Source organism: Globicephala melas, chromosome 13 (genome assembly GCF_963455315.2).
Source record: "Globicephala melas chromosome 13, mGloMel1.2, whole genome shotgun sequence".
NCBI lineage: Eukaryota > Metazoa > Chordata > Mammalia > Artiodactyla > Delphinidae > Globicephala > Globicephala melas.
In genome coordinates, this window is record NC_083326.1 from 88,564,772 (window position 1) to 88,705,978 (window position 141,207).

The following is a 141,207-nucleotide window of genomic DNA, read 5'->3' on the forward strand; positions in this document are numbered from 1 at the left end:
TAACATCTGGTCATTCGGGATCTTTGAAACATCTGGAAGTCTGTCATGGCTAGAGAAGCTAATCTCAAAACACTGCAGTTGATAAAGCTTCAGGAGACGAACACCATAAGCTGCCTCTTCACCTCCTTTACTCGTGGGACCAGCTCATTACAGTCTGCACGGTTGTCATGGTAACAGGTGCCAGACAGGAGGCAAAAATTCCAAAAGGCTTGGAGAAGATAGTTTTCTAAGTCACTCCTGGCTGCCAGTGACTTAAACCTGATTCTTTCTCGCTTAAGCAGCAAACAGCATTTTTGTTTTTGTTTTTGTTTTTGTTTTGCTTGCATTTTTGAAAAGACTAGTTAGTACCAATTCCAGGCAGAGCTGCAGTCAGGGCTCCGTAGCGTCATCAGGACCACAGTCTCTAGCACATAGTTCTGCCTCCTTGATTAAAGTCATTGTCAAGCTTCCCATGGCATCACCTGAAAGGTTCAAACTCAGATCATCATTCCTATCAGTAGGCTCAGATTTTAAACAAAAAAATTACCAGTCATTTTATGAAAAATACCACACAACGTACCGAAACAAGAAACTCAATAACATACTGTTTTCCACAGTGACTGCACCAATTTACATTCCCACCAACAGTGTAGGAGGTTCCCTTTTCCCCCACATCCTCACCGTAGCTGGTTAATTTTAATGAACAGGGAGTTAACCCCACAGAGCAGTAAAGCCACGACCTCCCCCCAGACAGAGGCTCCCCTCAGCAGGATCCAGGATTCCCAGCATCTGCTTCCCCGGCCCCAGCCTTGTTGCTGCAAATGAGCTTCGTAAGAGCGCTCAGGCCAAAGAAATGTCATTTTACAATTGTGTAATGGAAAGCCGTGATCCTAGTACAAATGTTATATTATTGGAGGACACTGCAGCAGCGTTGGGAGTGACAAAGCAGCCACTTGTATGGGCCTTGCTTCTATAACAGGCAATCCACTGTACGACAGCCTAGGTTCTTTGGGTGTGGGCACCTTATTAGGTGTGGTCTCAGCGTTCCTCATCTACACTAACACAGAAGCACTCTTAGGGCGATCCAAGTAAGTACAACTTGTTCTTACTTGAACTCCTGGAGAACGACCCATGAGTAAGCGCAATTCGTGATGTTAAAGCCACAGATCTAGGATTAGGGAACGTAAGATTTAAGGCAGGAGTAGATTTCGATGGACGAGTTGTTACAAGATCATATTTGGAAAAACAAGATTTTGACTAAATGCTACAAGAAGTTCAAGAAGGGAAGACTCCTGAAGAACTAGAGACCTTTACGCTTAAACATGGAGAAAATATTATTGATACTTTAGGAGGTGAAGTAGATAGACTTGAGAAGGAACTGAAAAAATGAAATCCTGAAGTTCGACATGTAGATTTGGAGATACTATAGACTTGATGGAATGAATCACCTTGGAGGCAGCCTTGGAAGCAAGTTTGTCAAGACTACCTTCCCACGCTGAAGGGGTCAGTGCCATTCAGAAGCCCTTCCGGTTTGTTTTAAGATAGAGGAAATACTTATGTAAAGAGCAATTCAACAGTCCACAGAAACTAAAACAACTTCTTACTTCTCAGAGACATATAACAAGTTGAATCAATTTGGAAATCATGTTTTCACGTTTCAACAGGAAATATTTTGGTTACTTATATCGTTCATAATTTCTCATTTTAGTAATGTAATTAAATTCTCATTTTAATTACATTGAGATTCAATGTAATTTCTAACAAGATTCCAACGGCATTTTTTACAGAAGTAGAAAAAAATCCTAAAATTTATAGGGAACCACAAAAGACCCCAAATAGCCAAAGCAATCCTGAAAAAAAGGACAAAGCTGGAGCCAAGAATACTCAATGGAGAAAAGCCAGTCTATTCAATAAATGGTGCTGGGAAATTTGGATATTCACGTGCAAAAGAATGAAACTAGACCCATCTCTTATAGTGCTCACAAAAATTAACTCAAAATAAATAGCGACTTAATATAAGAATTGAAACCATAAAACTAGAAGAAAACAGGCAAAAACTCCTTGACATGGGTCTTGGCAATGAGCTATTGACTATGACGCCTAAAGCACAAGCAACGTAATCAAAAATAAGTGAGTGGACTTACATCAAACTAAAAAGCTCTGAACAGCGAAACAAGGAGCAAAATGCAAAGGCAGCCTATGGAACGGGAGAAAATACGTGCAAAACCATGTCCCCGGTTAATCTGACAGGTGGGGGTCATAGGGCAAATGTGAGATGAGATACAAGTCTCCTAAGAGCTTAGATGCAACGAAACAGGTAGGTGCCTGCGTTCACATGCTTGTGCGCGCGCGCGCGCGAGGATAAGGAAGTGAATGATGCCATGTCAAAATGGATGACCTGGAAAAGGTGTGGTCCTGCAGTGATGGAAGCAATCTGCCAGTCTAGAGCCATGGCTTGTGGGGGAAGGGGGACAGGTGGAGCAGGTGAGGTCACCTGGAACTTGAAGGATGATGGGTATTTGTCAGTGTTGCTGGGTCTGCAGGCACCGTTACAGATCTGCTCCATTGGTCCACTTTCTTCAAGCAACTGAGCCTGCATTTTCCTTGATGAGCCATCATCATTCTTTTTTTTTTTAAGAAGACTGTATCCTTTTTTTTTTTTTTTTTTTTGCGGTACGCGGGCCTCTCACTGTTGTGGCCTCTCCCATTGCGGAGCACAGGCTCCGGACGCGCAGGCTCAGCGGCCATGGCTCACGGGCCCAGCCGCTCCGCGGCATGTGGGATCTTCCCAGACCGCAGCACGAACCCGTGTCCCCTGCACCGGCAGGCGGACTCTCAACCACTGCGCCACCAGGGAAGCCCTGTATCCTTTTTCGTTTTGTTTTTCGAAGATTTATTTTTTATTTATTTTTGGCTGCGTCGGATTTCAGTTGCGGCGCACGGGTGCACCGCTCTTCGATGCAGTGCTCGGGCTTCTCTCTAGCTGCAGCGTGCAGGTTTTCTCTTCTCTAGTTGTGGCACGTGGGTTCCAGGGGGCGTGGGCTCCGTAGTTTGTGGCACGCGGGCTCTCTCGTTGAGGCGTGAGAGCTCCGTAGTTGTGGCACATGGGCTTAGCTGCCCTGCGGCATGTGGGATCTTAGTTCCCTGACCAGGGATGGAACCCGCGTCCGCATTGTAAGGCGGATTCTTTACCACTGGACCACCAGGGAAGTCCTCAGAGCCATCATCGTTCTATGTGGTCAGGTTATCTGACTCCTGTCATGGGTCTAAGATGGCTATGTTACCCAAACCCAGCTTACTAAATCATTAAATCTCTTGCCAGAGATTGACCCAAAAATGGACGTGTAGCACTGGATGGACCAATGAGACTCAGTCCTGGATTCTTCATTTAAATGATTGAGAAGAAGCAGCTGAGCTTTCTAAGAAGATGCAAATATTAGTGAGACTCAGATCCAAGCAGCTATCTTGATACTACATGAGGAGAGCCAAGGCACAAACGGAGGAGTCAGATCTGCAGGATGGAAAAAAGGGAAAAAATCTTGATAATGTCACTCGAGTCCCTAGAGCGAGCGTGCCTGAAGCCATCGCCCTGGTGTTTTTGTTCCATGAGCTACTTTCAGTTGAGTTTCTGCCACTTGACATTGAATTAAGACAGAGTAAATCTGCCTGGTATTTACAATGCCATGTCACAGTCTGTTTGGGGATTGGGAGTTGGAAGAAAGCTCTCATACTGAGAATAAAGTTTTTCAAACCTACTCTGGATCAGCTACCAGTCATTCCGCAAAGAAAGGGCCCTATGTTCAAGAAGAGCTTTGGGAAATCTGGACTGACCGTAGGGAACCTTCCTCTTTCTCTTCCAGATGACACTGTGTAGCTTAGAGGCATTTATAAGCTAATATGTCTATGGACCTCAAACAGGGAGGCAGATACGCAGCATTCCCCACCCCAGTTATCTGGGGAGTTTGTCCTGGAGAGCACACATCGAAAACAGGACTTTCTCCACTTCCACACACACAGGTGAATTCTGAGGGTCTTGACTTGAGAATCGGACTTTGCTTCTGAAAACAACCCACTCTAGTTACTCAGAAAGTCGTGCCTCCTCCAAGGTCTATAAATGACGCAGCCGCCCTGAGCACAGCAGCCTCTCCCTCTGCTCCCTCTGCCGGTGAGGAACTCAGGACCCCCAGCCCTCTGCTCCCTCTGCCAGTGAAGGGCTCAGGAACCCAGCCCAGGGTCTAGAGCTGGTGTGCATCTGCGTTCACAGTCTAGTGTGAAGAGACTGGATCCAGGGGCAGGGCTGGTGCCTGACCAGGTGCAAAGAGCTGAGACCACAGTTTCCTCTGCATGAGGAAGCGGATGTCCCTGAGGCCCTGTTCCTGGGGAACATAACCTAAGGACTCCATCACGTGGATGCTGCTGGATTCCATGGGTGCAGCACAGACCCAGCTACAGGTTCTGGAAATACTGTGACTAACTCCTGAGTGTGCTGAGACCTCCACCTCTGGAGCAAAGCACAGGAGCCAGGAAGAGCCAGCGCCTGTTCTTGCTGAGCATTGACGCTGGGCATTCACTGATCCACCTAGTTTGGCTCCTGCAGGGTAGAAACCCTGCGTAGATGAAGCCCAGGGGGCTCCAGAGCATCAGGGCATCAGGACCCGCAGGGGAGGGTCAGGACCCCACTCGCACCAACAGCAGCTGCTCTTCGGGCTTCCGCTGGAGCTGCTGGAAGCTGAGAATGATTATAGGGTCAGCCTGAGCATCTCACATGTAGCTTTCTTTTACCTCCACCTGGAATTCAGTCCCTCCTGTTCTCTCTGTCTAGAACACCACCCATCCTTTGTAGTGAGGACAATTTTAGACTCTCACAAGTCTACCTTGATTAAAAATTTGAAATGGCAATGAAAGGGAAACGGAAAACAGAGCTTCCTGGCAAGGTGCCGAATGCCTGGAGCTGATGCCTCACAGACTCTTCTGAGTAACAGCCAGCTTTGTGCCAAGTCAGAGAGTGTCTGCAGCCCAGACACATTTTCCCTAGTTCTGACCACATACAAATGCAAGATTCTTCCATAGTAGGATTTGATGACCATGAATTTGTCCCACTACCCTCCTACTTCCTGTGTCTCCAGATACGTGGAAGATAATCTGTGTAAGGATGAGAGGCCAGGTCAGCATGTCGGTGGCCTGTGTGTCTGGGAGGCCGTGGGATGGTCCTATCTGATCCCAAATGTGGGACCAGACTCCCTGGTTGAAACCCAGGTTCTGCTGATCCAGAGCTGGGTGACGTTGGGCAGGTCAGTTTACCTCTCTGAGGCTCAGCTGCCTCGTTTGTAAAATGGGGGTGACAACAGTCCTTACCACGAAATGTCACTGTAAGAACTAATAAGTAGTTTATCATTCTTGGTAAATAAGCACTCAGTGAATGCTAGCGGGAGGATGACGGAGGGGGAAGAATCATCAGATGTATCGTATTTAAGATAAGTAAGCCATGTCTTAAGATCCCTACTGATCATTGGTGAGTCAATGAACTCACTCATTCAACAAGTGATCATGGGGGAAGACTCAGTAAGAAAATACACGCAAAGTTCTTAACTCAGCCCAGTACGCACACAGCTGAACAGCAGTGCCCAACAGATGTTAGCTGTAAACATGATGACGGTGATAGTGAAGGTAATGATGATGGTGGTGATGATGGTGATGTGATGAAGTGACGGATGTGGAGGGTGATGGATGAGCATAAGGAAAAACTAACAGAGCGTCTAAAATATGTAACTGCATGTGCAACCCTGCTAATGACACCCGGACCTAGATAAGCATATCAATGTAATGAATGTTTATCGAGGACCAAGTACCAGGCATTGTGCTTGAAATTTGTCCTACTTAAGTACGAAGATATTCTCTGCAGCTCTGAGGGTAGCAGCAAAATACTGGCACAAACACTCAATAGAAAGTAGAGACTGGGATGATCGTTCCTCGAACTCACAGCTGCAGAGCAAGCTACAGAGACTAGAGGAGTGTGTGTGTTAAGAAAAAGTTCACAGATGGCAGAATGAGGAACGTGGGAGCAGGATGGAGAAAACAGTGAGTGGGTTTGGAGCCAACACCTGGCTCCTTTCCCAGCCCCAGACCAGCTGTGCAGCCTTAGGGAACTCATTAAACCCCTCTGAGCCTTCATGTTCTCACTGTGAAAAGTGGTAATGAATACCTTCCTCCTTAGGCTATTGTGAAGACCAAATGAGGTGTCTCCAGGTGTATGTAAAATAAGTCACTCAAGGCATGAAGCTAATCCCTACAATAATCTACTATTATTAACTACCTGGCGTTCCCATTTCCTTTTTCTCTATTACCAGCTTCTGAACTGTGAGATGCCAACAAGACAGTGATAACATTTCAGAATCCTGGTCCCATCTTAATGAAATATATTTTGGGGGGGTTCAAGCTTTCACCCTTGAAAATAGAAACTTTTCAAAGCGATCAGGCTGTGCTTTCTTCATTGAGATTTTTGCTGTCATAAGTGGAACCTCCTGATTCTCATGAAAGACATGAAGTGTGAGCAAGAAAAAAACTGGCTGTTTCAAGCTACCGGGATTTTGTGGGTTATTCGCTATTGCAGCACAATACGGCCTGGGACGCGCCTTCAGCTATCTTGGCGCTGTGTAATGAGTTTTCCTGGTAGGATCCAGAATTGGCTGATGAAATTCCACCTTCCAGCTGAACGGGAGCTTCTGAAAGAAATAAGGTAGCATCACGAGAAAATAAAGCACACACGTCTCTTCCGCTCCTGAGTGTGGGAGCTGAGGCTGGTGTACACTGTGCTGGTATTGAAACTCTTGTGTGCTCACCACTGCCGTCCTCTCCTGGATTCCTCGTGAACTTTCTAGAAGACAGGGTGTATTTGTCATCCACCTCCACCCACTGTATACTCGCCTGCTCGGGGCCTGGCATCTGAAGGTGCCACTCCCGCCAGCTTCAGGTGGTTTGAGGGTCGGGGTAAGAGCAGGGAGGGAATCCGCGGAGAAGCGGCCTCTCCGAGGGGCCCTCCCTGCAGGGTGACCTCCTGGGGCCCTGGGTCAGCCTCCACCTCCTTCCTAATTAATAACTGCAGGTAGAGAGAGGCCAGCCACCTGCAGATTGTCTGTTCTTAGGCCCAGAGCCAAGTCTAGCCCACTCAGAGCGAAGAACACAGCTCCTGAGCCGCTGATGAAATTCATTAAGGGGAAGCTGGCAGGAAGATGGATGGAGGCTGCTAGAAACCAGCCTAGCGCTCTGTCTGCAGGGAGCTCACATCCAGGCCCGCAGGCTTGGGGTCCTCCAGGGCTGGGGTGGTGACATGCGCTGTCCAGCTCCAGCCAAGTACCATCAGGAAGGGACAGAGTCCAGGGTGCCAGGTCTTACAGGGTGCCGATTCCCTGTCTGGTCTCAGTGGACATGGGGGCTTGCAACCCCTGACTGAGAGTGAGTCCTCAGCTGAAGCGACCAGCGGGAGGGTCGTCGAAGGCCCTCGTCTTCATAACTCTGCTCCGTCCTGGCTATCACACAACTGCTAAAAAACATAGTAACCCCTTCCTTGTCAGGAGCACATCTATTGCAAAAGGAAGATTCAAATTTTCAATAAAAGATATAAAAATTCTAAGCAATAAGATAATGCAGAATGAGGCAGAGACAGTTCGTCTACCTGCATCCATTCTCCCCTTCTTTCTTCCCAGGAGTTTCCCTCTCTCTCTAGTGGCCCCTCCTCCAGGAACGCCCCCCCCCCAACAGCTGCCCTTCAAAGTCCAAATTCTCCCTCTTCTATCCTCCCAGGGGAATAATGAAGCTATTCACTCCAGGAAAACCAGTGGGGTGTGTAAGGTCGGATCTTAACAAACGGCACCGCGGAACAGAGGAAAGCTTCAAGTGAGCTTCATTAGGGAGCGCTCGCGGGCGAGGTTCACTGGTCTGAGAGATTAGGGAGCGCTCCCGGGCGGGGTGCACTGGTCCGAGAGAAAGGGGCCAGAGAAGTCGCGCCCGGGGGGGGGGCGGGGGGGGTTGGGCAAGACTTTATAGGGGAAGAAGGGAAAGGGGTGTGGTGAATCTGGGAGGGCGCAGGGTATTCCTTATTTGGTGGTCTTTTCGGGTATCCTGGGGGACCGTTAGTCCCGCCCCTCGAAAGGCGGGAAGGCTGGGCTGGGTTCAAAGTCCGCATGTCAGTTTCTGGAACTGGGTGGTCCGGAGAATTCGGTCTGATGCAACCTGTGAATCTGCTTGTGTTCCCCCGCCTCGGCCCGTTGGCCTTACAGGGTGTGTGTGTATTTTACCTCCAATTCCTCACCAAAGAAGTATTTGCCAGCTCGAAGCATAAAACAAACGTGTCATCTTCGCATAACGAGGACTGTGAAAATTAAAACTACTGAGAGACAATCAGAAAGAAATCGCAGGTCTCCAGCGGCTGGTAGATTCCTTACGGCAAATGCCGGAAGGCCAGGTGTCAATTACATAGCCCGACCCTCCCGCAGGAAACGAGGCCTCAGGTACTCACCAGGACTCCTCAGGATGGACAAGAACAAAGAGAGACAAACAAACCGACAGGTCTTTGCCATCAATTGTCCAACTCTCCTTCCTCTCCTGCCCTTCTGGGGGCAGAGGGGTCGGAAGAAGGACCTGACAATGAAGGTACACCTGCCCTACCCCATCCTATCCCCACCTAACTTGTTCCAGCCCTCCCTACCCCATCCCATCCCACCCTACCCTATCCCATCCCATCCCCACCTACCCCATCCTATCCCGTAGTAGTAGCGGTGTTTGCTGTCCTCTGATCCAAAGACCTTGATCACCATGCTGTAGAGATGCAGCCCTTCCACCAGCATCCACGCAAAGACGCTCAGGAAGAGGTAGTGCAGGAGCATGGCCAGCACCTGGCACGGGGCCTAGGATCAAAGCAACGGCAGGGAGGGTAAGCTCTCTCGGGTGTGAGCAGTGGGTGGGTGCTGTTGTCTCAATGTCCCTGCACCCATTTTCTGGGGGGCGCCTTCTGGTCAGGTGGCCTCATTTTCTTTCTGGGGAGTCACATCTTGCCTTTCTAGATGGAGTGATGTGGATGGGGCACGTGACTCAGGAAGTTGCCAATCACTGCATGCCCCCCTCCCCCACCAAGGACGGTGATTGGTTCAGGAGAGAGCAGGGAATCAGGCCTGGCCAATCAGCATAAATATCCCCATCCCTGAAGCAGGATTGGCTGGGGAGGGTGCACGTGACCCTCCTGGTCCACTGGGGTGGGTTCTGAGGTGGGCAGAGCTGCCAGGGAGCCAGCGAGCGAGGCTGAGGCTTTGGAGACACCCGGGCTGGGCACCCACCGGCAGAGCCAGAAGCCATCAGTGGAGAAGGCACGGCAGGCCCACCAGGACGCCAGCTCACAGCAGGTGTGGAGTGCCCCTGTTTGGTTTAGACCTGAGCGAGGGCACTGATGTGAGGAGAGGGGGAGAATGCCCAGGCACCACGCATGTGTCCCCATGGGACCCGGAGAGGGCACGGCCTGGGAGGCGAACTGGAGATGGAAGGGGATGGGAAGGTGACGGGAGGGAGGAAGGAGGAGATCTTTTCAAAGGAGAAAAAAATAAAGAAAAGCATTAAAGACAGAAACCTATTACTGTACCAAACCTGGGTCTGCTAGCAAAGCACCAGGCTGTGGTGACGGCGGAAAGTACAGCAGTTACTGCAGGGCCAAGCGAGGAGACCAGTGGGTCTGCTAATGCTCGAAGGACCAGGACTCCCTGATGGCTTTCAGGAAGCGTTTTTACAGGCAAAGTGAGGGAGAGGGTCGCAGGTGTGTGATCAGCTTGTGGACATCCTTCTGATTGGTCGGTGGTGCGGTAACAGGTGGTGTTCTGGGAGTCAACATCATGAACCTTCTGGTTCCAGCTGGTCTGGGGTCTACGTGGTGGTGGTCGGCATGCATTTAGTTTCTCCACCTGGTGAGGGTCTCGGTATCTGCAAAACACCTCAAGGATACGGCTCAGCCCAGTATCTACAGCCCTTGAGGAGGAACAAAAGGTCCTTGGCTTTATGGCTAAACTATTATTAACTTGTCTTACTTGACTCTTTTCCTTTGTTTCTGCATTTTCTCACTTCTCGGATTAAATTTGCTCTTTGGAACTTGGGGAAGGCCTAGGAGGCTAAAGTTCTTCTACAAACAAGAGAGAGGGGACACAGGGCAAGGGATCTGTCCCCAGGAAGGCCCCACAGTGTCCTGCTCAGTTTCAAATCCAGGGACAGCATGATCTGTGGTGGATACACCAAGTCCTATGCTTACAATATTCAGCAGTCTGCTAATTCTCAGGATAAAAATGTGTACTTGATACCTCGGTTTCCTGTTTGGAGTCACAAAACTTCCGTTTGGTCATTAAGCACAGATATCAAATACACACAGTCCTTGTCTCTGAGGTCCCAGCACCGAGTGGCCTCCTAGGACCAGCTGCCCCATGCCTGGGGCTCAACCCTGCCTCCCTGTTCTCTTTGTTTTTTCCCCCCTCCTCTGGATTTCCTTTGGGAGACCTGACCACCCTCTCCCGGACACAGCCAGGTGGGGTGGGGATAGATGCTGTCCTCATGGTGTCCCCACCCCTAGCTGAGAGGTGGGCATGTGCTCGGGCTGCCACTCGCTCACATGACTCTTCATGAAATGTTCATTTTTAGCACGGATAACTTCAATCCGTTTTCAGATCAACCTTTCCTGGCAACGAACAGATGTGATTTGCTTCCATGCAGACGCCCACAGACTGTCTAAATCTGGTGTCACCTACATTGAGTGGTGACAGATTTGGAGAAAGAGTTACATTTAATCATAAATAACTCTGTGACTTCATTTCTTTAAACTTGTGGATTGAACCACTTTACGTCCTCCCTCTTCCCTACCCTCTCACAAACACGCTTCCTGCTGAACTTCTGCCCCCTTCTGCCCACTCCCACCACCCAACAGACCCACCCACATCACAGAGGAAGACAGCTTGGTCTTTAGTTCTCCGTGTGTAATGGATCCAGAGGCGGAAGCTCTGGTCATCCAGGCTCACGGTCACTGTCACACAAGGACATGATGCCACCTGAGCATAGGAGGTAAATGACATCAGACATGAGGGACCCAGAACACCCTGCAGCCACCAGCACTCCGGGAGCCGGGGGGCAAGAATGTTCTAGAATAATGGCTGCAGAGCCTGAGCTGAGACTCAGTCTCCAGACACTTTGTCAGTGCTTAGCCCTCACCTGCACTCAGTGCACCCACCCTGGGCTGGCATTTTCAGATGCTGATGCCCTCGTGGGGACATCCACGGAGAGCTCATCCACGGAGAGCTCATCCACGGAGCGCTCATCCACGGAGCGCTCATCCACGGAGCGCTCATCCACGGAGAGCTTCGGGCATTCTGCTTTAGGGCACGGCTCCCCGGGGGTGGGCTTGGTCAGGGCCCGGGTGGGCAGCCCCCCTACGAGGCCCTGCCTGAGCCTTCGGGGCCTGTCTGCCCATCTGCCCATCAGCCTGGGGAGGCTGTACCAGTCACGGCAACTCATAAACATCTGTCTGGTGGGAGGTTCCACATGGGGCCTGAGCAGCTGCTCCTCTCAGGCTCCCTGGGGAGCTGTGAGCCCGGGAAGGATGTAACCCAGAGGGACAGGTGACCCATGGCTCATCACAGGGACACGGACACAGGGCGTGCACGTGTGGGGAGAGTGAAGCCCAGGGGAAGCCGAGTACCAGACCTGCCCACCCACACCCAGGGCCCCATTTCCCTCCTGTGCACTGACCTGACAGCCAGTGCGGGGGGGAGCCGTGCACAGCCCCAGGGACACCCAGCACATGTGCGAGACGACACAGTTCTGTGTGACCCCTGACGTGGCCCAGAGCTGTGTCACTGGGTCACCCTCTCCAAGGCCAGTCGTGGGCAGAGCTTCTTCACAGCACAAGACAGGGTGTCTTCTGAGTATGACTTGGGGGCTCATAAATTCCTCCAGTGCCCCTCTGGGGGTCTCCCCCGTTCCCACCTCTGTGCACAGACAGCAAGACAACTGAAAACAGCAGCTATTAATTTCAGAAACCATGAGTGTGTGTGTGTGCGTGTGTGTGTGTGTGTGTGTGTGTATAACAGGAAGAGTCAGACGTGCACTTCAGAGACAGTTTCCTGCCCCCTCCCATCTCCACCAAGGACCCCCGCCGGCTGGGGGGGGAGGGAGGCGGGGGCACGGAGAGACGATCAGGAAGGGGGCGGGACGCCGTTTAGACTCTGTGCTCTCACTGCAGGGGCACAGGTTCCATCCCTGCTCAGGGAACTAAGAGCCCACTTGGGAGGTGCAGCCAAAAAAAAAGGGGGGGGGGGCGGGAGGCTTCTTCCACCAAAGTCTACATGGGGACTGTGAACGGTGAGGGCTCAGCAGCGTTGCGCCCTGGCACCCTGACAGCGCTCCAGTGGAGAGCGGCCTCCAGCACGACTCCTCTGTGCCCCAGCTCACATGTGCCCTTGCACTGAGCACACCCTGGGTGCTCGTCTCAGCCCTCGAGTCCGACGTACCCTGGGTGGACAGTCCCCATTCCAGGACCCAGAACACTCACACCTCACCCAGTGCTGCATGGGCTCTGGGCATCGGGACAGCAGCCGTGGGATGAGAAAGCCCCACACCTCCCCAGCTACATGGAGCAGCGCTTCTCAAGAAGAGGAAGCCAAGATGGAACACACTCACATGTGTAACGATGCTGGGTGGTGGGGAGGTGGACCGTACCCGGGGCACTGGGGACCCTCAGGCGCTGTGCTCGGACCCTCCCGACATCCCTCAGTGTGTGACCAGGTCATCCGAGGACACCCCAAGGCCATGACCCCTGGCCCGGCACGCGCCCTCCCCTGTCCAAATGCCGCCTGAATCCCCAGCTCCCCCGGCCCTTCCAGGCCCACCAGCGATAGAGGCCCCTTTGGGCTTGAGTCGGTCCGGCCTGTCTGTGGACAGACACGTCGTGACCACACAAGGCACCGACGGCCCGGCAGGTGCTGATGCACTCGTCATCACCCTCAGCTGGCGGCGGGAACTCAGGTCCTGACCTGCCAATCCCTCCACGTGCAGCTGCGCACGGCCGGGGACGCCGGGAGGGGCTCGTGCGGGACACAGCGGACGGCCACCGGGTCCGGGGCAGAGACGCCCACCGAGGACCCGTCCAGAGCCGGGGAACGCGGGGTCCACACGTGCGGGGAACTCGAGTTTCCCCGCCTTCCCTGTCCCTGCAGGGTGCTGGGCGCAGGGGTGGGTCCGGTGCCAGAAGGGAATTCAATTCTAACTGTGATCGCCCGTGGTTCCCCAGGCCCTCTCTCCTCTGTTAAACCTCGCGGCTCCAGTTTGAGAGGAACGGGGCCTGCAGACTCCTGACTTTTATGCTCACGGTTTATATTCGGTGTGTAAACCTGCCCGGCGGGTGAGGGAAACACGCAGAGAGGAAATTGCTCCGATGCTTCCAGCAAAAAGCAAAGAAAAAACACCTGTGAACTTACATGGGGATCTGGAATTAGAACAGCCGGCCGCAGAACTGAACAGAAAGTGTTTTCAAATCGTCCCCGTGGCCCAGGTAACACGAGTCAGGAAGGTCTCAGTGGAAAATGCGCTGACACCGGCTAGACTGGTCCCCAGGCCCGTTCGTGCATCTGGCGTTTACAGCTGCGGCGTCTCAGAGCAGAGAGGTGGGTCCCAGGGAAGTCGGAGCAGGGAGCAGAAAACAGAAGCAGAAAGAGGCAGGAATGCGTGAGGACGAGGGCAGCCGTGAGCGCCTGTCAGCCCGCAGGCTGGGGCAGGACCGCCCCAGGGAGAGCCGCATCCCTGGATGTGCCACAGAACCTTTCAGTGTGGCCTCTGCCTGCTCCCCCTGCCCAGAATAAACTCCCCGACCGTCCGGAGAGGCGAGAGCTGTCATTTCACACACAGGTGGCTGCTGCTGCACTGCCCGTTACACGTCTTGGTGATGCTGACGTCACTGTGATGTGTCCTGAGGACATGAGGAGGTGTCACTGTGATGCAGTGGGGGATATGGGGAGGGGCCACTGTGATGGGGCCAGAGGACACCATGAGGGGACCCGCCAGGAGAGTCCTCAGGAAACTGAGGCCCAGAGAGGTTAAGTGTCCCTCCCGAGGGCACCCGGCGCATGGACAGAGCTGGGATTTGCACACAGGCCAGCTGCTCCAGGGCCCTCACCCTCCCACTCACCATGTGGGGAGCTCACAGACTAAGCTGGGCACTCAGAATGAAAGGGGGGGACACAGAGCCCAGGGGAGTGTGAGGGATGCTGGGATTCGCAGCAGGGAGGGGGTGGGAAGGAGGCTGGACTGAGCTGCCACTTTGCAGACTATCCGTCCTGTCACCCTGGCGGCTGCACAGCTTCCCTACTTGTGTGTAAGGACGTGTCACTCTCCCAGCGTTCCCAGCGTTCCCTGTGAGGATGTGGAAGTAGAACTGCTCCCCCGCTGGTCACGTGGAGACACTGAGGCCCAGAGAGGCACAGTGATGTGTTTGGTGGATAGATGGGTGGGTGGCCAGGAGCAGAGGAAGAGGGAGGTGGAGAGGTGGGCAGGGCCTAGATCTTCACTCTACAACATTGGGAGCACGGGTCACTATGTAAATTTAAATCAGTTACATTATGTAATATGCAAATTGAGTTCCTCAGTCGCGCAGCCACATTTTAATTTCTCAGCAGCACATGTGCCTGTGACTACCATTTTGGACAGCACAGCATGGGTGGAGACCCTGGAGGGTTTGAGCAGAGGGGGACATGGTCTGACATATGGGGGCAAGGGACCCCCAGGCTGCTGCGTGGGGAGCCGACTGCAGGGGTCTCGGTGGAGGCAGAGGCTGGTGGACCTCATGCAGGATCCAGACAAGAGGTGATGGTCCTGTATGAGAATTGCCATGTGGGGCAGTGAGGTGGCTGGATGGTAAAGATATTCTAAAGGTAGAACCGTGAGGATTTTCTGAAAGATTGCATACACAGTTCAAGGCTTGGGCGTAACCAGCTGGAAGAGTGGAGATGTCCTTCTCTTGGATGGCAAAGAACGTGGGTGAGCGGACTTCAGATGAAATCACATCGCAACCCATGAGCATCAGGCAGAGCCTTGGCGGTGGATGTCCACAGCTCAGGAGAAGCAGAGCCTATCAGAAGGAAGGGTCGTAGGAGGGGGCTGAGCAGCCAGCGCTCATGGTTTCAGGGTGGACACCCCTGTCCCGGGAAGGGCACAGGAACATTCTGAGCCTCAGGTTATCCATCTGCAAAATGGGCAGAATAATTCCTGACCCTTTTCCTCTAGTTGGAACTTTTTAGGGATATAAGAAGAAATAACACAGAAAGACTTGGAGGCTTAGCCAGGATAAGGCATGAGATAACTCCAAGGAAAGATGATTATTATCTTAATTGGATGTAGTCAAATTTAGTTTTTTATTTTAATGATTTAGATTTGAGGATGAAGTGTTAATTTATGAATCATCTGTGACAGTAAATAGACCTCCCTGGTGAAGACTTCCCTAATTACCTGTAACCACCTGTGACTGATGAGCCAGCAGCAGGGATGGTAGGGATGTGATGGCAGGAATTATCTAATCACATGTCCCTGTAAATAATTCAGGGACGGGGGCCACTTCTGAGGCTGGAGCAGAGTTCCCTTTGCCTCTCGTGGTGCATATTTTCTGTCTCTGCAGGAGCCAGGAGGAGGGGTGCAGGCACCAAGGCTCTGTCTCTGCAGGCTAAGCCATGCCCCTCTGACTGTGGCTGTGGCTGTCCACGGCTCAGCAGAAGCAGAGCCTATCAGAAGGAAGGGTCGTAGGAGGGGGCTGAGCAGTCAGCTCTCGTGGTTTCAGGGTGGACACCCCTGTCCCGGGAAGGGCACAGGAACGTTCTGAGCCTCGGGTTATCCATCTTTCTCCACACCTGGGCCAACATAGAGCTGGAAGGCATTCCCTCCACCTTCTTGCCAGGCTGGGTGGATGCATTTGAAACATTTCACTGTCTTTGTTATCAAACAAATCTTGTCAAGCTAATTAGCTATGGGGGATCTTAGGTGGGTTTTTGTTTTCAAAAGTAGTCAAACAAAACAAATGTATATTATGCTTGGCCCGAGGCTAACTTTCTAATTAAAGTAAACTGCAGTTGGATCACCAAACAAAAGTAAATAAATAATAAATGTGTGTGCACATATGTTCAGAGAGGAAAAGCCGGACGTAAAATGAGACCCAGCAGAGCAATTGGCAGCCGTGAACTGAGCACAGGGTCCAGGTCCCAGAAGCAGTGAGGTTGCAGGGAGGGAAGCTAGGTTCGTATCACTGCCCGGAGGGGGGAATGAAGAGGGGAAATAGGCTCGTTCGTTTGTTTGTTTAACAAATTCTTTCTGCCCGGTGTTGGGAGCTAACATTTCTCCTCTGTCCTCTTTCTTTTCCTTCCTGTGCGTCAGAACGCAGACCACGTGTCACAATGGCTCAGTCAGTGTACGTTTTAGGTCTAGTGTACGGGACCCTGTAGGGCCTGAGTGTGAGATGGCCACCAAGGAGCGTGGGTAGTGACAGTGGAGAAAATCTGCCCAAATGTGGATGGATCCCTGACCTCAGGCAAGTTTTCTCCTGGTACCCGAGAACAAGCCATCCAGGGATGCTCCGCCCTGCGCGCTCCTGGTCTCGGCAGAGCTGGCAGAGCCGGAGTGTTAGGTTAAGTGTGGGCAGCCGCATGCGCGCCGCCGAACCGATCTGCTGAGCCTGTCGCTGCCGCCGCCCCGCCCCGTGCGCCGGGACCCGCGACCCCAGACCCGGACCTGTTTTCGATCCGCCCGCGCGGCGCGGCGGAAGGAGGCGACCTCTCAGCCGCAGCTGGCCAACGGGGCCCTCAAAGTCTCTGTCTGGAGCAAGGTGCTGCGGGGCAACGCGGCCCGGGAGGACAGGGATGAAATTTTAGATGTGATCTACTGGTCCCGACAGATCATTGCTGTGGGTCTAGGTGTCATCCGGGGCAAGTTACCATGGCGAGGTTTCTTGGGACGAGCAGGACTCTGCCTGCTCAGCGCCGGTGTCCTGTACCCTCTACTTCAGCAACTACCTACAGATCGATGAGGAAGAGTGTGGTAGGGCTTCCCTGGTGGCGCAGCGGTTGAGAGTCCGGTTGCCGATGCAGGGGACGCGGGTTCGTGCCCCGGTCCGGGAAGATCCCACATGCCGCAGAGCGGCTGGGCCCGTGAGCCATGGCCGCTGAGCCTGCGCGTCCGGAGCCTGTGCTCCGCAACGGGAGACGCCACAGCAGTGAGAGGCCCGCGTACCGCAAAAAATATGGCAGCACGTTGGAGCTCACAAAGGAAGGGTTTATGACATCGTTTGCCTTGTTCACTGCCATCCACTATGACTGTTGGTGCACAGTCCCCACCTGCGCCCTGTCCGGTCCAAAGGACCCTCTTAGTTACACCACAGAAACATGATTATGAGGGGCACCCAGCCACGTAGAACCTGGAAGGTTTCCTGGACCGAGAATCAGTGTGTTGGGCGTCAGTGTTTTCTGCAAGGGTTGTGACCTGAAACTTTTTAAGGAACCATACACCTTTTGGGGAAGCATTTCTGAATTGTCCATCACCAGTCGATTCTTCTCGGATACGATCATGAAACACCCGTTTGCCGATTGGAGCTGTCCTTTCATCTGTGCACCTCTGGATCCGGGTGAAGCATTAAACTGTCTTCCTTCTCCATCAGGTGTACAGTTTTTAAACTATCAATCACTGGCATTTCAAGTCTTCTGAAAACAGTATGGCAGTATGTGCGTGGTCCCTAGCACAGTATAAGCAGCAGCTAATAGCAGGTTTCATTGTAGAATGTTTTCAGATGCTTGAATAAATCAGATCTTTAATCGAAAAAAAAAAAAAAAGAACAAGCCATCCAAAGCATGTGTGACACGTTTCCCCAGGTGGTGGCCTTTAGACACTCCTCCCCCACAACCCCTTCTGTCCTCCCATCTCTCTCCCATATTCCTGTCCCTCAGCTGCCGACTTCATTCCTCTGTTTCCCCCTCACCTCACCAGGTGGAATCGTCCTTAGCAACTCCCTCCAAGACTGAAGAGCTTCCCAAACCAAGTTGGGCATTGGCCCTATCCAAGGTTCTGAAACCTGCTGGGACGCCAGGATGGAGCTGGTGTTTCTGTTCCACGGTGAACACATGTGAGGATTCAGTGGCAGTACTAAATGTTATTTTAATATTTCCTTCATGCCTTAACTCCAACAGGTAACAGCTTAAAAATACATAATTGAAAGATTTTCTGTCTGAAAAGATGCTTCTGGGCTGAAGCCTGGGGAGATGGTGGCTTTATCTTGAATATCCTCAGAAATACAGATTCTGAGACACATACGTCTCTAAATCCATTCAGATGTCTGCAGACTGTAAGACAGATGTCAGTAGAAATAATGCTAAGGGGTTATCAATCGACTCAGCAAATGTTTACCAAACCCCTTCTGATCACCCACTGTGCTGGGCATCTGGGTGCTTATAAAGAGATAGAAGGAGTGGTTTTAAATCTGAAGAGTTCTACATCTATAAGGAGTCAACATTCACTGTGCCCACTGTGCTGGGCATCTGGGTGCTTATAAAGAGATAGAAGGAGAGGTTTTAAATCTGAAGAGTTCTAGATCTATAAGGAGTCAACATTCAATATAATAATATTAAAGATGAGGGACTTCCCTGGTGGTCCAGTGGTTAAGACTCTGTGCTTCCACTGCAGGGGGCATGGGTTCGATCCCCGGTAGGGAAACTAAGATCCCACATGCTGTGTGGCACCGCCAAAAAAAAAAAGAATGTTAAAGATGAAATAACATGTATTGTAGAACTGCCACCAACTAGCTGGTACATTTAGGAAATAAAAGGTTTGGTCAGAAACCAGCTTTCTGAGAGCTCACTATCATCCCCCTATTGGAGCAGAGTTTGTGATTGAAGAGTGTTAGCAGGAGACCTTCACGTGGGGCATGGTTTCCTATCATGATCCAATATCTCTGTTAAGTTTAATCTAAGATTTACTTTTGTTCCCAGAGTGTACTGGAGCTTTGGAATAGGATCATCCATGAGCAGTATAAATCTCAAGGAAATTATAAACCTTTAGCCAGACTCATCAAGAAAAAGAGAGGGGGGAAAATAGGGGAAATGAGAGAGGAGAAGGTACAACTGACACCACAGAAATACAAAGGATCATAACAGAGTACTATGAACAACTACATGCCAATAAAGTGCACAACCTAGAAGAAATGGATAAATTCCTAGAAATGTATGATCTCCCAAGACTGAATCAGGAAAACATAGAAAATACGAACAGACCAATTCTCAGGAATGAAATTGAATCAGTTTGGAAAAAAAAAAAAAAACTCCCAACAAACAAAAACCTAGGACCACATGGCTTCATGGGTGAATTCTACCAAACACTTAAAGAGGAGTTCACATGCATCCTTCTCAAACTATTCCAAAAAAATATAAGAGGAAGGAATGCTTCTGAACTCATTCTACCAGGGCAGCATCACCCTGATACCAAAATCAGACAAAGATATCACAAAAAAGGAAAATTAGAGACCAATATCACTGATGAATATAGATGCAAAAATCTTCAACAAAATATTAGCAAACCAAATTCAACAATATAGTAAAAGGCTCATACACCACGATCAAGCTGGATTTATCCTAGGGATGCAAGGGTTGTTCAATATCCACAAATCAATCGATGTGATACAGCACATTAATAGACTGAAAAGTAAACTCATATGATTATCTCAATAGATGCAGGAAGAAAACTTCTGACAAAAGTCAACATCCATTTATGACAAAACTCCTAACAAGGTGGGCGTGGGGGAACATACCTCAACATAATAAAGGTCACATATGACAAACCTACAACCAACATCATACTTAAGGGTGAAAAGCTGAAAACCTTTCCTCTAAGATCAGGAACAAGACAGGGATGCCCACCTTTGCCACTTTTATTCAGCATAGTATTGGAAGCCCTAGCCACGGAAATAAGAAAAGAAAAAGAAATAAAAGGAATCCAAATTTGAAAGAAAGAAGTGAAACTGTCACTGTTTTCAGATGATGATACTATTTAGAGAAAATCCTAAAGATGCCACAAAAATAAATCTATTAGAACTAATAAATGAACTCAATGAAGTTGTAGGATACAAAATCAATATACAGAAATCTGTTGTGTTTCTATACAGTAATAACGAACTATCAGAAAGAGAAATTAAGAAAACAACTTTATTTACAATTGCATCAAAAAGAATAAAATACCTAGGAATAAATCTAACCAAAGAGGTAAAAGACCGATACTCAGAAAACTATAAGACATTGATGAAAAAGAATGAAGACAACACAAACAAATGGAAAAATATACCCTGATCGTGGATTGGAAGAATTAATACTGTTAAAATGACTATACTACTGAAGGCAACCTGCAGATTCAACACAATCATTATCAAAACACCAATAGCATTTTTCACAGAACCACAACAAATAATTCAAAAATTTGAATGGAAACACAAAAGACCCTGAATAGCCAAAACAATCTCGAGAAAGAAGAACAAAGCTGGAGGTATCACGTTCCCTGATTTCAAAGTATACTACAAAGGTACAGTAATCAGAACAGTATAGTACTGGCACAAAAGCAGACACATAGATGAATGGAACAGAATAGAAATCCCCCCAGGCACATATGGTCAATTAATCTATGACAAAGGAGGCAAGAATATACAGTAGGGAAAAGACATCCTCTTCAATAAATGGTACTGGGAAAACTGGACAGCTGCATTCGAAAGAATGAAACTGAACTACTTTCTTATACCATATGCAAAAGAGAAAGAAAGCTCTAAATGGATTGAAGATTTAAATATATGACCTGAAACCATAAAACTCCTAGAAGTAAACACGCAGTATGCCCTTTGACATTGGCCTCAGCAGTAATTTTTTTTTTTTGGGATATGTCTCCTCAGGCAAGAGAAATAAAAGCAAAATAAATGAGACTACATCAAACTAAAAAGCTTTTGCACAGTGAAGGAAACTATCAACAAGACGAAAAGACAGACAACTGAATAGCAGAAGATATTTGCAAATAATAAATCAAATAAGGGGTTAATATTCAAAATATACAAAGAACTTGTACAACTCAGCATCAAAAAAAACCAATTTAAAAATGGGCAAAGGGGCTTCCCTGGTGGCACAGTGGTTGAGAGTCCGCCTGCCGATGCAGGGGACGCGGGTTCAGGCCCCGGTCTGGGAAGATCCCACATGCCGTGGAGCGGCTGGGCCCGTGAGCCATGGCCGCTGAGCCTGCGCGTCCGGAGCCAGTAGCGGGAGAGGCCACAACAGTGAGAGGCCCAAGTACCGCAAAAAAAAAAAAAAAAAATTGGGCAAAGGACCTGAATAAATATTTTTCCAAATAAGACATATATATGGCCAACAGACCTATGAACAGATGCTCCACACCAGGCAAATACAAATCAAAGCCACAATGAGCTACTATCACCTTCAGGTTTGTCAGAATGGCCATCATCAAAATGACAACAAGTAACAATGTTGGCAAGGACTTGGAGAAAAGGGAACCCTCATGCCCTGTTGGTGGGGATGTAAATTGGTGCTGCCACTATGGAAAACAGGATGGAGGTTCCTCAAAAAATTAAAAGTAGAACTGCTATATGATCCACCAATTCCACTTCTGGGTATTTTTTTCCAAAGAAACAAAAACTCTAGGTCAAAAGATACATACACCCCAATGTTAATAGCAACACTATTTACAATAGCCGATATATGGAAGCAACAAAAGTGTCCATCAACTGATGAATGGATAAAGAAGATGTGGTACATATGTACAGTAGAATATTACTTGGCCATAAAAAAGGAATGAAATCTTGCCATCTGCAACAATATGGATGGACCTGTAGGGTGTTATGCTAAGTGGCTTAAGTCGGACAGAGAAAGAATCATATGATTTTGACTATATGGGGAATCTAAAAAACAAACTAAAAAAAGAGCAAATGCAACAAAACAGAAACAGACACACAGACACAGAGAACAAACTTGAGGTTGCCAGAGGGGAGGGTGACGGGGGGATGAGTGAAATAGGTGAGGGAGATTAAGAGGTATAAACTTCCAGTCATAAAATATCAATAAATGAGTCACAGGGATGTGATGTAGTGCATAGGAGTAAAGTCGATAATAATGTAATAACTTGTATGGTGACAGATTATAAATAGAATTTAAAAGGTGAACATTTTGTAGTGTATAAAAGTATCAGATCACTATGTTGTACACCTGAAACTAGTATAATATTATAAGTCAATTATACTTCAATAAAAATAAATGAGAAATAATAAGAAATCTCAAGAAAATAAGGCAATTGTGTTAGTCAACGCTCAGTTTTACTTTCAAATAGCCACGTCTCTCTCTCTCCATCTTCTGTTTCTGTCTGTGTGCAAACTTTGATCTCCTTTACCTCACACTGACTTTCCCCACAGACCCCCACACACTGACTACTACAGAGACTCGATATATAATAGACGAGATCCTTCCCTCCCTGATTATTTGGTCCAGTGGGTGTCAACAGTCCAGCCTTAGACCAGTTACCATGGCTAGGAAAGGTAGTCAATTGAGAAGGTGGAAATTACATGTTTAGTAGAATATAAGTATATTCTACTTATAATTGTCTAAGTAGAAACCCCAAAACCAACATCACAAATCAAAAGGACAAATTCAAATCAAAAGAAAAACTTTTAATAAAAAATCAAAATTGTCCTAATTATCAGCAGTAACTGCTTAGAAGATTCAATAGAAAAGTAATTTTCCATTTACAACGGCAGCAGGACTTTAACATACGTGAGTGAGCCTAATTAACGTGTGAGATCCGTACAAAGATGACAGTAGGACATCCTTGCAAGACATTGCGACGCCCTGGCAGAGGGAGCAGAAGTTTGCTACCTTCCTAAACAGGAAGCCTCAGGAGTGCGTGGCTGACTTTCTTCCATTTTACTCTACACGTTCAGTGAGACAACAATCAAAAGCTCAACATAGATTTTTAGAGATATTGACAAACGGAATCTAAAATTCATCTTGAAGAGAAAGGGCAAGACCAGAAAAGATAAGAAAGGAAGAAAAGGAGGAAGAGGGGGTGGTGATTCTCTCCGCATGTTGGGCACAAAACAAATGGGTATAAAACGGGGAGGGCAGCTGACGTGAGCAAATAGATCAATCGAACGTAATGAAAAGTCCAGAAACAGAGACTTTAGCGTATGTGAAATTAATACACAGGAAAGGACGCGTTTCGCATCCACAGGGACTGATGGCACTAAATGGTGCGGAGACACTTCTCTGCTGCTGCGGAAGAAAAACAGAATTAATCTTCAACCTCACATCATTTCCCGAAGTAATTTCAGGTGGATTTCAGACATCAGTGTAAAACAGAACTGTAAAAACATTGGACAAAAATATAAGACAATGGAACCTGGAGAGACAAAAGACCTCAAACAAGACACAGAAAATGCAAAAGGCTAAACTAAAGAACACATAAGCTTGACTACCTCAAGATTTAAAATCCCTATACGACTCACGATACAGTTAAGAATTACCCACAGACTTGGAGAAAACATTCACACCATACATAGCAAGGGATTCACAGATACAATATGCCATCATCTCCGTATAATAATATGAAAAAGATAAACAACGGTGGAAATTCAGGCAAAGGATATAAACACGATTCATGGGGGAGAAATTACAAATGCCAGTAAGCGTGGAAATGCTCGATTCGGTAGGAATGAGGGGAAAACTCGTTAAAACAAGACATCGTCTCTCACCTGTTTGATTGGCAAGCACGAGCACGACGGACAAGAGCGGGTATCAGCAGAGACGTGCGGAAACAGGATTCCTACGTGCTGTTGGTGAGAACGTACTTTGAAGGGCCTTCTGCGGAGAGGGATCTGGGCACATCTATTGGCGCAAAGACCGCACAGGCCGTGGCTTCTCCGCTTCCCAGATCTACCTGGAGAAACACCCACTCGTGTGCAAAGGAGGCGAGAAAGAGAACACCCACCACGATGTTCCCTGAAGGAGTGAGAGCTCGGAGGAAAAAATGAAACGTCCTGCAATGGAGACTTGGTTCAATGCAGAGGAATCTGGTGCTTCAGTTCTTGGACTTTGGAAGCCTGGGGGAGGGGGTTCCGGGCTGACCCCTTTGCCGTAAAACGGTGCGTAGAAGACTGTGGTTGGGAGGAGGGGTGTGCGGCTGCCCCCCCCCAACTGTGATGCAGTGAGGCTGGGTCAAGGGGTCTGTAAGTCCTACAAGGCGGTCACCGCAGGGCGGACGGTGAACCTTAGTGGGCAGCACCCTGACATGTCAGTGTTTGCTCCACGCTGATTCCTGTGGAGTTAGGTTTGTGGGACTTTCTCATCTTTCACGGGCATTAGCTGACGCTGGACCTCAGGTATGAGCGAGGGACACGGGCTGGAGGCCTCGGAGACGCGGCTCAGGGTCCCTGATGAGCGTGTGTCCTGCCCACTGGGCGCTGCAGCCCGGTGCACCGTGGCCCCTTCCCTCCCACATCTTCTGCACATTGAAGACAAGCTCCCCGCCCAGGAGGCCGCAGGGGTCCTCTGCCCTTGTCTGGAGTCTCAGGGTCTCCTCACGCCGGTCCAGGGCCGCACACGCCTTCCCCTCTGAAGTTTGAGGCAGCGAGAGACTGGTGAGTATTTTTAGGTTTCCCTCTGTGCACACAGGTGAAATTTTAATGAGCAGTATTGGCGATGCACTGAGTATGTCTGATGTCCACAGGAGAAATTAGCCCTCTGCTAAGCCAGCTCTGTGCTTTCATTACATGCATCGGATCAATGCTGGGAAAACAAACACAGGCGCCAGGTATCCCGGGGACGCGTTCTGGGGGAGAATCCATCGCAGGAACTGCTGCACTAATTAGCGGAGGAGACCGCGGGGGTCTGTCCTCACGGGTCCATCAGGAGGCACAGCGGAGAGGACGCCGGGGGATGATGGGTTACAGGGCTGAGTGGGGACCTCTAGGGTCCTTGAGCAGGTGCCTCCCACGGGGAAAGACACAGGGGTGTTTGAGCCCCTAAAGCTTTGCTACTCAGACTGGGGTCCCTGGACCTGCAGCAGCAGCAGCATTGGCGCTCGTTATAAATGCAGATTCCCAGGCTCCTCCCTCCGCATCGGCCCCTCCGGTGCATCAGAACCCCGAGCATCCCCATTTCCCGGCCGCATTTCCCGGCCGCCTCCGCAGAATCAGGGATCATCTGACCAGTGGATTTGAGTTCTGCCCAATGCACTGTGAGCAGAGGTGATGGGAGCGCTTTCGGGTCGCGCCCTGAGGGGATGCAGGGGGTGATGGGAGCGGCTGGCGGGTCGCGCCCTGAGGGGACGCAGGAGGTGATGGGAGCGGCTGGCGGGTCGTGCCCTGAGGGGATGCAGGAGGTGATGGGAGCGGCTTTCGGGTCGTGCCCTGAGGGGATGCAGGGGAGCCCTCCCCTCCCATTTTTCCCATCCACTGGCTGAATGAGGCCCAGTCAGCTTGGGTCAGCTTCTTATCTGGGCCCATGAGGCCCCAAGGGAAAAGGGGGTCTTGTGAGCTTTGGAGAAATTTAATCTCTTTATCATGTGCCGATCACTGAGCTTCCTGTGGCTGGGCTTCCGCAGCTGCGCAATAGGGATGATGACGGTGATGGTGATGATGGTGGTGAAGATGGTGCCTTATTTCCAGGGAGAGGAGGAAAGGTGATGCGGCAATGGCAGGGCTTGGAGCAGGCCCTGTGCCTACTGTTACTAATATCATTCTTACTAACACCTCATGTTCTTGGTGAAGTGGACTTTCCCCCTCCTGTCCTGGGCCCCTGGTTAGAAGGCAGGAAACGAGCTCCCCTTTAGAAAACCTCCTTTCCCAGCTTGTCCTCAGCAGGAGTCCTCTACAGAAGGCATGAATGTCCCGCAGGCAAGCAGGGGACACAGGCCGTCCCCCAACCCTGTCCCAAGGGCCCCACTGGGCCTGGTGTCCTGGAAGGCGCATTAACATCGCAGCCCCTGCTTCCTGCAGTGGCACCGAGATCGCGGCTCCCATTGTGCTTGGCCGAGGGGAATCAGGAGTGGACGCCAGCGGGCAGGCGCTGGGCCACTTTGTTGACGAGGCTGATGTGCCCACCTCCTGGGGAGTTTCCAGGGGAGGCGTCGGGGCTGGCGTCCCCGGGCTGGTGTCCACACTCCACAGCACATTAGCCTGGATCGGGAGGGCAGAAACGTCACAGAGCTCTGCATTCAAGGCCTGGTGATGAGTGGGACGGGACATCTTGCCTCATGTTTTTTTTTGTTTGTTTTTTTTTGTTTTTTTTTTTGAGGTACGCGGGCCCCTCCCTGCTGTGGCCTCTCCCGTTGCGGAGCACAGGTTCCGGACGCGCAGCCGCTCCGCGGCATGTGGGATCTTCCCGGACCGGGGCACGAACCCGTGTCCCCTGCATCAGCAGGCGGACTCTCAACCACTGCGCCACCAGGGAAGCCCCAGCACTGTTTTTAATGGCTGCTTCGAGAGCTGTGAGAATACTGCACAATAATTTATTTAGTGGATCCCTGTGTTTAAACCTTTTGATTGTCTCCAATTTTTCCACCATTATAAATAGCATCGCTATGAGCATAAATCTTCACACGCATCCCTGAATACTTCCTTGGGATGAATTTCTAGAAGGAGCTGCTGGGTAAACACATTTTAACCTTGAAGCTGCTTCAAACCCATTTCCCAAGGCCTGCGTCAGGGCTGCCCCGCCTGGTGGTGCAGGTTGCACACTGCTCAGAGGTCCCAGAAGGGGCAGGAAGGGGCTGAGGAGGAGCCTGTGGTCCACTCCGCAGGTATCCAGGTGCCCCCTGGAGCAGGTAACTTTTTCTAGTCTGCACAGAGGCACAGAAATTGCTAGCAGAGCCCTGGCTGAATTGTCAAAGAGTCTGAGGTCAGAGGAGTCCCCTGACTGAAACCACCCACAAGGGGCCCCAGGGGGTGGGGTCGGGGCCAGCGACTGTCCAGTCTCATCCAGGTGACCCTGAGCATTGCCCAGGGTGAGGTACAGAGCCCTCTCCCTTCTGCCCACAGCCCCTGGGCCTGTCCGGCCACAGCAGGCACGGATTCCCCCACTGGTCACCAGCTGAGTGATGCCCGTCTGCGTCCTGAGGGTTTGCCTAACCCCACAAGTCACCCCACGTGGACCAGACATGCCCCGTTGTCCTGGGAGCCTGTGGATTCCAGAACAGAGGATGGGGCCTGGGCAGCAGCCGGGATGCTGGTGGGGACCGTGAGGAAGTTCCTGCCCCCGACGAGGGGGGTCGGATGGACTGAGCTGGGCTCTCCCTCTGAGCCCAGTGCCTGGGCCCCCCGCCATGCCCAGCACAGGGAGGGGTGCTGGAGTCTGGACAGAGAGCTGTGCGAGGGGAGACGCGGCCTGAGGGAGCCGTCCCAGCCGAGGGAGCTCACAGCCCCGCGGGGGCCCTGCAGACGGACGCCGTCCCTGTGAAGACCCCAGTCCCCAGGCTCGGGAGCCAGCTCTGTCCCCAGGGGCCGGCCTGGGGCTGCGCAAAGAGGGTCTCTCCTCCTGGGCCACCCAGCGCCTCCGCCGCGGGGGTGGGTGTCCCAGCCGAAATCTCTCAAGGTTTTCACAATTACACTTTATGGGGAAATCCCGGCAGAGCGCCCGCCTCCGTCCACACTAGTGGCAGTGGTCACCTCGGAGCGATAGCGCGATCTTAGTGGGTGAAAACACACGTAGAGTAACCCCTACGACAACCTTCCAGGCAGGGCTTTGCCCGTCTGAACGGAAACGGCCCCTCGAGGGGACCTGCGATGGGAGAGTCAGGACCATCTTCACCGCAGAGGCAGCCGCGGGGGTCTGGGAGCTCCAGCCACATTGATTGCGGACTTAATGCACTGACCTTGTGCAACTTCAAGCCCCCGTTTGGGTGCAGAAGTGGCGCTTTTGAGATGATGGGCTTTTAATGATCACCTTTGACCCTGTCAGCTCAGTGACTAATCTACGGGAGAGACAGAGACAGGGAGGCAGAGAGATGGAGAGAGAGACAGAGAGAGACAAAGACAGATAGAGACAGAGAGATAGACAGAGACAGGGAGACAAAGAGAGACAGAGACAGACAGAGACAGATAGAGAGACAGAGAGACGGAGACAGAGAGATGGAGAGAGAGACAGAGAGAGACAAAGACAGATAGAGACAGAGAGATAGAGAGACAGAGACAGGGAGACAAAGAGAGACAGAGACAGGGAGACAGAGACAGATAGAGAGACAGAGACAGAAAGAGAGACAGAGACAGAGAGGAAATGGCATTAGGAGTGTCTTCTGGGGGTGCAGGGTGGCCCTGCCGGGACCCTACTCCCCAGTCCTGTGAGGTAGGGTCTGGGCAGGGCGGTGATTTGGGGTTTTCCTCTTTCCTTCCTCTGCAAAGAGACGTGGAACCAGAGCCAGAGGATGGGGGAGAGAGAGGAGGAGAAGCACCACGTGTCTGCTCCAGAGACAGGAAGCGCTGATCCCAACGGGCACGTCCGTGGGTCCACGTGATGGGACTGAGGCAGGAGATGGGCTCCAGGCTAGACGTTTACAACCGGCCTCCTGTTCACACTCCCTGGGGGGAGAAGAAGATGGGCTCCAGGGTGGACATTCCTTACCAGCCCCCTGTTTACATTTCCTGAAGCAAGAGACAAACGGGCTCCAGGAATACATATTTATGACCAGAGTCCTGTCTATATTTCGAGATCTGCACCTCGATTTAAAAACCAGTAAGAGAAATAGGGTAAATAATCGGACATTGGACATTTTTGTGGCAGGAACAGAGTGGGACTAAACCCTGTTAAAAGATCAAGAGGCCATACATCTCCCATCCTTGGGGCAAGGGAGACACTGCACATGCGCAGAAAGGCTCCTTGGGGGTCAAAAAGGAGGGGACACCACCCCATAATAGGTGATGCTAAGGCCGTCCCATAGGCCTCTGGGCTGGGATCCATCTTGGAAAGAAGCTGCCCACGCGTGTTAGGGAGGGTCCTAGGGCAGGGCAGGTGTGGAGAAGGAAACCAGATAATTGGCCAGAGGTGAACAGAGACCCGGAAGACCTGCCCTATATAAGTGACTTAACTGCCTCTTTACTGGGGTCCTCCTCGTTAGGGGGGACGCCCACACCCTTGCTCTCCGGGTGTGCATCTCTGCCCTGCTTCTGTCTTAACCAAACAAGCTGTTTCTCTGTGTGCTCTCCCACTTGTTGTTGTGCTGTGTCCCTAACAATAAACTTTGCACCTGTTTTTACAGTTTTGCCTCGGTGAGAAATGCGTTTTTCACTGGGGGGCAAGAGCCAGGGGGTGTGCTGGCTGGGATTCCTGGTTTTCATCCAGGCTTCCCAGGTTCAACTCCCGGGCAGGGAATTAAGATCTCACTTTACGCCACCACTCACTGCTGCCTCTCCGAGATCAGTGTTAGACTCACTCAGGGAGAGGCCAGAGCAGCTGGAGAGGCCTGGGACAGTCAGGACACCACCTCCCCACCGTGTGGCTTTGAGTCCACGGGCCCTAACAATTGTTAGTGTTGAAATATGGGAACATGTCTCTAACCGTGGTGAACAGGCACTGCCCCAAGCCCCGCAAGCGCCCGGCCCTCTGCCAGCCTCCTCAGGACCTGGTGACTGAGTGGTTAACGCCTGGCAAGGCTGAGTCGGGGAGGGGCAGGGGAGGGACACACTGAGTCCACAGGGACAGCCACTCCCCAGCCCCAGGACAGCATGTACACGCCAGAATCCCGGAATCGCGGCCCAGAGTTGCAGACATTCCAGTTCTTCAAGAGAAGTTTCCAAATACATAAATATTGCTTCAGATTTTTAAGAAAACCCTCTGTGGACCAAACGTGACCCATTCCAGACAGAATGCAGACCGCAGGCGGCAGGGAGACCTTTCTAGTCCAAAACCCACCTATGTCCACATATCCCAAATTCTGCAAATCTTCAGGTCCCCTAAATCCACCAATTTTCATTTATTTACACGGGGAATTCAGACCTAGAAGCTGAGTGGAGCTGGGGCATTTGGGGGCGTTGCCCAGGGAGAGCTCAGGTGGGTTTTGTCCCTGTGAACCCGCCCTCCCCCGGCCCACTCACTCAGACGACCCTGACTCGGCCTCCCGGGGCCATGGGCAGGGCTCTGAGAGCCCAGACAGGTTTATCCAGCACTTCGACAGTGAATGTGATCCCTGAGATTTAACTCTCTGGGAACAAACCCGTTCCCCACCCCACCCCCGCACAGGAAACAGCAATCAGCCCATCATCATTTCCACGCTGCTCACTCACCAGCCGCCGTCTGTAGGCTAATCAGCCTGCCCAGCCCAGCAGACTCCCGAGCACCGGTCCCAGCACTGAAGTCGCGCCTCTGGGCCTCCTAAACCCAACCTGCTGGGGTCAGCCACCCCGCTGCTCTTTCCCACCTCCAGGTCGGCCAGGCCGGATGCCCTGCCGCACGCCTGGCTGCCAGCCTCGTAGGCAGGAGGCAGGCGGTTCCCACCGACCCCAGGCTCTGGGAAGCAGGAGGCAGAGGCCAGCTCTCTGTGGACTGGGCCCAGATTGTAGAGGCTGTCCGTGCCTGTGGTGGCCCGTGGCCTTCTCTGCATGCGTGCCTCCCTACTGGGGTCTCCTAATGACAAAATGACACAGCTCTGGCAGGTGAGCAGAGGAAGGATGGTGCTCACAGTGAGTCTCAGTGGGATCGGAGAGCTAAATTTAGAGAGAGCCGTGCATTCAAATGTGGACACACCCCAGGGGATGCATCACCCAGCGAGCACGCGGGAGGACATCTCACTTCCCGGAGCCCCTGGGGAGGCGGCCACAGTAGCTGGAGCAGTCCCAGTTCCTGAGGAAGTGGATCCCTGTGGGGCATGCCCGAGGGACTGGTTATAGGGCAGACGCTCAGGCTTTTCCAGGGGTCTGAGAAGCGCTGAGCTCCGCAAGGTCCCCCCTACCGGAGCCCCTTCGTTAAAGTATGATTTTGCTGGTTCAAATCACATGTAAAATCATGTAGGGACTTCCCTGGCGGTCCAGTGGTTAAGACGCCGCACTTCCAAAGCAGGGGGCACGGGTTCCATCCCTGGTTGGGGAGTTAAGATCCCACATGCCGCGGGCCGAGGCCAAAAAATAAGCAAATAAATAAAAGCATGTAAAGCAGAGATTGAAAGATGTTTTATGGGGGCCTGCTTCTTCCCACTTTAAAAAGGGGGAAAAGACGTTCACAGAAAACCCAGACTTTCACCTGCACCTCGGTGGCCCTGGGCTGAGGTCCGAGCAGGGCGTGGCCAGCGTCCCTTTCCCCTGGGCTGGGGTCCGCTTCCCCGCTGGGGCGTCCTCATCGGTGTTACATGCCTGAGCCCTTCCATGTTCCCGATGTAGAGGAAAAGACTATTTGGAGACTCGTAACGAGCCAGGTTGTTTTAGAGGGATGTAAGGATTTCGAGGCTTAGAAAAGGGAGATTTAATACAGGGTAAGTCAGCTACTCCATAGACCACCTGCTCCTGGTGGAAGGAAATCCACCAAGTGTTGGTCTCAGTGGAAAGGAGATGCTTTCCAACTTTGTTTCTGCCGCTGATTTGGAGGAGCGCCTTGGGTGGAGGACAGGGTCGTTCTCGGATGCCCCCGGGTGACGGCAGTTTGATGCCACCATTTCTGTTCTTTCTGGGTTCATTTGACAGATGGCAAAGGATGTAACTTGGCAACAGCAGAAAATACTAAATGCTCTCGCACCTGTTTCACAGATCACCAGTGTACCCGCACACACTTAGATCATACATGCCCCTAGGTTAAAGCCCCCAACATGAGGGGCTGGATGCTTCCTGCAGGGGTGCTGGGCTCACAGTAGGCACTGAATAGACCTTTACTAACTCATCTCTACACCAACCTTGGTCTCTCCCCAGCCCAGTCCTAGTTTCCAATCTGTACACTCACCTGTGCTTCCACAGCTCCAAGATGACAGTGCGGGCCACACTGATCAACAGCAGTGTCACCTGGGTGTGGTCCCCACAGTGAAAATGTCCAATGACAAAAGCAACCTGGTCTGGATCTGTACACGCACAGAGGGAAAGCTTGGTGGCATCTTCTCAAGCTGAGTGCTGTAACACATCAATTCCACCCCTAGGTATATACCTGTCGATTTCAGCACAAAAGTGTGTAACCCTGGGCCCTAAAAGGCACACACAAGCATGGTCATAGCAGCACTGACCCTAACTGAAACTGCTCAAATGCCATAAACAGTAAAATGGATAGATTACTGGTGGCTTTTCACAATGGGAAATTATTCAGCACTAAGAATGAAAAATCTAGAAATCACACACCATGATATGGATGACTTGCAAACATGACGAGTGAGACACTGAATACAGAAGAGCACATGCAACGTCATCCCATTCACCTAAAACGTAAAAATAGGCAAAACTGATCTACCATGATAAAAGTCAGGGAACAGCTACCTTTAAGGAGGAAACATATCAGCGTATCATGATATATGGAAAAGACCATGATTTTTTTTTAATAAATAAATTTCTTTATTTATTTATTTTTGGCTGTGTTGGATCTTCGTTGCTGTGCATGGGGTTTCTCTGCTTGTGGTGAGCGAGGGCTACTCTTCATTGCGGTGCACAGGCTTCTCATTGCGGTGGCTTCTCTTGTTGCGGAGCATGGGCTCTGGGCACACGGGCTTCAGTAGTTGTGGCACGCGGGCTCAGTAGTTGTGGCTCACGGGCTCTAGAGCGCAGGCTCAGTAGTTGTGGTGCACTGGCTTAGTTGCTCCGTGGCATATGGGATCCTCCCGGACCAGGGCTCGAACCCATGTCCCCTGCACTGGCAGGAGTATTCTTAACCACTGCACCACCAGGGAAATCCCAAGACTATGATTTTTAAATGGGCAAAAGATTTTAATAGACACTTCACCAGAGAATATATCTGAATGGCTAATAAGCATGTGAAAAGACACTCATCATTAGGGAAAAGCAAACTAAAGCCACAGTGAGGTACGCACCCCCTAGAATGGCTAAGATCAAAGGGATGGACCATGCCAAGTACTGGTGGGAATGGAAAATGCTGCAGCCATCTGGAAAACAGCGTGGCAGCTCCCCAAAAGTTAAGTACAGAGTTACCATATGTATTAACTTCCTACTGCTGCTGTAGCAAATGCCACAAGTTTAGTGGCTTGAAACAACACATTTATTTTCTTTCACTCTGGAGGACAGGAGTCTCAAAGGAGCTAAAATCAAGGTGTCGGCAGGGCTGGTTCCATGTGGAGGCTCCAGGGGAGGGTCTGTTTCTCACCTCTTTCAGCTTCTAGAGGCGCCTGCGTCCCTCCAATCTGCTTCTGTATTCAAGGCCGGCTCCCCAAACTCCCACCTCCGTCTTACAAGGATCCTTGTGACCACGTTGAGCCCACGCAAATGATCCGGGATAATCTCCCAACTCCAGACCCTTAACTTAATCCCATCTGCAAAGTCCCTCTGGCCATACGAGGCCATGTCGACAGTGAACGTGTGGGTACTGACACCCAAACACGTCTATACGGAAAGATGAAGCTCCTTGGTGGGCAGGAGTACAGGCCCGGGGGGCAGGCAGCCAGGGATCTGTGACCTCGGACAAGTTACCAAACATCTCCAGGTAAGACTAAGATCACAGAGCACCTTCATGAAGGGGCCATAAAAGAAGAAAATTCAACTGAGCAAAACTGAAAGATCTTACCGGCTTGGGCTTCCCTGGTGGTGCAGCGGTTGAGAGTCCGCCTGCCGATGCAGGGGACATGGGTTCGTGCCCCGGTCCGGGAAGATCCCACATGCCGCGGAGCGGCTGGGCCCGTGAGCCATGGCCGCTGGGCCTGCGTGCCCGGAGCCTGTGCTCTGCAACGGGAGAGGCCACAACAGTGAGAGGCCTGTGTACCGCAAAAAAAAAAAAAAAAAAAAAAAAAGATCTTACTGGCTTTCTGCAGTGGTTCATGAATCAGGCAGCATCCAATCTAACAGACAGAAAGAAGCACCAAGAAGCTGTACAAAATGAAAGACTTTTATAGACAGAAGGGAAGAGGAACGAGGAAGTCATACTAGACCGAACATGGGCTGGTTACTGCAAGGTTACTTTCCTGTGCAGGTGACAGGCGTCTAAGAGGCAGGTGACCTAACTGGTGCTGATCTGGTGATTCCTGGTTCACAGGTTTAAGGTCCCATTTCTGGAGAGCAAAAGCCGTTATTAAATTAGGTCTTAGTTTGGTGATGTGGGGCTCAGCATAATCAACTCCATTTGGGGACGGTCGTCTTGTTTTTAGCCAGGCCTCGTGAGGACCAATTGGATAATACACGTGCTCAGGAGGGCACCTATCTGCCCTCATGTCCACTATGGTCCTTCTGCCCAGTGTCACGAGGGGCTTGGCCTGCAGGCGGAGCCTCCAGGCTCCCTTGCCCACTGGCGTCACCTCCGTCCAGCAAATGCTGACAGTTTGGGTGTTGGAGGGTGTGAGGGGAGAAGCCTGTGTATCTCTCTGCTTCTCTGTTGTTTGTTCGTTTGTTTTTTGCCGTAAGCGGGCCTTTCACTGTTGTGGCCTCTCCCATTGCAGAACACAGGCTCCGGACGCGCAGCCTCAGCGGCCATGGCTCATGGGCCCAGCCGCTCTGCGGCATGTGGGATCTTCCCGGACCGGGGCACGAACCCATGTCCCCTGCATCGGCAGGCGGACTCTTAGCCACTGTGCCACCAGGGAAGCCCTCTTCTCTGTTTTGAAAGGCATCTCCTGTTCTATCTGTATCTTCTTCCTGATTCCAGGGCTCTGCACAGCACCTCCTTCACAACCCCAGGTCTGACGGGGCCACCTTCCCCGTGCTCAGCCAGCATCCAGGATGGTTGGGGCGCCAGCTCTTGTTTGTCTCAGGGTTGCCCCACCTACTCCTGTCTTCAGCTCTTCCTACGCCTTTGTTACCAGTCCAGGGTACTAACTTCCCTCTGTAGAACCACCTTTGTTTTCCTAAGAGAACCCTAATTGAAAAATGCTCGATAATATAAGCTATTATTTTTAAATTAAGCATGTTCAGATTCATAGAAATTGCATGCCCCTTTACCGTATTTATGTGTTTACATGTCTTCCCCCTGCCTTTTATGAGTAGGGATAATGTAAAATGTAACAGACATTGCTTATTTGCCCACCCAATACCCATTCTTCCCTTCTTCGTTAGCAAAGAATCTTTATTCAAGGAGACAATGCATCTCACCTAGGGGCCGCGATGTTATCGGCCACTGAATGAAATTTCCAAACGATAGACAAGGCATTGTCATTAATTTTTGTCCAACTGGGGATACAAACACGTTTCCTATCACCCAGGAGTTCACAGTCCTGTGAGGCGCACTCAAGTGCCTGACACATGGTAAGTGCTCAGGTGAGATGGGTTGACTGATATGCTCTTTCATAAACCTGAATGCAAGCTGGGACCCATGACCTGACATAGGACTTATATTCCTGATTTACTGCATTATTCACACAAACTCTTGCAAATGTATAAAAGTTAAATCACATTTGGTTGAAAAGGACAAAATTGCACGAAGATGGACCTAGAAATCTAGACCATATAGACCCATTTTCTATGACTATTTACTTCCAAAAATGTATCACCCCTTCACAGCCTGTGCCTGCCAGTGTGGGGTGATCTTGGGAGAGGCATTTCCTCTATGGCCTCACCCAACTTGGCTCTGACTAGTTACCATTCACGTGGCCAGTTAGCATTCATGGCAGGGACCTGGCAAAGTTCTTAGCCTCATTGGACAGATGAAGTAACTGGAGATCAAAGAGCTCCAGTTTGAGTGGACTGAGCTAACGTCCACAGCAATGGACAGGGCTGGCCATCCTACCCATCACGACTGCCCAAAACCCACCCACACTTTAAGATTCCAGTTGTGTTAAAAAGCAGGCATTCCTGTGTGGGAAGAATGTTAATGGAAGTTATCGGCCATTTCAAATTACAGAATAGGAAGGAATCTTCCAGATAATATAAGCCAACTTCTTTACTGTGGTCCACAATAAGAACTATATCTTATGACCATATGTGTGTGTGGCTGAAACAAAAATATCAAAAAATGATAACAGCTTACACCCGAGATGCCCTTTATTCTTTTTAAAAACATTAAACAAAAATGCACTTGACAGGACTCGCCTCGTGGCGCAGTGGTTAAGAATCCGCCTGCCAACGCAGGAGACACTGGTTCGAGCCCTGGTCCGGGAAAATCCCACATGCCGCAGAGCAACTAAGCCCGTGTGCCACAACTACTGAGCCTGCATGCCTAGAGCCCGTGCTCCACAACAAGAGAAGCCACCACAATGAGAAGCCCACGCACTGCAATGAAGAGTAGCCCCTGGTTGCCGTAACTAGAGAAAGCCTGCGCACAGCAACAAAGACCCAACGCAGCCAAATATAATAAATAAATAAAATTATTTTTAAAAAATGCACTCTACAGAGTTGTCAACACTCTTGTAACTATCACTCAGATCAACAAATAGAATGTTTGCAGCATCCCATCAGCCTTTCCTGATCATAACGCTCTGCTTTCCCCACATCCCTCACGTAATCATCTCTTTTAACATTGCTTTACTTTGCTTTAATCTTTTCTTTTCAAAAGCAACTTCAATTTTATTTATTTATTTTTAAATTTTATTTTTTGGCTGTGTTGGGTCTTCATTGCTGCACGTGGGCTTTCTCTAGTTGCAGCAAGCGAGGGCTACCCTTCGTTGCAGTGCGCGGGCTTCTCATTGCGGTGGCTTCTCTTGTTGCGGAGCACGGGCTCTAGGCATGCAGGCTTCAGTAGTTGTGGCTCGCAGGCTCTAGAGCGCAGGCTCAGTGGTTGTGATGCACGGACTTAGCTGCTCCGCGGCACGTGGGATCTTCCCGGATCAGGGCTCGAACCCGTGTCCCCTGCACTGGCAGGTAAATTCTTAACCACTGTGCCACCAGGGAAGTTCCCTTTGCTTTAATCTTTTACCACCTAAACACTATAGCTTAGTTTTGCCTGTTTGAATTTTAGGATTGAAATCACAAAAGTACTATTTGTACTTTTCCGTCTTGCTTCCTTTCAAAATTGTTTCTGATTCATCCAGGCTCTTGCTTGTAACTGCAGCTCATTCGGTTTCATTGTATATTCCACTGTGTATATTACTATACTACAATTTATTTAAGCGTTCTGTTGTTGATGGACACTTGGGCTGTTTCCAGTTTGGGGTCATTCAATAATGATGCTATACTAGTGGGAAGCAGCCGCATAGCACAGGGAGATTAGCTCGGTGCTTTGTGACCACCTGGAGGAGTGGGATAGGGAGGGAGGGAGGGAGACGCAAGAGGGAGGGGATATGGAAATATATGTATACGTGTAGCTGATTCACTTTGTTATACAGCAGAAACTAGCACACCATTGTAAAGCAATTATACTCCAATAAAGATGTTAAAAAAAAAGAAACAAAAAGTTGCTATAAACACTTGAGTCCAAGTCTCCCGCAGGTCTGGGGGTATCAGGTAAGACAAGTGGAAATGCTGGGGTACTGGTAGGTATGTTGACCTTCACTAGACAGCGACGGTTTTAAAAAGGGGTTGTACCAATAAACTAAATAGAATAAGAAACAAAACAAAGCAAAGTCACCCCGCATCCAAGTGACAGGTCTCCGCAAACGGGGTTGCCACCAGCGCCCCAACCCCTTTTCTCCCACATGGGTCCCAGGACCCCCAAGTCCGTTACCGCGAGGGGCTTCCCGGCTTACTAAGCTCTTTGACACCCGCTAAGGAAACCTTCCGTGGTACGCGAGACGAAGGTCGTGACCCCCAGGACCGAAAACAAACCAGGGCACCAGAAGGCCATGCGACCCATCCCAGGGCACAGCCTGTCAGCCACCCCCCGGGCCTCAGAGTCCCGGCCCCAGGTCACCCGACCCCACGACCCCCGGCTCCAAAGCACCCGACCCCACGGACCCCCGGTCTAGGCGGCAGCCAACAGGAAACCTCGCCCAGAAAAGATATATCCGCCCACACCGAGCCGCGCACTCGGCCCACGAAGCACCCGCCCTCCTTCCGCCCAGAGCCGGGAAGGGCCAGGGTGTGGGCAGCGCGCGATCCAGAGCTGCGCTTTCGCCACTGCCCTGGACGGCCGCCGGAGAAAAATAAAAACGAAAACCACATTCCTCTCTGATAACTGCAGCCCCGAACGTGGCGGCGCCTCCGAATGCGAAAGGCTAAAGCCAAATCTTTTCTAGCGGCTCAAACTGCCCCGGGAGTAGCGAATCTGCAGAACCTGCTCGCCGGAAGTAGGGCCGCCCCTCGCCGGAAGTTGCGCTTCCTCCATTTTGTTGCCCGCTATGGCGGCGGTGTAGAGGTTGGGGCCGGGATGCGGCGCGTTTGACTGAGGGGGTAGGCCAGGCGGAGACATCGGGGACATCGTCGCGGCGCAGAAGAGAACCAGCCTGGACGCCGGGGACGCTGTCATGTACGGCGCGACCGGAGGCCGCGCCAAAACCGAGAGGAAAAGCGGCGCGAAGGAGGAGGCCGGGCCGGGCGGTGCCGGCGGTGGGGGGAACCGAGTGGAGCTGCTGGTCTTCGGCTATGCCTGCAAGCTGTTCCGAGACGACGAGCGGGCCTTGGCCCAGGAGCAGGGACAGCACCTCATCCCCTGGATGGGGGACCACAAGATCCTCATCGACAGGTCGGTTCCTCCCCCCACCCGCCGGTCCTCCCCTTCCCTCGCCCGCTTGATTTCGTCTGATGTTGACTTGATGGCCAGGACTGGAGAGGGGTTTTCTGGAGCCATCAGGGATCCGGGGGGACACCCACTCCCCTGTCCCCACATCCCCCTGGTTTTCGGGGGGAGGGGGACGGTGAAACCGGCCCTAAGGCCCTGGCTGGAGCTGCGTGTCGCGTCTGTCGCCGGAGGGATCGTCTCTGCCCCCGCAGCCACCTCGCGATCTCTCACTCTTGTCGCTGGGTTGCAGTTGCCTCTCCGGGCAGTGGAAGCTGCCTGGGCCCTGGGCCTCTCCTGACCGGCGCTCTGGAGCCCTCCGCGCTCCCATAGCTCGGTGTGGGTGGGAGGGCAGCCCGAAACGCCGCAAGCTTGATGCCGCAATTAGATACCTCTTGGGTCCCCTGAGTTGGCTTTGAAACTGTCGTGCCCGCAGCGCTCTCTGTGGAGCGCGCATATTTTGCCAGCTTGACATTTGACTCCCCCCGACTCCTCCCCCATCCTGTGTTAATCCCAGGAGTTTGACAGATTCAGGCCGAGGGTGAAGTTGCCAATCAATTGGAGGCCAGTTGACTTCGTGCAGACACTGGCCTTGCTCTTAGACGTAGCGTTCTTAGGGCTGGTTTCACTGTCTCTTACAACTGAAGGGTGGGGCTGGGATACAGATGTGTTCTTTTCAAATCAAAGGTGCTTTAGGTGATCACCCTGGAGGGTGTTCAGCCACTTTGGGCAGAGGGCTCCCGGGATTGGATTTCTAAAGATGTTTGATTTGAAAAGGATGCCCTTACGTGATGTAGGTTGTTTGCTCTCTTCCCCTCCCATGTTTTCAGTCCCTCTTTCCTTCTCCTTGGGATTTTTGTTTGTCGGTTTGGTTTTTGCCAATTTGGCAACTCTGCTTCTGGGGCCCGGACTGAAAAGTAACCGTGACCAACCATTAGACTGTGGAATAGTCTCCGAGTGAAGGAAGCCCATCGTTTGAGCCAATTAAAACTGGATTCTGCAGAGCCCTGGAACATGACTGTAGGGATGACCTCTGAGCTGGCCAGAATGGACACGTTAATGACCAGACGGCTTTTTCCATCCCCGACGTTTCCATTTGGAGTTAGATCTAGACAAGAAGGACTCATGGACGGAGGGTGGCCAGCTCAGGTCTGGACCTGAGGGCCCCCATGCTCTGCTCAAGCATGCTGTGCCTTTAAACCATGGTTCCTATTGAATCATGCTGCCTGAGCTGTCAGGCAGCTTCCTTTTCCAAAGTGTTACTTGCGGTATTTATTATTAAAGTTTGATAAGCGAGAAAATCTGAGCTTTTTATACAGTTTTCCATATCATTCTGTATACGATGGGAGTTAGGTCTTCCAAAACCAGTGGGGAGCAAACACCACACATGTACATGTGTAATATTTTAAAATAATGATCTACATTTGTAAGTTAAGGAGGTTTACAGCATAGTAAACATAATTTTGAAATTTAATAAAATGCAATAACTTGGCTACCCTGAAATTTTTGGCCTTTTTTTCTTGTAAATGTCTTTTTTTACCTGTAGTATTTTCTGGTTCTCATTACAAAAGTCAGCATTAAAAAATTAAGCAGACTTTTGTTTGTCTTTCTACATTTGTTTTTGCAACCCTAAATCTGAGTGTTTTAAGTGAAATTTACTAATTCACTCATTATCTGAGAGGTGCACATTGGCAGCATCTTCACTGAATCTTCTGTGTTAAAAGTATGGCAGGAAGTGCTCTTCTTAATTTGGCTAAAGTATCTATCGGTCCATGCAAGTACACGTGGATGCGTCTTCATGTATGTTATATCTTGGGGGCATAAAGTCTGGAAGGAAATAATGATCCTGCATCTGCTAATAGTTTTGCTCTGTTTCGAGTGAACCTCCTTAAACTGCACGTATATGTCACTGTTCCTATGTGTGTGTCTCTCTATCACATAACCCAGCACTTATTTCCTCAGCCAAGTGGCTAGGGGGCGAGCCTAGCCAAGATTTTACCTCCCATGGACGCAAGTTTCTTTGGTGAAGATCTCTCCTGAGAGTTCGGGACTAGCAGAAGGAAGCGAGGAAATTTCGACCGTTTGGTTCTTACGGATAGGTATTTATGTATCCGGTTTGTGTGAATGTAAGCTATGATATTTGACTTTTCAGAAAAAAAATTTTTTTTATTTTTTATTTTTTTTGCAAATGGCATTGAATGGTTAACCAAACCATACACGGTAAGAACTGCCACTGAAGTGGATACCATTTTAAGCTATTAAAGGATTGTTTACCTTTAATTATAAGTTTTATCATATTGCAGAAAGGAGCTTAGACTTTGTTAAGATAACTTGAGCTTAAAAGTAGGTGAGCTATGACTAGCCAAATTAAATATAAACCTGAGAAGAGTTTATATGTTTGTTTTCCTATTTTTATTTCTTTATCTTAATCGGTAAGTATATGTATAAAACATCCCACACAAACCAACCCAGACGTTAATTTCTTTCCATTGACCAGCACGTTCATATTACAGATATGATGGGCGCGGTCACCTGCATGACCTTTCTGAGTGCGATGCTGAGTACTCCACATGGAACAGAGATTACCAGCTCTCTGAAGAGGAGGCACGAATAGAGGCCCTGTGTGATGAAGAGAGGTATTTAGCCTTGCATACGGACTTGCTTGAGGAAGAGGCAAGGCAAGGTACTGCTCAAGAAAAACTTATTTAAGCAACAAACTCTTTAAAATTTTTTAAGTATTTAAAAATTTACTCCCATTCATTTTTTTATACTCACTCTTTCTGATATTATCTTGACAGTACCCAGTGGATTGGAAAAACAGGAGTCTTTGCGTTCTGAGAGGACCTCAGGATAGTTTATATATAGAGCCACAAAGAATTTTCCCAGCTTTTGAGGGCAGACTGGGATTTGAAAAAACAAAAACCAAACTCTTTAACTGTTCTTCTTTAACAGTATCGTATAAATTAAAATTGATGTTCTTGTCTTTGCCTTAACAATCTTTAATACAGTTCTTAATCCCCAAATTTCTCAGCAGGAAGAAATTTTCCACAAAAGACACGTATTCTGCTGTCTGTGGTAAACACGTACTGGCAAAAGTACATATTGATAGATATGAAGTGTGAAGTTTTAGAAACATTTTTGCCTCAAAAAGAGGTTGGAAAAAGTGTGCTGTATGCTTTACTGATAGCTACAACTTTAGAAATATATAAAATTTTTCTCAGTAAATTTCTATTTTTGTTAACATAATTCTTATTTTTCTTCAAGAGGAAGAATACAAGCGGTTGAGTGAAGCGCTGGCGGAGGACGGGAGCTATAATGCGGTGGGATTCACTTACGGCAGTGATTACTATGACCCGTCCGAACCAACAGAGGAAGAGGAGCCTTCTAAACAGCGAGGTGGGGGGCTGCCCGGGGTGATGACGTTGGGCAGGTACTACGTGCAGCGGTAGAGTCTCCCAAACACGATACGGGCACTGAGTAATTACAGCATCGCTGGGACAGAAAGAGAACATCATTGGTATTAGGGTAAAACAAAGCTAAAAACCAGAAGATGAATTGTTAATGGAGATGGAGAGTGAATTCAGACTTTAGTTACTGTCTAGGATCTGGGTGCCTTTCCTTTATTTCTTTTGGATTCAGGGAATAGGAAGTTACTCACGCTGGATTCTTTGTTTCTAGATAGACAGTATATGTGTTGAAATCCGCAGTGACTTGCTCTTGGGCCGTTGACAGGACAGGCGTTAACCACCCTCCTGCTAGCCTGCTCCTTCACATCCCCCCACGACTGAAACAGTGGCCGATGCCCAGTGGAAGGACGCCTGTGGGGTCAGTTATTACCAGACAGAAAACAGCACAGTATGTCCTGCTTAGGCTCAGTAGGCCCTAGGGGATAGACTTAACCATATGGTATTTCAAAATAATGTTTACATAGAATTAAAGATTTTAAATTTTTGCCTTTCTGGATTAACTCAGAATATTTATTTTTTTAAAAAATAGTGCTATTAAAAAATCCAGACCCATGTGCAGTTCAGGAGCAGGTGTCCGTAGTCACTTTGGTAAGACCTGAGAGCACCTTTGTTATAGCCCTGCATGCTGGTCAGTCGTGAATCGTCAGTGATGATAGTCATTGAGGGTGGATCACTCTACTCATGGTGTTCTGTTAAAGAGAAGGAGAACTTCAGAAACCTCGTCAGACGTTCAGAATAATGAACAGGAATCCCATCATAGAGGGATTTCACTTTCGAGCTAACTGAACCTGTGATGTGAGACTTGCTTGTTTCCTCCTTAAGTAACAAACCTCCTGACACATATGAAGTAATTATAGCAGTTTAATATTAACATGCTGTCTGCCCTGCACGGTGCAGCTGCACCCGGGTTCTCCCGACCCCTCGCCGGGGGCGTGATCCTGGGAGAGCAGTACAGACACTTGCCTTGTTGCCCCTCCTTTCCTTCTGCTCATTACTTGATGGACATAAGAATCACTGTTGCACAGCTCTGTCCTGCGAGCTTCTAAAGAGTTTTTCCAGGTGTAGTTTTAACCGTATTGAGTTAAAGCGTGGTTAAGGTATTAAACACCTTTTTCCGTTGACCTTTGGATCTGACCATACCTCAGAAGTTAGGGTGCGGTAGACATGTTCTTGCAGGTTTAAGAAGTATACACTCGTTCCTTTATCCAAAATAATTCATCCACTTTGGGATTCCGAATAGTTCCTGTTTTATTGTTGTGTCTGAACCATATGCGTTATGTCTGCTTTAAATATCTAGTGTTTGATCAGAAGGAAGGAATGCATACTGTCACCATTTCACAAGTGAAGAATTGAGATTTATAGCGCCCAGATGTCCTCTGCAAGGTCCATCGACCGCCTTTGGAAAAATGTATAATAATCATTCCTTAACATTTCAGATTAGGGATCAGCAAACTATGACCGAGGCCCAGCTGGCACGTTTCTGTGAGGTTTTATTGGAACAGCTGTGCTCATTTGTTCACGTTTTATCTGTGTGGCTTTTGCACTCCAATGGCAGAGTTGAGTAGATGAGACAGAAGAGCCAGAAATATTTACTGTCTGGCATTTTACAGAAAGCGGTTGCCAGCCCCTGTTCTAGGTGATGGGCACTTGTCTTGGTGTAATTATTGGGCTGGCTGGTGCTGAACTTTGCTATGATTATTGCATTTTAAGAACTTCCATGTGACTTGGTTTCTCTTCCAAGTTTTAGTATGTTTTCTCTTTAACGTAACGTTCTCTGTATTTAAAATGTTGTTTCTTTCTGTAATCACATCCTCAGAACTTTGCTTGGTACGCTGATTAACTTTTTAGTGGAAGTTGGGCCCATGTAAACCTTACAGCTTGACACTTTATGTTTAATTTACACTAATATAAATAAAATGCCACATCTATGAATAACATGTACACATGCACACAAACATACACGTACGTGGATGTGTACCTATACATTCACGCACTTTGTAGACGGAATTCAAACATTGGGTGTTTGGTGCCCAGCACCACTAACAGCCAAACTTTACTTTACTGCTGCGTTATCTTAAAATTTGAAAATTTAATTTTTGTTTGTTTTCCTGAGTCACCAACATGTCTAAATATTCCTTGATTTCCAGAATTACTATGTGGTTGACCCTTGAACACCACAGGTGTGAACTGTGCAGATCTACTCATTCTCAGATTTTTTTTTTTTTCAATCAAACGGTACTGCACTGTTGGTTGAATCCACAGATGTGGAACCGCAGGTACAGAGGGCCAGCTGTGGGACTTAAGTATCCACGGATTTTGGTTTCCCCTGCAGGTACTGAGGGATGACCGCATTGTCTGGGCGTCTTTAGCACCTTAAAGCCTTGTGACATTAAACAGAAGCATTTGATGGAACCTTTATTTCTGTGCAACTTAACTTCTCTCTTCCCTTTTTGCAGCTTACTGTTTTCATCCCAGTTCCATCCTTTAAATTTTCTGTTTTTCATCATTATTACATATCCATTTTTTTAAAAAAGAGAAAGTTACTTAAATTTATCTGAATCTGAGTTAGTATTGCAATGGTTGGGTTTTATTTTGTGCTGCTAAAGCCATTTTTCTGTAAAGAAAGGTATGTATAAGAATAGAGCAAAGCTGTGTAACCCACCTGTTCCAGACAGCTCTTTTGATTCCAGTGGCTTTATTTTTGAGAACAACTTAGCACTAAGGAAAGGCTGTTTCCTTAGTTTCCATCACTTTGTCATTTTAGGGAGGTACGGTAAAAGTTGTACTTTTATAGAGACACCTCTGGCTTCATTCCCAAAGGAAATTGAGGATTTGGAGCTGTTACTTGGCATGTCGCAAACCAGTGTTTTCTAATATCTACCAGTTCAGTGTGTCATTTGGTTACTGAAGCTGAGCGGGGGTATTGTTGATTACAGGGAGCTTTCAGGCCACAGTAAGTCTTTAGCCCTTGGGTGAGAGTAAGGCTACATGAACTTGTGGGGCAGTATTAAATACTCTTATCTAATAGGAACTTGTAATCAGTCTGTATCTCATCAGACTACAGTCCCCGGGTCCCTGTGTACTGTGAAGCCTGTTTAAAATGCCCTCTTGGCTTCACAGAGAATTAGGTTTGATAGGAGACTTTTGAAATTGTTCATCTCTTCAAGAGACTCTATTATGTATGATGGAAACGTTTGTTTTGATGAAGATTTAATATTTATCTCATGTCATCTTTTTTGAAAGAAAAACTTAAGTAGATGTTGAAATCCTTAAAACTGTTAGCTTTTACAGGGTTTCTACTATTTTTTGTACATTTCACTATATTCTTTTAAATTGATCCTCTGAGTGATTGAATTGTATATAGGTACCTTAGAGTTCAGAAAGCTATAATGTGTAGTGCCTTGTCTAATATACAGTAGACAAATGTTTATTAAATGAACCATTAAAGAAGAAACGGAGAGACTTCCCTGGTGGTCCAGTGGTAAAGAATTGCCTTACGATGCAGGGCGCGGGTTCAACCCCTGGTTGGGGAACTAAGATCCCACATGCCGCAGGGCAACTAAGCCCCCATGCCACAACTGCTGAGCCTGTGTGCCACAATGAGAGAGCCCACATGCTGCAAACTACAGAGCCCACACGCTCTGGACCCCGTGCGCCACAGCTACAGAGCCCACACGCCCTGGAACCCGCACACCACAACTAGAGAAAAGAAAACCCGCACGCTGCAACTAGAGAGAAGCCCGCTCGCCGCAAAGAAAGATCCCGCATGCCTCAACAAAGATCCTGCGTGCCTCAACTAAGACCCGATGCAGCCCCAATAAATAAATAAACAAACAAATAAATAATAAATACGTCTTTAAAAAAGAAGAAGAAGAAGAATTGGAAATACATCTGATTATTTGTGGAAAGAGAGGTGGTTTGCTTGGGGGGAGAAGTCTTGGCAGTTACATGCTGGGGTTTTACGGTTCAGCGGTGAAAGCGTTGTCTTGGAATTGAGCACCTGTGCCTGACGCTCTGGGGGACCCACAGCGATAGTTTGAAGGGCGGTCCTAGCAGGTCAGAGGGGCTGGGAAGGAGGAGAGCCTAGCGTGTGTCGAGTGCCTGCCGAGTGCGGAGCCTTGTTGGGGAAATGCTCACGTGCCTTGTCTCGCTGCACCCTCCCCACGGCCGGGGAGTCCACGCTGCCGCCGCTGTGTCTGTACCCCCAGCCCCTCGGGGGTTTGGTAAAGTGATTCTGCCCACACGTGGTGGAGTGAGCAGAGAACGGAAGTGTTCCTGGGAGGGATGGTGTGCGACAGAACCGGGAAGGGCCCGTCATGCCCGCGCCCCCCGGCCCCATAGTGGCTTACAGCTGGTGGGTGTGCCTCCTCTGCGGGTCGCGGTTCTGAAGTTCTGTGTCTTCTTTTTATACAGAAAAGCACGAGGCTGGAAATTTGGAGGAAAACGAGGAGCCTTTCATTGCCCCTTTAGGATTGAACGTGCCGTCTGATGTGGAGCTGGTAGGTGTCTTTCTCGTTCACAGTACTGTTAACCTTTGTTACTACTTACCGGGAAGTACTGGTGAGAGCACCGCGCCGTGATCACAGTTGCTTTCTAGTTTGGGTGTGTGATGCTTTAAAATTATCTGTGAGTTAACGCAGAAAAAATCACACACCGCCTCTTCCCCCCTAAAGAAAAAGGGAGAAATTCTAGCAGAATCACCAGACCAGAGCATCAGGGGCCTGGGGAGCTGGCTCGCTCTCGGAGACCGTACGGTTGAATCCCCAGACTTTACCAACATGGAAAAACCCAGTCAGAACTACTGGTGAGGAGACTGTTAGCCACGTTTAGATGCAAAGACCCTCCTGCTCAGGGCACGTGGCTTTCAGTACAGTTGCTGTGTCCTGTCTTTTGCTGGTGTGGTTTTGTGGGCACTCAAGATGGGGACCTTTACTATAACATTCTCTTGGCACCCTTCCACCCGGTTCTCCTCTCCGTTATGACTAGGGCCCTGTGGCATCTCCAGGCGGCCCCTGCCCTCGGGAGGGACACCTGGGTCGCATCCTCTTGGCCTAAGTGCTCTGCAGCTGGGTCTCTAGTTCCCACTGATCTCACTTCGCTATTTCAGCTACGTCCAGTCAAGGTTACATTGTGACAGGCCCCATTGAGGATTTTCTAAGTATTACTTAATGCTAGTAACCCCATAAGGTAGCTTCCTGTTCCCCTTTCACAGATGCAGAAAAGTGAAGAAGTTGGGTCGTGCGTGCCAGGCAGGACCTCTAACCCATGGTCTTAGCCGTTGTGCCATCCTGAGTCGCTGTGCTTTGTGGGATTCTTACATGGTCATTAGGGACGTTTAAAATATTTGTGTTGTGTGTACATGCTTGGAAAAGGGATATTCGTGCTCAGAGTAAAGATTTTTCTCTGGCATCTTCCTAACTGGATTGCAAGCACCACGGACGTGGGTATTCCAGCCCCTTCATAGTGTCCTGCTACAGCATCATTGAATAAACAGTGGATGCTGAAAATTCCCCATAGAAGGAGCCTCTTGTGTTCCCCACACTAGCACCTGATACTTCCCTTATTTAGCGCAGCGTGAATCTGCTGGTTCTTGCCCTTCGGTTTTATGTGACAATGGGAGAGAACAGAATTTAATTCCTGCCTCCACCCATTCCTTCCTCCACTTACTCATTTGTAAATCCTCTCCTTCTCTTTCTCTTTTCTTGCAAATATGGGTAAAAATTTCTTTGGATTTTGCCAAGTAGAATCACTATTTATGTTTGATTCCCGTTTCTACCGTTGATCAGTTTGCTACAGTTAAAACTGAAAATGTTTTCTGAAGATTTGATATCCTGAGGCTTGTATTGAAATATTTTTATGTATTGTATTTCTGTTTTTTCTGGAATATGCTATTCTATGTGAGAGACGCATTAAAAACAGTTGCTCTCTTACCCACACGTAATGCTAAAAGCTTTTATTTAAGGTTGACTTTATAGATTCTTATTAAGTTTTGGTATGAAGATCATTTTTAAGCTTTTATGCGAACATAAACATAGAGGTGTAGTAGATTTTGTTGCCTTAATTCCTACTGAAGTATTTCATGGCTGTATGTTCCCAGAGTCAGCACCACTAGGCTGCGTGGTGGCCTGCCGGGACCCAAAGCGTCTGCTCCCCGTGGAGAGCACAGCAAGCCTGGCGTATAGTGGTCTGCTCTCTCCCGATGTTCGTATAAAATGGTCCCCCGGGTAGGAAATCTCGCGATTGTGGAGAAACCGTGTGTGAGTGCTCACCAGGTGGCCTGTGGACTGCTGGCCTTTCCTGTACGGTGGTAGCAGTATGTCATTCTTCAGAATTGCTGTGAATCGGGGCAGTGATTTGCTGTATGCGTCACACACTGTCGTGTCCGCGTTAGCGGGGAGACTGCCTAGGAGACAGGTGTCTGCGTCGTACGTTCCGTCTTGGTGGCCGAGCATGAAACTGCCGGCTCGTGTTTAGGTGACGCTTGCTGCCTCGGTGGGCAGGGGCTGCTCGGGCCGCGGCGGAGGCGGGGTGGTGAAGAGAGCGGGTGCTTGAGGGGGTCTCAGGTTTAAACTAGGCTTTTGGAGTAGAACCCCATGGCTGCAGGGCCTCTGGGGGTCCGTGCGAAGGGTCAGGAGCAGTGAGAGGTCACAGCGTCCTGGAAGCCGCGTGCCGGCGCCTGCTCGAGGCTGGCCGCCTGGTCCCACTGGGCCTCTAGACGCCAGCTCCTCAGGTGACCTCACAGCTTTATTTTAGCTTTTCGTAGTGACTGTTTGTCCACTTGTATGTTTCTTGGGAAGTAAGGAACTGTTTTCTCCCGGAATATGTAGCCCAGCATCACTTGTCCCGACATTGTGTTTTCAGTTACCTGTCCCTTTCCCAGGGACCCGAAGGCCTGTCTCTGTCACCTCCTGAGTTCTACACGTGCCCAGGTCCGTCTCTGGCTGTGTTGTGTTGTCTTGCACTGCGGGGAAGGTGGAGGGCGCGTCTCAGCCAAGTCTCTCACCCACCCGAGACGCCGCAGATCCGGGTTCTGAGCCCAAACGAGGTTTCCACAAGCACTGCCCAGAGGCGCGCGAGGTCTCGTGAGCCCCCCGCCTGTTGTGTGACACCTCACGTTCCCCTCGGATCAGCAAGGGGATCGGAAGTGCTGCTTGTTCGGCACGCCCGTTTGAGTGTATTTACGAGCGAAATGTGCTTGTTTAACATATTTTATGGACAGAAGGAAAAGGGGGGAGGATACAATGTACAATTCCCGTCCTGGTCCTGCGCGGTGGCACCAGTAGGTTAATAACAACATCAGATAGTGAGTATTCATGGAGCATGTGCTGTGTGCCAGGCGCTGTGTTAGCTCGGATCTTCTGTCCTCACGACACCAGTGCCTCTGACGGGGACACGGGACAGAGCCGTCGAGAGCAGCCGCCCCAGGTCATCCTGTAAGGGTCAGGCCTGCACTTCCAGCCCAGAGCCACTGCGGTTACGCTTTACCGAATGTTGTTCTGATTAGAGCGTCAGTCTCACCGTACCTTCAGGTGCTGTGTTGCCATGGGATGGGGGTGGGGAGACAAAAGAAGCACGATTTACCCCTGTGTTCCTGTGGAGTCCTGCCTTTCCTTGGGGGTTTGTGAGGACTTTTCAGTATGATGAGTGCTAAGCCCTGGTCCGGTCAGCGTCGTGCACTCCTGTTCTCCTGGCGCTTTGTCTTTTACCTGTTTGTTCCTCTCTCCGTGCAGAATTTAAAGGTATTTGTGAAGTCATTTATGTCACCATATATGTCACTGTATTCCTTTCTGGCTTCAGGATTTTGAATCTTGTCTTAGAAGACCCTTCCACCCCTGACAGTTTTTAAATATTTTCCTATACTTCCTGCTGTTACTTCCATAGTTTTGTTTTGACAGTTGAGTTCGTGCCTCAGTCTGATATTATTTGGGGCTCTGATCACAGAGGAGGAGAGAGGGCCAGCCCAGCTGCCCCTGGGGCTACTCGCTTATTCACCCCACCTGCCGCCCAGCCTGGCCCCCAGCCCCACCCTGCTGCAGGGATCAGAGCTCCAGCATTTTCCAAAGCTCTTTGGAAAATGGATGCAGGTTTTCTGACCTCACATACTGTTGTCCCATTTCCCGATGCCTATTCGAGTTTCTAGAGCCACGTTAATTTTGGAGATGCTGGGAGGTGTTAGTCCCCCTTTCTGGGCTCAGTTGCTTTCTTAAAAGGCTTCCATAAATTAGAAAAGCATTTTCCCCTGGACCAGTCAGTCTTTGTAACACATACGTATTTATGTGTTGGCTACATCCTTAAAATCCCATCTTATGGTAGGAATGATCATATTCTTAAATAGAAGAGGATTTTTCTAAAACCTACATGATAAGGAGAGCAGAGAATGACTTTCTCCAAACCAAATGTTTATCTGATATCCACTTGCTTCAGTAGCACATCTGGAAGGGTGCTCGTAAGCTGCTTTGTAAAATGACCCACACACTCTCTGTGACTGCTGTAACCATAAGGTGACATCATAAGAGGGCCTGCTTTTAAGAAGTTCTAGACCAGCGTTTTGGTTTGGTCAGTGGAGAACATCTCTACTTGGGCGGCGGGAGGGGTTGTATTTTCCTTTAAGGATCATTATTCTGAAGCGATCCTTAACAATTGTCATGTATACGGAATACACTAATGCAAAAATGAATCTTCCCGTTGAGCCAAAGCCGCTGAACATGTGCATCAGGATCCGCACCTCGGTGCAACAGGGGGCCTTTGACATGGACTCTGGTGTATTTGGGGACCAGTAAATAGTCATAGACATTTATCCAGTGTGAGTGTGAAGGGCATCATTAGTTCAGGAATCACATTTGAGAATTAAGGCGTTTGTATTTTGTGAAGGATTCAGCCCTGAAATTACAGTAAGCATCTTGAGTTCTTAACCGCCCGTTATTAATGAGAATAATTTCCCACTTTATTTGCATGTAATTTTCTAGTGTTAATCTCTTCATTAATATTAAAAGTATTTCAGATGTGTGGCTTCCAGCTTCTGGTCCGAGGGGCTCCTTGTGTGGGTAGGAATTGCTCAGCTCATGATGTGGCGGAGGTAACTTAGCAGCACATGCAGGAGAGAGGTGGGGTCTGGTTCCAGGTAGTGAATGCACTTCAAGGCAACCAGATGACTTGCCCAGTAAATGTGGGTGAAACCGTCTCTGCTCTGGCCAGACCACAGGTAGCTGGGCCTCAGTTTAGAGCTCTACTTTTTTTTTTTTTTTGGCTGCGTTGGGTCTTCGTTCCTGCATGTGGGCTTTCCCTAATTGTGGCGAGCCAGGGCTACTCTTCATTGTGATACGCATGCTTCTCATTGCAGTGGCTTCTCTTGTTGTGGAGCACGGGCTGTAGGCCTGCAGGCTTCAGTAGTTGTGGCACACTTGCTCAGTAGTTGTGGCTTGCGGGCTGTAGAGCGCAGGCTCAGTAGTTGTGGCGCACGGGCTCAGTTGCTCCGCGGCATGTGGGATCTTCCCCGGACCAGGGATCAAACCTGTGTCCCCTGCACTGGCAGGTGGTTTCTTAACCACTGCGCTACCAAGGAAGTCCCTGGAGCTTTGTACTTTTAAGTGGGAGCGTTGATGAACGGGCGCCACGGGGCAGTCTTACAGGGAGTAAGAAGGAGGAACGGGGTGAGGAGAGGTCAGGTGCAGAAGGAAAGGCTGGGCGTGAGCCTGCGGCTTTCCTTGGATGTACAAAAGTAGTGTTTTCAAAGCTCTAAACATTAGTCCCTGCTGAGAAAAAGGGAAGAGAAATGATTCTTAGATCCTTGAGAAACTTATTGAAACATGCACCCCTCTCCCTAGAAAATTGCATGTGTATGTGCAAAATTTGCATACAACTCCCCAGAGGATTGATTCACAACCCCCTGAACCCTATCACGGAACCCTGGTTAAGGGCCCCCAATACAGGAAACACATTGATTGGTGCGGAAAAGCTTGCCTCCTGTGGGTTCAGTACAAAGCTAGAATGGCCTGCCTCAGCAGGTGAGTTTTCTTCCCACAAAATACTGCAAAATTCAGAAACTGAGTGTCGTGTAACGGGGCCAGTGCCACAGTCTGTTCAAACTGGACTCTTCCCATTGAAATGTCTCTAGTCAGTAGTAAAACCAGGGTTATTCCTGTGTTTTAAGCCACACGCTCAGTGGAAAAGAGGACAGACTGATAACGTGAATGCGTGTGTTCTCTTGTAGCCACCAACAGCCAAAATGCACGCCATTATTGAGCGCACGGCCAACTTCGTGTGCAAACAGGGTGCACAGTTTGAAATAATGCTGAAGGCCAAACAGGCCCGAAACTCTCAATTCGACTTTCTGCGCTTTGATCACTACCTCAATCCCTACTACAAATTCATCCAGAAAGCTATGAAAGAAGGACGGTATACGGTACTGGCAGAAAACAAAAGTGAAGAGAAAAAGAGTATGTGAAACTGTTTCTGTCCTGTGTTGGGCTGGGGGAGGGGTTGAGATCTGCGCTGTAGGACTTCCTGAACGTTTGTGAAATCCTGCCACTAAGGCACGAGGATTAAACCTGCTGTGCAATAAGTCTGAACGTATATTAGATTCTTTTTTTTTTTTTTTTTTGCAGTACGCGGGCCTCTCACTGTTGTGGCCTCTCCTGTTGCGGAGCACAGGCTCCAGACGCGCAGGCTCAGCGGCCACAGCTCACGGGCCCAGCCGCTCCGCGGCGTGTGGGATCTTCCCGGACCAGGGCACGAACCCATGTCCCCTGCATCGTCAGGCGGACTCTCAAGCACTGTGCCACCAGGGAAGCCCTAGATTCTTAATTAACGTTTTCAAAGATGGGTGACATAGAATTAAATGTTGATGCCATCAGAGCATAACCATCTAGGTTGGAAACGTTTCCCCTCATTCTGGTTGTTGAACATGTCACAGACAGAACAGCGAGCCTCGTGCTCCGTGCATCCTAACCCCGTGTTAGGGCCTGAGGCTAAATTACACAAGTCCACACAAGTCCACAGAATGAAGTGCCTAATCTTACTCTCTTTTCTTTACTCTGCCTTAAGCTGTTGTTTTTATAAGTGTCTAAATTTGGAATTCTTACTACAAAGACCAATTAAGTATTTTGAATAACATTCTGAGACAGCAGTACATGTGTCTACATTGAATTTTTCTTCCAGCTGAAACACGATTTTCAAAATCAGTTGTATGCATCTTACCCCAGACCTCATCTCCTCCACGGTTGTTCGTTTGCTGTAGTTCAGTAAAAAATCTGTTGCTGTTATTTTACCTTCAAAATCAGTACGATTTTTGCCTTTTTTCCAAAAAATTTAAATATTCAGTGGCTCCGGACTAGTAAATGCCAGAGGAAAGGTGCCAGCGGGGCCGAGGTCAGGCTCCTTTCTCGCTGCCTTTGTTTCTTGTGATCCCACTTGATAAAGTCACAAGCAAATGTCATTCTGCTGAACGACTTGGGTGGCAGCAAGCTAGGGAATATTTTCCGAAGGTGGTTTTTGGACAGATAACCAAGAAATGGCTGCATACAGTTCTGCCTTTGTGTGCATCTGAGGTCTTACGTAATTTATTTGTACCTTGACGTCTTGACACGTGTTTTGCTTTCAGAGTCGGGGGTCAGCTCTGACAACGAAGATGACGATGACGAAGAGGGCGGGAGTTACCTGCACCCGTCCCTGTTCGCTTCCAAGAAGTGCAGCCGCCTGGAGGAGCTCATGAAGGTTCTCATCTCGTTACTGAGCTGTAGCTTTATGCCATGGCGAAACTGCTCATTTAACTTCGGAAAATTGTTAAGCAGGCATTTCTTTGTATGATAGCTTTTTTAATTTTACTAGCATTGACGTGTATCTCGCCTTTTTGTTTGGCTTGGTGGCAAAGGATTTGCTCCCTTTATTGCTTATATATCCCATTTTATAAAATCACAAGCAATTTATTTTCATTTTGTTATAGTTTTACTGTTTGGGATATTTAGTTTAAGTAAAATGTTGGTTAAGACTTGGAAAATTACTTTTTCATGCAGGTTTTATTAAAACAGGATTAGATTTCATAGGTGTCCAGGGTATGTGCCGCTTGAAATAGTCTGTTACTGTCACGGATAGCATAATGTATTAGTGAGAAACATAAATTAAAGAAAAATTTTCTTTTCATTCTTATTATAAGGAGTTAATCCACACCATTCATTGTGCCATTTATGATGTGAAAAAACAGGGGTCCATCAGACCTAAGCATGTCATTTCAGCAGTCACGCAGTGTGGCTGATTGATTGGGCTGTAAAAGCTGTTGGTGATTAAAAATCAGAAATTGCTTTAAGGATGGACAGAGTTTGAGGTTTTGAGTGAATTTGGAGGCTTACACTTTTCTCAGCAGCAATCTAGTCTTGGTCATCCCTCCTTTTCCTTCATGTCATTCGGAAGATTGAGGTGATTTGTTTATTCAGTTCCTCTGGAACTCAAAACCAGCTAGAGTTCTCGTCGGCCACGGTCAGGGCCTCCCTCTGTGCGCCTGCCCACGTGTGTGGGTGTGGTGTGCATGTGTGTGCTGCGTGCATGCGTGTGCTGAGGTTTTTCTGAAGCGTAGACACCGTCCTAGAGCCTTCTTGCCACAGAAGGGTTCTGCGTGACTCAGAATGCAGGATGTGGTGTGACCTTGCACCCTCTCTCTCTGCAGCCTTTGAAGGTGGTGGACCCAGATCACCCCCTTGCGGCCCTGGTCCGTAAAGCCCAGGCCGACAGTCCTGCCCCCACTGCACCCACGGCAGATGGCACGGCCGTGCAGCCCTCCCAGGTGGAGTACACCACTGACTGTGAGTACCTCACTGTGCGCCTCCGGGCAGGGTGTCAGGTGCGGGGGTAGGTTTGCAGGTCCGGTAGAGGTGCCATGAGGAGCGTTCATGTTAAGCACCCTTAGCATGTGGCCTCATCCTTTTGCCTGTCACTTCACGTTGGCAAGATGGCTGCCCCATCACCAGCATCAGCCCTGCATTCCAGGAAGGATGAAGAGGAAGAGCAAGAGCAGAAAGCAGTTTCTCATGGTCCTGCTGTCCTGCAGCACAGGCTGGGAAGTGGGCTTTCAGTCGGCTACATCGCTGCCCTAAACAAAAGCAGAGTTCTGTTAAGAAGGACGGGGAAAGTGGGCGTCGGGGGACATGTGTTGTGCCGCTGTTTGCCGGGGTTGCTTTCCTAAAGGACACAGGGGTCTAATGTGCACCTCGGAATTGGCTACAGTTCCTACTTGCTCTTGCTGGTTGCTACTCTTTTCTCTTTTTAATTACTTAAAGATTATTAATAGAAGGTGAATCTTGAAGTTCTATTCAAGAAATCATTTGAAAGTATTTAACCTTGGTCTCATTATCAGGTCTTTTTAAAATTATTTTATTCAGAGGTTAAATACTGAATGAGAAGAACCTTTAGCAAAGCCACGGGAATTCATCTGTTCAGCCTACTTCACAGGGACACCTGATACAATGAATTTATAAAGCCTGTCACTCTCAGCTAGAGATTGGAGGGTCAGCCTGAGGTTAATTCCCTTTTAAAACGTAAGCTGCTTGTCACTTTAGGAAGAAGCTTTTGTTAAAAATGATAACTGTGTCCTTTTGCCATTCCCGTCTGGCACTGGCATGCAATGTGTAATTTTGATGTGCTAAATTAGCATTTTTAGACTTCAAAAATCAATTACTTGAGTGAACTTAATGTATGTGTCTTTAAAAAAATGTCTTAGAGAACTCAGATAATTTCTTTAATGCATAAATCAAGTTAAATACAGTTTCTTTAAATGTTCAAATCAAAGAGCGGATCTGGTGCGGTCTCATCTTACCTGCCTGTTGGTTCTGGGCTGGGGGTGCAGTGGGCGTCAGAGTGGGCGGTAATCCCTGCAGCGCTTTGTTTTTCTTTGTTTCTTTTGTTTTTTTGCGGTACGCGGGCCTCTCACTGTTGTGGCCTCTCCCGTTGCGGAGCACAGGCTCCGGACTCACAGGCTCAGCAGCCATGGCTCACGGGCCCAGCCGCTCCGCGGCACGTGGGATCTTCCCGGACCGGGGCACGAACCCGTGTCCCCTGCATCGGCAGGCGGACTCTCAACCACTGCGCCACGAGGGAAGCACTTTGTAAATCACTCCTCATGCCTCCCGACGGGGCTCTCAGTACTGACAGCCAGCCCACCCGGGGGAAGCCCGTGAATCAGGAGTTGGGCGTGACCGGGAGCTTCTGCCCCCATCTTTACCTCAGTCCAGGTTATAAGCTCACTGAGTGGTACGTCTCTGGCTTCCTTTTTCCTTGCTTTCTCTTTTCACACCTGTCTTTGAATTTGCACAAGTTGAATGCAGTGTCCCTTTGCCTCCTCTAGATTTCTAGAGCTATTAAACTTCTTGCATCGGAAAGGAATAAAAATTCAGGGTTGAGTGGCCGTTATCCGGTTCGCGCTGCTAATCACTAGTGTGCGTGCAGTTAACTACGAGGTCGGTAATGGCTCTGTGTTTCTACATAGCCTGTAGGACTGGGCAGGGGAGCCGAGGGAGGCCGCTCCGTGACTCGGGGTTTTACTGCGAGGTCCCACGCTCTGATTGTTGACCACGGCCTGGGCCGAGTCACGGCTAGCTGGAGGATGAGAGGGGTGGGCAGGACCCAGGGAGCCTGGAGCCCCATGACTTCAGTCCCTCCTGCCACTCATCAGGGGCCCCAGAGGCCAGGGTGACCCTTGACAGCCTCTCGCCCGGGGGAAATCCCACCCTTGCTCTATGCAAACCCTGCAGGCCAGTCCATGGGCGGGGTGTCCTGGTCCCCTCCCTGACCCCTGACCCCAGCCGGAGGTGCTCCAGCAGTGGGGCACCAGTTAGTGACCACCTCTTCCCCTCAGTGAAATAATTGTTTTGACAGTCATCTTCTTCACACATGCAAGAGTGACAGACACGAGTAGGAGAGGCGGTATGGAGGTTATGCCTGGTGATGGACACACACGCTGCGTTGGGGGCCAGCCTCACGTGTGCCCAGGCCAGTGGAGGGGAAGGAGGGAGTCGGTGCTGACAGAGTGTGTTCTGCTGAGACGTGGGTTTCAGCCATGCCAGAGGGCTGGGACCAGGTTCTGGGTTTTCCAGAGAAGCAAGGAACCTAGCGTGTTTAGGTGAAACATCTCAACTTACAAATGTCAGCAGTGAATTCATATTTTGTAAAAATACAAGGCGTATTTTATAAAAATACAAAACATAAGGCAAGCCAGATGCTACTCATAGGTGCCCGTGTCCAGCCTCTGCTGTGGGTGCAGGAGGGTACCTGGGCAGCGGGACAGAGGGAGGTCGCAGAGCTTCTCTGTGGAGACCGTGCTCAGCAGTAGTCAGCTCTGCCCAGAAGCTGGGGAGGGGCTGTCAAGTGGCCTTCAGATTTCACACAGATTTAAACGCATCGTGCTGGGAAGTGAGAGCAGTTTCGTTAAAATGGAGAGGACAAAAGCTAGACTCCACCCGGGTGGGAAGTGAATGGGTGGTGTAGAAGTGGAGACCTGAGCACGGGCCGCTTTGTGAAGAGGGGAGGGGCAGTGCCTAGTGGAGAAAATGTTCCCTGAGAGCCCTGCCTCCAGGATCGGCCCCTTGGGTTGCCATGACAACAGCCCATCTAGCATCCGGGAGTCATAGGATGGGAGAGGCGGCCTTAGAATTTGGATCTAGATCAGAAAAATGCCTAGAAGAAATGAACACAGACACCTGTACTTGGGTTCTCAAAGATGTTTTTATTTGTAATTAGAGTCTATGGTTATCTTAAAAAGTAGCAAGAAAGAATATGAAAAATTTGAAAAAGAGGCAAATAAAGGCAACATGGCTCATCAGATAATAAAATGAGATGTTACAATAGAAGTCCTTGGGAGGCCTAAGTAGTTGGTGGTTTGCACAAAATGTGTGATTAAAACAGGTCTGAAAATGCTACATACGTGCGTGCCTGACACGTGCTGCTGTTGGCCCACTTCTGACGTGGGCCACGGCCTTGCCTCTGACGGGCGTCCTCAGCACAGCCAGCCTGAGTTCTGTGAGGTGAGGTGCACGCCAGGCGCCCAAGAGCAGAACCGCAAGCTTGCAGTGTCTTACTTCAGGGCTTTCACAGTTCTTTCTCCCTCCTTGGGTTCCACAACAGTTTTTTGTTTTTTAAGCAATTGGTGTTTTTTTCGGATCTTTTCAAAGGATTCAGTTTCATTTTCACAGAATCAGTAATTCTCTTTTCTCACTCAGATTTCATCTGTTTGCATAAATTTTAATTAAATACGTAATTACAGTACGTTTAACCAGAAAAAGTTTAAGTGAAAAACTCTGCTGGTAAAAAGCAGAAAGTTCAGCGTTCTAAAGAGGAGTGCCCTGGCCTGGTGTGTTAGTGCCTCCGGGGCCTCCCCGGCCCGAGACCCAGGAGGCCCTGCAGAGGGGAGGGGTGAGTGCGCCCCCCGAGACAGGTTCAAGCGAGGAAGGACTGGCTTATGAAAAGCTGTTCGGAAAACAGATCCCATTAGAGCCTCACCTTTTATCCAACAGCAAAACTACTTCCAGGTGTACGTGCCAGATGTGAGAGTTCTCAGGAAAGTAACGACTTTTTTTTTTTAATTTATTTTATTTACTTAGTCTTGGCCGCGTTGGGTCTTCATTGCTGCACGCGGGCTTTCTGTAGTTGCAGCGAGCGGGGACTACTCTTTGCTGCGGTGCGCAGGCTTCTCGTTGCGGTGGCTTCTCCCGTTGCGGAGCACGGGCTCTAGGTTCGCGGGCTTCAGTAGTTGTGGCGCACGGGCTTAGTTGCTCCGTGGCATGTGGGATCTTCCCGGACCAGGGCTCGAACCCGTGTCCCCTGCATCGGCAGGCAGTCTCTCAACCACTGCACCACCAGGGGAGCCCCCTAATTGTTTTTTTTTAATAGATTTGTTTATTTATTCTATTTTTGACTGTGTTGGGTCTTTGATGCTGCGAGTGGGCTTTCTCTAGTTAATGGCGAGCAGGCTTCTCATTGCGGTGGCTTCTCCTGTTGCGGAGCACGGGCTCTAGGCTCGCGGGCTTCAGTAGTTGTGGCTCGCAGGCTCTAGAGCACAGGCTCAGTAGTTGTGGCGCACGGGCTTAGTTGCTCCGTGGCATGTGGGATCTTCCCGGACCAGGGCTCGAACCCGTGTCCCCTGCATTGGCAGGTGGATTCTTAACCAGTGCGCCACCAGGGAAGCCCGAAAATAACAGAACAAGAATCATCTATTTTAAGCCAACAGACATTATATTCAACTAATGGAAAAAACAAAACCGTTGAGAAAGCAGAAAAAAACTAACAGAAACAGCTTTTACAGTCAAATAGGAAAACAACTTATAGCCCAGTAGAAAAGTGAACTGCAGTATGAATAATTCACAAAGGTAAAAATGACCATAAAAATTTTTTTTAAAGGTTTACCCTTGCTGCTCACTCAGATGGCATTGTATCTGCTGACTTTAGAACCTAACCTCCGTGGAAAATAAAATCCAACATTTCATTTAAATCAGGCTACAGCAAATATATGAAGAATCCGAGACTTTCTGTTATGGTGGAAAAATACCCATTCGCAGGCACACAAGAACACTTTGAAATTATAAGTCTTCAGATAAAATCGAGGTTTCTGGGCTGTGGGAAATGTTGTTTCATGTATACCTATTTGAATTTCTTAGTAATCATAGAGATTAAATAAAAGAGAGACACGCCATTTTTCAACTGTCACGTAAGCAAAGAAGGAAAAAAGGTCGACATCATGTTGCTGGTGGGAGTGTTAGACTTGTGGAGGGCAAGCTGGCCGTGTAGACCAGAACCTAAAATGCACGCCTTTGACCCAGAACTGAGCTTACGTGTGTAAAGACTGAGCTTACAAGAATGCTCACTGTAAGAACGATTTTTATTAGCAGCAAAAGACTGAGATGCCCTGTGTGTCCCTCAGGGAGGACGAATGGAGTAGGGTTAGGGCACAGCGGCAGCTGGAGGCTCTGCCTGGGACTCCTGGTGGGCGAGGGTGGGGCCGAAGGGGGCGTTTGGTGTGAGACTAGAGGGGCAGGTAAGAGACTGGTACCAGCGGTGCGCTTAGAAGACGGTTCAGGGTGAGGGGGTGACTCCTTCCCTGGCCATTTGTACCACTTTGAACCTTCTCAGAAAAATTGCAGGTGTGTGTGATGCTCATTTGAAACACTCGTATCCTGAGTTAATTCTTTGCAGTTTTGAGATTTTAATGGCAAGACTGTTTTGTCAGCTCTCCCTGTATCCTGTTGAGGCTGAAGCAGTCCTTGTGACAGCTTGTGTCCCGAACAGAGGCGAGGGAGCCCACCGGCTGGGGCCCGTCCAGGCAGGTGAAGTCACTGAGCTTTTCCGTCTTTTTACATTACTTGGTGTTTAATAATCACCTTAGAATGGACTCAGTCGTCCCTTGTTATTTACTTTCTGCTGATCAGAGGTTTTCCTAGATTTGGCAGTCTAGGAAGAAAAGCATCTTTTTTTTTTTTTTTTTTTTTGGCGATACGCGGGCCTCTCACCGCTGTGGCCTCTTCCATTGCGGAGCACAGGCTCCGGACGCGCAGGCTCAGCGGCCATGGCTCACGGGCCCAGCCGCTCCGCAGCATGTGGGATCTTCCCAGACCGGGGCACGAACCCGTGTCCCCTGCATCGGTAGGCGGACTCCCAACCACTGCACCACCAGGGAAGCCCCTATTTTTATTTTAAAAGAATTTTTTTCTAGAAGCTCCTTAAATATAGATATGCGAAACTTAAACAATCTCTTTCATTTATTAGCCTGACAGTGAACTGTCTTTCATGCTGTTTTCTGTTATTATTTAGTTGACTTCTGCTATTTATCTATAAATCCTTGCAAAAAAGCATAATAAAAATAAATTATGCCGGAAGCAGTAATGCTGAAATACCACCCACTATTACAGCGTGCAGTTTTTTTAAATAAAATGCCAGCTTGGGTTTTTTGATGTTTCGGTCTATAAATAGCTTAAGTGAAATTAAACCACGTCACATGGCTGCAGTAGATATTTTCATGCTTCTTCCCAGTTTTTAAAATGTGGTTTTGCTATTGTTTTTAGCATTTTTTCTGCAAAGTCGTGACCTTGAAATGCTTTAAGTACCTTGCAAGCTCTTTTTTAGAAGTAGCTGTACTATAATTCAAGAGAAGTAAAAGGGAAAAAGTAAAAATATTACCCAAGATGCCACCATCCAGAAATAGCCATTTTTAACATTAAGTGAGCATCATTGACACAGTGAAGAAGACTGAGCTATTGTGGGAAAAAGGGGAAAAAAAGAAAGCTCATATCTTTAGAATACAAAGATAATTTTTATGCAAAGATAGATTAAAAAGTTAATGTATAGATAGAAATATTTGTGTTAAAGTAGAAATAAGCTTTATAATTTTACTTGAATTTAGCTGAAGAACTGTAATCAAAATGAAAATGAAGTAATTCCTGAACTTCAGTTAAAAGTTTCTTCCATACCTCAAGAATTCAGTTCTAAAAGGAGAACATCAGAGAGGTTGGAATTGTAGGGGTTTCTTCAAGCTATGTTTTTTATCTTAGAGTTATTAATCAACTAAGAAAGTAGAGAAAATTCAGCACTATTAAAATGCCTTCCCTTCACCCCTCCCCTAACTGCGAGGTTTTTTTTTAAGAAATACCGTGTTTAGATTGTGAGAGTTTAAAGTAGTATTTACATTCTGTTCTTTTCCCTGGTTGGTTAGTCTGAGTTCTGCGGATTAGTTTTTTTGTCAGAGCATCTGTCTTTGAGTTCTTTATCTGATTCGTTTCTTGGTTGTTTGAATTTCATAAACAAGTCAGTTTTACAAGGGTTCCATTTCATGCATTCTTGAAAAGTGCCTGCCATTGACCCTGGTGTAGGAAGGAAAACTTGCCTGGGTATAAAATACTTGGGTTGTATTTTCTTTCTCTGAGATCTTGTAAACTAGAATCTCACATGGTCCTTCCTATCAGAGAAACCTGGGTTGGCTGACTTTTGCCACCGACTAGTTGAGTGAGTTAGTTGGTTGGTTTTCATTAGTTGCTCCTGGGTGCTGTTCTCTGAGATCTTATGTTTGAAAATGTCTGCTGCCCTTTGACATAAATAGCAACTAGGCAGAGAATAGTACACTTCGTCACACTTGCCTGGAACTTGGGAGCGTTGCTGCATGTTGCTGTGGAAGGGGTGAGGCCAGCTCCATCTTCCCCTCCCTCACCCCTTAAGAGCTTGCTTTTTCTGACTGGATACGTGAAGAATTCTCTTTGCCCTTACATTTTAATAACTTAATCAGCATAAAGCCCCCCGTTTTCCTGGAATTCATTGTATACCCTTTCAGTCAAAGATGCAGTTCTCATTTCAGGGAAATTATTTTCTGTTATACCTCTGAACTTCTTTTAAAAGACACCAGCTTCCTTATTTTGGATCATCTTTTTCTTCCATATCTGTCATTTTCTTTTGTTTGTTTTTTTTAATGTTTCTCTTTGGCATTCAGCATGATTACATCCACTTCCATCCATCTTCTCCTTGGTTGGTGACTTGGTTTTTTTCAGCTGTGACTGTTGTGTTCCTTATAGTCGATAATGGTGGTATTTTGGGCCTCGGTTTGTTTTCTAAACTCTCCAGCAGGTTTGCAGACCTTTTCTGTAAAGGATGTAAGCGTTTCCAGTGTGGCAGCCGAGCAGCCTCTGTGGCGGCTGCTGGTGCTGGTGGAGCATGAAAGCCACACTGACCATCGGGAGCAAGGGCATGTGGCCGAGCCTTAATAGACCTTGGTTTATGGACACCGAACCTTGAATTTCATAGAATGTTTACATCATGAAGTGTTGTTTTGTTGGTTTGTTTTGGGTTTGTTTTTGAACTGTTTGAAAATGTAAAAGCATCCTGAGCTCTCCCGAGCTGGGCTGAAGCAGGCGCACGGGCCCAGTTCCTGGCCCTGCTCAGCAGGATCCCTTCCATCTCATTACTAGTCTTACTTCCTTTTCTTTGTGTTCAGTTGAAGTCCTGTCTCTCCAGATTCGTCCGTGGCCCAGAGAACTCGGGTTGCCTGGGTTCTGTCTCCTTCCAGACTCCGTTCTTTGCTGTTTGCACGGCATGTTCCTCCCTGGGCTCCTTTTGCTGGGCCTTGTCCTTCTCACCTTCCCCCACTCAGGTCGGCAGCTCCATCCAGACCTTTCATCCCAGCACTGGCCACCCCTGCTCGACACCGTTCTCACCTGCCCTGAGATGCTTTGTCGTCCCTCCCAAGTGCAGCTCCTCTGGAGACTCCATTCTCTGCTCTCACGAGATCCCCAAAATGCCCTGGAGCAGATGTCCTTCCCCCAGTCGGGGGCCCAGGGGAGACTTCTGACAGCACAGAGCCCGGGCCGCAGGCTCCCACCTCCCATACCCCTGAGGCTCTGCCTCACCCTGAGCTCCTGGTCTCGCGCTTGAGCTGCCTGATGGTTCCACCCGGACTCCCCAGGACCTGTTCTTAGGTAGCTTGCCTCCAAACCCTCCACACGGTATGAAAAATCCAGGGCATTTTGCTTGAGGGTCACTGATGAAGACTTTAAGTAATAGTTGGAGACAAGGCATCTTGAGAAGCAAAAAAAAAGAGCAATTGCTTTTCAACACTGGCCTTAAAGTTCCTGAGTCACACATTCATGTATCTAAAACGGATCCATTTGGGTGGTTTCCAGTGCGTTTACAAGTGAGAAATTCTCCGTGTCACTACAGAAGTCTTCAGATTTTCCTCTTCCAGTTTGGTGACAGCAAAACAAGTCTCCTTTTGTTTGGGGATTCTTTCTCCTTAAACACAGGGCTGTCTGGATGTCACAGTGAAGGAAATTAAGCAGGGTGGCTGCTGTGAGCCCACGTTGAGCTTCCATCTTCTCTAGCATCTGGCTTCTGAGCCCTTAACAGCCGTGGGCCACCGCCATTCACTGTGGTGAGAGGAGCCCCAGGGTTTTTAGACACGGTATGTGCTGATCCAGATGCTGAAAGCTTTTAAGTGTTTGGGGCATGGGGAGGGTCATAATATATTATTTTTTAAATAAATGTATTTATTTATTTTTGGCCGCGTTGGGTCTTCGTTGCTGCGCGCAGGCTTTCTCTAGCTGCGGCGAGCAGGGGCTACTCCTCGTTGCGGTACGCGGGCTTCTCATTGCGGTGGCTTCTCTTGTTGTGGAGCACGGGCTCCAGGCGCTCGGCTTCAGTAGTTGTGGCTCGCGGGCTCTAGAGCGCAGCAGGCTCAGTAGTTGTGGCGCACGGGCTTAGTTGCTCCACGGCGTGTGGGATCTTCCCAGACCAGGGCTCGAACCTGTGTCCCCTGCGTTGGCAGGCGGATTCTTAACCACTGTGCCACCAGGGAAGTCCCAGGGTCATATTTTTTTACTTAAAAACTGTGGATGTAGAATTTGAGGGAGTTTTTGTTTTGACTGTAATTTTCCCTTGCAATTGTGTATGATACACAATTGTATCATCAATTGTATATGATAGAGAGCTAGTAGATAAGTGCTCTGCCTAGAGCTAACGGCGGCCAGGAGGGGTTTTTAAGGAAGTCCTGAAAATTATCCCAGTCCATGAGGTGAAGCCAGAAGGCTTGAGAACAGACATCAAGAGACAGTTGCGTGGATAAGAGAGTCTTAAGAAAAGGGATAGAGAGGGAGGTTTCAGCTTTGATTTCTCTCATTCTACTTCTGAAGCACCTTGAACGTTTTTAACATTCCCTGGGATTATTGGGCACTTTCCTCCCCCTTGAAAATGCAGAATTCAGTGATAATTTTGCTTACCATTGAATTGTGTTGTTGATGCTTAATATTTAAACTCCTATAGTTTAACCTCTCCTCAGGTAAAGGTTTTCAGTGTGAGAAAGCTAACTCTTATCTGTAGGCAGAAAAAGATTCTCCAGTCAAGTAGACTGGTTTTTTGGGGTTTTTTTAGTATATTTTTTTATTTATTTATTTGTTTTTAGTTTTGGCTGTGTTGGGTTTTCATTGCTGTGCACGGGCTTTCTCTAGTTGTGGTGAGCAGGGGCTACTCTTCGTTGTGGTGCATGGGCTTCTTATTGTTGTGGCTTCTCTTGTTGCGGAGCACGGGCTCTAGGCCCACGGGCTTCAGTAGTTGTGGCATGTAGGCTCAGTAGTTGTGGCTCGCGGGCTCTAGAGCACAGGCTCAGTAGTTGTGGCACACGGGCTTAGTTGCTCCACGGCACATGGGATCTTCCAGGGCCTGTGTCCCGCATTGGCAGGCGGATTCTTAACCTCTGCGCCACCAGGGAAGTCCGACAGCTGTGTTTCTTGAGCTGTTGGCTGCTGGCACCAATCTGGACAGGCCGTGTTCCCAGCCTGTAACCCGGGGTGTTCCGCTGACTTCCATTCATTGCTTTCCTGTGTTGTTAGTGCTGTTCTCTCCTTGTTTGTTTGTTTACTCCTGTATTTTGCTAGAGCATGTCCTCCAGTAGTTTGCGAAGAAAGGGTACCAGGAAGACCGTTTTTTTTGATTCTTGAATGTCTGAAAATGCCCTAATTCTGCTCTCACTCATGGTAGGTCATTTGGATGGGCCCAGAATTGTGGTTTGAATATCGCCCTTCAGAGTTTGGAAGGTTCCAGGCCACCATCTCCTAGAAGCCTTTGCCCTGTGCCATTCCAGTTCCTGTTCTTCCACACGTGACTTGTACATTCCTTGAACAAACTGGCATCGCGGGCAAGCCATGCTGGGAAGAGCAGTGCATGGCGTTCCCACCATCGTGGAGCAGAATCAGCGACACCCCTGGGGGAGTCCGCAGTGCTGGCGGACGGAACCAGGGAGGCCCTCGAGCCAAGGCTTCCGGGGCCCAGGGGCCTGAGGAAGCCCGGGTGAGGCCCGATTTGGGTAGTGGTGGGGAGGGGGCATGGGACCCGAGGCAGGTGCCTCACAGAAAGGGAACGTGGCTGGGGCCTTGATGGGGAGTGACGCGGCTGGGTGGGCAGTATGGGGGCTCTGGCTGGTCTAGGAAGGGGTCCCTGGAGCCTCTAGGGCAGCGGCCGGAAGGGCTCTGGTTCCCAGGAGGCGGGTATGGGTCCGAGAGAAACCACGGAGCCCGGGCTGACTCAGCGGGAGGAGGCGCGGCCGCAGGAAGCAGGAGCGGCAGTGTGTGGGGACGGCTGTGTTCTGGACGCGTCCCTTTGAGAGGTTTATGAGATGTCCCAGTGCGCGTGTTGAGCAGGCACTAAACATACCAGTTCAGCTCAGAGCTAGAGACAGCAGTTCTGGAATCAGCAAGTGTACGTAGGATTTAAAGCCGTTGAAGTTATTAGGGAAGTCCCAAGGATGCAGGTGGATGGAGACTGGTTGGCCATCCAGTGACGGAGGCCAAGGGGCCAGGCGCTGCCGGGGGTGGGCAGGGCCGCTGCGGGCGGGCGGGCAGTCTTGCTGCTGCTGCTGCCCAGGCCCGCTCAGCTGGTAGCACAGTGCTTCTTTTTCACGATCTTGTGTGGATAAAGTAGATCGGTCTTTTAAGAGTATACTTATTTTTCTCCACGGAGCTCAGGAAAGCTATTTTCTTTCATTCTTAATACAGACACACGTTTATATTTCTGAACTGACAGCAGGGATTGCTGACCAGCCCGCTGATCTCCAAGAACCCTTCCAAGGCTTACATTCTCTTCTGAGAGTTAGATTTGTACGAGATTAAGATCACATACAAGAATCAGTAAATTGGCTCTGATTTTTGCAAGAAGCCCGTTGAATAGAAGGGCTTTGGAAGGTAATTAGGCAGGTCTGTCTGACCCTGGGTTCCGCAGCTCTGTACGTTTCTGAGCGCACAGAGTGTCAGGGAGGAAGTGCTTAAGAATGTGCCGGTGGTTTTAAGCGGCTTGATCTTTCCACACAGCTATGCCTGCCCTTGGGAAGTGGAGGCACCCGTTGGCATCTCTGTCTTGGATTTATTTGGAGTAGGCATGTTTAAGTAAACATTGTCATGATGTTTATTAAAATCACATTGGCATTTAACTTTGTGTAAAACCCAATTCCCTCTTTAAAAATTCAACAGACAGCCCTGAGAACAGCAAGAGCCCTAGTAAGGAGTGTTATGCCTTGGAAGCCCGGTGAGAAGTGGGACTGCGGGCACCCTTTGGAACCCTGCACACCACACCATCCCGTGTCTAGGATGGGACGGTGAGCTCCAGGGAGCCAGACCTCTGTCTGTCCTTTGCTCTGTCTGGTCCAGCGATTCTCAAAACTTAGCATTCGTGAGAATTTCTGAGTTGGGAGCTGTACACAAAAACACATGTTCTCTAGTTGGTAGTCATTTTAAAGGATTTCCAATTCAAGGATTTCAAGAGCTGTGAGGCCCCACTGCAGCGACGAGCGCACATCTGCAGTGTCTGCCACGGGGTGGTGCCGGCGGCTGGCTCCTGCTCTTGCGGAATACCTCAGCACGCACCTTGCTGTCAGCGGGCTTTGCTTGTCACACGCTTCTCTAGTGCCTGCTCTAACCTGGGAGCTGTGCAGCCTCCCTCTCACTGCTTTTAAGATGCTTTGCCTTCTGGGACCATAGCCCTGATCGCAGAGAACTGCCCCAGGGATGTGTGTGCAGGAGGGCAGAGCAGGGGCCTCCTGGGGTGGGAGATGGTTCTGGAGGTAAAAACTTTGGTTTAATTGAGGTACAGTTGATGTGCAATATTATGTAAGTTACGGGGACGCAACATAGTGAATCACAACCTTTAAAGGTTATAGTCCATTTATAGTTATTGTAAAATAATTGGCTGTATTCCCTGTGCTGTACAGTATGTCCTTGTAGCTTATTTATTTTATATGTAATAGTTTATGCCTCTTAATCTCCTACCCTTGTCTTGCCCCTCCCCATTTCCCTTTCCCCACTGGTAACCACCAGTTTGTTCTCTGTATCTGCTTTTTTGTTATGTTTACTCATTTTAGTTTTTAGATTCCACATATGTCATGTCATACAGTATTTGTCTTTTTCTGTCTGACTTAATTCACTAAGTGTAATACCCTCCAGGTCCATCCATGTTGTTGCAAATGGCATTATTTCATTCTTTTCTATGGCTCAGCAATATTCCACTGTGTGTGTGTGTGTGTGTGTGTGTGTGTGTGTGTGTGTGTGTGTACACCACATCTTCTTTATCAGCTCATGTGCTGATGGACACTTAGGTTGCTTCCATATCTTGGATATTGTAAATAATGCTGCTTTGAAAGTTAGGGTGCATGTATCTTTTCAAATTAGTGTTTTCATTTTTTTATATATATATTTATTTGATTTCAAGGGGGTTTTTTGTTTGTTTTTAATATTTATTTACTTGGTTGTGCCAGGTCTTAGTTGCGGCAGGCGGGTTCCTTAGTTGTGGGTCACTGGCTCCATAGTTGAGGCATGTGGCCTTAGTTGTGGCATGCGAACTCTTAATTGTGGCGTGCATGTGGGATCTAGTTCCCTGATCAGGGATTGGACCCCAGGCCCCCTGCATTGGGAGCGCGGAATCTTAACCACTGCGCCACCAGGGAAGTCCCTGGTTTTTAGTTTTTTTGAGAAACCTCCGTACTGTTTTCCACAGTGACTGGACCAATTTACATTCCCACCAGCAGCATATGAGGGGTCCCTTTTCTCCACATCCTCGCCAACCTTTGTTATTTGTTGGAGGTAAAACTTAGGAGGGGCTTCACAGCAGGCAGAAGACACTGTTTGGAGCTGCCCCTGGCACCTGCAAATGAAATGAGGGGCATGATACTGTTCACCATGGATTGGGGGGCAGGCCAGGCCAGGCGTGGCTCCGGGCTGAGGTTGGCCTATCACTGTCACATCCGCCCCGGGCCTCAGTGTCTGTGGGGAAAAGGACAGAAACAACCTTCTCCCTAAAATCTTTTCGTCTATGACATCCTGCACATGAAATGGGAATCTGAGGGAAACAGTGCACAGTTGGCTGCACTGTTGGGCCCTCAGCTGTGGCGTTGCCCCAGCAGGCACCACGCAGCAGCAAAGTCTGCGTTCTCAGCTCGCCAGGCCTCAGGTGTTCCATTGGCATCAGGGTTAGTTTTGGATACAGAGGGATTTTCAAATTCCTGTTCACCTTTGCAAGGTGTAATTAGAATTCGTTGGAAAGGACTCACAGAGCGCGTGGGTGAGAAGTGAGAGGGCATCCTGCGTGCCTTGTCTTTAGGTTTCTGCTTCCAGTCTGTCCTCCTCTGCAAGATCCCCAGGGGCGTGCCCTGGGCTGGCCTTCCAGTGTGGGATCCCTGCCTCCGGAGTAAGACTTGGCTCAAGGCTTAGGAGCTGCCTTCAGGCTTGGAGGCTTTGTTTGATTTTCACACATGGAAATGGAGCCTCTTCTCTTTGTGAGCTCAGCTATGCATTTAAATTTTTCCCTTATATTTTACAAGCATTTTTAGGTATTTGTAATGGGTGAGTTCCTGAGTTAATCTGCCGTCTTTCTGGCAGGGTTATTTTTAGACTTTGTTTTAGTTTAATTTGATGGGTGACTCAGGTACAGACTGATGGTTAATCTGCATTCATTCTTTCAAAGGAATGATCCTTAGTTTTGAAAATAATTTATTCACTTCTGTTACACAAAGAATGCATTAAATTGCAATTGCATAATATATAGTTGACACTTAACTGTAAACTGTTCTAATCCATACGCCTCATTGGTTGTAGCTACGACTTTGAGATGTATTTTGGCCTGTTTTCAGGCCAGAGGCTGGCCGCCGGGCATAGGAGGGACATGGAGCGTCTGTCCTGTCCTTGAGATGTGACACTTCGGGCAGTAGCAGCTCTTGCTGCCCCTCCCAAGACAGGGGGTGCTCTGTGGGCGGGGCTACGCTCTGGTCTTGCCGTTGCTTCCTCACCCCTCCTCCGTGGCGGTGTCTGTGCCCAGGGGTGAGAAGAAGGGCCCCCGTCACTCGACCGAGTGCAGGGTGTGTGGGGAAGTCGTTCCATCGTCTCAAGGAGGATGATACAGCTCACAGAAGCCTCTGTTCATATTTGAATACCTGATTGGGTTAGGAAAAGCTTATATCTGAAGCATCGAATCCATCTGTCCACCCAACAGATTCTGTGTGCTGAGCGCTGGGGTTACAGAACAAACGTGTCTTTCCTGCCCTCTGCCCCCGCCTTCCTTCAGAGATATGCTTTGAATGTCTCTGTGCTAAAGATCACACAGAGAGGATATTGAGGCCACACATCTTTTTTTGAAAACGTGGAATATTGTGGTGAACGTGAACAGTGGTTGGTGCACGGCATCGAGCCAGCGATTCACAACTTGGGAGTTCAGACATGTATAATTCATAGAAAGTAAGTCGCTACCAGCCGCGGATATGCCTGCAGCACGTGTGAGTGATGCAGTTGTCCCAGCCGAGGCGGAAAGGCTGGGGTATAGCTGTCAAGGACGGGTTGTGAGCTGCTGCACCACTGACACCTTCCCCACGGAGCTTCCAGTGCGGGAAACTGTCGTCAGTGTAAAGGCTCTCACTATTGGCAAATGTTTTTGTTTTAAAGTAGATTAACTGAAGATCAAAATAAAATTCCTTAATGAGAAAAATCTCTCACCATGCTCTAATGCAGAGGAGATTAAATCTCTGTGTAGTCAGAACCAGTTGCTTATCTACAGCAGGATTAGAAATTTAAATTCTTAATTAGTTCATTGGATCTTCTGTGATTTCACTGGTTTTGAATATTTTCCCCCCAAATAAAAAATGAATAAATTTACAGGAATTTTGATTGTTTTAAAAAATGGGCTCTATCTTACAGATACTTGCATGGGTGGGCAAAATATATAGGAAGTGATTGTACTTCACTGTTTATAATAATAGAGCCCCAAACGATCTCAGTGCTGTCAGGACTTCTTAAATCAATTGCAGTACGTCTCTGTGCTGGGGTGAAGGCATGCAGGGGTTCAGAGCAGCACAGCTTTGTAGACAAGATGACTTCCAAGACAAGTGTTTGTTTGCTTATTATTGAAGTACAGTTCATTTACAGTGTTGTGATAGTTTCTGGTATACAGCAAAGTGATTCAGTTACATGTATATGAGAAATACATACCAGATTCATTTATATGAATGTTGTACATAATATATATTCTTTTTCAGATTCTTTTCCGTTATAGTTTGTTACAAAATATTGAATATAGTTCCCTGTGCTATACAGTAGGACCTTGTTGTTTATCTGTTTTGTATATAGTAGTTTGTATCTGCTAACCCCAAACTGCTAATTCATCCCTTCCCTCCCTCTTCCCCCTTTGGTATTGTTCTCTATGACTGTGAGTCTGTTTCTATTTTGTAAATAAGTTCGTTTGTATCGTATTTTAGATTTCACATATTAGTGATATCATATGATATTTGTCTTTCTTTTTGTCTTAGTTCACTTAGTATGATAGTCTCAAGTTCCATCCATGTTGCTGCAAGTGGCATTATTTCATTCTTTTTTATGGCTGAGTAATATTCCATTGTGTATATGTACCATATTTTCTTTATCCATTCCTCTGTTGATGGACATTTAGGTTGTTTCCATGTCCTGGCTATTGTAAATAACGCTGCTATGAACACTGGGGTGCATGTGTCTTTACCGGTTAGAGTTTTCTCAGGGTATATGCCCAGGAGTGGGATTGCTGGATCATACGGTAGTTCTATTTTTAGTTTTTAAAGGAACCTCCATACTCTTTTCCATAGTGGCTGTACCAACTTACATCCCCTCCTACGCTGTTGGTGGGTTCCCTTTTCTCCACACTCTCTCCAGCATTTGTTATTTGTAGACTTTTTAATGGTGGCCATTCTGACTGGTGTGAGGTGGTACCTTGTAGTTTTGATTTGCATTTCCCTAATAATTAGCCATGTCCAGCATCTTTTCATGTGCTTATTGGCCATCTGTATGTCTTTTTTGGAGAAATGTCTATTTGAGTCTTCTGCCCGTTTTTTGATTGGGTTGTTTGTTTTTTTTGTTACTGAGCTACATGAGCTGTTTGTATATTTCTGAAATTAAGCCCTTGTCGTTCACATCATTTGCAGATGTTCTCTCCCATCCTGTGGGTTGCCTTTTCATTTTGTTTGTGGTTTCCTTTGTTGTGTAAAAGCTTATTAAGTTTGATTAGGTCCCATTTGTTTATTTTTGCTTCTGTGTCGTGCCTTGGGAGACTGACCTAAGAATACATGGCTGTGATTTATGCCCAGACAAATGTTTAAATGAGAAAAGTAAGGAGAGGAGAGAGTGGAGAGCTGGTGTCAAACGGGGAAGCCAGGGAAGGGTGTTTAGTCCTCAGACGGATCACCTCACAGGCCACACAGGAAGGGAGCTAGTGCTGCTGGACAGTGGACTTTGTCCTAATCTGCCCGCTCTGCAGTTAGGGAGGACATCAATTGTGTAGTAGGAAGGTCCACGTTGGGCTGCCTTGAATGTCCCCGTGCATGTTCACTTTCCATCGTCCCTGGGTGTGTGTCTGGGCATTGCCTGATTCTTCCAAACTCTGTGTCACCTGGGCAGCCTTTCCTATATCCGAAAAACAAAACGATGTGGTTGCCGTTGGACAGAAGTGATATGGCATTTGGAAAAGTGTCCCTTTGTCCTGCATTGTGGATACTCACCAACTAGCCTGTCTTTTGCCATCTCACGCCCCCAAATGCGTCTTTTCACAGCGACAGTGGCAGCCATGTACTACAGCTACTACGTGCTGCCCGACGGCACCTACTGCCTGGCACCTCCCCCTCCGGGGGTGGACGCAGCCACCTACTACAGCGCCCTGCCTGCCGGGGTGGCCGTGTCCGGCTCCGCTGGAGTGACAGCCACGGCCCCGCCCCCTCCAGGGACCACGCCACCGCCCCCCCCAAGCACAGCAGAGACGAGTAGTGGGGTGACCTCCACCACCATCACCACAAGGTATGCTCTCACTTCTGCTGGTCACCTGGAGCACCTGTGTTCTTGGTTTGGGCTTCTTTATAGTGTGAGTCACATAGAGGGTCTCCGTTACCTGAGTACTTATTATCCAAATCCCCGAGTTGCAGGGTTGATTGGGCAACGGAAACTGTCATGACATAAGCACTTGTAGCAGTGAGGTCCAACCACTGAGAAAATGAACTCCCAGACAGCGTCCCGCGCCGCTGCCCTGACCCAGCATCTGCTCTCTCCCGTGTGCCGCCATCTCGGCGGGGCAGCACCAGGCACGGGCAGTGTGAAGCGAGGCCCAGTTTCTGCCCAAAATGCAGGATTTCATAAAAGCCGATGCAAGTGAATGGCTCACGAGCTGGTAGGAAATGCGGATCTGCTGTTAGTTCAGCTAACCATCGACTAACAGAGCCAGCGAGGCAGGGACTGGACCCCCGCGCCTGTCCTGGGGAGCGTGGAGGGGGCTCTGAAGAGCGTCTGCGGGTGAGCGAGCACTTCCTAAGAGGCACTGGCACGTCTCAAGCTGACAGGACAGCCGCTCAGGAGCCTTGACGGAGCACTTGGATGGTTCCCGCTTCCTGATCATGCTAAGGCAGGAAACAGGAAACGAAGGATGATGAGTCACGCTGGCCAGCATACCTTCATATATATACACAAATTCACACTTGATTTGTCCTTGGTTGTTTCTAGAATTAGCAACTGGGGGAAATGTGAGGAGAGAAAAGATGAACCTGTGTTCATGACCTTAAGTGTCACTTTGAGTGAAACCCCTGTTTTCATCATTGGCAATGATATTTTGGTCCCTGTTTCAAATGGATTGACTTTGACTAGTTTTCTGTAGTCCCAGTCATCTCAGATAAGGGCCTCCCTGTCTGTGTGTAACTTACCTGCCGGTGTGAACTGAGACAGTGCAAGTCCCCCAGCAGCCTTGCTGGCCGCCCCCCTGCCGCTGATCTGGAGGAGGGCCTGGCACTGTGTGTGTGACCCAGCTCTCCTCTGCAGTGCACTTGCTTCCGTGGCCGCCATCATCCCCCCGCCCCCCGACATTCAGCCCGTGATTGACAAGCTGGCAGAGTACGTGGCCAGGAACGGCCTTAAGTTTGAGACGAGCGTTCGTGCCAAGAATGATCAAAGGTGAGTGAAGGAGTTTATGTGGGGCAGATGAATGGTATTTGGGGTTTAGTTTAGCTTCTTTTTTTAATCTAGCTGCATAATTGTTTATATATATGTGTATATATGTGTGTGTGTGTATATATATATATATATATATACACACACATATTTTTTTTTATCCTTATGTGTTTAGATAAATATATCTTGTTAAATTACTTAGAGTTGGGGTGGTTGTCTTTTTTATTGTTATAATTTTTTTGTTTGTTTAACTTGTTTTGCTTTGTTTTTTTAAAAATGTTGAACCTCCCTAAAATAAAAAGCTGGAAATCATGCTTTTCAAGAATCTGCTGTGGAAATTCAGACACACACTGCACTTTGTTTTTTTCATCAAATAATGTTCCGTGCTCGGGTCGTAACATAACAACAGGAGGCTGTGGTCGCAACACGATCTGTGTGATCGCCAGGGTCAGTCACTGCGAAGCCTCAGAGCAGCAGGTGTGGTCCGTCGGAGCCGAGGGGTGTCACAGCGAGCGAGCGTGTCTTGTTGAATGACTCGTCCCCTTCTCTGTTCCTAGGTTTGAGTTCCTGCAGCCGTGGCACCAGTATAATGCCTATTATGAGTTTAAGAAGCAGTTCTTCCTCCAGAAAGAAGGGGCTGAAAGCGCACAGGTGTGTGTCTGGGAGGAAGTAATCCTCGGGATGTGCACTAACAGGGTTGGCTGATTTTACACTCACTTTCACGTGTAACGTATGTCTTGCATTTGCCGAGTTTAGCTTTTCCCACCTCTCTTGTTTTACATCTGTTGAAATCTTTGACCCGTATTCATAGTTCATTGATGATCATTTGTCCAGAATGTTGTAAACAAAGTAATCCTGTCTCTTCAGGCATTTGGTGTTTTGGTTGGCTGTTGTTTTTAACTACTTTGGATGGAAGCTGTGTATTATACTTCTGTTGTGTTAACATGTACTTAAATGCCTAAGTGTAACCACAGATGCTCCCAGCTGACAGGCTGGAGCCACACAGGTGCCACCCACCCACTGGCCTCGAGCGCCACCTGCCAGCAGCTCGCCTCACGACTCCCATCCCTGCAGACGTCCCCACACTTGGTTCTCAGGCACCTGTTAGAAGCATTTCCTCCTGTCCTTGTAATCCTTTCTTCTGCCTCTCCTCTCCTCTCCTCAATTACATGGGCACCCTAATGTCTTTCTAAAACCTGTTTTGATAGAGAGATGACGTAGGCTTTGCATATCAGTGGATTTCTACAGGCTTTTATCTGACTGCTCAAACTGAAGAAAATGGACTCATCTGTAGGTGCTGGGCATAATTTGGTGTTCTAAACGTGTTCTCAGTGGTCATTCTCCAAAGAAGAGCTAGTGGGCATTGGTTCCCAAAACAGTATTACAGGGAAAATACCTCCTTCCGTTCCTCTTTTCATTCTGTTGTATCAGAAAATAGTAAATCTGAGTTAGAAAATATATTCCATGGTGTTACTTAGGCAGTAACGTAGCCATGCTTTTGTCCCATGAAATGTATGTGCTGCGTATCTTTTCTGACAAATCCTGTGTCATTTCCAATGGAGCAGTTCAGAGTCATGTTTAACCTCTGCAGGCTGTGTCAGCACCGGAAGAGGCTCCTGCAGAGTCTGCTCCTGAAAAGCCGAGTGACGTTGGGGACGATAGTGTGTCTGAAGATGTGGCCGACGCAGGGGGCAGAGGTGGCTCCTCGGGGAAGAAGGAGCTGTCGTGCAGCAAAGCCGTCCCCGACGGGAAGCTGGTGAAAGGTACGCTGCCCTCACTACCAAGGGTTCCAGTTTTGACCTTGTACCTCACAGGTGTCACTTCAAATTAGCAAGGAAGAACGCTGGACCGCTTAAGGTCAGGTGCCTTTAGCCACAGGACAGGAGGAAATGGCTGCCCCTTTTAAGTTGCTGTTATTAATAAAACTTGCTTATTTCATAGTACTTTCCTGATTCCGGGTTTGGGGTCATTTGGATGTAAGCTCATCTTAGGTATGCGTTCTACAGGCTGTTGCTAACAGCCTGTTCTACCAATTTAATGGAAATGTTTAGAATTTTTCAAATGATGTTTTGTACCCCCCCCTTGGACTTCTGAAACTATATGCAAACTATTGTGCCAATGGAATTCGTTTTCTTTATTTGTTAAGGCAAGTCCCTTGAGGGTCTCTACCAGGCAGTATTCCACTCGCTCCGTTTCAGTTACCTTTTCTTTTTTTTTTTTTTTTTTTTTTTTTGCGGTACGCGGGCCTCTCACTGTTGTGGCCTCTCCTGTTGCGGAGCACAGGCTCCGGACGCGCAGGCTCAGCGGCCACGGCTCACAGGCCCAACCGCTCCGCGGCATGTGGGATCTTCCCGGACCGGGGCACGAACCCGTGTCCCCTGCATCGTCAGGCGGACTCTCAACCACTGCACCACCAGGGAAGCCCCTCAGTTACCTTTTATGTTCTTGGGAGGAGTTTTTCATCTACCAGGACAGACATACATGAAAAGAGCAAATATAAATAAATAGAAAGAAAAAAAAGCTGACACAGGCACGGTAGCAGAGAACTCTGTGGTTGGACGTGTGAAGAAGCAGTGAGTTGCACCAGGTGGGAATGAGAAGGGCTGTGCAGAGGGAAGAGGGTTCAGAGCCAGAGGAGCTCCCAGGCGGGACGGCGTGGTCTGAGCCGTGTGGCCTGTTCAGAGACGGGAAGTGGTCTGAGGGACCCGGGTGTCAAGGGGGGCACACCTGCCCAGGTAACCATGGGCAGCTCGTGGGGCTCTGCCTTCCTGGCAGGTCCCGGGGCTTCCAGCAGGGACAGCACACCTTGTGGCTTAGATCAGAGGAATCACTTTATGCAGTATGGTGAGTGTGTGAAGGGATCGAGGCAGAGAAGCCATGGGGGGGGGTTCAGGGTGGAGCTGGTGGCCTGAAGTGGAGGAGGGGGCGTGGCCGGGCGGTGCAGGAGCCAGTGCCCGGGTTAAAAGGAAAGGCAGAGGAGACGCGGGACGGGCAGACGGGCCAGGATTGCAGGAAGGCCTTTTCTGTGCATACAGATGCCTTTTCTGATACAAAGATGGCGATCAGGAGTAACCCAAATGACCCAGATGGGTAACTGGGAAACTTATGGAAGTGCCTGTGAGCCTCTCAGTCCAGGAGGTCACCTGAGCACACGTGTTTAATCTCTCACCCTTCCCAGCCGCCTTCAGCTCTCATTGGAATAACCAAAGGAATGTATTAGTAAGGAGAGTAAAAACAGTTACTGCTCCAGAAGCAGGGGGAGGTACTGTTCATGTTTAAGAAGGACAGGCCAGGCCACCTGGACTTCAGTTCATAGGAAAGAGTAGGACATTTGGGGACTCAGTGGCAGTGACCCCGGGGGAACCACTGTCAACCAAAGAAGGGGGCGGGCAGAAGGCCAGAACCACCAGGAGCGTCCAGGGGGCAGCAGGGCCCCAACAGGGTGTGGTCGGGGTGCAGTGGGCCAGCCCCCGCATGGAGCGCCCTTCCCGCTCCCGGGAGCAAGCGCCTTGGGATTCAGCAGACGAAATGGTGCTCGCTCGCCACTTCCCTCGCCGTACCCTCTGAGCCTGAGGCGCCCGAGAGCTGCGGGTGTCCGAAAGCACGCACCCCACCCTCAGCTCCGTCAGGGTGAGGACGAGGAGACAGAGAGTCTCGGCTCCGCAAAGAGGCAGGAGCTCAGGAGAACACGATCTGAGCCTCGGAGCACGTGGGCACCTTGGAAACAGTTACTAAGTGACAGGAAAATTCTTTTAGTCTCTGATGCGTATTCTCACAGAATTAAAGGTACTGTAGAATTAGTGCAACCGATAATCTGACATCTGGAAAAGATTGTTAGAAAAAGATGGCCAAATTTTAAAATATAATAAAAACACTAAAAATCAGACTGGGTGAGAAGACAAGTTCAAAATTTTTCTCAGATTTCCAAGGGAAAGGATAGAGATGGAAGGAAAAGCATCCAGATGGGAAAATAGACAGGCTGTCCTCCACGGGGGAGAGAAAGCAGAGGCTAGCGCATCGGCCGTGTGTCTACAGCATTAGATGCCAGGGCGTTCAGCTCTGTCTGAGCTTCTGAATGACAAGTGTTCTGAATGCTGGAGGACAAAGACTCTTACGGACACGCCAGCGCCCTGAAACTGATCAGAGAAGGTGAGGGCAGTGAGCATATTATCCAGACTTACCAGGTGCAGTGAAAACTTAAAGAAAACCTACAACCTCATGTGCTGTTGGTGAAGAGAAAGTGAAAACAAAGCAAGCATTCAACTCAAGGACCTAGGAAGAAACTTTCTATAAAATGCACATAAGAGGGCTTCCCTGGTGGCGCAGTGGTTGAGAGTCCGCCTGCCGATGCAGGGGACGCGGGTTCGTGCCCAGGTCTGGGAAGATCCCACATGCCGCGGAGCGGCTGGGCCCGTGAGACATGGCCGCTGAGCCTGCGCGTCCGGAGCCTGTGCTCCGCAACGGGAGAGGCCACAACAGTGAGAGGCCCGCGTACCGCAAAAAAACAAACAAAAAAATGCACGTAAGAAAAGCAGAAAAGGAGAATCAGTAAAAATCAAAGCAGAAATGGGTGAGGATATAATAAAAGACCAGTAAAACTTATCATCATTGTACAAGTTTAATACAGAAAAAAGAGCAAATGCACAGCATAATGAGAGAGAACGCGGTGTTTTTAAGTCCACGGGAGCAGTGTATTCAACTAAATTTGAATAAACTTGAAAATAACTGAAAAAATTGTCTAAGAAAATATATTGATCAATTGCTAAAATGTCTCCAGAGAGGCAGTAAGACGACAGATCTATAGGCCTGAAAGAATTTAGAAAACTGGTCAGTGAAATACCTCTAAAAGCAGGCAGGCCAGGACAAAGTTAAGGTCAAGGTAACTTCCCTCAAGAAGAGAAAAGCCTGTCTGATTAAAGCTACTCCAGAGCCCAAAGGTGGAAAGTTAGGAAGCTCTCCAGCCCTAGCACCTTAGCCCCATAAAGCTTAGCAGTCTGCAGGCCAGGACCCCGGGAAACCCAGATGTTAGCACCTCAGATGGAAGCAAGCTGGGAACGACAGTGAGAGCAGGTGTGAGCAGGTGGGGCTCCTTGCAGCCATCCCAGTGCGGCGTCCCGCCAGAAAAGCCTCCAAGGACAATCTTACCTTGCTAGCAGATGCTGGAAAAGCACCAACATTTGCTGAGATTTTTATGATAAAGCTTCCCTAGTATGACAGTAATTGACGTTGCAAAAACAGGCTCTCCATTGTGAAAAAAATAAGACTCTCACGTTACCTCTGACAATTATAGTGATTCCAGATAGATTTAAGTGTTTAAACATAAAAAATAAAATCATGAAGTAGAAGAAAATAAAGGTAATTTTTTTCTAGTCAGAGTGGAAAGGATTTTCTAAGAATTGAAGCCATGAATGATAAAGAAAGATAGGTCTGATGGGAACTGGGCCTGTATAAAGTTGAAAGATAAACGTCAGGATGGCAGTGATGGCTAATATAACAGAAGATAAAGGTCAAAGTCCTTGCTATAGAAAGAGCTCTTGTAAATCAGTAAGAAGAGTCACTGCAGTAGAAAAACAAAGGACATGAAAAGGTAGTTCACAAAAGAAGGAAAACAGTTGGTCAGTGAATAAACTTTTTTTTTTTTTTTTTTTTTGGCTGCGTCAGGTCTTTGTTCCTGCACACGGGCTCTCTCTAGTTGCGGCGAGCGGGGGCTACTCTTCATTGTAGTGCGCGGGCTTCTCATTGTGGTGGCTTTTGTTGCGGAGCACAGGCTTCAGTAGTTGCGGCACACAGGCTCAGTAGCTGTGGCTCGCGGGCTCTAGAGTGCAGACTCAGTAGTTGTGGCACGTGGGCTTAGTTGCTCTGCAGCATGTGGGATCTTCCTGGACCAGGGCTCGAACCCGTGTCCCCTGCACTGGCAGGCGGATTCTTAACCACTGCACCACCAGGGAAGTCCTAAACTTTTAAAATATATCCTCACTAACAAGATACTGTTCTTTGCCTCCAATTTGGTAAAGTTAGAAAGTAACAGAGAGCGTGCAAGTGGCAGGACCCTCACTCGTGCGTTGTCCTTGGAGTGTTGTCGGTAAGGCCTCTCCAGGGGAGAGCCCAGTGATGGGGACCAAACCCTAAATGCGGATGCCCTCCCACTCCTAGAAACGTCTGGCTCACCAGGACGTCTCGACCAGGTGTTCCTCCCAAGGCTCGTGGGCTTTTAAAAATAAAAAATTGGGAACCATCATGGGAGACTGAAATCAGTTGGCATGTCCATACTAAGGAATATTATTGCCATTTATTAAAATGATGTATGTTGACATGGAAAGATGTCTAAACGTTTTCTATGGAAAGGTGTCGCTTACTAAGTGAAAACAGCAGGCTATGAAGTATGGTCCCGTTTTTCGTGTGTTTGTACACATGCACATGTACGTGCCTCGGAACCATTGTGTTCAGATCATTTCTTTCCCGTATCTGAATAGCAGTTGGTTTTTCATTTTGTTCACTTGTGTTTTCAAAATTTCCTATAGAGAATATGTATTACCTTAGAAGTTAAAAGTTAGTAATGAAACTTGATACCTTAAGAAACGAAGCATATTTGATGTGGAAGGTGGAGGGCCGGGCGCCGTCAGCTCACTCACGCGTGTTTCCTGAGCACAGGCTACTCTGCGTCAGTGCACACCGGGGCCACATTAGTCCTGCGGTCCTGCCCACTCCAGGCTCCGGGGTAACCAGACCGCACACACAACACAGAACGTCAGGAGTGGCGTGAAGGAGAGAGGCCAGGCAGGGCCTGTCTGAGGAGAGGCTTCATTTGAGATGAGACGAGCAAGAAAGCCAGGCATGAGAAAAGGATGACGGCTCCAGGCAGAAGACAGGGCAGGGCTGGAGCGCAGTGCAGGAGCGGGGAGTGGGAGAGGGGCCCCTCCACAGCTGCTGCTCATCCTTAACACAACAGGAAACCGCTGAAGGCTGTAGGAAGTGCTTTTCACGTGTTGTGAGGTGACTTGCAAATAAGGTTCCAGGTAGAAGCAGTAGTTGTGTAATTGAGTAATTCTCCAAAGAAAGTAGTTCCTCATCCCCTGCTTTCTGGCTGAGCTATGCTGGGAAGCTTACTTGACCTTTTGAGCCTCAGTTTCCTTATCTGTAAATGGGGAGGCCTGATAGAATCTGTCTCCCCCAGGGGTTGCAAATGTTAAGTGAGGTGAGGCGTGGAGACTCTGCACATTAGTCAGTTCTTTTGTTACGTCACTATTTTTTTTAATATAAATTTATTTATTTATTTATTTTGGGGGCTGCGTTGGGTCTTTGTTGCTGTGCGCGGGCTTTCTCTAGTCGTGGCGAGCAGGGGCTACTCCTCATTGCAGTGCGCAGGCTTCTTGTTGCGGAGCATGGGCTTTAGGGCTCACGGGCTTCAGTAGTTGTGGCACGTGGGCTCAGTAGTTGCAGCTCGCAGGCTCTAGAGCACAGGCTCAGTAGCTGTGGCGCACGGGCTTAGTTGTTCCGCGGCATGTGGGACCTTCCCAGACCAGGGCTCGAACCCGTGTCCCCCTGCATTGGCAGGCGGATTCTTAACCACTGCACCACCAGGGAAGTCCCTAAATCACTTTAAAGTATGTATCGAACAGTGGTGCTGTTTGGCACTGTATTCGACATGCATTAAACTGTGTTCCAGAAGTTTTCATTTTAATATATTTGTTGATTGCATATTTTTTAATTTGGAGGAAGAAATTGGGAGTAATTGTTTTAAAATTATTTTGTGATATAATACTTTAGCCCAAGTTAACTTGAGTAATTTTGATTAACATTTAACTGAAGTTTTCTTTTCTCTGTTTCTTTGACTCTATTGTTAAAGAGACCATATTACTAGAGGCTATAAACGGTTAATATTATGAAAGTATTTTCTTACGGAGAATGTCAAACAAGCACAGAAACAGAGCCTGGTGTAATAGTCACACACGCAGCGCCAGCATCCAGCGCCCGTGGCCGACGCAGGGCACAGCTTAGAATTCTCAGTCCAGCCCAGCCCCAGGATGTTCTGAAGCAGATCCCAACATCATGGCATTTTATCCATCAGTGTGATCGCACTTATCTCCAAAAGATAAGGGCCGTTCTTAACATAACCACGGTAAAATAGTTAATATTGACTCTCCCAGCAAAGTGTGCTTTCCACCCCGTGTTATATCTTTGCTTGGGGCTTGTTAGGAAGGTAGACCTCAGCGCACCACGTACAGTGCAAGTGCATGGCGTTGCATAATCAACACAGAGACTGATTTTGCCCCCTTTTCATTCTGACTTATAAAATATCACTTTGCTAACATTTAACATCTTGGGGTGTGCTGTGTAGCTTGAGAGATTATTGACGAGAGATGATTATATGTCAGAGATTATTTACCAGCTTCAAGTCACACTTGGGTTTGGAACCGTGAAATGCTGAAAGTAGAGAAGCCCGGGGGGCGGGGGCAGCTGGGTGAGCTCACCTCCACAGTTACAGCCACATCAGAACCTGCCTTCGGTAACCTAGATCCACTTCCCTCTCAGAGTCAGCCCGTTTGCACTGCACTTGACATTGCCCTTCGCTGTGGTTTACTTGAGTAGCTTTCATCAGTAATAACGCATGGTTTTTAAAAATAAAGTATCTCATTACAACCAGTTAGGTGTTGTTAGGAGCCATTTGCCGTAGTCTGAGGACGCAGGGACTCAGTGAGTGCTGAGTAGACGGGGGAAGGGGAAGAAGATTGTTTCCTTTGGGGCCTTTGTATTTCTCTTCAATTAAAATTTCCAAATATTCTAGGAGAGAAAAATTGAACCACCTAAATTTTTGTTACACTAGGTTTAAGATTTTCTTAAAGGTGCAGAGAATAGTCTGACATAACGCCTAGCACAAAGTAGGCACCCAGTCAAACGTTTGCTGAATAAAGGAACAGTTTCTGCAGCTTGCTTTTGTAAGAAAAGGTTACCTTCTATGGTTGGGATTTTTTAGAAGTACCTTTTAATAGTGGAGTCCCATCATATGCTTACTTCTGCAAACTCAGCAATGTGCTGAGCCCAGAAAAAAAAGGAAAACACCAACAAAAATTGACCATTTGCCCATAGAGTGACCCCAGCTGGCACTCAGTGTGTGCATCCTGACGTGGCCCGAGATGGAGCCGGTGCTCTGCCTTCCCCCCCATCGGGCTCAGCACGTGTGATGCCCTCCTAAATGCCCTCTGACATCACAGGCACTGCCTGCGGCCCCTAGAACCTCCCTCTGCGTAAGATGTGGCTCCACTCAAGACATTGCTCCACCAGCTGGTGCTCATGTGGATGGTGGGGCCCGTGTAGATTTCTGCTCTGTGCTTCCAGTTACTTAAAAATGTGTTACCATTCTCACCTTTTCTCAATAGCTTCATTTGCTCCAATAAGCTTTGCAATCAAGGCCAAAGAAAATGATCTACTTCCCCTGGAAAAAAATCGTGTTAAGCTAGATGATGACAGTGATGATGATGAAGAAAGCAAAGAAGGCCAAGAAAGTTCTAGTAGTGCTACAAACACTAACCCGGCAGTTGCCCCACCCTGTGTAGTTGTTGAGGAGAAGCGGCCTCAACTTACCCAGGAGGAGCTAGAAGCAAAGCAAGGTTTGTCAATATGTTTTAAACTTCTTAAAAGAAAAGTGCGTAAATACAAGATTGACCTACTAAGCCAAAACTACGGGACTGCCAGCTGGAGTCTCCAGCCTTCGGAGATCAGAACCACTGCGGAGCCGCGGGCTGCTTTGGCTCAGCTGAGAAGTTCTCTGTGGAGTGAGGAGCGCTGCTGTTCCTTAAGCTCAGATGCAGTGCCCTCGGCGATGTGTTTTCAGAGGGTCAGCTGAGGGTGGCCGAGAAGGCTTTAATGGCAGCCTTGGGGCAAATGCTCAGCCTGTGCGCCCAGCTCAGGGTAATGTTCCGAGCTGGGAGACGCCTCTTTGCGAGGCCATCTCCCTGCAGAACCATCGGACCCTTGAAGGTGCTGGGGCCCAAGCTGGTTTTCAGGCTGTGGCTCGTCTTCAGGGGTCACGGTGTGGCCACCGCTTGCCTCTGACGCATGGCTAGCAGTGTTTGCGGGGAACGTCTTGTCGTGTTCTGTCCCTCCTCCAAAATAAGTTCTGTTCTGCTCTCACTAAAGTAGTGAATTAACAGTTGCGTTTGCAGTATTTATCTGTTCTAACTGGTTTTGTGAATGAGCTTTTCTTTGTATACACGAACAGATCACGCAACATTGCTGGAAGGTAATTCTTTAACCATAGGATGCCCCGCTCTTGGGAACTAGCGTGGTGCTGCTCCCCCCGAGCACGCTTGTGCTCATGCGTGTGTGCCTAAATCTGCATTTACTGCGTGCGGACTGAGCAGTGTGTCAGGTCATGTGGAAGAAAACGCTTTTCACGCTGTTCCTTGCCTGGTAGTTTGGGCACATGTTTATGAGAACCATTCCGAGGTTTTCATCATTTCAGGTTTCACTGCTGTGGAATCCCAACAACTTTCTGACTTTGATTTTGAATGTAAAATGTGAGAAGTACCAATAGTAAAAGCATTGTAAACTAATGCTCTGAGAATTGTTTGCCTGATTTGTTGGCCTTTCCTGAAACCTGTATCATATTCACGTTTTAAAATAACTGCATTATATTTCATGACCCTTTTACTGCCCATGGAAATTAAGATAGCAATATATTTATACAGTACTGCTTGCTCTAAACATCTTTTTTTCTGTTTATTCCTTAAGCAAAGCAAAAGTTGGAGGACCGACTGGCAGCTGCTGCCAGGGAAAAGCTTGCCCAGGCGTCTAAGGAATCAAAGGAGAAGCAGCTTCAAGCGGAACGTAAAAGGAAGGCAGCTTTATTTTTACAAACCTTAAAAAATCCTCTGCCAGAAGCAGAAGTCGGGAAAGTGGAAGAAAATCCTTTCAGCGTCGAGGTGAGTTAAACAAGAGTCCACGTCTGTGTTCTGGGCAAAGCGTGGTTGGTAAAAGCACCTGAGCGTGGGTTCCTCCGGCCACTCAGCGCTCGAGCCTGCGTGAAGGCTGTGAGCAGACCCCGCCCTTCTGCCACGTGGGATCGCGTGCTTTTCCGGGCAGACCTCGGAGATACCGTGGTTTCAGTTCCAGACCATAGCAGCGAAGCAAATCACATGCACTTCTTGGTTTCCCAGTGTGTATAAGAGTTATGTTTACATTATACTGTAGTCTATTAAGTGTGCAATAGCATTATGTCTGAAAAATATATACATACCTCAATTTAAAAACCCTTTATTGCTAAAAAATGCCAACCATCATCTGAGCCTTCAGCGAGTGGTAATCTTTTTGCAATAGTAACATCACTGATCACAGATCTAATAATGAAAAAGTTTGAAACATTACGAGAATTACCAACATGTGACACGGAGACATGAAATAAGCAAGTGCTCTTGGGAAGGTGGCCCTGATAGACTTGATCGACGCAGAGTTGCCACAAACCTTCAATTTGTAAAAAAACAAACAACAACAACAAAAAAAAACGCAGTATCTGTGAAGTACAATAAAACGAGGTCTGTCTGTACTGTATAGCTGGGGTCAGTAAGAACCTGATGAAAACTCCCTGAGCGCACATGCACACCAAATACTGGGTGCAGTGTCACAGACACGGACCTTTGGGCCCAGGCTGGGAGCCTGTGCTTCGTGGTGAGCCTCCCAGGAGCTGCAGGACAGCTTCGGCTGTGAGGGCCGCCTCGGGCCTGGACAGACTCACCAGAGCAGTGAGGCTCCTGCCACAGCAGTGGCCCTTGAGCTCACACTGACGGCCAAGAACCTTACTCAGGGGTCTGTGTTAATAGCAGCACTTCAATTAAAAAGAAAAGTAAGATACGGTTACCGTCGTCTTCTCTTAAAGGGGTCAGATGCCCACAACTCTTTCCTAAGCTGTAGAACCACAGCTTAGCCCCCGGCCCATTTCCTCCCTTCACATGGCAGTGGGGCGTGGGGCGTTGGGCTGCTCAGAACACGGCCTGCCCCGCTTCTCCAGGGGTCCCCAAACGTCTTTCGCAGCTGCCTTTTTCCTGTAACGTAGAACGGGCGCTGCGCGTTTTTTACTTTAATTATGTTGACATTTCTGAGCGTCTAAGGCCGTTACTAAAAACTGATTTTTGCTGCATGTAGCCACTGGTTTATTTGTTTCTCCATGGAAAGCAGCATTCTAAGTTCAGATTTTCAGCATTCTGTTGAAGGTCGAATCAGCTTTCTCACCTCAGGAGTCAGTCTGAAATTCAAATCTGGCAGGAGACCTCAAAAATGGTAGCTGGATCAGGCTGGGGAGCACGAATGCCCGCTTCCGTGAGAGCCTGTGGACTGTGGGCTGCGCCCTGGCAGGCTGGGCGCGCTTGCCATCCTCCTGGGCCCCCGGCCACCTGCTGGAGCACCGGCCTGGCCGCCTCTGTGCTTCCCTGTGCTGCTTCCGGAGGCGGCCGCCTGGGGAGGCCAAAGGCAGGCGGGCCCAGAAAAGCACCTGCAGTCATACCCTGGCTTTGGGAGCACCTCTGCGCCAGGGCAGTGATGAAAACATGCAGCCGCTATAACCGCCACAGATAGAAAAGGGGGGAGAGGCAGAGTACAGAACAGCTCCACGTTTATGGCTGCAGCTGTAAAAACGCGCATATAGTGTGGGCGGGCAGGGAACTTAAGAAGGTGAGGGAGCTGCCACATGGGAGGGGTGTGAGTGGACTACTTTAATTTCCTTTATTGTTTTGATGTCATTTGCGCAGGGAATATAGGGCTTAATTAAAAGGTATCTGCATACATAGATACTGTAACCCATTATGTTACATGGTTGCATCTATATTTTCTAATAAAACTGTGGGCTTTTTGTTTGTTTTGGGTTTTTTTAATATCTATATTGGAGTATAATTGCTTTACAATGCTGTGTTAGTTTCTGCTGTGTAACAAAGTGAATCAGCTATACATATATCCCCATATCTCCTCCCTCTTGCGTCTCCCTCCCACCTTCCCTATCCCACCCCTCTAGGTGGTCACAGAGCACCGAACTGATCTCCCTGTGCTATGCAGCTGCTTCCCACTAGCTATCTATTTTACGTTTGGTAGTGTATATATGTCCATGCCACTCTCTCACTTCATCCTTGCTTATACCCTTCCCCCTCCCCGTGTCCTCAAGTCCATTCTCTACATCTGCATCTTTATTCCTGTCCTGCCCCTAGGTTCTTCAGAACCCTTTTTTTTTTTTTTAGATTCCATATCTATGTGTTAGCATACGGTATTTCTTTTTCTCTTTGTGACTTACTTCATTCTGTATGACAGACTAGGTCCATCCACCTCACTACAAATAACTCAGTTTGGTTTCTTTTTATGGCTGAGTAATATTCCATTGTATATATGTACCACATCTTCTTTATCCGTTTGTCTGTTGGTGGGCATTTAGGTTGTTTCCATGTCCTGGCTTTTGTAAATAGTGCTGCAGTGAACATTGGGGTGCATGACTCTTTTTGAATTATGGTTTTCTCAGGGTTTATGCCCAGGAGTGGGATTGCTGGGTCGTATGGTAGTTCTATTTTTAGTTTTTTAAGGAACCTCCATACTGTTCTCCATAGTGGCTGTATCAGTTTACATTCCCCCCAACAGTATAAGCGGGTTCCCTTTTCTCCATACCCTCTCCAGCATTTATTGTCTGTAGATTTTTTGATGATGGCCATTCTGACTGGTGTGAGGTGACACCTCATTGTAGTTTTGATTTGCATTTCTCTGATAATTAGTGATGTTGAGCATCCTTTCATGTGTTTGTTGGCAGTCTGTATATCTTCTTGGGAGAAATGTCTATGTAGGTCTTCTGCCCATTTTTGGATTGGGTTGTTTGTTTTTTGGATATTGAGCTGCATGAGCTGCTTGTATATTTTGGAGATTAATCCTTTGTCAGTTGCTTCGTTTGCAAATATTTTCTCCCATTCTGAGGGTTGTCTTTTCATCTTTTTTATGGTTTCCTTTGCTGTGCAAAAAGCTTTTAAGTTTCATTAGGTCCCATTTGTTTATTTTTGGTTTTATTTCCGTTACTCTAGGAGGTGTTGTCAAAAAGGATCTTACTGTGATGTATGTCATAGAGTGTTCTGCCTATGTTTTCCTCTAAGAGTTTTATAGTGTCTGGCATTACATTTGGGTCTTTAATCCATTTTGAGTTTATTTTTGTGTATGGTGTCAGGAAGTGTTCTAATTTCATTCTTTTACATGTAGCTGTCCAGTTTTCCCAGCACCACTTACTGAAGAGGCTGTCTCTTCTCCACTGTATATTCTTGCCTCCTTTATCAAAGATAAGGTGACCATATGTGTGTGGGTTTATCTCTGGGCTTTCTATCCTGTTCCATTGATCTATATTTCTGTGTTTGTGCCAGTACCATACTGTCTTGATTACTGTAGCTTTGTAGTACAGTCTGAAGTCAAGTAGCCTGATTCCTCCAGCTCCGTTTTTCTTTCTCAAGATTGCTTTGGCTATTCGGAGTCTTTTGTGTTTCCATACAAGTTGTGAAAGTTTTTGTTCTAGTTCTGTGAAAAATGCCATTGGTAGTTTGATAGGGATTGCATTGAATCTGTAGATTGCTTTGGGTAGTAGAGTCATTTTCACAATGTTGATTCTTCCAATCCGAGAACATGGTATATCTCTCCATCTATTTGTATCATCTTTAATTTCTTTCATCAGTGTCTTATAATTTTCTGCATACAGGTCTTTTGTCTCCTTAGGTAGGTTTATTCCCAGATATTTTATTCTTTTTGTTGCAGTGGTAAATGGGAGTGTTTTCTTGATTTCACTTTCAGGTTTTTCATCATTAGTGTATAGGAATGCCAGAGATTTCTGTGCATCAATTTTGTATCCTGCTACTTTACCAAATTCATTGATTAGCTCTAGTAGTTTTCTGGTAGCATCTTTAGGATTCTCTGTGTATAGTATCATGTCATCTGCAAACAGTGACAGCTTTACTTCTTCTTTTCCGATTTGGATTCCTTTTATTTCCTTTTCTTCCCTGATTGCTGTGGCTAGAACTTCCAAAACTCTGTTGAATAAGAGTGGTGAGAGTGGGCAACCTTGTCTTGTTCCTGATCTTAGTGGAAATGCTTTCAGTTTTTCATCATTGAGGACGATGTTGGCTGTGGGTTTGTCATATATGGCCTTTATTATGTTGAGGAAAGTTCCCTCTCTGCCTACTTTCTGGAGAGTTTTTATCATAAATGGTGTTGAATTTTGTCGAAAGCTTTCTCTGCATCTATTGCGATGACCATGTGGTTTTTCTCCTTCAGTTTGTTAATATGGTGTATCACATTGATTGATTTGCGTATATTGAAGAATCGTTGCATTCCTGGGATAAACCCCACCTGATCATGGTGTATGATCCTCTTAATGTGCTGTTGGATTCTGTTTGCTAGTATTTTGTTGAGGATTTTTGCATCTATGTTCATCAGTGATATTGGCCTGTAGTTTTCTTTCTCTGTGACATCCTTGTCTGGTTTTGGTATCAGGGTGATGGTGGCCTTGTATAATGAGTTTGGGAGTGTTTCTCCCTCTGCTATATTTTGGAAGAGTTTGAGAAGGGTTGGTGTTAGCTCTTCTCTAAATATTTGATAGAATTCGCCTGTGAAGCCATCTGGTCCTGGGCTTTTGTTTGTTGGAAGATTTTTTATCACAGTTTCAATTTCAGTGCTTATGATTGGTCTGTTCCTATTTTCTGTTTCTTCCTGATTCAGTCTTGCCAGGTTGTGCGTTGCTAAGAATTTGTCCATTTCTTCCAGGTTGTCCATTTTATTGGCATAGAGTTCCTTGTAGTAATCTCTCATGATCTTTTCTATTTCTGCAGTGTCAGTTGTTACTTCTTCTTTTTCATTTCTAATTCTATTGATTTGAGTCTTCTCTCTTTTTTTCTTGATGAGTCTGGCAAATGGTTTATCAATTTTGTTTATCTTCTCAAAGAACCAGCTTTTAGTTTTATTGATCTTTACTATCGTTTCCTTCGTTTCTTTTTCATTTATTTCTGATCTGATCTTTATGATTTCTTTCCTTCTGCTAACTTTGGGGTTTTTTGGTTCTTCTTTCTCTAATTGCTTTAGGTGCAAGGTTAGGTTGTTTATTCGAGATGTTTCCTGTTTCTTAAGGTAGGATTGTATTGCTATAAACTTCCCTCTTAGAACTGCTTTTGCTGCATCCCATAGGTTTTGGGTCGTCGTGTCTCCATTGTCATTTGTTTCTAGGTATTTTTTAATTTCCTCTTTGATTTCTTCAGGGGTCACTTCGTTATTAAGTAGTGTATTGTTTAGCCTCCATGTGTTTGTATTTTTTACAGATCTTTTCCTGTAATTGATATCTAGTCTCATAGCATTGTGGTTGGAAAAGATACTCGATACAATTTCAATTTTCTTAAATTTACCAAGGCTTGATTTGTGACCCAAGATATGATCTATCCTGGAGAATGTTCCATGAGCACTTGAGAAAAATGTATTCTGTTGTTTTTGGATGGAGTGTCCTATAAATATCAATTAAGTCCATCTTGTTTAATGTGTCATTTAAAGCTTGTGTTTCCTTATTTATTTCCATTTTGGATGATCTGTCCATTGGTGAAAGTGGGGTGTTAAAGTCCCCTACTATGAATGTGTTACTGTTGATTTCCCCTTTTATGGCTGTTAATATTTGCCTTATGTATTGAGGTGCTCCTATGTTGGGTGCATAAATATTTACAATTGTTATATCTTCTTGGATTGATCCCTTGATCATTATGTAGTGTCCTTCTTTGTCTCTTGTAATATTCTTTATTTTAAAGTCTGTTTTGTCTGATATGAGAATTGCTACTCCAGCTTTCTTTTGGTTTCCATTTGCATGGAATATCTTTTTCTATCCCCTCGCTTTCAGTCTGTATGTGTCTCTAGGTCTGAAGTGGGTCTCTTGTAGACAGCATATATATGGGTCTTGTTTTTGTATCCATTCAGCCAGTCTGTGTCTTTTGGTGGGAGTATTTAATCCAGTTACATTTAAGGTAATTATCGATATGTATGTTCCTATTCCCATTTTCTTAATTGTTTTGAGTTTGTTATTGTAGGTCTTTTCCTTCTCTTGTGTTTCTTGCCTGGAGAAGGTCCTTTAGCATTTGTTGTAGAGCTGGTTTGGTGGTGCTGAACTCGCTCAGCTTTTGCTTGTCTGTAAAGGTTTTAATTTCTCCATCAAATCTGAATGAGATCCTTGCTGGGTAGAGTAATCTTGCTTGTAGGTGTTTCTCCTTCATCACTTTACATATGTCCTGCCAGTCCCTTCTGGCTTGCACAGTTTCTGCTGAAAGATCAGCTGTTAACCTTATGGGGATTCCCTTGTGTGTTATTTGTTGCTTTTCCCTTGCTGCTTTTAATATGTTTTCTTTGTATTTAATTTTTGACAGTTTGATTAATATGTGTCTTGGTGTGTTTCTCCTTGGATTTACCCTGTATGGGACTCTCTGTGTTTCCTGACTTGGTTAACTATTTCCTTTCCCATATTAGGGAAGTTTTCAACTGTAATCTCTTCAAATATTTTCTCTTCTTCTTCTGGGACCCCTATAATTCGAATGTTGGTGCATTTAATGTTGTCCCAGAGGTCTCTGAGACTGTCCTCAATTCTTTTCATTCTTTTTTTCTTTATTCTGCTCTGCAGTAGTTATTTCCACTATTTTATCTTCCCGGTCATTTATCCGTTCTTCTGCCTTAGTTATTCTGCTATTGATCCCTTCTAGAGTATTTTTAATTTCATTTATTGTGTTGTTCATCATTGCTTGTTTCATCTTTAGTTCTTCTAGGTCCTTGTTACAGTTTCTTGCGTTTTCTCTCTTCTATTTCCAAGATTTTGGATCATCTTTACTATCATTATTCTGAATTCTTTTTCAGGTAGACTGCCTATTTCCTCTTCATTTGTTAGGTCTGGTGGGTTTTTATCTTGCTTCTCCATCTGCTGTGTGTTTCTCTGTCTTCCCATTTTGCTTAACTTACTGTGTTTGGGGTCTCCTTTTTGCAGGCTGCAGGTTCGTAGTTCCCATTGTTTTTGGTGTCTGTCCCCAGTGGCTAAAGTTGGTTCAGTGGGTTGTGTAGGCTTCCTGGTGGAGGGGACTGGTGCCTGTGTTCTGGTGGATGAGGCTGAATCTTGTCTTTCTGGTGGGCAGGTCCACGTCTGGTGGTGTGTTTTGGGGTGTCTGTGGACTTACTATGATTTTAGGCAGCCTCTCTGCTAATGGGTGGGGTTGTGTTCCTGTCTTGCTAGTTGTTTTGCATAGGGTGTCCAGCACTGTAGTTGCTGGTTGTTGAGTGAAGCTGGGTGTTGGTGTTGAGATGGAGATCTCTGGGAGATTTTCGCCATTTGATATTACGTGGAGCTGGGAGGTCTCTTGTGGACCAGTGTCCTGAAGTTGGCTCTGCCACCTCAGAGGCACAGCACTGACTCCTGGCTGCAGCACCAAGAGCCTTTCATCCACACGCTCGGAATAAAAGGGAGAAAAAGGAGGGAGGGAGGGAGGGAAGAAAAAAGAAAATAAAATAAAGTAAGATAAAATAAAATAAAGTTATTAAAATAAAAAATATTAAGAAAAAAAATTTTTTAAGTAAAAATAAATGGACAGAACCCTAGGACAAATGGTGAAAGCAAAGCTATACAGACAAAATCTCACACAGAAGCATACACATACACACTCACAAAAAGAGGAAAAGGGGAAAAAATCATAAATCTTGCTCTCAAAGTCCACCTCCTGAATTTGGGATGATTCGTTGTCTATTCAGGTATTCCACAGATGCAGGGTACATCAGGTTGCTTGTGGAGCTTTAATCCGCTGCTCCTGCGGCTGCTGGGAGAGATTTCCCTCCCTTTCTCTTCTTTGTTCGCACAGCTGGGGGGGCTCAGCTTTGGATTTGGCCCCGCCTCTGCGCGTAGGTCGCAGGAGGGCGTGTGTTCTTCACTCACATAGGACGGGGTTAAAGGAGCCGCTGAGAGTAAGGATATGTACTTGGAATACTGCAATATGCTTTTAAAAAGGAGGACATCGCCTTTAATCCTGACTCATTTTTAAATATAATTATCTTGATGCTTTTACTTTGGTCTGCACATTCATCTATACATACTTTAGTTGAAAGGTTTAGAGATGTTTTCAGGTGCTAGAAAATAAATAAAAGTTTTATTTTTTATTAATCACTCAAATGGTGGTAGAATTTGCTAGGATATTATTTTAAAATAATATAAAAAAAAAACGGAGCCGCTGATTTGGGGGCTCCGGCTCACTCAGGCCGGGGGGAGAGGGAGGGGCACGATGCGGGGTGAGCCTGCGGCGGCAGAGGCCAGCGTGACATTGCACCAGCCCGAGGCGCGCCGTGCGTTCTCCCGGGGAAGTTGTCCCTGGATCCCGGGACCCTGGCAGTGGCGGGCTGCACAGGCTCCCCGGAAGGGTTTGTGGATAGTGACCTGTGCTTGCACACAGGCTTCTTGGTGGCGGCAGCAGCAGCCTTAGCATCTCCCGCCCATCTCTGGGGTCCGCGCTGATAGCCACGGCTCGCGCCCATCTCTGGAGCTCCTTTAAGCAGCGCTCTTAATCCCCTCTCCTCGCGCACCAGGAAACAAAAGAGGCAAGAAAAAGTCTCTTGCCTCTTCGGCAGGTCCAGACTTTTCCCGAACTCCCTCCCGGCCAGCCGTGGTGCACTAACCCCCTGCAGGCTGTGTTCACTCCGCCAACCCCAGTCCTCTCCCTGCGCTCCGACGAGCCTCAGCTCCCAGCCCCACCAGCCCCGGGGGGTGAGCAGATAAGCCTCTCCTCAGCTCCCAGCCCCACCAGCCCCGGGGGGTGAGCAGATAAGCCTCTCCTCAGCTCCCAGCCCCACCAGCCCCGGGGGGTGAGCAGATAAGCCTCTCGGGCTGGTGAGTGCCGGTTGGCACCGATCCTCTGTGCGGGAATCTCCCCGCTTTGCCTTCCGCACCCCTGTTGCTCTCCTCCACGTTTTCGCAGCTTTCCCCCTCCGCCATCCGCAGTGTCCGCCCTGCTCCTCCCTGCACCTCCGTGGTGCGGTCCGGTACCTATTCTTTTGTCTCTGTTTATTCTTTTTTCTTTTGCCCTACCCAGGTACGTGGGGAGTTTCTTGCCTTTTGGGAGGTCTGAGGTCTTCTGCCAGCGTTCAGTAGGTGTTCTGTAGGAGTTGTTCCACGTGTAGATGTATTTCTGGTGTATCTGTGGGGACAAAGGTGATCTCCGTGTCTTACTCTTCCGCCATCTTCCCCGCTGTCTCCAAAGTATCCGTTTTTAATTCATTTTTTATTGCGTAAAATATACATGCAGTTTATCATTTTAACGCTTTTTAAGCATATAGTTCAGGGGCATTAAGTACATTCATGTTGTTGTGCAGCCATCCCCACCATCCATCTCCAGAACTTCTCCGTCTTCCCAAACTGAAGCTGTCCGCATTAAACCCCAGCTCCCCACTCCCCTCTCCAGGCCCCTGGCACCCGTCATCCTCTTTAGTTAGGAATAGATTTTGAATATTACAATAATAGGACTGTGCCCTGTCCATTATTCTGGTATCTCGATTCTTTTCACTTCTGCTAGGGATCTTTCCATATCAATGCCAGAGTAGTGCCTCGTGTGGTAACTGTTTACAGGATGAGTGACCGTCAGTCCTTGCATACATCAGTCCTGAAATCAAGCACCGCCTGCCTGTGCCGTACTTGGTTCACCCCTCCCTGCTGGTGGAAACGCGAGCCGCTCCTGGGGTTTTACTGTTACAGTAGTGCTGCTTTAAGCCTTCTGTGCTCACTGAGGGGAGTATATCCACGGCATAAATCCCTGACCGTGGAATTGATTTTTAAACTTCAGATTTAAAATTTTTTTAATTTATTTTATTGCTAAATTAGTGCCTAGAACGATTATAGCAGTTTTGGGGGGGTTTGTTTTCATATTGTTTTTCTCTGTGGTGTGTGAATGTAACTGTCTTCACGCCCTGCCGTCGCTGGCTGTCATCCATCTTAATTCTGTGAGTCTGATAGATAGGAAAAGATGGTATCTGTTTGGTTTAACCTACATATTTTAATTATAGGTGTTAACTGAGTAACTTTTCACGGGTTTTGTGGCCTTTTTATTCCCCTGCTGTGAACCCCTTCCATAGCCTTTACTTTTCTCCTGGCTGGCTGGCTTTTCTCTCCTGTTTTGTGTTAGCTCTGTATCACCAGAGTTACCAACAGTTTCCTTTTTGTCTTTTAATCTGCCCCACTGGGAATTTATTTCATTCTGGGGAGCATATAGCTAGACACAACACAACCCACTAAATCACACATCTTTTTGCACTAGTTCAAGGGCCCCTTTATTATACACTCAATCCCAGCTGTACATGCTCTGTTAGTGCATGGTTGTCTGTTCGGTTCCATCGATCTCTTAGGAGAGGTGATTTTTACATACTCAGGTATAACTTTTAATGATGCCTTGGAGTGTGTTTATTGATGTGGACAGATACTAGTATGTTAAATTTTTAAGCAGTATATAAAATATTTAAAACACTATTCATAAGTAGTACTTAGAAATCTGTGTATATACCATCTCATTTCTGGTGTGTGTTTGTTTGTGCTCTTAATTCAAAACAAAGAGAAATCAGAAGTCTTGAATTGAATCATGCCGTCATTTACGTGGTAACAACAGACTTCAAGACATTGTTTAGATAACAGTAATTTTTTCAAGTTAATGATCCTGCCAAGTTTACAGGTCCAACAAGAGTTTGAAAAGGAAAGGGGAACAAAAATCAACCCATGTTTGTTGAGCCTCTGTTATATTCAGGGCGCTTTGGGATGTGAATTAGAAGCCTGTCTCTTATTCCGTGACCAGTCGCATTCGTGTGCTTGGCATCTGCCCATGGACATTTCCACCAGGTCAGCCCTGCGGGGCACAGAGCAGCTCTGAGCAAGAGGGTGAGGGTGCTGGGCCCCCAGGACAGCAGAGGCGGCCCAGGGCAGGGTCCGTAGAGTGCTTGCGGACAGAGCAGGGTCTTGGGGAACCATGGTCATTTGGAGAGGTGGCGGGGGCGAGGGCACTCTGGGGCCAAAGACCCACAAGCTGCGCAGGCAGCAGTGATTGGCCCAACCCCGCACTGAATGAAGGGTCTGTGGAGGAAGGGGCAGAACCAGCACGGCCATGGGGACAGGTCTGGGAGAGGCTGAACCGCTGCAGTACGTTTCCACGGAAGAATGTGGATACGGCGGCAGCAGCACTCTGAGCGGGCACAGCTGATTAGAGGGCAGGAGAGGGTCATCTGGAAAGAGGCCTCAGCAGTCAGATCTGGGCGACTGCCCTGCCTGCGAGGTCGACTGGGGAGACTCTGGCTCGATGTGCACTGGTAGACATTTGCAAATGCGGTTTTAGAGGATGCGTTTCAAAGTCTGATTTCAAACGTATAATATATCTTGAGTCTTTTATATAATTATCCCATTTAGTGGTTAATGTAGTGTTACTTCAGAAATAAGATTTTATTTTAAAATGTATGTTAGTCTGCTTTTGAGCAATTTATTTTCCCACAGCAGGAAATAATAGTTGCTAGTTTGTGTGCTAATTTGTTGACAAATACTTTATTGTGATCAAAGACTGATCAGTATTGTTTCCCACTGTTACCAAAATAAGGGGCACAAGTTTTTAAATACTCTTTTTTTTTTTATTTACTTATTTTATTTATTTTTGGCTGCGTTGGGTCTTCGTTGCTGCACGCGGGCTTTCTCTAGTTGCGGCGAGCGGGGGCTGCTCTTCATTGTGGTGCGTGGGCTTCTCATTGCGGTGGCTTCTCTTGTTACGGAACACGGGCTCTAGGCACGTGGGATTCAGTAGCTGTGGCCTGTGGGCTCAGTAGTTGTGGCTCAGGGACTCTAGAGTTCAGGCTCAGTAGTTGTGGTGCACCGGCTTAGTTGCTCCGCAGCACGTTGGATCTTCCCGGACCAGGGCTCAAACCCGTGTCCCCTGCATTGGCAGGCGGATTCCTAACCACTGTGCCACTAGGGAAGCCCTTAAATACTCTTATAAATGACTGATCTTTCTCATGCTCCTTCCTGATTTTGCCAGTCATGACTCAGACCAACCTATGTGTTCTTCTACCCCGTGATGATCTGTGCTCTGATCATTTTTGCTGGAGTATTAACATTCCATCCCCAAAAGGCCACTTTGCTTGTTGGACACTGGTTGCCGCACGGCTCTGTTGCTGTGTCCCCCGCGGGCATCACAGGCAGCTCCTCACGGGTCACCCTCTGCAGAGCCTCAGCCAGGCGCCTTCAGAAACTAGACAAGGGAGGTGTGGGGCTGCAGGGAGGGTGTTGACTCAGCAGTGACTTGGTCTTGGGGTTTTCGTATAATTTATAGTACAAATTAGCAGGGCCATTGACTCCTTCCGGATGTGCACTGTGCAGTATGGCCACCAGCCACACGTGGCAATTTCAGCTTAACTCAATTAAAATTGAGGATTCAGGTCCTTGATCACACTGGCCACATCTCAAGCGCTCAGTAGCCGCACATGGCTGGTAGCTAACTGCAGTGGGGGGCAGTGCAGAAACAGTACGTTTCCATCACTGCAGCCAGGTCTAGATTACAGAGCTAGCTGGGTATTTAAATCTCTTTTCCAGTCGTTTGAAAGCCTGGATTGCTGCATCAGTCAGGGCCCTGATTACACGTGCTAGAAAACCACCCGACTGCCCCCAAATGACTTAAGCAAGTCCAGTAACTAGTTGGGTTCACTTTCTGAGTTGTGAGGGGGGCGCAGCGTGCTTGGGGCTCACGTATGTCTCGAGGGTTCCTCTGCAGGCTCAGCCTCCTGGGCGGGCTGAGCTCCGCAGCTCTGCTCCCTCCGGCCCCTGTCTCAGTGCCTCACTCCGCAGCCCCGCCCCGCTCAGCCTGGTCTTGAATCTGTTGACCTGGGCCAGACTCGGGTCATGTGTTTCTCCCTCAACGTAGCAAGGTGGCTGGGGAGAGCAGAATGTTCTGGTCTGTCTTCTGCTTCAGCTGCAGATCTTCATCCGGAATTCACGCACTGAGAGGGCAGGAAGGGCCATTGTCCACATCAACGGTGTTCTTGCAAGTAGGGGAGAGGGTGCCGGGCTGCAGAGAGAGCAGGGGGCCACCGCGCTTTCCTGAACAGCCCAAGTGATGTTTTCCTGAAATAGTTCTGTGGCTCATGTCGTTAATATCCACGAACCACCCCTCAGTGTTGTTGAGTCCGTGCCCCCTGCGCCAGCTGTGCACCCAGGAACGCCTTGGGTGTAGTTGAAGAGGCCAGAACACACGCCTGTCCTGACGTGTCCCAGGTGCTGGCCGCTCCCCGAGCCTGGACATAACAGAAGCCCTGCCTCTGAGCAGCCCTGGAGGCCCGGGCAGGCCAGGCCCTTCGGCTTGTGTTTGGGTAGAGCTCCTGCATCCAGCCGTCCTGTCTGGCAGTGCGGGCGGCCTGCAAGTCTCTTCAGCCTCACCCTGCATGAAGGGCGTGACCCGCGCCTGCTTCCCCCTGGTGCGGTCGGTCACGAGAGCCGCCGCCCTGCGTGGTGGGACGCGTCGTGAGGTTGCTTGATTTCAGAAGTGGAGCCGTGTTGGGGAGAGCGTACATCTCAGGACCCCGAGACGTGCTGGCACAGACAGCCTGCCCCTGGGGTCACCATTGTTGGGGGGCTGCCCCTGGGCGTGTGGGACTGGTTATCCTTTTTTTTTTCTTATTCTCAAGTCTAACTGCCGGGTTTTTTTTTATATCCTCTTAGTACTTTTAGGCTGAAAAAAACAGTGAGGTCGTCACAATGCATCATCTTAATTCAGCCCAGCAAAGGCCCCCCACCTCAGTTGCTGATTTTCACTTTAATGGTGAAGGGTAATCAATCATTTTATTGGAATAAATAGACCCCATGACCTAATTACGAGTTGTATTTTGAATATATTGATTCACTTATTCCCTCGCTTCAAAATGAAGTACTAAACTATAACCACAGTGGTGAAATAAGTCTTCCTAATGACGGGCGTTAGTTAGGATAAAGGCAAAAGAAGCAGTCATAAAGTTCAGAGGCACAAGTTATCAGGTTGGCAATAATGTATAAATAGGAATTCATCTAATAAGCTGCCACTCACCCTCTCCTGTTGTCCTGGACTGGCCGCCTGCAGTGTGCCTCGTCCACCTGGTTCTTATTCTTTGCAGACGTCCATCATGGGGGGCGTGTTTTCCCATCTCTCCCCCGTTTACTGCAGCACTAATCATCACTAATTAGTACCGTGGTTCTGTCCTCATGTGCAGGAAGGGAGAACCCTGAGGGAGAAAGACAGCCATTCTGTGCTTCTCCTCACTCAACAAACCACTTAGATAAGGGATGGAAACCATGTCTCAGTTCTCCTAAAATAGACTCTCTCTGCTTCTCCGGGGAAAATCTCTGCAGCAGCCCTGACTGCCCTGTGGCTCCTGGGGCCGTGACCACTAACTCGCCGTTGCTGGAGGCCTCGTGCATCCGGTGTGGAAGTGCTCACTGGCGCCTCTTACCCCTACTTCCGTCTCCTTGTTCGTGCAATGTATATATTCCTAATTTAGAGTCCACAGTTACTGGGATTTTTTAAATGCACTAAAAGCTGGTTCTTGCAGCCGAGCGGCAACAGGGTTCTCTACTAGGCACCACGGCTGGCGGCACAGCCAGCACTTCCCTTCCGCCAGCCTTTAAAGTTAGAAAGGCCACTACATTTTATTTATTTTAGTCTTAACATATCATTTTGTATATAAGTTTATGGAGTGCCGGAGTGGGAGTTAGGTGTTCTTAGAAGTAAAGGTTCATTTCTACATGTTAGAATTGTTTAACAACAACCAATTATTTTTAAATGCAACCCAAAAAATATTATTGCACTAAAAGAATTTGAAGTGAGAGAGACCTTTTTGATAGGAAGAACTGTCTCACGATGAACTGGCTTCCCTGGAGACAGTTTAGGCAGAGGCTTAAAAATGAACTGGGCAGCGCTGACACGGAGGAGACGAGCGAAGCCAGCCAGGAGCGGCAGGCGGCCCGTGCGCCCCCCGTCCTGCAGTGGCCCCGGCTACAGAGAGCAAACTGCTTTGGGAACAGAGCGCACTGTTCTACTGTTCTTGAGCGATTCTCGGCCCTGCTGCCTCTCAGCTCACAAGGAAGGGAAGGTGTGAGAGACGGTGTTGTGAGTGTAAACAGTAGGCAGGCAGAGCACTGCCCTCGGGTCGCAGCCCTGACCCGTAACCCAGCGTGGCATCCTCGTCCGGCCGCAGGAGCACCGCCAGGGCAAGAAGCGCAACTTTAGAAGAACCATTTGCACAAAGTGTCGTTTTCCCTCATCCAGTTGGCCTTGTCCAAATGGACCAGCGGAGAAGAGAGGGGAGGCCGGTCCTGCTAGAGCCCAGCACCCGGCAGCAGCCAGCGCCCACGCGGCCCACGAGACGGGGCCGGGCCGCAGCCCCTGCCTGGGGTTGTTTTCCGTAAACCTTACAGCTGAATCCTCAGAGGCACAAAGTGACACATTGCAGATTTCTCGATATATCTCTGCGTGTGGTATTTACTGGCTGTAGTTAAAATTCATGTAAATGAATTGAGGAAATGACCTTTCTCAGGACAAGGGGAAGGGCTGCAGGTGGGTGGCCACAGCTGCAAATGTAAAATACCGGTGGTGGGTTTTTGGAGTTCTGGGTTTGTTGGGGTTTTTCATTTTTTCATCTTACAACGTGATGTGGACAAATGTTAACGTCAATAAAAATAGGATGTCACCACATCATTCTTTCAAGCTGGTTTGTACTGACTCACTGCTGGGATGGACCATAGTGAGCCAGGAGTGCACCCTTCTGATGGCCATGCAGGCAGCTTATCATTCCTGTCATCGTAGAGTGCGATGTGGTCCTCAGGTGTGCGTCTCCAGCACTTTACAGTAAAGTCCCAGCGATGGGCGTGCTCTGGATGCCACAGCGCTGAGGGTGGTGGCTTCTTGATGTGTGTGCTGGTGTCCCACCGTGAGAGTTTAGCAGGCAGCGTCCTGAAGGCCTGTGCACTCTTCTGTGTGTCTGTCATGCTTGGGTAAAGAGTTTCTGAGGATGACTGATAACTTACTAAGTGCGGTACCGTGGTGTGGTGCGTTCACATGTGTGGAGCACGGCTGACTTGCACTGATGGGATTATCTTGTTTGTGATTCCCATTAGTGGCTTTATTTTTTTCTTTCAGTTTTACTGAGATATGATTGTGTCAGTGGAAAAAAAGTGCACAACATGAGAGTTGTGAGTTAAGTTTTATTTGGGGCAACATGAGGATGATAGCCCAGGAGACAGCCTCTCAGGAGCGCCGAGGAACTGCTCCGCAGAGGTTGGGGGCCGGGGGTCAGTAGATAAGTGACTCTGGTCAGGGGCTGCGTGCAGTCGAGCACACATCTTGGCAGAAGGTGGCTGCTCGTCACGAGGAGCAGATGTCACCATTAATGATGTTAGTGCTTTTCTAGGCATGAGGAGCTGCAAGAAGTTAGGCCCATAAAGTCTTCTGAAACTCTATCTGAAGGCCTGTTCTGCCAGGTTTTCCCAGAGCACCGAGGGCCTCCTTCCTGATCTCCACCCAGAGCTCCTTTCAGGGGATGTCAGAGGTCAGCGACGGCAGTGGCCAGTGTCTTCATCCTTGTAGAGCAGATGGCGAGTGACAGTTTTCTGGTTAGCAGTTGACACACAGCATTGTGTGTTCAAGGTACACAGCATGATCTCACTTACATATAGAACAAAATAACTACCACAGTAAGTTAGTAGGAGTTAGGAGTTAACATCCATCCCCTCACACAGGTACAAAGAAAGAAGGAGAGAAATGTATTTTCTTTGTGACAAAGAGTTTTTTAAAAATCAAAGAGGAACCTCTTTTGGTTCAGGCAGAGCAGAGGTTCATCAAAACGCGATACTAGAGGAATCTCCTTTTCGGTGGAAGGTCACAGTTATTTACGAAAGAGCAAGCGGGGCTCTTTTCCTAACACAGTGCCCTTCGTGCCGCGTTCCTTTCGTCAAATCCAGCTGCCGCAGCGCAGCAGGCTTTGGGGGGAACCCTGCACGGGAAGGCTCGGCCGGGAGAGGTGGGCATTCAGCTCTTGACTTCGAAGGAGCCGTCCTTCTCCCTAAGATGCCAGGGCAGGGTTTTTAGCACCACAGAGGGAGGCGTGGTCCGCTCTAGGAGGTGTTGGTTTGTTACTGGTGAGAGGGCCCCAAAGTCGGAAGCTTATAAACTTACATTTTTAAATGTCGCATTTTCCCTGTTAACATCCAGACGTTTACTTCTGTTCCCAGGAAGCCAGTACTGTGTCCTGCCCTCTACTGGCCGGAGGCAGACCGCTGCCCACTTTAGACATTAAGCCTCCGGAAGGGCGCTCAAGCAAAAGCAAAGACCCGCCGAGAGAAGAAGAGAGAGAGAGGAAAAAGAAAAAGCACAAAAAACGGTCTCGAACAAGATCACGCTCTCCCAAGTACCATTCGTCATCCAAGTCCAGGTCTAGATCCCACTCGAAAGCAAAGCATTGTCTTCCCAGTGCCTATCGGACAGCACGGCGCTCGAGGTGGGTGTGCAGGGCGCCCTCGCGGCCGTGCATCTGGTGTGGGTGCAGACCCCCGCACCTGCTCACCAGCAGAGCTGGGTGGGGCCTCCCTAGACCAGCTCCCCGTAAGCACAGACCCACACACCTGCGTGTGTTGGTGAGCGATGCGCCCTGCCAACCCAAATAAGGTCTTTTCAAAATATTTTTTTAACCTGACTTCCTAAGGTTCATCAGCTACTGCCAGGTTTTTTAAAAAATAGAGGTATTTACATTTTAACAGGTCTTAGAAGCAAGCCTAGCATATCGGCTGAAATGTGTGGAAGATCCACAGGTTGGGGGTCTTTTGCTTGGTGTGAACAAGCAGGCTTTCCCAGGCTAACTCCTTGTGAATGTGCAGATGGCGAAGCAGGAGGATTTGTACTTCGGCTGTGTTCAGCTTCCCTGGCACAGCACCTACAAGTGCACATAAAGGAGGGAGCACAGTGGCACACATCTGTTTTCTCGATTAATTTGCTTCTCCAAACCTCTCACCCACAGTCACTGTTCAACCCAAAACCACCTTTACAAGGAGCCGGCTTTTGAGGAAGCAGCTTAACATTTCAGGCAACAGAAGTAATAAACATGAAAACCTGTAAGCATCACAGAATTTGCTGCTTAGTAAAGCAGGTATTTTTCTTTTTCTTAAAGCACCTGGCTTGCAGGAGGTTCAGGAAAGCAAATTTTTAATTTTAAAACTTACTTCATGCCTTGTGATTTATTACTGAACGTTGATTGGACTTCTCTCAGTTTCTCTTTAGCACAGCACTTGTACTGATCTAGTTCTTCTTCTCCAGCTGCTGTTAGTTCTTTCCTTTCCGTGGGAAAAATGCAGATGCCCTATACTTTTTATTTTTTAATGTTTAAAAAACAAGTGTACTTGTATACACATCTGCCTGTCTTAAATATATCTTAGAACAACAGTGCTTTCTCTGTTTTTACCCAGACCAGACCTTAAAGGCTTGACAAGTATTTACACTTGTCTACAGTGAAATTAGAATAAATTTGATCTTTGGCTCTCTGCATTTCTTTTTAATAAATTTATTTATTTATTTTTGGCTGCATTGGTCTTTGTTGCTGCACGCGGGCTTTCTCTAGTTGTGGTGAGCGGGAGCTACTCTTGGTTGAGGTGTGCGGGCTTCTCATTGCTGTGGCTTCTCTTGCTGTGGAGCACGGGCTCTAGGTGCACGGGCTTCAGCAGTTGTGGCGTGCAGGCTTCAGTAGTTGTGACTCGCAGGCTCTAGAGCACAGGCTCAGTAGTTGTGGCGCACGGGCTTAGTTGCTCCGCGGCATGTGGGATCTTCCCGGACCGGGTCTCAAACCCGTGTCCCCTGCGTTGGCAGGTGGATTCTTAACCACTGCGCCACCAGGGAAGTCCCGCTTTCTGTGTTTTTGCTAGTTCTTTAGATGTTCCATCACTTCTCTCTCTCTCTCTCTCTCTCTCTCTCTCCCCCCCCCCCCCCCCACACACACACACACACACACAAACACACAGAGCTTGTTGTTGTTTAACTAAATGAACAACTTTGCTGACATATTTTCAGTTTTTGAAAGTCCCCAGAAACTTGTATGTATATATCAAAACTTTTTAAAGTTTCTTATTTGAAAAAATTTCTTACAACATTATATAGTGGAAATAAATAAATAGGCCTGTACAAGCCCTCTGAGTAATGACGTACCCAGTAAAATTCTTCCTAGTTAGCCTTTATTCCAGGGCTCAAAGAGAAGAGAGTATAGTGCATCCATAAAGCCCCATCTAGGGGACTGGTAACTCTCAGGATTCCTTAGATTGTTTCCCAGGGTAAGAAATGAGCAGGTGTTCATGGTGAGTGCTCAGCGCATACAGTAGGTGCCGGTGTCTAGTACTGAAGTGAGCCTGTCTGGTCAGATTTGATGGCCACAGACCTTTCCCCCAGGTTGGTCTGTTCAGAACTGGAAGTGTTCGTGAAACACTTGGAATTTTAACTTGCTAGGATTTGTGTGATATTTATTGACTATCTATATATAATAGTAAGTCATTTTGTATGTTATTTTAATACATTTAATTTTTTTTTATTTTAGAATAGATTTACAGATTTTATATTCAAGTATATTTTATATTGTTCTCATATATTCAGTGCTGACAACTGCAGGAAGCAAATTCCTAATCCTTAGTTTGTAATTTTCAGTTAAAAGAAAAAGTTAAGTTCAAAAAATTTTTAGTGTGAGTTCTGTGATGGCAAACCATCAATTTTACCTTAATTTGACCTATAGTTAAAATGTTTGTAAAAAGAGCTGAGTATTTTCATAACTCCCAAACATTTTTTTAAATCTCAGTAGTATCTGTGTGATACTTTTAGTTAATCAGTTAACTTTTAGTTAAATCAGCTGACTTAAGTTCACTAAATAAGTCAGATGTTTGATGTTGCAGTTTAGATAAAATGTCAAGGCAGAGTGCAACTTTATTATAAAATATTTTTAAAAAAATATTATAAAACCAAACCTTCAAAGTGTTTGTCCAGGAGTATTTGCCTTGACAGCTTATATGTGGCAGTGACGCTCCTTGAAATCAGACCACCTCTGAGCTCAGGGCCCAGAGGCGGGTTGCAGGTCTCTGATCGGAGGTACGGAGGAGAGACCAGCTGTCTCGTGGTGGGTCTCTGGGCCCTGGGGACATAAGTCGGATAAGTCACCTTCACCAGGTAGAATCCTGCTTCAGCTCTTATTTCTGAGAAGAGTGAGTTTTATTTGATAATACTGCCTTTTTTCTTAAGCTGGTTACAGACCTGCTTTCTTAATCCAGGCTCACACTAATAATTTCTAGGGATCCAACTGGATTTATAAAATAAACTTATAAAATGAAAGCGGTTGGTATTCTTGGTGATATGAATTGTTTGAAGTATAAAAAAAAGAAATTTAAATTTTAACCAGCTGCTAATGATACTGTCATAATTTTCTCTTTAACTATCTGTCTTTCCAGATAGACTAACCCATGACAGACATAATGTCTGCATAGGATATATAAGGCTTGTTTCTTGGGCCTGACACAACTTAATTGTTTTAAAAAGACTACTGTCAGCTCCAAGTAAAATGACTTTTGTTAATATTTCTTTCTACTTGTTGTAGGATATTACAGTTGAAATATATTTTCTCTTGTATATTAAATTACTGAAATCCTGTATAAAATGTAAAAAGTTAAGATTAAAAAGCTTTTATGTCATAAGTAATTTTTATGTTAATATGTTAATGCTCGTATGGTTGAAGTCCCATTTATCAAATATGTCTAAATTATAGATGACTCTGGCTCTCCAAAGGTGAATTTGTCATAGAAAAATTTTTAGTTTTGGAAATCAGTCTTTTGCTTCTCAGAAAGCACAGTGATTACCGAAAGACAGTATTTGGTGTCTTTTAAATCAACACTGATTAAAGTATAAGACTTCTTTCTCTGTTGTTTTCTGCTTTTATATCACATTAGGTTTTATACCTTAATGGATGAAGATGTACTCATGCAATTCACTGCCTAAGATTAAAATCCACTTGTAACAGTGTAGGTATTTTAAAACAAAGCTCGATGAGACTAAAGCTTGAAATTCAGCTTGTTTGTAAGGCTTTTGATGAGATCGCCTGCAGCGTCGTGTAGTTGGTTAGTTGGTGGGGGGTTGGTTTCGCTTGTTCTGAGGTTGGGGGGATTCTGGGTGGAACTCTGCAGCCCCGCGGTGTGAGGTGCTCTATGTGGAGGAGGGCCAGGGGCCCCCCGTGTGGCTTCCAGAGGTCAGGCTCCCTCAGGGCTTTCACTCGGGGAGGGGCCTGGGAGCTGGGGGTTAATGTGACTTTTGCAAGTGCTCTATTTAATGTTCAAAAAGAACTCAGGCGGGCAAAATTGGGGTCGTATTTTAGTTTGAAATTTGTAATTCCTTACGTTCTCCCCCTGATAAAACTGCGTAGCAAACCGGTGAGGGTGGTTGGTTTAATCTCCTGATCCAGGCCCTTAAAGGAGGATGGGGTGCTTGACGTTCCCCCAGGCGCCGGTTCACGTGCTGGTGTCCAGGAAGTGAGTCGTAACCCCAGGCAGAGCCGTGGCCACCGTGTTGGTAACAGTGCTGCGGGGAGAAGCTGTCCCCGCAGGAGGGGAGGAAGGGTTTGCGGGTGAAGTCGGGTCCACAGTTCAAGCTTGAGAAGAACTAAAACCGGGAGCCTCTTGCTTGTTCAGCGTGGTTGGTACCAGATCCTTGCCGCCAGGACCCCAGCCTGGTTGGTACCAGATCCTTGCTGCTTGTTCAGTTCCGTGAGGGCCTGTGAGTAGTGAAGTAACAGGAATGGAGGAAGTGGGTTCCTGAAATGGTTAAACACTGGTGGAAAGAAGCTGTTTATAAATATCGCTGTCATTCAGATGAGAAGTCTCCTTATGACCTCTTTGAAAGCAAACCATTATGATCATTTAAGAAAAAAAATCTGAGTTGCATCATGCTTGAAAATTTTTAATTCAGACTATTTCATTTTCTTTATGAGAAGTTCTCCGGTCACGTTATACAGATGATTTACTTACAAAATGGACTTCCTGTTCCTTGCACTGTGCCATGGTAGCAATATTCAGACCCTACTTAACAGAATAAAAGCATTGGAGCTTCTTTAATTAAAATAAAACCTAAGCGTCATCTGGTGTAGCTCATGGCCCTCCGTTCTGAGATGGGCTTTTCCCGGGTAACTTGGAATCTACTGGTAACAGGCACCTCACTTCAAAGAAAGCACCAGTGGCCACTGCAAAGTGGTATTGTATGTCAAAGTTAGGGATTTGCAGACAGTAAAAACTCATTTATTTTCCTGATTATTGAGCTTATCGTAGAAGCCTGTGTTTAAGCGTTCCGTAGGCGCTATGGCTTTGATTGAGCAGAGCTTTTTTCGGGGCTCTAGCACCGCGCAGCCCAGCACGTGTCATTCTGAACGTTAAGTGTGTGCCTCCGTGCCACAGACCCACGGCCTCCCAGGGTGCTGAGCCCGGAGCCTTGTCAGGGCAGCTCGGCAGTGGCGGCAGCACAGCGAGGCATTTATCGGGCAGCCTCCACCACGAACAGATTTGACTCCTGGAGCTCTTTTGAGGGAAAGCCCGGTAAAATGTCAAGGTGTCTGACTGACCTCACCTTTGTAATCGTTACTTAAATCTTAGGACAGCTCTGGAAACAAAAATCACAACCGTTGTATAAGCTGAAAAGCAGTTGTGTCAGAGGAGCCCCAGGGCCGAGGCGCGTTTCTCCCGGAGCAGGTCATTCCGTGGCTACGGTGTTTTTCAGGAGTGACTCAGCGTTCCCCCTGTGACACAGAGGGTGGAATGTGATACAAGCTGATCTTTGCAACAACGGTGTGCGTTGTTGGGGGTTTTACTGTGACTTAAAATGATTCCGTGTAGAACTTCTTTAGATGACAAAATCAAAACCTCTTCTGTATATCGTTTTTTGAGTGGGTTGTCATAGAAACAGAACGGAAAGAAATTCCCCCCCCCAGATTTCTGCTTATTTCAGGTCTCCCCAAAACAGTAATTTCACTGAATGGACAAAAAGCTAAAATAAGAGTCCTAAACCCATTGTTAAAGGGCCGTCCGTTAGGACCGTGACCCCGTGGGTGAGGGTCTCGAGTTGGAGTTCTGCGTGCTGCTGTCTGGGGCACGGTTGCTGTGTGTGGGTCACGGCACTGCACGAATAGAATAGTCCTCTTCCAGGCACAGGAAAGGGAAGAAAAAATATTAGACATCTCATAAACAAATGGTTTAGCCAGAACTTTCATGGGAACGGCATGGTCCGAATTGGATTGAAGGTTCAGGCTTCCTGCCAGCGGGCCTGCAGCCTGTTCCTCATGCTGAGAGGCCATAAGATGAGTGCAAACAAGAGAGGTTTCCAGGGGGTCCTCGAACTTCATCACGTGTCATTTTCTTCCTCTTGCCAGTGTTCAGAACAAGTGGAAACAGCTCACTTGGACCTTGTTGCCTTTGCTTACCTAATTTTGACAGCAATACCAGTGAGGTGAACGTGTTTTAGGGAGACCAGATGGGCAAAGGCAAGAGAAAGGAAGAGCAGCAGCGGGCCTGCGTCCGCCAGGAACCGCAGGGACCCAGTGGGTGGGAGCTGGCTCCTGCTGGCTGTCCGCACCAGCAGCCCACGGCTCCAGCCTCAGCACGAGTTGGGCCCCACTTAAAAGCTTAGCATTGGTGTGATGAGCGTTCTGCCTCCGAGCCTGGATCCAGTTCCGGGTCAGCAGAGTAGGGAGGCTGGGGGTGGGCCTTGAAAGGACAGGCAGGGACCCACCACGCCCCACGGGCTCAGGCCAGGGCTGGCCTCCGTCTCAGCAGTGGAGGTGCTCCCCTGCCCACCCCACACAGGACTGAAATGCCTGCTTTCCTCTGCCAGGTCCCGGTCCCGGTCCCCTCGGAGACGAGCACACTCCCCCGAGAGACGGCGGGAGGACAGGAGTGTCCCCACTGCCTACCGAATGAGTAACAGCCCTGGAGTCAGCAGGAAGCGGACCCGGTCCAGGTAGGCGGCGGAGCTTTCGCAGACACGGGACCTGCGCTGGAAGGTGGGGCTCCCACGTCTCCGGCACAGAGCTGTCCGGAGCCGGGGAGCAGCTGCTTTGGCCGATCCCGAGTCATCCTGGCAGCGTTCTCACTGCTCTGGAGCTCAGAAGCAGAGGGTGCTTGCCTGTGCTGGAACACGTCTGTCTTTGCAGGTGGTTGGCCCTGCTGGGAGCTCTTGGGGTCACATTTCCCCCAAGCCTAGCTGCCCCTAGACCCCCACACGCAGCTCCTTACCCTTCACGTGTTGAGCAGGGAAAGGAGTGGAGGGGCGACCGACAAGGAGAATCTGAAGTTCAGATTTCAGGTGGATCCCTCCTGCTGCCCAGGTGGCCACGCCTCGGCTGCAGCTCCCAGGAGAGTGCCGCAGGGTCCTCGTGGGGTCTGAGAGCAGGGAGAGGGCCCGTCCTCTGGCCCCTTGACCTCTAGGAGAGACCTGTCTAGTTGAGGAGAGTGAGGGAGGCTGGTTCCCATGTCGCCATCTCCCCCAGTCTGGGCCTTGGACGCCCAGCAAGCCAGGGCCCCTGCCCCCGCTCCCAGGAAGAGCGCTCCGGGGCTGACCTTTGCCACCAGAGGCCCTGGCACCACCACTGCCTTGAGGAGACACAGGGCCCAAGCCAGGAGCGTGTCCGGTGGGCCAGTGGGCGTGTCCCTCTCAGCTGAGGGGCGCCGTCTGGGGATCGCCCCGTCCAGCCTGGGTGATGCCACCTGAATGCTTTTTGTCACTTGGCTTCTGTATTTCCATTCTCTCTGAAAATGAGGGCTTCCCATTTTTTGTGTCCCTGCACTGGAGTTAAGGCAGGCCCCGGCTCTGGTAGGTAGACAAGGAGCATTGCTGGCCCGGTGACCAAGGCACCCAGAAAAGGGCAAGACGCCATTGTTGCCCATCGTAGTCTCAGACTTCATGATGCCATGCTGCTGAGTGTCAGGACACCCGGGGTTCCAGAACCTTCCAGGGTCTTCCAGAGGACAAATCTGCATTTCAGGTGTCCACCATTCTTGGACAAATGAACCCAGCCATCACCCAAACCTGCCTCAGAGACGCCCCTCCATCAGCAGACATCCTCAACAGGAGCAGTTATTTTTTTTTTTTTAACATCTTTATTGGAGTGTAGTTGCTTTACAATGTTGTGTTAGTTTCTGCTGTATAGCAGAGGGAATCAGCTACATGTGTACATGCAGGAGCAGTTCTGAAAGGCATTTCTAACTGAAAAACGTTCCTGCAGTCTGGCTAGTTATGCAATAGTTCCATTAAATGATAAAATGTCATCTCTTTCTTAAAACAGAAAAATCAGGAAAGGAGCTGTAAAACTGATATATTTCAGTGAAGGCTTCATGTACAGACTCACTCCGTCTGTTTATAAATTTCATTTTGTGCCTTGGAACTCCCACGCTAAGCATACGTGACTGTTGCAGGATAAAATGATGAAAATTGAAGTCCATTTTAAATTTTATTCCTTATGCAAGTAATTGACATTTGAAATTTATCGTCACCCTTGGTATATGTAAAGGGCATGGTCTAAAATTAATTCCTTGGAGCCGAAGATCTCTCCTAACAGAAGAGTTCTTGCTTTGCCCTCAAATTAACCTTTGCATTAAAAGAGCTATCACTAGAGAAGATGGTGATTATATTAGGATTCATCAGAGCTTGTGCTATCATCAGAACTTCAGTAAGTCAGATAAAAGAAGTTAAGATTCAACTTACTGCAGGGCCTAGCTACCCTGCCCTGATAGATGGGATCAAGCCTGTGACCTGACTCAGGGGTCGTGGACAGTGGTGGACTCAGGAGGAACCCAGTAGAGGTGAACATGTGCACGATTACTGGTCGATTTCCTGGGCTTGGTTATAAACCCAGAGTTTCTGTAGGCCAGGAATATGTTCTGTTAGCAGGCGCGTTTTGTTACCCAGCAATCAGGCTGTCCCCTCAACCTTCTACTCGGAGTAGCTTCGGGGTCTCTGCTTCAGTGTGGCAGCAGGTGACTAATCCGTCTACCAAGTCAGGGTCACTTTAATCCCGTCAGGTCACCCCAACTGAGGGGAAGTGCCTCCTGCCAGATTTGAAGGATTATTTCTACAGGCTGATCACCGAGTGCTTCTTTCACTGACTTTTTTTCTATTTTATTTTTTTTTAACTTAACATTTTTTAAAATTAATTAATTTATTATTTTTGACTGCGTTGGTTCTTCATTGCTGCGCACGGGCTTTCTCTAGTTGCGGCAAGTGGGGGCTGCTCTTTGTTGCAGTGTGTGGGCTTCTCACTGCGGTGGCCTCTCGTTTGCGGAGCACGGGCTCTAGAGTGCAGGCTCAGTAGCTGTGGCTCGCAGGCTCTAGAGCTCAGGCTCAGTAGTTGGGGCACGCGGGCTTAGTTGCTCCACAGCATGTGGGACCTTCCTGGACCAGGGCTCAAACCCACATCCCCTGCATTGGCAGGCGGATTCTTAACCACTGTGCCACCAGGGAAGCCCCTGACTTCTATTTTTGAAAAACTTTTAACTTACTAGAAAGTTTTTAACTTACTACTTAAAAACAGCCATCTGCATGTAACTTGTAGCGTGATTCGGTGTTAACGTTTTGCCACATTTGCTTTCCTTTCTCTCTCCTCCTCTTCCTCCCTCCCTCATGCCCTCCTGTGAGTGTATATTTCATGACTTTGACAAGCCCAGGTCACCTGTATCATTGAAGGTCCCACACTCTGGATTTGTCTTACTGTGTCCTTTTGGCTGTGTTCATGTTAAGTATTTTTAGCAAGAATACTCTATAGTGATGTTGTGTAACTTCCCATTGCATCACACCAGGAGGCACACAAGTGTCCCTTTGTCCCTTTGCCAGTGACACTGAGTTTGATCACTTGGTTAAGGTTGTGTCTGCTGTGTAATCATACCTTTTCCTCTTTGAACTAACAAGTCATCTGTGGGGTGGCACTGGAACAATGTGAGTGTCCTGTGGCCAGCAGCTTTCTCCTCATTTCTTCTCTAAACACCCCCCTTTGTTTTAGTATCACTGTGGACTTTGGGTTTGGGGATTTGTTTTTTATTTGTTGTGCAACAGTCCGTTGCCATTATATTCTATTTGATGGTAACATTGTCTCACATTTGGCCCCATTGTTCTTTGAGTACTTTGTCACTTTTGGCCCAGGATATTCCAGGCTTAGCTTGTGCTTTCCCTGCCCCAGACCTGGGGTCAGCTGTTTCTCCTAGGAATCCTGGTTCCTTTTAGCGTTTGGAGATCCAGATCTGGGCAGAGTGAATATTTTTAAAAGTAAAATTCATGAAAATGTTTAGCCAAATCATATTACAGTACACTCCAACAGGAAGTCCCGGTTACTTTATGACAATAAATAGTATGTGATTGGTTAGGGTGGGGGGCAGGGTTTAGCATTGAATCCCTACAGCTCAGCGTTCACCGAGCACATCAGCAAACGCTTGTTGAGTGAGTGAATGGGAATATGCTGCTGTTCTGTGGTTCTTGTATCATACATGAAGTGTTATTAATTCAGTGTAGATTATGACAATTGAAAGATGCATATCATAATTCTCTAGAGCAACCGCTAAAAATAAAAAGGTTAAAAATCCAATAGAGACTGTTAAAGAGAACCATAAAAATGCTTTATTAATGCAAAAGAAAGCAGAAAAGTGGGGAAGAGGAGGAAAAAGAACAAATGGACAGCTAGAAAACAAGAAGATTGTTAACACCATCCATACAAATAATTACATTAAATGTAAGCAGACTAAAAACTCTAGTTAAAAAGCAGAGATTTTAGACTGCATTAAAAAGCAAAACTTAATACTAAGCTGCTTATAAGAGATACTTTAAATATACAAATAGGTTAAGATCTAAAAGATACACCGTACAGTGCTAATAAGAAGAAAGGTGGTGTGGCCGTATTAACAGGAGACCATGCAGACTTGAAAAAGTGGTGCTAGAGATAAAGAAGGCAGTTTCATAATGATGAAGGGGCCAGCTCTTCATGAGGACATAATGTTTTAAATGTGTGCATTGAATAAAAGAGCTTTAAAATACTTGAAACAAAACTGACAGAACTAAAGGGAAAGGCAGGCAGTAGAACACTACAGATGCAGCAAATACGAACAGCACTGTTGACCAGCTAAACACTACCACCAGCAGTGAAGCATGCACACTCTCGTGACATGCACGTGGGTCAGTCAGCAGGCTAAATCGTTCCCTGTAACACTGAATTAGTCCCAGCACATTCCAAAAGACTCAGATGATACAGAGTATGTCTTCTTACACATAAAAATCTGTAGAAAGGTATCTGGAAAGTCCCCAAATACTTGGAAGTTAACACATTTTAAATTACCCATAGGTCAAAGAAGAAATCACAAGAGAAAGTAGAAAATATGTTGAAATGAATGATAATGAAAATGTAACATACTCCTTCTGCAGCTGTACTCAGAAGGAAGTTAGTAGCTTTAAGTGTTTCTATTAGAAAAAAAAAAAGAAAGGTCTAAAACCCAATCTTCTGTCTTAAGCTAGAAAAAGAGGAACAAATTAATCTCAAAGTAAATAGAGGCAAGGAAATAATAAAAGTAAGATCAGAAATCAACAAAATAGAAAACAGACTCACAGAGGAAAACAGTAAAAGCAAATGATGGTTCTTTGAAAATAATTTTAAAAATGATAAATCTTTTTTTAGATTGATCAAGAATGAAAGACCCTATAGACATTAAAAGGATAATAAGAAAATAAATCTCATTCCGGTTAATTTAACAGCATAGGTGAAATGGACAAATTCCTTGAAAGAAACAAACTACCAAATGGACAGCAGAAGAAATGGAAAATCTAAGTAGCTCCACATCTGCTAAATAAACTGAATTTATAATTTAAAACCTTTCCACAAAACTCCAGGCCCAGATGACTTTTATCAGTAGAGTCTAACAAACGTTCAAGAAAAAGGGGATAACCAATTTTATAGACACTTCAAAGGAAGTAGAAGAGAGAACACTTCCCAGTTCACCGCATGAGACCATCCTAAAGCAGACGGACAGCGTGTGCACATCTGTGTGGTGTGGAGTGTGGTGTGTTTTGTTGGGGGGGGTGGATGTGTGTGTACACGCATGTGTTTATTCATAAACTAATACTCTCAGGAAAATAAGTGCAAAAATCCTTAACAAAGTGTTAGCTGATTTGAGTCTAGCAATTAATTAAAAGGATAAAATACATCAGGACCAAATGGGGTTTGTCTCAGAAATGCAAGGTTCTTTAACATTCAAAAACCAGTCATTGTAATTCACAGTATTGACAGAATAAGTGAAGAAAATCATATGACATCTCAATAGATGCAGAAAAAATATTTGACACAATTCATCACCTGTTCGTTAAAAAGAGAAAAGGGGGAAAAAAAAAAAACTTGGCAAAGCAGGAATAGAAGGAAATTTTCTCCATCTGGTAAAGGGCATCTTTATTTTTTTTTCTGGCCACACCCTGTGGCTTGTGGGATCTTAGTTCCCCAACCAGGGATTGAACCCGGGCCCTCAGCAGTGGAAGTGTGGAGTGCTAATCACTGGACCACCAGAGAATTCCCAAAGGACATCTTTGCAAAGCCTACAGCTAGCATCACACCTGCTGGTGCCTTCCCCCTGAGATCAGAGACAAGGCCAAGGTGTCTGCTCTGTAATAGAATTCATAGCCTCGACAGTAAGGCAAGAAAAAAGAAATAGAAGCCCTGAAGATTTCAAAGGAGAGCGTAAAACTGTGTCTTCTTATTAAGGAACCTCTAAGTTTATTTCTGTATACTAGCCTAGAACAACCGAAAAATGAAGTTAAAAACAATACTAATTGGAACAGTATCAAAAAAACAAACTACTTACGGATAAATGTAAGGAAGTGTGTATAAGATCTCTCTACACTGAAAATCACGAAACAGTTCAGAGAAGATGTTTAGGAGAAACCTAAAGAAATGGAGAGAAAGTCCATATTCATGGACTGGAAGGCTCAGTGTCGTTCAGATGGCTCTTCTCCACAAAAGGATCTGTAGGCCCAATACGGTCCCAATGAGAACCGCCCTCGGCTTCTTGTGCCCTCGGCACGCTGACTGGCAGTCAGAACAACCTTGAAAGCTAAGTTGGAGACTCTCATACCAATTCAGGACTTAAGAGAGCCACAGGAGTCAGACGGCGTGCGCTGCACACCTTAAAAGGGTGAAGAGCCGAAACAGTGCAGGGAGGAAGAGTCGTTTTTCAGCAAAACTTGATTGAACAACTGGACATCAGAATGGAAGAAAAGTGACCTGTACCCCGAATACCAAGCTTAACTCAAGATGGATCACAGACCTAAACATGAAAACTAGAACCATTCTGTTTTTGAAGAAAACAAGGAGAATACATTTATGAGGTGGCAGAGATTCCTGAGGATGTAGAAAATGCCACCATAAGAGAAAAAAATCATAAATTTGACTTCATTGAAATTAAAAACTTCATTCAAAAGGGACAGTTAAGAAAGTGCATCGGCAGGCCCCAGACGGGGAGAGAGATTTGCAATGTGCATCTCTGACAGAGGCCTATGTCAGTTCCAAAAAGGCAACCCAATTAGAAGAGGGGCAGAGGGCTTGAAAGACATTTCATAACAATGTATTTCAGGTCCATTTCTCCATCGGCCTGGAAGGCTGTTGTCACTGAGCTGTGGAAGAGAGGAGCTTCGCGTCCCGTAAGGAGGCCTCAGCGGGGCAGCCTCCTGGCCAAGCGCCTGCACTTTCCTACTGCTGGAGCGTTCGTTGTGTCCCCGGGTGTCGCAGCTGTCTGTAAGCTTGCTGTGGTTGAACCAAGAAAGAAGGCACATGCAGATGTCTACAGAAGTTACGGTTCCATAAGAGATTTTGAGGAGATGCGGAAGGCCGGTATCTCTTAGAGTGCAAAGTTATTTTGGAATGGAAAGGATTTCTTTGGGTTGAGTTCCACAGGAGTTTGTCACATGCTTGTGTTTCGAAACTATGAACTATGCATATCTGGGCTAAGGAATAGTTTTCTCTTGATAAATAAACCACAAATACCTTGGTGGAAAAACAGAATATATTTAAATAGCCAGTGAAGGTAGCATATGAAAATGTGCTCAGCTTCCTTAGTCACCTGTCAGGGAAAATGCAGGTTAAAACCACGGTGAGGCGCTCTTTACACTGACAAGAATGGCTGGAAACAAGCAGACGGACATTACTAAGTGTTGAAACGCTTGGGAAACAGTTTGGCGGGTTCCTACAGTGTTAAACATACACTGCTCCATGGCCTGACCGTGCCAGTCCCAGGTGTTTACTCGCCATAAACATCTGACCACAGACGCAACTTGACTTGTAATTGCTAGAAACCGGAAACAGCCCAAATGTCTGTTAACAGAGGAGAGCCTCAACCAGTGATGGCAGATTCATACAGTGTAACGCTACCCGGCCGCGAAAAGACCAGTGATGGCAGATTCATACGGTGTAACACTACCCGGCCGCGAAAAGAACCCCCTCGTGAGGAATCTCAGAGTCAGACTGCTTGAGCGGAAGAAGCCAGTCACAGAGGACTAGCACTGTGTGATCCGGTTTATCTGAGTTTCCATTTATGTGGTAGAAATCAGAGCAGTGGGTATCTGGGATGGTGGGGCAGGGGATGCAGATGCCTGAGAGCATCAGTGGAAGAACCTTCTGGATGGTAGAGTGTTCCTAGTCGTGACGGGTCTGGGTTTCACCATGTCTGCCAAAACTCAGCAAATAGCACTTCAGACCTTTGCATTTCTCTGGATATAAAGCACACCTCAATTTAAAAAGCAAAAAGATGAGTTAATTCCTTAAGCGAACGCTTAGAAAGTTTTGTCATGAGATCAAGTTGTAGTGAAATTGAACGTGATCTACAGTTCAGGATTGCTCACCTACCTTTAATTAATTCACGTAGACAGCCGTAGGAACTTAGCCGGATTTGGGGCTGAAATCATTCGGGACGTATGCCACGTGCTCCTAAATATTTATTGTTTTATTTGCTGCTGCTTTTGAAATCCTAGCCATGTGACAAAAAGTCACAAAACGTCTGCAGTGTAGGAAGTAGGCCTGTGGTGTGCACTTCCCGCTTCTGTGTACCCTGCACCGGGAACAGCCTCTTCTTTGTGGACCACTTCTCTTGCTCCTGTCCTGCACGTAGGCCAGCGCACCAGGGACACTTCCCACAGCTGAACTGAAGTTGCCCAGCTGCCACCACCCAGGGCCAGGTCCTTGTTGTTGAGACAGAGCCAGAAAGCCACGCCCTGCCCGGCGGGACGGTCAGCTTGCTTCGCTGGCCAGCAGCCTCCTGCACCAGGGGTCCACGGGAGCCGCCCCAGGGAGGTGCCCCGACGAGTGGGGTGGGTGGGCGTGTAGACAGGCCCCGGGGTGTCTCCAGGTTGGGAAGGGCCTGTGAGCCACCTGAGTCCCGAGGAACCAGGAGGAGTGTGAGCTGTGCAGGCGGTGACCCAGGACGTCCGTGTTTAGAGCAGTGACGGCACGCAGGGAAGTGACAGCACCAGAAGCCCGTCGCCCACCCTCCGACCGCGCTCCGAGGACGAGGGCGTGGGCATCGGGCAATGTCTCCCGAGGTCCAGTTCCCGTCCTGTCGCCCAGCTGCCCACGGCCAGGGATCCACCCTCTAGTGCTTTGCAGCAAGTCGCAGCCCGGGAGGAAGCGGGGAGCGACAAACTGAGACGGGGGCTGATGAAACCAGCGGTGACCTGTGCCTGCAGAGACTTTCCAGGAGATGGTCCCAGCAGGAGGGCGGCCCGCAGCCCAGGCGCCGGCGGGTTCTGAAGGGCGGGCAACCGTGGTCTCAGGAGAAGCGGACAGGGGCCTGCACCGCAGCGCTTCCACCACCTACACATACCCTCTTTCTTGCTGTGTTTCAGGGCCGTGGGGAGGAGGGGTCACAGGGCAGGGCGTGGAGTGGAGTGAGAGCTGCCTCTGGGCGGGAGGCACTGGGCCCAGGCAGAGTGCGGGCTGCGGGGCTGGAGTGGGGAGGGGCTGGGGGTCGTTTCTGACGTGGAGTCACGGGCCTTGGCGACTCGGAGGACGCGAGGACGCGGGCAGCGAGGCGCGGCCGCGAGGGCGGTGGGAGAGCGGGTGGCCCCGGGGGCCGTCAGCCTCAGGCCACAAGGACACGCCTAGCGTCTGTGCTCGCAGTGCTGGGTTTTGATGATTTTCCACTTCTGGTTGGAAATTCCCATGAAGTCAGCGTAAATGAACAAGCAGTACAAACAGCGCTTGGTTACTTATCTTGGGTTATTTTAAATGCAGATAAAGTGCTGAGGGTGTTTTAAACCCACAGGCATCTGACTGCAGGACTTCTGGCGAGAAGGTGGTCCACGTTTTACTTCTGCACGACTTTTATTTTGTTATATCCATCCGTTTCAAGTTAATTAAATGTGTTTGGTTTTGAAAAGGAGTCAACGTGTATAGAAGGGTGGGTGAAATGGCTGAATTGTCCCGTGGAGAGCACCCAGAGCTCCTTCAGAGCCCGCGCTGTGCCTTTGTCTAAAACCGCTTTCCTTCCAGAAGCCCCCACGAGAAGAAGAAGAAGCGGCGCTCGCGGTCGCGGACCAAGTCCAAGGCCGGCTCGCAGCCAGCCTCCCCGAGCAAGCAGGCCGCGCGCCGGCACTCGGCCAGCATCTCTCCTGTGGAGAGTCGGGGCTCCAGCCAGGAGCGCTCCAGGTAACCCCGCCCTGACCTCTGGGCCACGGGGGCGGGGGAGGGGGGGCACTGAGAAGGGGCGGGCTGGCAGACCCCCGGCCCCAGGCCCTGCGCCCCACCCCCTCCGGGTGTCACTCGGGCTCCAGATGAGTAGAGGGCGCACACGGAGGGGTGGGTCCAGAGGCCGCCCCGGGCCACCCGCCCCGCGCTTGGGCAGGGGGAACCCTACGAGTGGGTGTGGGGCGGCCGCGTAGTGTGCCAGCGGCCGGTTCCCAAACCAGTGTCTCTCCAGGCTCCCTGCCGGTAGTGCCTTGTGCTCACGTGGGCCGTATGGCGTGGGAGCTGGGGAGCCCAGTGTGACCAAAGGAGGGGGTCGGGCACTGGACTCCGCGGTGACAGGAGCCCAGGACCCCCACCCACCCATCGCTCCCTCTCAGCCCAAGCGGGCAGGGGTGAACCCATCACTTCCTGACCACGCAGGCTGTGGGGATGTCGGCGTCCACGCTGATCGTCCCGCGGTCTCCCCGTGCCAGCGCAGGTGACCCCCGTTGCCTGGCTGCCCGTGGTTGTCGGGGGATATTTGCCAGACCTAGTCCTGTTTTGAAAAGCCGCCCGCCCACACCCACCCACCCAGAGCCTGGGCGGGGGTCGGGGGCAGGGGATCAGGTCCTCCATCGCGCCTGTAAACCCCCTGCTTCCGCGAGTGTGCGTTACGGTGCTCCGATGCTGGTGGGTGAGTAGCAGAGGCCACAGCTCACTTGAGGTGGGTCAGAATCTAAGGTGCAGCTTCTTCAAAGGTAAAACGTGACTCAGTACAGGCCCCGACCACCACTTGTGTGTCGTGTCCACGGCCCCGAAAGTCCTCACGATGCACCAGAGGCGCCCACTCGGGTTGTGGTCAGGCTCTGGGAGTGTGGCGCCCGCTTTCTGTGCTTTTGTCCTTTTCTTCATCTTTTTTTTTTTTTTTTTTTTTTATTTGCGGTACGCGGGCCTCTCACTGCTGTGGCCTCTCCCGTTGTGGAGCACAGGCTCCGGACGCGCAGGCTCAGCGGCCATGGCTCACGGGCCCACCCGCTCCGCGGCACGTGGGATCTTCCCAGACCGGGGCACGAACCCGCGTCCCCTGCATCGGCAGGCGGACTCTCAACCACTGCGCCACCGGGGAAGCCCTATATCTTTGAGTAATGTTGCATTTTATGAAATATTTCAAACGTGTTACATAAAACATAAAAGTGAAATATATTTATAATGTTGATTTCTTTTTTAAGGATACTGGAAACAAGTAAAACAAAATGCCTTCTTAAAGTATTTTTTAAGCCTCTGACCTCTCTGTTTACTTGCGTTAGGGGAGTTTCTCAGGAAAAAGACGGTCAGATCTCCTCAGCAATTGTTTCTTCCGTGCAGAGCAAAATCACTCAGGTAAGGCGGGAGGGTCTCTTTCTTCCCATCTTCTTCTAAGGGGGCTGGTTTCCACTCCCTGTCCCCTTATCTTGTGGGTCCTGACGGGGGTCCCAGCTGGTCCTCTGGAGGTGGTGGTGTCAGCGTTGCCCAGGGCAGCTGGTCCCTGGGCCCCCCTTTCCGGTCAGCCCCGTCTCCTCCTTCCCGGCCAGGCCTGAGCGTCTCCTCCTGGGCCCTGAGCCTGCCTGGGTGTGTCCCCAGCCACCCAGCACGTTGCCCCCAGTTTCCTCGGTCTTCACCCGTTAACACATTCACGAGCTACTTCCCTGTGTGGAGCGTCCCCTTCCTGAGACTTAGCGGGAGCCCTCAGGGATGCCCTCTTCTCCTCGCACAGGACCTCATGGCCAAAGTAAGAGCGATGCTCGCAGCTTCCAAAAACATGCAGACCAGTGCCTCCTGAGATTCGGCCGTGGGCGACTGGGCCTGGGGCCCCAGGAGCTGGCAGAGCAGAGAGCCCCGTCCTGCACAGACATCCCGCTGGGGCTCCTGGACGGTTGGCGGGTTTTGTAAATTAATTTTTGATGACATTTTAGGTTTAAGATTTTTGACCAGCAGTCTCTTACCTGTATATTTGTAAATAATATCCTGTTTCTGTGAAAATGTATTATCAAATAAAATGGGAAGAAAACACCTTTTCTAGCTAGTCACCGTGGGCAGTTTCTTCCTTGTTTGGCTTGTGAGTTCATTACTGTTTGTCGTCTGTCACTGGCCTCTAACACCTGCTGCGTGGGTGTCGCGCGGCATGGGGACGGCTGTAGGGGTCGCCTGTCCCGCTCCCCCAGCCCTGCACCGGGGCGCGAGGCCACAGCCATTTCAGCCCCCGCAAAGCAGGAGAGGCAGGTGGCAGGTTAAGAATCTGCCTTCCAAGGCAGGGGACGAGGGTTCGATCCCTGGTTGGGGAACTAAGATCCCACGTGCCGCGGGGCAGCTAAACCCGTGCGGGACAACTGAGCCCATGCGCCGCAATGAAGACAGGACGCAGCCAAAAATAAAATATTTTTTTAAAAAACACATTCCCACCAGCTTTCAGTGAGGTTTTGCCTGGATGTCCCCACTCGCCCGGGTGAGACCTGCGTCCAGATCAGCTTGCTGTCCGTGACCCAGATTCCCAGAGAGATGAGAAGACGGGCAGCGGGAGCGAGCCACCCAGAGCGCGCAGGGGGCCGGGCTGCTGCCAGGAGGGGCTGGAAGCTCAATCCGACGGCCGCACCGACAGGCGGCTTTCAGCAGTTTGGGGTTCCATTTGTGTTGAATAAGTGATTCCTCCACCTGGTTAAATATGACTTCCTCGTGTGTCCTTTCAAGTTGCTTTTTACAACTACAAGGAAGTGGGAAATTACGGTCTCCTCCGCCCGGCCCACATCTGCATCCGCGTCTCCTACACGCAGAAAAGCAAACCGCGTGCCTGCTTCCCCTGCGCCTGCAGTTACTCTACGTCTTGGAGCTACTTCTGTACCTGTACAGAAAGCTCCTTTATCTTCTCTGTAATAAGCTTTAGAACACGTTTAGATTTATTGAAAAAGTATGAAGAGAAAGTTCTCACAGGCCGGCCAGCAGCCCTCACCCTGCACTGTCCGCTGCACCGTGAGGAGGGACATCTGTCGCTCTCCGGGGCCAATGTTGACATATTTCCGTCACCTGCTGCCCACACGCTTCAGATCGTCCTGCCTTTGACCGGTGCCCCTCCCTCAGCCGCCTTCAGCTCCTCGGGGGACCCTCACAGCCCGTCCCTGACGACGGTCGGGGGTCGGGGGGGCAGCGGCAGAGAGCGTCTCCACTGACCTGGCCGAGGGTGGAGTCGGGCAGGGCAGTAGGAGCGGCCCTTCCACCTCCCAGCAAGGGAGCAGGCGAGCGGCTGCCCTGCTCCGTCTTCCTCCAGCTCTGTCCGGGCTCAGCGCCGGCAGGGGCTTCGGCGGGCACGGCGTGGCCATAGGTCCCCGGGCGAGAGAGGGACGCAGGCCAAGCCGCAGGGAAATCGGGCTCCGCTGCCCACAGAAGGTGCGAAGGATGCCGGGCCCTCCGAGAGCCAGCCGTCCACCCCGCTCCGTGCCCGCGGGTCGGGGGCTGCCCACCTGGCGTCTGGGGCCGGTGCCGAGTCCCCCTGACAGGCCAGGCCACAGCCGTCCACGCAGCCAGCGCACGGGGCCTCCCATCTCTCAACTCGGCACGCAAAACCCACTCCAGGGCCAGCGCCCTCCAGCCCGGCGTGGGCCCGGGCTCAGCACGCGAGCCAGGCGATGACAAAGCCCTGGAGGCGGGAGGCCCGACAACACGGTCTGGTCCACGGCAGCGGTCGGTGGGCCTGGGGGAGAGGGGACGCCGAGCAGAGGGCGCGAATGGGGGCAGGGCCAGGCGTTCCGGGCTCAGGGGCCGATGAGGGAGACAGACAGAGACACAGAGAAAGAGAAAGAGGAGCCCCAAGTGACTCCCAGGGTCCCAGGTCGGCAGGGGGAGGGGCCGGGTGATCCCTGTGGTGACGGACTAGACGCGGGGACCGCAGCGGGAGCTCACGTTTAGCTGAACGTGGCTCCGGAAGGTGGCATGTAGACGCAAGCTGCATACGTGCGCGCACACAGGTTACTACACGTGCGGGTTACTACACGTGCGGGTTACTACACGCACGTACTTCTTTCAGCACTGGCACTGGGGACACACGGGTTTGCCTGGCGTGGCTCATCCACGGGACTGTCCAGGGAGGAGGCTGTTGGCCAAAGGCTCCAACAGGCCGGAGCTCGGGTGGCAGGGGCCTCGTGCCCGCAGCACGTGGCTGGTAACCGGAGCCTCCAGAGTCAGCAGGACGGGCATCAGAGCAGGGAGAGAGCAGCGCGGGACCAGCCCCTGGGGAGCCTGCACCGAAGGGCTGGGCGGGGGAGCTGAGGGCCCAGGAGACCCGGGGACACCAGGCCTCTGGAGCCCCGGCAGAGGCTGGTCCCCTCAGTCCCTCACCGCCTTGGCAGTGGGCTGGGGCAGCCTCCCCTCAAAGGTGGAGGATCCCTCCTGAGGCCCTCGTGCTGCTGCTGAGAGCCACTGAGGGCAGGACAGCAAAGCCCCCCGGCCTTGAGGGGGGCCCGGAATGAACAGACGAGAAGGTACCAGACGGCGGGTGGTGGAGACTGCACAGCGGGGAGTGGGGCGAGGGCAGAGGCTGCTTTGCAGAGGCTTCAGTAAGGAGGCATCTCTCAGGAAGAGGCACGGGCGAGACCTGCAGGAAGTAGAGGGTTGGGGGAGCTCTGGGGCTGGGGGGCCACGAAGAGCGTGAGCAAAGGCCCTGAGGCAGGAGCAGGCCTGGGGTGAGGGGGGGCGGGGCGGGCTGGGCCCACAGGCTGGGATACGAGCTGGGACTTGCCCCCCGAGCACAGCAGAAGCCCCTGACGCTGAGGCAGGTGGCACCATCCCTCCACATGTGGGGAAGGTCGCCCTGGGCCTAGTTTAGGGAACAGCAGGAAGGCAGGGTGGGCACAGAGGACAGCTGGGAGGTGTGTCAGGGTCCTGGGCAGCCACCCAAACCACCACTAAGCAGGGTTTGAAAACTCAGGAGTTTGTCCGCTCAGTTCTGGGGGCCAGAAGCCCGAGGCCCGGCTGCCACAGGGCTGGGGCTCTGAGGGCAGATGTGCTGCTGCCCGTCCGCTCCTGGCGCTGCCGGTGTCCTGGGCGCTGCTGTGTCCTCGGCTCGTGGCCGCACGGCTTCCGGCTCTGCCACCACCTGCCCGTGTGTTTCCCCGCTTCTCACCTCCTCTCCAAGGACCCTGTCACTGGGTTCGGGCCCCACCCGGACAATCCAGGATGGGCTCATCTCCGGCCTCAGCTTTGATTCCATCTGCAGCAACCTCTTTCCAAATAAGCTCATGTTCTCAGGTTCTGGGTGGACGTGAATTTGCGGGGACACCACTTGCCCTGATACAGGGCCTTGGAAGGAAACCCCAGCTGCTGTGCAGGAGCCGGCCTGAGCTCCGAGGAGCACGTGGCTATAGGCTGAGGGCAGTGGGAGCGTCAGACCCTCTTCGTGCGTTCCCAGCCGGCTAGGCTCCCCCCCTCCCTCCCCCTCCCCCTCCCCCTCCCTCCCTCTCCCCCTCCCTCCCCCTCCCTCCCTCTCCCCCTCCCTCCCTCTCCCCCTCCCTCCCCCTCCCCTCCCTCCCCCTCCCCCTCCCTCCCCTCCCTCCCTCTCCCCCTCCCTCCCCCTCCCTCCCTCTCCCCCTCCCTCCCCCTCCCTCCCTCTCCCCCCGCCCCCACCCCCTCCCTCCCCGCCCCCTCCCTCTGCCTACCCCTCCCCCACACACGGACAGAGCACAAACCTGACAGCGCCTCCAACACCTCACCAGCCTGCTTAACTTTCCTCGCTCTTTAATGTGTGTTTAATAGGGATGCACGGTGAAGGGCTGTGTCTTGCTGAGTCTAGAAACCTCTTCCTATAAGTCGGGAACCAACTGCACGTGACAAAGCAGCCCGTCACCGTGTGCGTGGCGGCCCTTCCCCTTCGCGCTCTCTGAGATCGTGGTACCGCTGATTCAGTGATGCACAGTAACTTGGCTTCTTCTCAGTTTCACAACCTGCTGACCCCTGCGAGCAGCTGTCCCCTGTGCAGCCGGGGCCGGAAGAGCAGCGGCCACACAGCACAGATGGGGCAGGCGGGTCCGACCTGCCGACCCTTCACCAGCGCGCCTGGAGCAGAGCCCCCAACCCGTCATCCCCGCGTTTCCTTCTCTCCTTTTAAGCAGAGACTCACACACCATGCCATTCACCCCTTTAAAGTGGCTTTTGGTACACTCATAGCACCGTACAAACATCAACCACTATCCAATTCCAGAACATTCCCACCTCCTCAAAATAAACCAACCACCTACTCACTACCAGTCGCCCCCCTTCCCCTCCCCCAGCCCCTGGCAGCCACCGCGTTGCTTCCCGCCTCTCTGGATTTGCTGGTTCTGGACATTTCCTATAAATGGAATCGTACAGCTCGTGGCCTTGTCTTCCTGTTTCTTTCCACTTACAGTGTGTTTTCCAGGCTCTTCCACGCTGCAACATGCCTCACAACTGCATAGCTTTTCAGGGCCGAATAATACTCCATTGTGTGGACACCACATCTGTGTGTCCCTTCTTCACGGGTCAGTGGCTCTTTGGGCAGCTTCCATTTGGGGCCATTATGAGTAATGCTGCAACGGACACTCATGCACAAGTTTGTCTGTGGACATAGGTTTTCAGCTTTGGTTCTTTTTAAATTGGGAATAGCTACATCGCCTCCAAGTAGGGCAGCCGGAATTCACTGAGTTGGGTCTGTACATCCTTAGATCAGCTCCCAGAGCAGAGCGACCGGACGACAAGCCTGGAAAGGGTGCGGGAACATGCACTGCCGGCCTCTTTCCTGCCAACACCCCTTTCTGGCACCTGCACCCCAATTTTCCTCCGGAAAGCCGCCCCTCCCCGACTTGGCCCACGTGGTAAGGGTGGGGCTGACAGGCCCTCAGCCCAAGACCCAGGCCAGCCAATCAGAACTCACGTCTGCTTGGCCCAGTGATGGGCTCAGAGAAGAGCACAAGACCCAGGTGAGACAATCCAGGACCTTCCCTGAAACATTAGGAAGGGCCTCCTCGGGACTTCCCTGGCGGTCCAGTGGTCAAGGCTCCGAGCTGCCAGCACAGGGTGTACAGGTTTGAGCCCTGTTTGGGGAGCTAAGATCCTGCGTGCCGCATGGCATGGCCCAGAAAAAGGGAGGCCTCCTCTTCTGGGCAGGGTGGGGGAGCACACGAGGTCAGCCAAAGGGAGGAAGCAGAGTCTGGGCTCAGAGACCCTGGAACCAGCCATGCCTGAAACTAACCTCTAATTTTCCCTCTTAAGCTGGGTTTCTTGAAGGCGCCTGAAATTGTTCCTCCTGCACAGAGACCAATGGGGCCAAGGGGGCCAGAGGCTCGTCCTGGATGGAAGACAACAGGGTACGAGACAGCCTGAGCGCCGGAAAGCTTGTCCCACAGACAATCCCAGCAGTTAGAGCATCTTCTCTTCAAATACCAAGAGGTGAATACAAGTATTCTGAACCAGAACTGATTTCTCTTGTAACGCCCTCTCCAGAGGCCGTGGCATGGGGACCCGCCTCCCTTTCAGGCAGGTGCCCCAGAGGGGGAGGGGTGGGGTGCTCCCCGGGGGCACGGGCTGGGCAGAGGGTCCGGCTCCAGGACCAAGAGTTGCACCTGGCAGCTGAGTGGGGCGGGGCCCAGGGGGGCCAGCGACACCCCACCCCGGCCCCCATGGCCACTTGGCCCGCACAACCCCCAGCGCACGTGGTCCCCGCCCTGACGACCTCTCACCTCTGGCTACGACCCCCTCTCCCTCCATCTGGGCGTCTGCTCTGGGCTGAACTGTGTTCCTCCAAAATCTGGGTGTTGCGGTCCTCAAGATGTGACTGTACTTGGAGATGGGGTCTTAAAGGTGATTAAGGTGAAATGAGTCCATAGGGCGAGCCCCGATCCAGCGTGACTGGTGTCCTTATAGGAGGAGGAGATCAGGGCACAGACACGCACAGGGACGGCCACGTGAGGACATGGGAGGACACGGCCATCTACACGCCCAGGAGAGAGGCCTCGGGGGGACCAGCCCTGCGACACCTCCATCTCGGACTTCCCGCCTCCAGGACACAGGACCATAAGTGTCCGGGTGCTTGTTACGGCGGCCCTAGCAGACTCACACGGCATCTAGATACCAGCAAAAACATCCCAAATGTGGCAGGACTAAGCACCTCTCAGCCATCCTGACTACCTCCCACGGCTGCGGCTGTCCGGGCTCGGCCGGGCAGCGCTCCTCAAGGCCTCCCTGCAGCCGCCCCCAGACCATCCGAAGCTTCTTCACCCACAAGCTGGCCCCTGAGCTGGGAAGACGCAAACCGCCGGCTAGAGCCCTGGGGCTTCTGTGCATCCTCTCTCTCTCCCCCTCTCTCCGCCCCCACTGAGATGGCAAGTGTCTTGCACTGAGTGCCGGGGGGTCCAGGGGAGCCCGTGGCCTTTGCTAAGGCAGGCTCAGAAGTGAGCCTGCAGGCCCATCTGTCGATGGAGGTGGACACAAAGGCCAGGGGTGTAGCCCCCGCTGGGGAGCGTAGCCAAGAGTTCAAGGACAAGCTTTTCGTTGTTGTTGTTTTTGGCCACGTTGGGTCTTTGTTGCTGCGCACAGGCTTTCTCTAGTTGTGGCAAGCAGGGGCTTCTCCTGTTGTGGAGCACAGGCTCTAGGCACGCAGGCTTCAGTAGTTGCAGCATGCGGGCTCAGTAGTTGCAGCACGCAGGCGCTAGAGCACGCGGGCTTCAGTAATTGCGGCACATAGGCTCAGTAGTTGAGGCACACGGGCTCTAGAGCGCAGGCTCAGTAGTTGCGGCGCACATGCTTAGTTGCTCCGCGGCATGTGGGATCTTCCCAGACCAGGGCTGGAACCCGTGTCCCCTGCATTGGCAGGCGGATTCTCAACCACTGTGACACCAGGGAAGTCCCAAGGACAAGTTTTAAAACCACCTCCCCCTGTTGGCACTCCAGCCCCATGGCTGAATCTCCAACACACAGAGACTGCCCCGGGGCCTTTGCACGGGCTGGCCCCCTGGCTGACTGCTCTTCCCTCAGGCCTTTGCGAAGCTGACATCTCATCCTCCTGACCCTGCCCGTAAGATGCACAGGAGTTTCCCGTGGCTGCCCTTAACTGTGACCACAAACCTAGTGGTGCGAAGTGAGGCACCTTTGTTCTCCCCCAGTTCTGGAGTCTGGAGGTCTAGAGACAGTTTTGCTGGGCTGAAAGCAAGGTGTGAGCAGGGCTGGCTCCTTCTGGGGCTCCCGGGGAGGCTCTGCTCCTTGCCTCGTCCAGCTGCTAGAAGCACCTGCATCCCTCGGTGCCTGGCTGCATCGCTCCGACCTCTGCTTTCATCACCACGTGGCCTCCTCCCCTGACTCTGAGCCTCCCCCTCCTCCCTCTTTCAAGGGCCCTTGTGAGGACACTGCGACCACCCCCATCTCAACATCTCTAACTTAATCACATCTGCAAGGCTCCCCTTACCACATAAGGGGACACATCGTGGATTCCAGGGATGGGGCCTGGAACCTCTGGGAGCCACTGTTCCACTTTGCACCCGATTCATCTATGCCCACCATGCGAGGTGTCAGCCCCACAAGGGCAGGGATTCAGGCATGTGGCCAGTGCCCCATCGCTCTGCTGGACTGAAGGCCTGGGGCCTGGTCTAAGGGCACCACATCCCCTTGGGGCCCCATGTTGGAGCAGGGACCTCCTTGAGCAAGCTGACCTTTCCCATCCAACACACACATGCACCCTGCTCTTCCCACTGACCTTGAGTTACACAAGTAAACCAGGAATAGCTGCTCCTGGTAAGAATGTAAAACTGTGCTGAGACCCTGAAGGCCTTGGTCCCTTCACATCCTGGTATCTACCTGTTCGTCCTCATCTGGTCCCCTGAGCAGACCAAGCTCAGAAGAGATGACACGTGTGTTTGTACACGGTACACATGGTAAATGTAACTATGTAGTTGTTTTGTGGGGTTTTTCTGCTCTCTGCTTTTTTTCTTGTAATTTTTTTTTTCACTCAACAATAGGTCTGAGTAGCGTCATTGGCACACCTGGATCTAGTTCACCCTTTCTCACTCAATGCAGTGTTCCATCTTTGGGGTACGTCCCAGCGCGGTCATCCCAGGGCAGCCACCAGCTTACACAGCAGCTGCGGGTCTTAGAAAAGTGCCCATTTCTGCAGTGGGACATGACCCCACTGCAGCAAACACAGGCCGGCAAACGGGCGCCGCGGGACTCTGCCCGTCACCCTCGTCCTTGAACACAGCCAGCACCAGAGCACACAGTTAGGCAGTTTCTGGGTTTTTTTTTTTTTTGGTTAACTATTACATCTCGCATCAGCCGTCTTGTACAAAGATGGGCGTGTTTTTCCAGTGCAGACACCAAGAATGCTGGGCCGTAGAAAGTGTACATTTCAAATTTTAATAGCTGCTCCCTGATGGCCTCCCAGCGAGGCTGCACCAGTGGCACCCCCTCCAGCAGCACCAAAGTCCCCACTTCCCTCCGCGGTGAGTGATGACAGATGACTTTCTCAACGTCGCCCATCTGATGGGTGAAAAGTGGCCTCTCGTCAGCGCTTGTATTTGGGCCACATTCAAATGCCAGCATTCAGGGGCAGGCTCGAGGAGAAAACAGCAGCCGTGGTGCCACACGGCCCCCGCCACGAAGTGACACGTCCCCCGACACCAAGCATCCTTGGTTCCCGCACCGTCCACCAGGCACCGTCTGGACCTACCTAGCGAGAACCAGGTCTGTCTGTCCGCAGCTTCTGATGCTTGTGGCCCTGCCGCTGCCACTGCCATGGCTCTTCACCGCCTTCAGGGCCTCCTACAGCTCCTCAGCCAGCGTCCCCTCTCAGGTGCAGGAAGAACTGTTACACCATGGGGTCGACTGCTCCGGTATCTCTTCCGAGCCCCTTGCGCCAGCCCTGGCTGCCACCCACCCTCCTTCACTCTGACGTCAGCATCTCAAAGTTCCTTTAGAAAACGCCTTCCTTCCCATCGTCAGCGCAGCTGGTCCCGCTCGTCCCCCAGCCACATGCTTGGTTAGGGATGGGCACACGGCCCACAGCGTCCAATGAGAGATGGCCGTGGGACTGCGGCCTGAGAGTCGGTCGGCCGGGTTTGCTAATCTGGAAGAATGTCGGGGGCGGCTGCCCACTCTGTCTTTGCTGCCATTTGGAGAGATCTCGCCTGAGGATGAAGCCAACACAGAGATGGAGAGAGAAACCGTATTCTGATCATGTCCTGGTGCAACTTGATCCAGCCTTGCCTGACGTCAGCCTGCTCTGAGATGGCCTAGTTTAATGAGCCCATAAATTTCCTTTCCCTGACCAGAGCCAGTCTGAGCTAGGCTTTTGCCAGTAGCACTTGAGCAAGGTTGGGGGATGTGCCTGTGAATGGCCATCGTATGCAGGGTCTTCACTGCAAGTGATCTCAGCGGGTCAACATAACGGTCTTCTGAGCAGGCTTGGAGAGTAACAGCAGGGAAGGATGCGCAAGACCCCAGCCACGGGAGGACAGTGGAGAGGAGGCTCTGCCCGAAAACCCAGCCCTCAAACCCACAGCGACCACAGACCCACGGCCCTCGCTGACTCCCAGCTGCGCCCAGACGCCACCAGAGTCAGGGCCGCCGCCCGCGCCCCTCCTAGTCTCTCACCCCACCCCCTCCCGCAGTCCCTCCCGAGCTCCCACCCCCAGCCCCGCTGCAGCCCGGCTCCTCTCACGCCCCCAGCCCCTCCCTGCTCCCACCCCTACCCCGACCCCTCCCACTCTCCCTCCTCAACCGCCATCCGACCCCACCTCCCTTCTACCACGGTGCAAAGGCTCCCCCAGGCGTCCGCCGGGCGCGCTGCGGCTGCCGCTCCGGGTCCCCAGCCCTGACCGTGAAACAGTGCTCGGCGCGCGGGGTCCAAGTACGAGCGGTCGGGCGGGAGGCGAGGTCCGTTCCCCGGGGGCCGGCACAGAGCCCCGGACTGTGCCCCCGCCTGCATGCCTCCGCCGCCCCGGGGCCGTCTGGGGACACTCTGGAAGTGTCTTCCTTCGGGCCACCGCAGCCAAGGTCCCCGTGTGGACTCGCCGGGCGGGGCGTGGGTGAGCTCTGAGCATCCTCCAGGGGGCGCGGGACTCTGGCGGGAGCGGGGCGCGGGCCCTTTAAGGCGGAGGGAGGGAGCGGCGGCGGCGTTCATTAACATATATTAGCATGCCCCGCCCCGCCGCTGGGAGGCGGCGCAGGGCTCGGTCGGGCAGGCAGCCTGGCGCGGGCGCGGGGCGCACGGGCGCGGGGACTGCCACCGCCGCGCCGTCCGCCCTGTGAGCGCGATGCGGCGGCGCCGCGCCACCCGGGGGCCCGGCCCGCCACCTCCGTGGGCCCGGGTCCCGCCGCTGCCGCTGCTTCTGCTCGCGCTGGCCGCCCGTGGGGGCTGCGCTGCACCCGCGCCCCGAGCCGAGGACCTCAGCCTGGGAGTGGTGAGTGCGCGGCCGGGATGCAGGGCTCCCGCGGGCCGGGGAGACCCCATCGGGGCGCCTCGGTGCCTGCGGGAACTCGGACGCCCTGCACCCATTTCCTGGGCAGGAAGGCTGAGGCTGGGTCACAGTCTGAGTGTCTTACGCGCGCGCACCCGGGTCTGGGAAAGAGGCGGCGGGTCCCTCCCGGGCTCCGTGCGCTCAGAGCCCGCCGCAGTCGCCGGAGCCCGCGGAGGTTGGGGGCTCACTGGCCCCAGCCCCGTTGCCGGCTCCGTGTAGCCCCAAAGGGGCCCCTGAGGCGGGTGGGACAGCAGTCGCAGCCGCCCAGAGCAGGGCGGTCCCGAGTGCGTTCCCCGTGGGAGTGGCGGGGGGGAGGGGTGCGCGCCCACAACCGAGAAAAAGACAGGGCTGCTGAGTGTGGGCGCCCCGGAAAGTCGGTGGTTTCCGAGTTTGCTCCGTTGAGGATGTTGAAGACGTTGGGGAGCAAGGGAGCCGGCCTCCCAGCCCCCCGCTGGGCATGGATCTTGGCCCAAGTCCCTGTCTCCTTCCACCCCCAGGGTGGCCAGCCCTGCCTTGCCACCCTTGTCCCTGTCCTGAGCCTGCTGGAGTCCCCCTCCCATTCCCAGGCTGGGATGTAGCCGTCCCGCCTTCTCCTGCGCCCCTCCCTCAGTATCAGCTGTCCCACTGGCTTGGAAACCATACTGGGGGACTGCGCAGTGTCTTCTTCCCACACCCCTCCCCCTTTCAGCCCGCCAGGCTTGGAGCCTCCTCTTCGGGACCTGGAAGATTTAGATCAGACTTTATGGGTCTCGCCACCCCCGGGCCCCGGGAGGCCAGGCGAGGGCGAGAGCAGGGCGGTGGATGAAGCAGATTCCTTCTGAGGCTTCCGCCCCAGCAGTTGCCCTCACTTGCACAGATGAAGGGACAGGGCCGGGGACCTTGCTCCCTGCCTCTGCCCCCGGCCCACGGCAGTCTCCTAAAGGGGTGCCGATAAGGCTCCTCTCCCAGGCCAGTGGCATTCTCGAGCTCCGGGTGGCTTTCAGGCCAGTGCAGGCGTTTGGGCGGCATCCGCAGCCCCGTGGTTGGCAGGACTCGGCCACCCCCGCCCAGCTGCCGCAACCCCTGCAGCCGCCTGCGGGGGAACGACCACGGTCCCTGCTGTCTGCATCCAGACGCCAGAGGGTCCCCAGCGCCGCTTCCTCCCAGCCAAACTGCTCTGAAATCGGGGTGCCTTTGCCCACCTCCTCCGGGCCCTGGGGTGTCTGAGGGCATCAAGTCTCTAGGTCTAGGCTGGGTGGTAGTAGAACCAGGCTCCCACCTTCCAGCTGTGAGGGGCCCCACGGGAGGGTTCCTGGGGGTCGGGCCCGCACGCTCAGGGCGTGGAGCTCCTAGCCCAGCCAAGTGCGTGTGTCTCGCCCAGGGCTGTTCTGAAGTTTCTCGCCGCCCACCCAGAGGAAGCGGGTCAGGTGCACACTCCGGCTCCTGGCTTGCACCGCCATGCCTCCGCCTCTCCCTGCTCCCCTGGGTTCCCCGGCAACGGGGCACTGGGCAGGGGACGTGGCTCCCCAGCCTGGAGCCCCAGAGACAGCAGGGCCCTGGTATACGACCCGGCGCATAAAGAGCAGAGGATGCTGCCCTTGCCCAGAGAGACCCCCGCCCCCCCCAGGGAAGGCCAGGACCCCTCCAGCCTGAGTGAGAGAAACCTTCCTGCCTCCTGCCCCCGACTTGCGGGCCGAGGGCGGCCTCTGGTGGCCTTCGGGGGAATGACACCTCAGCGCATCAGACCCGGAGGTGCCGGAAGGCTGGGAGTACCAGCAGGGATTTGCGGGGAGGAGGGAGGACTCCCCTCCACCCAGCTCTGCACGCTGCCCCCAGGGGCCCACTGACTGGATATTCAGATCTAGGGCTGCCAGTGAGGAGAAGGGCCCCTTTGTAAGTGTGACCCAGCTTCTGCCAGACAGAGCCGTGCCCAGCGGGTCTCTTGTGCGCTGGCTGTCCCCGGGAGGGGGCTCCCCAGCCCAGCCCGCCCGAGCCTCAGAGGAGAACAAAGCACCGGATTGAGGCCTGACGCGCCGGTCCAACGGTGGGCTTTCAGGCCTCGGCGAGCGGGACAAAAGAGCCCCGTGCCCTCCTGGGGTTGTCGACTGAGCCGCAAGTCCTTCTGGGCCCGTTTTCATTATTTTATTTCTGAGTAGGTAGTACCCACAGCAGAATATTCAGACCATGCAGAAGGGTCTGCAGGGGCCGTTGTCTCCCTCGTTTCCTGAGGATCCTTCCAGAGGTTGTCTGGGCACGTAAAAGGGCATGGGGACCTCGGTCCCTTATTTCTACGGATGACAACCTGCTGCCCACTGCCGCGCGCCCTGCGGTTTTCACTTCCCAGTCTATCCTGGAGAACGGTCCGTGTTGGAACGTCTCGGTCCTCCTGGTTCTTTCTTTCCACCCGTCGCATTTCACTGCACGGATGTCACGTCCATTAGCCAGACCCCCGCACGGACGGGCAGACTGTTCCTAATAGTTCGCCATAGCCAGGAGCTGCCAGGACGCCCGCTTACTGCGACGTGAGTATGTGAGGGACCCATGCTGGGGGAGCCCAGGTGACAGGTATGCACGTAACGTATCGTATGTTGGCAGATTCGCCACCGTCCTCTAAAGTTTGTTCTCAGGTTTCTATCCCAGCAACAAAGTCTGTGAGCTCTTGTGCCTTGTACCACGCGTGCTGGCAGGTCTTTTGATGTCTGACACCCAGACGGTGACAGTGGCTTGTGGCTGAGAGTATGTGAGGGTGGCCGGGAGTAGCGGCCCAGGGGGCTGGGCAGGGGCTGGAGCTCCTGTGAGCACGTATCCGCCTCCAGGGGGTAGGGAGGGGGGTGGCGGGGGTGACCATCACCGTGGCCTCAGCCAGTCGCCTCTGGGTCCCCAGCAAGCGTCTGGCACCTCGGTGCACTCAGGACCCGTATCAGACCTGGCTTGGGGCCGGGAACACCCTCTCGGCTGCAGTCAGGGAACCCAACCGAGGGGACCAGGGATGGTGTCACTGAGCCGCCCAGAGGGGAGCCTCGCCTCCAGGTTCCCCTCCCAGAGCTTAGGACCCAACTGGGCCCCTTCCCGACCCTGGAGGCACGTTGTCAACAAGTGAGTCGTTTCCCAGACACTCATGGCCTAGGGCGTCTGGATGACTGAGAAGTCTTTGTGGTGCTTTCGGGGGCCTGTGGCGTGGGCGGGACCGCCCTGGCCGCCTGTGGTCTGAGCCCCGGGACTGTGGAAGCTGACTAAACAGGCTGGCAAGCAGCCTGGCAGCTGAGGAAATGTCGTTGCTCTTTCAAGGGGCTCCGGGGCCAGCCTCTGCTCACAGCCTGCGATCTGAGCGTTGGGCCTCAGTCTCCTCGTCTGTAAAGTGGGGCCATGAGAGCAGGGCAGTGGGGACGTTCCCTGGGTGATGCCCCTGAATCTCTCACCACAGCGTCTGCAGGCAGTAAGCTGCCTTCGTGTTCTGAGGAGGGGGTGTGGGAACAGGGACAAGGGCTTGAGGGCTCACCAGGGTCCTCCCTGATGCAGTGCCTTCCTGGGGGTTTCCGAGGGTGCTTTGCATGCATGTGGTTTTTGCCTCTCGGTTAATGGTGGCTCGGAGCTTCCAGTGAGATGCTCTGGGTGCAGGGCCTCTGCTGAGCACGGGAGGGGTGACGGGTGCATCTGTCACACGCTAGCCGACAGCCTGCTGTGTCCCTCCCAGGCACTGTCCAGCTCTCAGGAGGGATGGATAGTGGCCTGGGCAGGATGCGGGACCCGCCTGCCCACTCCTCCATCCTCTCTTCCCTCTGTACCCCAGTCCTACCAGTTCCTTTCTGCTCCCTGAACTTCCAAGGCTGGTTCCTGCCCCAGGGCCTTTGCACAAGCTGTTCCCACTGCCATGAATTCTCACCTCGGCTCATCATCTGGCCAGCTCCTTCTCATCCTTCAGGTGCCACCCCCTCGAGCACCCATTTAAGGAGCCCCTCCACCCTGTCTCACTTCCCCTCATAGCACAGCGGTCCTGGGAATAGGCCCTGAAGCCAGATAGCCTGGGTTCCCCTCCCAGCTCTGCACTGTCTGGCTGTGTGACCGTGGGCAAGTGTCCTGACCTCTCTGCACCTGTTTCCTCATCTGTAAGATGGTCATAATAATAGCGCCCACCTGTAAGATCATTTCAGTAGTTCTCTGTTGAGCGCCTACTGTGTGCCAAGCGGGAACTGAACCCCACAGACCCCTGTTCTCACAGCTTTCCCCTGTGGGTGCTGTGAGTAACTGAGCAGCGCTCAATAATCGTTGGCCATTAGGATCACTAATCATTTATCATCTGTGACACTTATCACGTGTTTATCTTTGGCTTTCTGTGCAAGACTGTCCCTCCTGCGTAGACAGCAGGACGGTGTCTCCCCAGACCTTCCCTGTCCCCCCGGCACCTGACACAGGGATCCCTCGGTGAGGGTGTCGGATGGACGGGTGGACCGTCAGAGGAGGTTCTGGGAGCATCCCCCTGGGGAAGATGCTGGGGCAAGGGGTCATCCCAACCGCCAGCAGCCCCTGGAGGAAGACGCACCCTGCCGGGGGGCCACCAACCCCTTTAGCTCTGGGTCTTTAGCGCCCGGACGGCCAAGCGGGTCAGACACAGACTTGAGCCAGAGCTGCGCCCTGGGACCGTGAGCCATTTCCGCAGCTGCACGTGGAGGTGATGGTGACACCGCCCCGTGGGTGCTGAGCAGTGAGTGGGTGAAGGTGCAGAGCCGGCGGCACGCAGTGGGTGCCGAAGGGCCTGTTACTGTTTGGGGGTGGGGGTGGGCGCTCTAAACCACCGCCCTCCCGCCTCCGCTCCCCCCGCGCTGTGACGCTGTCTGCACTGCCCTGGGCCTCCGTTTCCTCAACTGTGCCGTGGGGCTAACGACACCGCTCTCCATACCCGCTCCAGACGAGGCTGGCGGAATCCAGTTAGAGACGGAGGGCGAAGGGGGCGCCGACAGTTCAGCCGCCGTCCCCACTGTCCCGGCCAGACACAGGCCCCTCACGGGGCATCGGCGAGCCGACAGGCGTCCCGGGGTCCCGGTGGCTTCGCTCCGGTCCTGCTCCCACGGCCAGCGCGTGCGGCGAGCCCTCATTTCCCCCCCTGTAAGTGGGGACAGCAGTGGCCAGGCCTGGGGCTGTGGGAGGGACCTGCGGGGGCACTGCACACAGTAAGCACTTCTTGTTTACCGGCACCGGCGCCGTACAGCACGTCGCAGCGCGGCCTTCCCTCGCCCACTGGTCCACCCGTCTGTGGAAGGTTGGTTTGCTGCGCCCCCTGGGAGCCAGCACCGAGGCCGCAGGTGCCTGCACTTGATGGCTGACCTGCTGGGCCGAGGGCCGCTCAAGACGTGAACGCGGGGCCGCTCCGTGGCGGCGATGGCCCACTGGCCTCTGACTGCGGAGGTCAGGAGGGAGTTCTGTGGTGTGTGCGTTAAACATCGTTAAACATCGTTAACGCTGTGAACGAATGCACGTTGTGTCAACCAGCGATAAACGACATAGAGAAAAACAAGACCAGGCGGGGGCTGGGCAGGGCGAATGGGAAAGCCACGGCAGGGATGGTAGGTGACTGCATTTGCGGGAGGGGCCGGCGCCCCACTTCCTGCCAGTGCCTTGGGCAGGACACCCACCTCTCTGGGCCTCGGTTTCCCCATCTGCAGTAATGGCTCAGCTCACGGGGGTCCTTGCGGGGAGGAGGGTGAAAGCATGTCCTTGGCTGTTAGCGATTCTCCAAGGCGGGGCAGCCCCTGCGGGTTTGGGGCTCCCCTCGCTCCCACCCCTCCCCCCTCCCCTCAGCCTTCTGGAAAGTTCACCCTCTGCCCACACAGCCTCGTTGCCCTGGAGACACGGTAGCCGTGGTGACAGTGAAGGGAGGACCAGTGGATGAGCACAGGAGGGGGCTGGCCCAGGCGACCCACAGGCTCTGCAGGGTATTGGGGGGCAAGGGGCAGGGCCCCCACCCCAGGGGCCGTCCTCATGCGGGCACCACTGAGGTGGGTGCAGGGATCGGGGCTGCGCGGGCTCCAGGGGCAGCCGAGGCAGGGCTTTTGTCAGCCTTCGCCCCATGCAAGGACCCGGCCCTGAGGACGGGCTCTCAGCCTGGTTCCTCTGTGATGTTCCAGCGTGTACGTACTACCAGGAAAAAAAGTGAAACCCCGGCCCTTCGGGAGTTTGCTTGTCTCCCCTGAAGAGGGGAACGAGCTGGCAGGGCGAGAGGGAGAGAGAAAGAGAGAGAGAAAGGGGCTGTCCAAGACGCCCCCTCCCTCACAGGGCTCTAGGGTGACTGTTCCTTCCCAGCAGGGATGGGGGCTTCTTGTCGGGGACACTTGTGTTTCCACTGAAGGCAGAACAGGATGGCTCAGGCTGGGCTAGGGTCCCCGTGGGTTCTTCAGGCCCCCCGATCCACGCATCACCTGAGGGCCGGTGGCTGCCAGGGGCTCGTCCTGTTGTCAGACACCTCCTGAGGATTTCCCCCAGCGAGCCGTCCAGGAATCGACACAGAAGCCCACCGCCACTGGTGGGGCCACGGGGAGGAGGTGGGCCCGGGGTGTGAAGAGAAGGGACCGGCTTTGCGATGGGGGAGGGAGCTGCGCTGGGGGCAGGTGGGATGTCTGAGCCCAAGCCTGCGGGGAAAGGGGGAGGGAGCCCCTGCCTCCCGCCAGCCCCTCAGGTCTGGTCCCTTCTTGTGCTCCTTCGTGCAGCAGGGGCTGCAGGCTGCAGTGCTCAGGGCCCGGGCAGGCGCCAGCAGCTGCCGGCCGCGGTCGGAGCAGAGCTTGTCCCAGGCTGGCGCAGGCCCTCAGCTCTGCCCTTGTTCTGACCTGTAGCTGAAACCTCCTGCTTTTCAATGTTAGCAGACGTTTCCAAACCACCTGAGGTGCTCTTGAGGCCTGAAGCCCAAAGATGCGCTTGGCCTTCGGGCCAGGCTGCCCAGCACCAGCGGGCGCAGCTCCTCTGTGAGCCCCATGGAGCCCCGCGAGGGCTCAGAGCGGGGCTCTGCTACGATCAGACGCCCAGCTGTTATCCCAGCCTAGAAGGGGACAGCCGGGAGACGGGTGGTCCCCCCAGGCTGTCTCAGCCCCTGCCCACCCAAAGCAACTGGCCTGGGTGGGGAAAGGCGCTTGCCTGGGTGGACCATTACCTGGTAAGGAGAGTGGGGACAGCATCGTCACCCAGCATCATGTACGGTCTGAGGACACCCCGGAGGGATTCCTCGTGGTGCTGGGCGCCTCCAGGCTCTGTAGCTCAGTCCTGCAGTCTTAACAAAGAGCTGCAGAGTGTGTGTGTTTTCTGACTTTCCGAAAGAAAACGGCAGCATCAAAACCTTAAAGCACATGTAAAACTTTCCCCCAAGATGCGTAGCCACGAGCACACACTTTTAAATAATTTTTGTTGGAGTATAGTTGACTTACGATGTCGCGTTAGTTTCTGTTAGTACAGCAAAGTGGATACAAACACACATCTGTAACCGGGAACGCTCTCAGACACTGATGAGCCGGGGGGCTCAGTAAATCCTGTTGGCGGCTGACAGGGTGCATTTAAATGTGTTTGAAGTGATGTGAAGGGTGGTCCTCCCGAAAGAAGGGTGCTCGGGGTGGCAGAGGCCTCAACAGCACAGAGGGCAGAGCCGGGTCGGGGTGAGCCTGCCCGGCCCTCGTGCCCCCCTCGTCTGGGCACAGGATGTCACCCGTGTGTCCACCGGGAGCGCCCCTTGGTTGCTGTGCACTGTGCTGCCTGGGTCGAGGGGGGTCTCCCGGTCCCCCAGTTCTGTGCATTCTGGGGGTTCCTTCAGGAGTTGGGGAGGAGGTAACGGAACAGAGAGAACCCCAGCAAGGACTCAGTGTTTCCTGGAAAGGAGGGAATCCAGCTAGTCTGCTGCAGGTGTATGCAAATTATATGCAAATCATTGAGGACCCTCCTGGTCAGTTACATTCCCTGGGAATTCCAGGAGGATAGACCCCCTCCCACTGAGCACCCTCTGGGCCCCCTGTGGGGTCAGATCCCTGGGGCGGGGAGTCCTCAGGCAGGGGCTGCAAACTCGCAAGCTTCTGGGGGCCCTGCAGGTAGCATAAATGAATCGAAGATTTTTTACGTGTCCACCAAAAAAAAAAAAAATAGACCTGCAAGTCGGTGCATTTCTTGAAGCCTGGTCTGGGAGGGGGTGGAGCTCAGAGAATCTCCCAAACCCTGCCTTCCGCCCACCTGTGGGTCATCTGAAGCTGGCTGATGAGCCCACCCCTGGCATTGCATCCATATGGCTGAATGCTTTCTTTTTTATCCTTTAGGACATTTATTTATTTATTTATTTTGGCTGCGTTGGGTCTTTGTTGCTGCACACGGGCTTCCTCTAGTTGTAGCGAGGGGGGCTACTCTTCGCTGCAGTGCGCGGGCCTCTCACTGCAGTGGCCTCTCACTGCAGTGGCCTCTCTTGTTGCAGAGCACGGACGGGCTCTAGGTGTGCGGGCTTCAGTAGTTGCGGCACGTGGGCTCAGTAGTTGTGGCTCACAGGCTCTAGAGCGCAGGCTCAGTAGTTGTGGCTGGCGCACGGGCTTAGTTGCTCTGCGGCATGTGGGATCCTCCCGGACCGGGGCTCGAACCCGTGTCCCCTGCATCGGCAGGCGGATTCTCACCCACTGCCGCCAGGGAAGCCCGGCTGAGTGCTTTTTACGGGATTGTCACATGGCTTGGGAAGTGGGCATGAGCGCCGTGTGGCAGCTGGAGAAACAGAAGCCCCCCAGGAGGTCCCCACAGATGGCATCAGTGCCTCCCTGTCCCCTGGCCCCCCACAGATGGTAAAGGGGTTCTATGTGTGTCCGTGGTATAAAGGGTTGCCCCCCATTCCTGCTCAGAGGACCCCCACTGGGGCACTTTGCATCAGAGCTGTCCGCTGACAACACACACCTTATATGGAGGGTACCTGTGTCAGGGCTGATGTGAGCATTTCCACGTTCTAACTCTTTATATCCTCACATCCATAGGCGAGGAAACAGCCCAGAGGGGGTGTGACTTGCCTCAGTTGCACAGTGAGGAGGGGGCTGGGTGGGATTTGCACCCAGGCAGCCTCGCTCCAGAGTCTGGGCTCTTAACTACTGTGCACATGCAGCTCATAACCAGATTCCTAAAACCAGATTCTGAGCCCATTGCCCTTCTCAGCACGGGTTTCAGACCTTGGGTCCTAAACTGCTGCCTCACAAGCCAGCTCCGGGCCTGAATTGGGCGCTCACGATGTTAAATAACCTTTTAAAAATCTCACTTCCGGACGTGTCCCCTGGGCATTTTGCTGCCTCAGGAGGAGTGAGGTGGGGCAGGCTGCCATGAGCAGTCGCACAGGTTGTGCACTGCTCAAACCCACCCATCTAAGGGGCATCAAGTTTATTAAGACACTTAGGCAAGGAAGGAGCATGAGACGCCCTGTGGGCTACTGGGCAGGGGCTGGAGTGTTGATCAGGGCTAGGAGAGGCCTGCCCCTCCCCGCAGTGATGGCCCCAGGCAGGTGGCTCTTCTGTGGGGCTGAGCTCCCCCTCCACCCCTCACTGTACTCTCTGCCCGCAGGAGTGGCTGAGCAGGTTCGGCTACCTGCCCCCAGCAGACCCCGACACAGGGCAGCTGCAGACGCCAGAGGAGCTGTCCAAGGCCATCGTGGCCATGCAGCAGTTCGGAGGCCTGGAGGCCACTGGCGTCCTGGGTCAGTTCTCAGGGTGCAGTGGGAGATGGGTGAGCTGAGCCCAGTTCCTCCTAACTGCCCCCTCCAGCCTGCCCTGCTCTCCTGGGATGGAGGGAGGATTCCCGCCGCATGGGATCCCTCCGTCATCCCCTC

At 50.3% G+C, this 141,207-nt stretch overlaps 2 protein-coding genes, 1 long non-coding RNA gene and 2 pseudogenes across 6 annotated transcripts in view; 4 read left to right on the forward strand and 1 right to left on the reverse strand.

Moving 5' to 3' along the window:
* The first annotated feature begins 678 nt into the window (after positions 1-678).
* LOC115855106 (proton-coupled zinc antiporter SLC30A9, mitochondrial pseudogene) lies at positions 679-1,408 on the forward strand (annotated as a pseudogene).
* Positions 1,409-12,688: 11,280 nt separating this feature from the next.
* LOC132598325 (uncharacterized) lies at positions 12,689-17,518 on the forward strand (annotated as a pseudogene).
* Positions 17,519-38,373: 20,855 nt separating this feature from the next.
* Positions 38,374-120,983, forward strand: SFSWAP (splicing factor SWAP). 3 transcript variants are annotated; one of them, XM_030859940.2, is made up of 18 exons: positions 38,374-38,726; positions 41,273-41,442; positions 42,024-42,155; positions 46,640-46,725; positions 52,437-52,662; positions 53,826-53,938; positions 54,885-55,020; positions 72,783-73,023; positions 74,032-74,163; positions 74,718-74,811; positions 75,752-75,923; positions 83,538-83,768; positions 84,892-85,082; positions 102,428-102,693; positions 109,086-109,211; positions 118,756-118,911; positions 120,237-120,309; positions 120,683-120,983. In XM_030859940.2, exons 1-18 carry the CDS (start codon positions 38,509-38,511, stop codon positions 120,746-120,748), a joined length of 2,829 nt encoding a protein of 942 aa, XP_030715800.1. In that variant the 5' UTR covers positions 38,374-38,508; the 3' UTR covers positions 120,749-120,983. The 3 variants fall into 3 exon arrangements, with proteins under 3 accessions (XP_030715800.1, XP_060166057.1, XP_030715801.1); XM_060310074.1 differs by lacking the exon at positions 83,538-83,768; XM_030859941.2 differs by lacking the exon at positions 38,374-38,726 and having other exon boundaries at positions 39,098-41,395.
* A 3,648-nt stretch (positions 120,984-124,631) lies between these two features.
* On the reverse strand, positions 124,632-126,253 carry LOC115855516 (uncharacterized). Its single transcript, XR_004040477.2, has 3 exons — positions 126,161-126,253; positions 125,337-125,668; positions 124,632-124,772 (listed from the first exon to the last, which is right to left on the reverse strand). It is a non-coding gene; the product is annotated as an uncharacterized lncRNA (long non-coding RNA).
* A 4,969-nt stretch (positions 126,254-131,222) lies between these two features.
* MMP17 (matrix metallopeptidase 17) overlaps positions 131,223-141,207 on the forward strand; it is a 21,321-nt gene continuing 11,336 nt past the window's right edge. Inside the window, exons 1-2 of one of the 2 annotated variants that reach the window (XM_030859938.2) lie at positions 131,223-131,357; positions 140,943-141,075. In XM_030859938.2, coding sequence (XP_030715798.2) covers positions 141,036-141,075 — 40 coding nt within the window. In that variant the 5' untranslated portion in view covers positions 131,223-131,357; positions 140,943-141,035. Of the gene's footprint in view, positions 131,358-131,720; positions 133,916-140,942; positions 141,076-141,207 lie in introns of those variants that run through there. The other variant, XM_060310141.1, reaches the window with a different exon arrangement.

Excerpts from the sequence above, each read along its gene's own strand:
- SFSWAP (XM_030859940.2), top strand. The coding sequence starts at position 38,509 with ATGTACGGCGCGACCGGAGGCCGCGCCAAAACCGAGAGGAAAAGCGGC. Across the intron at positions 38,727-41,272 it reads CACAAGATCCTCATCGACAG|ATATGATGGGCGCGGTCACC; the intron begins GTCGGTTCCTCC and ends TTCATATTACAG. Across the intron at positions 74,164-74,717 it reads CGTGCCAAGAATGATCAAAG|GTTTGAGTTCCTGCAGCCGT; the intron begins GTGAGTGAAGGA and ends CTCTGTTCCTAG.